The sequence below is a fragment of the Ambystoma mexicanum genome, chromosome 3p, assembly GCF_040938575.1.
Source record: "Ambystoma mexicanum isolate Mex_15411 chromosome 3p, UKY_AmexF1_1, whole genome shotgun sequence".
Classification (NCBI taxonomy): Eukaryota; Metazoa; Chordata; class Amphibia; order Caudata; family Ambystomatidae; genus Ambystoma; species Ambystoma mexicanum.
In genome coordinates, this window is record NC_090925.1 from 407751280 (window position 1) to 407895458 (window position 144179).

Here is a 144179-nt window from a genome sequence, read left to right on the forward strand (position 1 = left end):
ACACCAATATCAGGTGTCACCGATAGTAGTGGCATGGAAGCCAAAACAATCAGTTCGGATCTGTGTAGATATGCGCCTGCCCAACAAGGCCATCAAGAGGGAAAGGCACCTCATGCCCACAGTGGATGACATCATTGCAGAACTTCAAGGAGCAAGGTTTTTCTCCGAACTGGACCAGAGGGCGGGCTATCATCAGGTGGTCCTGCACCCTGAGTCTCGGTACATTACAACTTTCACAACTCACAAGGGCTTATATAGATGTAAGCGGCTCAGTTTTGGTATTTTGTCAGCCGCAGAGGTTTTCCAGAACATTTTACATGGAGTGCTGGCTGACCTGGCTGGGGTCATTAACATCAGTGATGCCATTTTGGTTTTCACCGGGTCTGAGACTGAACAAATGGATGGTTTGGAAAAGACACTTGAAAGGATCAGGTCGCTGGAACTCAGCCCCCACAAGGAGAATTGTGAATTCTTCAAGGTAAAGATTGAGTTCTTCCAGTTTGTATTTCAGCAGGGAGGCATGTCGCCTGATCCCAGAAAAGTGAAGGACATGAAGGAGGCAAAACCCCTGGACTCAGTCAGAGAGGTCAGAAGCTTCCTTGACATGGTAACGTACTGTGGGCGGTTCATCCGGAATATGGTAACATTGTCTGAACCACTGAGTAATCTGATGAAGAGAGTGAATGGCAGTGGGGCCCATTGGAACAGAGTGCGTTCGAGGAAATCAAGACGGCCCTAATGGCCGACAACACTATGGCATTTTTCAACCCAGCCGTAGCATCAGAGATCATAGTGGATGCAAGCCCTTTTGGACTTGGAGCGGTGTTGACCCAGCAGAACTCGTAGGGTGAGGTGCAGCCTGTGGCTTTTGCGAGCAGGTCCTTGATGGATACTGATCAGCAGTATTCCCAGATTGAACGTGAGGCACTGGCAGTGTTCTGGGAGTGCACACATTTCAGGCTCTATGTGTTGGGGAGACCGGTAACAGTTGTGACTGACCATAAGCCGTTGCTACCAATCAGGGGTGGATCATCATTAAGGCCACCGACTCGTATTGAGCATTGGATGATGGCCTTATTGGAGTACGATGTCTTTTTGGTGTACAGGCCAGGGGCGAACAATGCCACGGATTACCTGGTCAGACATCCAGGGAAGTCTGACGTGGAGTCTGGAGATGGAGAGATGGATGTAGAGGAGTGTGTCAGGCTGATGGTGGAGTCCAAAACTATAAACTCCATGTCCGTGCAAGAGTTGGTGGATAGCTCCACCATAAATAAATGTTTCTGCCTGCTCTGTGAGGCTCCCAGCAAAGACGATTGAAGTGGGCTCTGATGGAGTTGGACAAATGCACACACATTGCGAAGGCATCACTGGAACAACTGCAGAAAGTAAGGAACGAGCTGTCATTTGCGGAATCGAGGCTGCTGTTGGGAGGTCAGAGAATAACACTGGGTCATCAGGGTTCAGCCAAGACCAAATAACGCTTAAGGATGAAGGTGTGGTTCCCCAACTTGGAACTGCTGGTGGATGAGTTTGTGAAAAATTGTGTGTGTTGTCAGGGTGCAGCCCCTGTGCGGAGAGAACCCCAGATTGAGTAGATGCCCTGGGGCACTGCACCATGGGAAGTGGTGCACATGAATTTTTGTTCGATAGGGAGAGACGTGCACTTCCTCGTGCACTTCCTAGTGGCGATTGACGAATGGAGCAGATACCCAGAGATGGGGTTCATGGAGTTAACTTCATTTGAGAACATTGTACCGGTGGTGGAGAAGGTTTTCGATCACATGGATTCCCGGAAGAGGTGTGCACTGACAATGACCCGCCTTTTCACAGTGAGAGTTTTCGCGAGTTTCCTAATGGAGTGCAGAGTCAAGCCCAGGAAGATATTGCCATTGTGGCCCAGAGCAAATGGATATGATATGATATGATATTTTATTTGTATCGCGCTCGTACACAAGTGTATGGAGAGGTTTCATGTGGCCCCTAAACAAGGTGTTCAGGATCGCTCATGGGCAAGGGCAATCACTGCTTCAAGCGCTCCATCAGTTCCTGAAGGAATACAGGGCCACTCTGCACTGCTCCACCGGAGTTGCCCCTGCAGAAGCCCTTTTCAGAAGGTGACTGCATGGGTTTTTGCTGGGCAGTGAGGACTGAGCACTAGGAGTGATTGATGAAGAGCAGGTCACCGAAGAATGAAGTATGCACAATGAGAGAGTAAATATCAGGAGGAAACTGTGTCCACCACACATATCCCTGGCAATGAGGTGGTGGTCAGGAACCGCCACCCGAAATGCAAGATTTCGCTGCCCTATGACCCAAAGCTGATGGACATGGTCGGAGTAAAAGGGTCAATGGTGAGTACACCCAATGGAAGGACGACGGTGACCCAAAAATCTTGCTTTTTCAAGACGCTAAGTGGCAGGAATACAGTGGACCTCAGTCCAGTGCGGGGTGACACTGACCAGTCTACTGATGAGCCCGTTGGAACCGACAGATCCTGGCCCAGGGGTAGAGGATGAGTTCCGAGGGACAACAGGTAGGAGGTACCCCCAACAAGAATCTAGGTGCTGTCTGTCCCTTCTGAAAGGCTATGTGGTGGACGATTAACCTGCTGCCAGTGTTGCACTGAGTTAAGCCAGACACTGGTGTGGTGTGTTTTTGAGTTCAACTGCATTGCTGTGATGTGTTTAAATTGTTGACAGTTTTAATGTGCAAGTCATGTTAATTGTTATGAAAAAGGCAGAGTGTAGTGACGTAGTCAGGTTACGCCCGCAACGGAGTGATGCAACTCCGTTGTGGGAAATAAAAAGGGCTTCTCCGTGCATGCGGACCAGAGCACAGGCAGAGCACGGACGGAATACCCATGTCAGTGTCCATCTGTGGGGGACCGGAAGCTACTATTATGTGAGGCCATGTGGCTTCATTACAACTCCCTCTCTCCATCAATCTAATGCTTAATTGTGTTTCCCTTTGCTGCTTCCATTTCTCCAATTCACACTCCCTCAGTCTCCATTCCTCCTTCTCTCTCGCCACACATTAATCCCAGATGACTCCATCATTATTCATTCCTTGTTCGGCCCCTTTCCCAAACCCAGTTACCCTCTCTCCTTCACACTCTCTGTCTCTCTCTCTCTACCACCAGCCCTATAATCTCCACATTTCTGTCTCTAGCACCATCCATGCCATTTCTCTCGCTTTCTCTTTTTCCTCCTTCTCATCATTTCTTTACCTACTTTTCTCTCTCTTTCCTTTCCCTCCCCTCATACTCTCCATATTTCCCTCTCCTCCATTCATCTCTGCCAGTCTTTTAGGCAGCTGGACCTTCTGGTTTCACACAGCATTCCACGGCAGGTGCATTAACATGTTGAGCTAACTTATTGGATTTTGAATCAGTGGCTCTGGTTTAAAACAGCCATGGACTTGTGACCTGGGGTAGAGGGGGTAAATTACCTCTTACTAGGGAGCGAGGGAGACATAGAGACATCAGCAAAATCATGGGGCAGGGGTGGTGAGAAGCAGATGACAGAGGCAAAAAATGGAAGGTTGACAGCTGAGATGGCTGAAAAAAGATTCAGAAAGAAAGAGAAAGTCAAGAAAGAATGGAAATAAAGTGAGATGCAAAATGTCAAAGCTAGAAAAATAAAACAAATAAAGAGAAAGAGTAAGAAATATCAAAAAGAGAACACCGAACATTGCGTGTCCACTGTCACCACAATCCAGGCTGAGGTTATGATGAGGCGGCCTTCACACTTTGAAGTGAGAAGCACTTGCTAATTGTGCAAGATGCATGCTATCACGTCACTAGGCTTGCTTGCCTTTTAAGACTGCCTTTACCCAATCCGAATTTGTTACTTTCGTTTTTGGTCACACTTGCAGAGCTCCCCATGCAAATACTTACATAATCTCGACGTGGGCAAAAATGACACTCCTGTACCATTGTTCAAGGAAAATGGGGGCAAGTGCCCCCCCCCCTTGCTCCCGTGTACTAGGCGCCTATGCATATTGGACTCAACCTAGCAGGATAGAATTATCATGACAACACCGTTTACTTGCCATCTAAATGAGGAAGCACAAACTTGCATGCAGAGCAGTGAAAACATATTGCCCACAGTTTATTTGCAATATTTGCAAATCTTTCAATAGTCAATAGATCGATCAGCAGACGCTTCCTGGGGGGACGCCAAAGCTAATCCCAACCATAAATTCAAGCACCCCCCCCATTATTATTACTTACTTCCAATAATACCAGGTCCCACTCTCCAACCTCCTTGGACGTTGTCTGTTTTCTGCTGGTCAGCTCCACTGAGCAGCCTTCTACAGGTATCATTGAGCCTAATTTACCAAACCGTTTTACAATGGCGCAGTCCCATTGAAAAACACATTGTAAATCAGGTCCGTTTTGTCTTATTTCTGTGGAGGCTTCCATCATGAGCCTACTGTTACGCTCACCTGGTAGACACAGAGAGTACTGTGTTCAGGACTGACCGACTGGGGTAAGTATCCTCCCTCCACCCCTTTATGATTTCAGTCCCTCTTGCGCCCTCTCCTCACCTTGTGGTAGAAATAGCCGTGCTCTCCTTCCTGCCTTCTTTGCAGGGGCGCGTTGTCTTTCATGGGCGAGTGTGGTCCAGTTACTTCACTGACGCCGGCCCGTTTCATATTGTTCAGGTAGGTCTTATTGCTGTTCTTTAGTTTTGTTGCTATCCTGCATGCCTTTCTTTGTTTAAAATGTCTCTTTTTTCTCCCTTAGGTATGCGGAGCTTCAGCGCGGCAAACTGGCTTGGTTGAGCCCCGCTGGTAAATGATGGCGCATTAAGAGCGCTATGATGCGGTAAGTAAGCGCTATGCGCAGCGCTGCAAAGTCTTGCCTTTGCTCACCTGTGTTTTCCTTTCTCGTAGGTTGCGGTGTTCTTCAGCACAAGTGGAATGTCCGGAATGGTGCCAGCCGAGAGGCGACCAGCCAGGTAAGTCTTTGGAGCAGTTCGTAATTTGTAAATGTCTCTACTGCTTTCTTTAATGTTGCCTCTATCTTCCTCTTTCAGGTCGTTCTGTCCGGGAGGCGTGCAGATTCGAGGAAGCTGTTCTCAGTAGCTGCGAGTGTTTAAAGATGAAGACTGCAGGTAAGATGCTGCTGCTAATGATGTTCCTTTTGTCTCATTGCAGGTTCTGCTTCTCCGAGGTTCGAGGGAATAGTTGTACACGGTGAGCGTCACGTTGCAAGCTGCAAAGTAACGCGAAGCGTGTTGTCTTGCTCGGGTGTGGTTTAAATAGCCCCAACAAAATAGTCCATGAAAAGTAGTCCCTAGGCTATAACACCCAAAACACTAGACTGCATAGCTTGGTTCTTAGGAACCAAGCTATGTGGATGCCTCCATGTTGCCTGACAATACAATAAAGTAGTTCCCAAGCACATTGTTTTTTCATGGTGTATGAGCCTGGCGCCTACTGGCCCCATGGGGGCTTTTGAAGAGGATGCCAGGCTCTAGAGGCCCGAGTCCTGACTCCACCTGGCCAATGGGTTTGCCAGAGGGGGTTTGGGCGAGGTTGGTCCCCCCCTAAGGCCCCTCCATTAGGTTCCTTCTGTCTGGCCCAGGTTTGATTGGGAAGTTCCGATGGAATTTCCTGATTAGACGTGGTGCGTGGATATTCTCACTGGGCTCCCAGGATCTATCTTGTGGTCCAAATCCTTTCCAATCAACGAGATAATGTAGCTTATTTAGAGTATTTAGAGTCCAAGATATCTTTGGCTTCGAATTCTGGTTCTCTGTCAACAAGTATGGGCTTAGGTGGTGTCCCAATCCGTGTGCCGGGTTGCATTGGTTTCAGGAGGGACACATGGAATACCAGGTGGATGTGTAGATTAGGTGGTAAATCCAGTTTCACGGCTGCTGGGTTGATAATTGCCTTAATGGTATAGGGTCCTAAGAATCTGGGATGAAAGGTCTGGGTTCCCTTGATGGGTACAAATTTAGCGGCTCACGAAACTTTGTCTCCTACTTGATAATCAGGGGCCTTTTTCCGGTGTTGGTCGTCAAATCTCTAGTGTTTTTCTTTGGCATGAATAAGGTGTTCCTTTGCCCTTTTGAAAGCCTGAGTAATGGTTGTCTGTAGAGTCTTTACCGCTGGCATTTCCCAGCTGGCTGGAAGGTCTAGTTCAGAGGTACGTGGATGTCTGCCATAAAGGGTATAGAAGGGCGTTTGTCCCGTGCTTGAATGCAAATAATTGTTATATGCATATTCGGCTATCCATAGTAGGTCTTTCCAATTCTTTGTTCGTGGTGCAGCATGCACCGTAAATATTGCTCGAGTGTCTGATTGGTTCTCTCGGTTTGGCCGTCCGTTTGGGGATGGTGACTGGTAGATAGCCGAACGTCGATCTGCGCCATTGCACAACATTTTTTCCAGAAGTTTGAAACAAACTGGCTGCCCTGATCAGAGACCAGAACCGAAAGGAAGCCATGTAGCTTAACCACACCCTCCAGGAACACTTTTGCTAAAGTGGCTGCGTCTGGGAGGCCTTTGAGAGGAATAAAATGAGCCATCTTCGAGAATAAGTCCACAACTACAAGGATGGTGTTGAACCCTTGGCTTGGAGGTAGATCAGTGATGAAGTCAAGGGAAAGAGTGTGCCATGGAACTGGAGGAATGTCCAATGGTTGTAGGAGACCAGATGGTTTTTGTTTCTGTGATTTATTTTGTGCACAAACACAGCAGGACTGAATATACTGAATGATGTCCTTACGCCAGGTAGGCCACCAAAAGTTCTCTTTCACCTTAGCTAGGGTTTTGGCGATCCCAGGATGCCCTTTGATTAGTGAATCGTGATACTTTGAAATAATATGCTGTTGTAATTCCTTCTTGGGTACATATAGGCGATCCCTAAAAAAGGGTAGATGGTCCTTGATGGTATGTTGTTCTCCTTGAGTTTGCCATGTGAGGTAGGCATCAGGATTCATTGTCCGTTGGATTTCTTTTTGTAGTTCTGCTTGTGTTAAGGCTGTTGTGATACCCAAGAGTTTGTCTTCAGGTATAATAGGTACTGGGTCTGGAGTTGTATATACTATTTCATCTATACCCATGCGAGATAAGACATCCGCCTTTCCGTTTCTGACTCCTGGTTGAAATGTGATTACATAATCATATTCGGCGAAGAAAAGGGCTCACCGTAATTGGCGCTAGGACTGGGCCTTGGCGTTTTTGAGATATTACAGGTTTCTGTGGTCTGTGATGCCTCCAGGCTTTAAAGGTGGATTTGATAGCTAGGAGTTCCTTGTCTGTGATGGCATAATTAATCTCTGGAGGTGAGAACTTTTTTGACCAGAAGGCCACAGGATGTAGCTGGCCGGTTTCCGGGTCTCTCGGTCAGCACCCATTGCGAGACTGGACGCATCAGTTTCAACGACATAAGGGAGGTCAGGACGAGGATGTCGCAGGATTGGAATGGAGGTAAACCTTTGTTTAAGTTCCTGAAAGGCTTCTTCCGCTTCTTCGGTCCAAGCAAACTTTTAATTGTTTTTTCATTATAGTACTGTGATTGGGTGCACAACCTGAGAGAAGTCTGGGATGAACCGGCGGTAGAAGTTCGCAAAGCCCAGCATGCTTTGTACCCCTTTCAGAGAAGTCGGTGAAGGCCATTTCAGAATGGCATCTACCTTGTGCACGTCCATTCTGATGCCTCCTAGAGTAAGGATAAAACCAAGAGATTCTACTTCGGTGACGTGAAAAAAGCATTTTTCAAGCTTTGCAAACAAGTGATGTTGACTGAGCTTATTGAGGACTGAACGAACGTGCCTGACATGATCTTGTTCCGAGGCTGAGTATAGTAAGATTTCGTCTATGTACACTAAGGCGCACACATCAATAAACTCCCTTAAAACGTCATTCATGAAATACTGGAATGCCGCAGGAGCGTTGCATAACCCGAAGGGCATGACATGATATTCAAACAAGCCGTACTTAGTACGGAAGGCGGTTTTCTATTAATTTCCTTTTCTGACTCGGACCAGGTGGTACGCTCCTCTAAGGTCCAATTTGGTATAAATCTGGGCATCTTTAACTTGGTCTAGCATCTCAGGGATAAGTGGCAAGGGGTAGCGGTTCTTCGCGGTGATCTGGTTCAATGCGCGGTAGTCAATACAGGTTCTCAAGTCTCCTTCCTTTTTCGGTACGAAGAACAAAGGACTGGCTGCAGGGGACTTCGAAGGACAGACAAATCCGTTTGCAAGGTACTGGTCTAAATAGGATTTCAAATGAAGGTTTTCTGGTTCTGTGAGAACGTAGATCCTGCTGCAAGGGATTTGTGAACCAGGAACAAGGTCGATCTGACAGTTATAGGGCCTGTGCAGCGGCAATGTATTGGCTTGGTCATTTCGGAAAACATCCTGGAAATCATGGTATTCACTTGGTAAGGTATTAGTTGCTCCCAGGGTTGATACTGTCGCTCCGGGAGTAGAGGGGATACAGACGTCGGGTTTCTCCTCTTGTTAATAGCAGGCAGGGGAGCAGTAACCGTGGAAGGTTAATTTTCGTGCCCGCCAGTCTTTGAAAGGGTTGTGAGCAACCAACCACGGCATCTCTAGTATTAGCCTGAATGAGGTGCCTTGATGAGATCGAATGAAATAGACTCCCGATGTCCGTCCTGGCACAGCAAGATTACCCTGGCTGTGCACTGGGTTACTGGTCCGGAAGCAATTCCTGTCCCATCCACGGTGGTTACCTTGCCCATAGTTGGCTTAGAACACAAAGGAAGCCCCATCTCTGCTGCCAGTTCTTGATCAATATAATTTCCAACTGCTCTGCTATCGATGTATGATTCAAACGCATGCATTCTTGATGACTGTTGGTGGTTAATTAAGATCACTGGTATTGCAAAGTGCGAGGTCAGCAACTCTTTCTTCTCACTCGACAAATTGACCTCTACGTTTGTCAAGCTTGGTAGTTTTCCAATTCCTTAGCTTCATCCTCCTCTGTGGCCCCGACTGTTCTTCTTGGGGGTTTTACTGGACAGTTCTTCAGGAAATGTCCTGGTTTCCCACAATACAAACAGAGTTGTTGTTGTCTTCTTTTGTCTCACTCTTGTTTTGCTAATGGAGGCCGTATCCCTCCAATCTGCATGGGTTCTACAGCATTTTCAGGTACACGGGTTGTGTTTTCCCTTGGTCAGACATACCCGGTCCGAAGGTCCATCTTAGACCGGTCTGCCTTTCGGTCCTGCAACCGGTGGTCTAGCTGCACGACCAGATTTATGATTTCTGCACAGTCTCTGAGTGGATCAACCACATGGGCTAAGACGTCCTTTAATTCGCCTTGTAAGCCTCGATGGAATAATGTGGTTCTTTTGTTTTCTGGCCACCTAGCTTCGGCAACCAGTCTGTTGAAGGTAGCAATGTACGTTAACAAGTCCTGATTCCCCTGTCGGAGGGACAAAAGTTCATTGTCTACTGCTTGTTCCTGGGTATGGCGAGCAAAATGTTTTTCCATTTCTCTCTGGAACCCCCCAAAGTCATGTAATAGAGGATCATCATGGGTTACCAACAGTACCGACCAATCTGCTGCACTACACTCAGGTATGATAAGACAAAAGCTACCCGAGCTTGGTCGTTTGGAAATGCTCCAGGCCTACAAAGAAAATGAAAGTGGCACTGATTGATGAATGTCGCATACTTCCGTGGGTCGCCTGAGAATCTTTCTGGTGGTGCCAGGGGCACTGTTCCAGGTAACGCAATCTGTAACGGAGTAGGTGGTATGGTGGGGTTTTGCATCATTGGATTGCTTCCAGGTAGAGGTGTCTGTCCTGCCTGTGATTGCAAGTATTGCCTGCTAATCCCTTCAGTGCGTTCTTTGGTCAGTATTAGGTCTCTCCGGAGGGCATTAGTCTCTTGTCGGGTAGAATGAACCTCAGCACGAAGCTCTCCTAATAATTGGGCCAATTGGTCCATTTCTGATGTCTCCAATGGCGCCCAGGTGGATTTGTTATGGTGGTCTTCGCGTTCTGTTACGCTCACCTGGTATCCACAGGGACGCCACCCAGCCGGGTTACTCGCTGGTATGCTTCTTAGCTTTGCCCTGATGTGGTCTGCGGGGAAGGTTCTGCCTGAAAATACAGGAGGACTGTGTTCAGGACTGACCGACTGGGGTAAGTATCCTTCATCCACCCCCGTATGATTTCAGTCCCTCTGGTGCCCTCTCCTCACCTTGTGGTAGAATTAGGCGTGCTCTCCATCCTGCCTTCTTTGCAGGGGCGCGTTGTCTTTCATGGGCGAGTGCGGTCTAGTTACTTCACTGACACCGGCCCGTTTGATATTGTTCAGGTAGGTCTTATTGCTGTTCTTTAGTTTTGTTGCTATCCTGCATGCCTTTCTTTGTTTAAAATGTCTCTTTTTTCTCCCTTAGGTATGCAGAGCTTCAGTGCGGCAAACTGGCTTGGTTGAGCACTGCTGGTAAATGATGGTGCATTAAGAGCGCTATGTTGCAGTAAGTAAGCACTATGCGCAGCGCTGCAAAGTCTTCCTTTGCTAACCTGTGTTTTCCTTCCTTGTAGGTCGCAGTGTTCATCAGCGCAAGTGGAATGTCCAGAGTGGTACCAGCCGAGAGGCGACCAGCCAGGTAAGCCTTTTGAGCAGTTTGTAATTTGTAAATGTCTCTACTGCTTTCTTTAATGTTGCCTCTATCTTCCTCTTTCAGGTCGTTCTGTCCGGGAGGCGTGCAGATTCGAGGAAGTTGTTCTCAGTAGCTGCGAGTGTTTAAAGATGAAGACTGCAGGTAAGATGCTGCTGCTAATGATGTTCCTTTTGTCTCCTTGCAGGTTCTACTTCTCCGAGGTTCGAGGGAATAGCTGGACATGGTGAGCTTTTGAAGAGGATGCCAGGCACCAGAGGCCCAAGTCCTGACTCCACCTGGCCAATGGGTTTGCCAGAGGGGGTTTTGGGCGAGGGTCGTGACACCTACTTGCCCCCACCATGTTAGACCTCCAAAGCTCTTGGGCGAGGGTCGTGACACCTACTTGCCCCCACCATGTTAGACCTCCAAAGCGGCGGAGAGGTGATGACCCCTCCAATTGCCACTTTTCCAGACTCAACTTTTCTGCTGATCGATTGGGGGACACCTGCGACAATGAAGGAACACAAATAGTTATAGTACCTGTAAAAGAAACAATTGAGCGCTAGCCCAGGGTGTGGTGGGCAGGTTTTTGTTTGCAAATTTTTCAATGGCACAGGTCTCTAAACCGCTTTGCTACTGCCCCAGGCACGCCCCAGTTTGGCCACAGATTCGGTGCTTCTGCCCTTGGCCAATCCGGGGCCAGGTTTTGCAGTGAAACCTTTTTCGCATTCAGGCCTCTCTGGTTGCTTTTGGACTCATCACACCTTGCTTAAACAGGTCACTGCAGAACAAATGCCTCCCTGTCCTCCGCCATGTTAAACAGTTGCCCCTTTTAATTTGTATTTATATTTGTATTTTATTGAATTTATATAGCCCTTTACTCCAAAGTGCTTTACATGAGAACAAGTAACATACAGCAAGCATAAAATGACAATTGTATCACAACTCGAAAACAGTATAAAGAACAATTTACAATATTGCAGAGGTGGGGAGGGAGTAGGGAGGGGCAGAGGTGTGCAAGGGAATAGTAGATGTTGGAGGAGCTGAGAGCGGGAGAAAGAGGGAATGCAAGAATGTGTGAGGAAGAAGAGAGGAAAAAATAAGACTAGAAGAGAGCAGGGGGTAGGGAGGAAGGAGGTAGCTAGGTTGGAGAGGGTAAGGAAGAGCAGGAGTAAGAGGTGAGAAGAGAGAGGTAGGGAGAAGAAGGAGAGGAAACGCAGGGTGTTAACGGACACCTATGGCAGCCAGAGCCATCTTCATTCTAGCTGTAAGATTACTCAGGGTTAGGTGCTTTCAAAATGGGGTCAACCATGTTGACAGATTTATCTAAAGCCATAAATAGGGTGACTGGGTGACCCCAGGTCAACATGGAAACCTCGTTTTCAGTCCTGAGGTTTTCGGTTATAAATCATTGTAACCTGTTCCCCCTGTAAGTGCTAAGGGCGTCCATGTTCGTCCTGAATTCCCATGAGAAATCATTGTAGCTTCCACCCACTCCAGCAGTTAATTAAAAGAAGCACTGCCTTGAACTATTTTATTTTAAAAGAGTGAAGTAATCAGCAGCAGCACCTCAACGAGTGTCAACAAACACATAAAACGATGTTGAATACCCCAAAAAGGAGCCCTCAGTTCAGTTGGTTCTTGCAAGAAGCCATCTTTCTCACTGCTATGGCTCCCGCTACCCACTGTCAGTAATAAAACTGACTGATCACTGCAGGACCTTTGGTTTTACTTCTCTGAAAGGCAAAGGGTGCTGTTACAACGTCCCCATATAGAATAGATTGCAGGGCACACCTGTAATCTCTGCAGTGAAATGATACAATTCTGGAATTGTGAAAGGAGCATATCATACTATATTGCAACGGTTTTTATCCCTCTTTCCATCTATCTTTTTTCCTTCTTTCTGTAATTCTTCTTTCTCACTTATCTGTTATTTGCTTTCTCGTTCTATCATTATTTTCCATGTTTGTTCTTTCTTTTTCTGTTCTTGTTTTCTTTTCTACTTTTCCTCAACTTCTTTTCTTTCCTAAGACCCACTCTCCCACAAATGTCGTTCTTTCCTTCTGTCCTTCCTTCTTTCTTTCTTCTTTTTTTTCTTCTTTTCCTAATTTCCTTGTTTCTTTCTTTTCTCCCTTCCCTTATTCCTGAGCAGCAAAATGGGGGGAGGCATTGGAGGGGAAGCGTGTGGGTGCTGGAGCCTCCTCATCCCAGACCTACTGCTTGATGCTGCTAGCACCCAGAGGGAATCCTGGAAAAGATCATTACCACTGAGGCACAAGCCAGGGTAAGTTTTAAAAAAAAGTGTATGCCTCTGTGCGTACACATATTTGTCAATACAGTTTTGTGAGTGAGTGTGCGTGTGTGTATGCATAAGGGTGTGAACATGTTTGAGTGGCAAAGACTGTGTGTATTTGTGAGGCAGAGGGGCTAGGAATGAGTGCACAAATTATGGTGTCTGACTGTGTGTTGAAGAATTCCATTCACATGTGTCCTGTGTAGGAAATATTCATTTATTTTAATATTCATCAGACTGTGATGCTGGAAATGCATCGGAGGGACAGGCCTCCGTAACCTTGTCCTTTACTGCTTTTTATTGTGTGTTCTGTCGTGTTTTCCGCGCAGGAGTTCATGTGGGACTCCTGGCGGTGCAGCTCTCTCTCTTTTGGTTTGGTGAACAGACCCATGGGATACCCTTATGGCACCCATGGGTAGGGGTACCACCCTGTGCCCCTAGTGTATGTTTTTGGGCACCTGTGTGTGACGCACAGAGCAGGGTACAGGCTGGTGGCAGCTCTGTGCTGAAATGACTGGTGCCCTGAGCGTCCTCCATTTTGGGATGCCCAGGCCGTGTCATTGGAATCGGTAGATTCCTGATGGAGACAAAATGGCCCCCATGGCCTCTTGCCTTCCATCACCTGTTACCCTGATCTTCCCGAAGTCCCGGGAAGCCCTGCCTCTGTCCCTTCCCCCTGACTGGCTGTTGGGTGGAAGTTCCGTATATGGTAGTGTGGGGAAGTGCCGACCAGACTGGCTGGAGCCTTCTCAACGACCGTATGTTGTGGGTATGCCTGTAGGTGGGACCTGGGTGAATGGAGTGTGTGACGAATATACATTCTATGTTGTGACTGTCTAGTATCTGGTGTTTGACACAATGGTTGAGACAGCCCTGCCCGAAACCGGTATGAATGCAGCTTGGAGTGTTGAATGGCATGGTACTTGTCCCAATACACATAACTTGTTGTGAGTGTCTGGAGAGAAGTGAATGGCCTGAATACCTCGTGTGCCTGATTGGTTGCCTGCCTGCATGAATGCCTGTAATCGTGATTGGATGCTTGAGTGCGACCCAGCGGAATGAATGGGAGATCAACAGTATATCTGGTGACCTCTCACTGCTAGGAATCGTGTTCAGAAGCTGAAGTCCACTACGACGAGTAACTGGAGTGAAGCTTAACCTTGAGCCCTGCTGGATGAGAAGAATTGCTGTTGCTCTCCTTCGCAATCTGAAAGCGGCTGTGCTTCAAGAACTGACCCAGAGAGGACCTGGTAAGGCGCCCTCTTCCCGAGCTACGAGGGACCATCGTGCACAGCTGATCTTTGCCTAGGCTCCCTGGTAGACAGACCTTCGACAGGCTGCCAACACGATACAGGGATTGCTGTGGAACTCCAAGGAGAAGCGCCCGGACTGTTGTCCGCCACTGTCGCCGAACGCCGTCGCCGACCGGAGCCGCCGTGCTCCCGTTGCCTAAGAACTTAATTGATCCAAGGACACTCTCGTCCGCCTCGTCGCTGCTGTATCGTGCCGGAGAAGGCCTGACCGTCGATGAGCCGAGGAGCATCCACCGGTGGGTTTCCCGCCACCCAAAGACCACAGAGACGCTGATGACTCGATGCCCTTGCTGGGCCACAGTTCTTCAACTCTTTGCGGTCCAGAACTATCGTCACCGAGGTGCCCCGCATGGCTCTTCCTTGCAGGACGTTTACGCTTCCCCGGCAACAAGCACTGCTAGGAACGACGCGGCCACTTCACCGTCGTAGCTCAACCTGTTCTCTGTCGGACGTTCGACGACCCGTGACTCCTGCCTGAAAGAAGGGTTGTCGATTTCCCCGATGCGGAACGTTACAACACCAAGGTACTTTGGGGTTGCAGAACTATTGGGAAGTCTAAGGGTGAACAAAATATGGACTGGGCTTGTATCTTTCTTCTACAGGTTGCCCAGGTGGGGGGGATCTCCACACAGAACTGTGTCTAGGTAACGGGACCAGTGCCTTGGTATGTGTGGAGCCACGTCTGTACCTTGGTGTCTCTTTGCCTGTCCTGATGCCTATCATCCTCTATCATCCTCTATCCTGGCCGGGTCTCTTTTTCTGATCAGGTGGCTCCCGTGAAGCAGTGCCATCCAAAGAAAGACTAAAAGTACCACAATGCATTTGGGCCCAAGAAATAAGACCCGGCTGGGGGACAGGAGGAACAAACTGGTTGTCCTAATGGAAATGAGCTATCAGAGACCCAACACCCTCCCCAGAAAACCCAGAATGGCTACAGGGGAGCAGTGGGTCAGCAGCAGCAGAACTGAAATTAGCAAATAACTGCACATAAATAGGGGAGACCCGGGAACACTCCCTGAACCCTGTTTGAACAGTGACTCACCAAGGATAGTAGAGGAACAAAGAACACATGACAACAGGGACCCCGTGGCTTGCTGGTAGAAAAGGGAGTCTGAAGAGAAGATATGGATAAAGATCGCTATGAGAGGTTGCAGCCCAGCGGAGGGGAGATGGGAGGAGTTGGGTGTAGATCAGCTAGAGATGAGCCCAAGTAAATAGTTGGCCTTAGTGTCAAATGGCAGCTCAATTAAGTTTCTAGATAGGAAGGGGGGATATACAGCTCCATAAGATACAGTTGCAGTGAGAGATGTTTTGGGTGAGCTATCAAGATGTGAAGGAGGACAAAAAACCTCAGCAGAGGGCGTAGCAGGTGAAGGAGAACATGAATGAGACGTTTGGTTTGTTTGGAGGGAGTGATGATAAAGTGTTGAGACTAAGAAGGTGAACCAATTTTGTTTTAATCGAGAGAGAAAGTGAAAGAGATGGAGAGACTGAGGTTAGATCAGGATAGTTGACGGGAAGTGGTGATAGGAGGAGTGGGAAGGGAGAGAGTGGGAGAGAGAGGGATGAGAGTTTGACTTGGGAGGAACAGTACAGTAAAGAGGCAGAGCGAGAGAGAGGAGAAAGAGAGAGTTTAGTGAGAGGTAGGAGGGTGGAGGAGAGTATAGGCATTGGTACTGTGGTCAGGAGTAAGATCTAGAGGGAAGCAGATTAGATCAGGGGAGTTGGAGAGTACTGACAGGGGAAGGGAGAAGGAGACATAAGACCAGGAGACCAAGTGTAGAGAGGAGAAAAAGAGAGAGAGAAAGACAAACAGACAACGCCAAATGCAGAGAAGAGTGGAGACAGTCATAGGTTGTGGAGAGCAAGGATAAATGTTTAAATACTGTGATCCAGAAAAATGCATGCCAGGGTGATGATACTAATCTGCTTGGTTACTTGGGAAGTCCATGAAGGAGTCAATGAAATACGCTTTTGGCCTTTAGTTCCATCCCAGCATGAGGATAAACTCGACAGTAGGGGTACCCTGGCTATAGTGGAACGGCAGTGGGATAAGTCCTTTTGGAGTAAGGAAACTAAACCAGATAGGTGGCTACCCTCCTTAGGGTTGAGACAAAAGGTACAGGGCCGTCCTAATCTGGGAACCCCATTTGTCATATATTTACATTTTCACTTGTTTTATTGAGACCAATGTCACAAAATCTAGATATGAATACAATCTTTAAAGAATGATACCAATAAATACAGAATTAATGATACATACACAACTACAATTAATACACAAAAACACATTATCGCATAGAACTAATAAAAGCTAAATCTTAATATTATGTACCTGTATCCTCCTAACCAATACAAGTAAAACCGCATTCAGTGTAGTAGATGGCTGTTGAATGTTGACTTCTTCATACTGCCATTCACTTGCAGTTATAAAACTTTAAATATACTAAACATGTCCTAAAGAATTAAAATATAAATAGAATACTACTCAATCTCTTATTAAAGGGGCCATGATACTTGCAACATCTGTGATACTTGCAACATCGATGATACTTGCAACATTGTCTCCTGCATTTAAAACTGAAACATGTCTCACCATGAAAACACTGTAGGCAATTGTACTTATAATTATTTTTAATTTACCAAAACATGTGTTCATGTGGAAATATGAGACAAGACACAACTCTCGACCATAGGAGGAGCAGAGTGACTGAGCCACCAAACTGCAATAGTGGTACTGTGAGATGGCCATAACATTGTCTGGGGGAACAGGAATCCCTCTCCCAGAAGTTGGGAGTTAATTGGAGGAGGGGGTGCATTACCTGTACACCTGTGCATTCCGGAGTCTCCCGGCCGGCCCATAGAGGCGAGGTTTGCACCGAAGTACTTTAAGACGAGATAGCTGCAACTTTGAGATGGATGGAGGTGCAGATTTATTACTCCAACACCAATCAATAAGGACAACTCAATGGTTTGGCAAAGGGAGTACGTTTAATGACAAGTACAAATAACAGGGAGTCATGGAAATCAGCAGTGATGCGATAGTCCGTCTCGCTTCAACTCCAATGAACTTCATACAAAACATAACTTTTATTCTCAAAACACGTCATAATCGACGTGTAACACTCAAGAATTTAATTCTATTGTTTAAGAAAATGTAACTTTAATATAGGTACTATATCTGTATTTTTATAACGGAATGAGGGGATTGGGTAAACATTGTCAGGTGCGCGTCTAAGCCCTCCCTTCAAACATGACTACTGTAGACGTCACTAAAAAGTACAACGTCCCATTGGTTCTACTAACTATAGGACCCTAGATTATTTGGTCAATTGTGATTGGGTTGGCGTCGACCCCATGCATAAATTTTCACTTTGCTTAGCAGCATGCAGAACGGTCAGCCAGGTGCAGGGTGCCCCTCAGCTACCCGGCCTTCCTCCAATTAATGTTACAATCAATCATCACTTCAGCAACTATGTGTCAATTATTTTACTGTGGTTGGCCTCGAAACTGCATCTTCTGTTGGAAAAGTTCTGATATCTCTGTCTGGGTGGATGCCAGGCATAGGTGTGAACCTGTGTTCCTTCTCGCTCGGCTGGTCACGTGATTCCCGCACCGTGAATGTGTCTAGTTTCTCTCAATTTGTGCATTTAATTCTTATTTAGCTTGCCACCTGCCTACGCCTCCTTATCTCGACCTTTCAAAGACAGGATATTCTGTTCTTACTTTCAATTATATGTAGCTACTGTTTGTTCTTTCTATTGGTATGACCTTGGCTCTCCTGGCACGAGATGCATCTGCTGAGTTTCGATTCAGCCGTCTCTTCTCGTTGAGCTACAATATGATTCTTGTCTTGTTTGGCCTCTAGTAACCTGAGTTGATTCTGCTTTTAGTGCAAAGTGGAATTGCACTTATAATACTGTGCTTCGTTTTGAGGTAGATTATTTATAATGGCGCTTTCCGCTCTATTCTTCTACTTAGCATAGCAAGCTGTACTGTTTTCTTAGCTTTCTTGCGGTTCCAAGCATATGTACAGGCATTAGCTGGTTGAGTATCTTCATCCTGCTTACAGGTTAAGCTTCTTTGTATTTCAACATCGTTCTCTTCTTCTAGGTTCACAATATCCTTATACATGGCATTTTGTCTCCTTGTGTCATCCTTGGGTCATCATATCTTCTATCTGCGAGTCCATCTGAGTCCTTGTGCCGTCACCATTCGTCTTTCACTAAGGCCTTTTTGGTTTCTTCCGGGACGGTACTTAGGCAATCTTCATTTCGTCTCATTTGCTGGTAGGGTTTTTTCAATGGATACCTTACTGCCCATGGTTTTCTGGGTATTGGTACTTCAATAGGTGTTGCTCTTCTGATAGGTACTGGGCAGAGCCCTATTGCGGCTCTCTGCTGGTTTATTTGCTCATCATAGGTCACATAGTTCGGTGTGAACATTCCTGGTACCTCAAAATGGGTGACTGGAGTGCAGGCTTTATTTGAGTCCTCCTCTACACCCCTCACATGCCTGGCGTGCTTCCAATGGTAGAGAATCTGAAAGAGGAGGGTGAAGGTAGTTGCAAGAGATAGACAGACAGAGTGTTTTAAGGTTAAGGCGCAGAGGTGTAGTTAGGGGATGGTGGGTAGTGAGATTAGTAGAGAAGGATGAGCAGGGAATGATTTCCCTGGAGGATGGCCAAGGCACGATATCGCTGGAGGGTGAGCATGACATAATATTCCCTAAACGGTGCAGGCAACGATATCCCTGGGAGGGTGAAAAGGGCTGCATATATCTAATTAGAGAATGAGGCCTGAGAGTATCTGAGTAAAGGTGCATTATCAGAGGGGAGGAAGGAGAGAGAAGTGGTAAGATAAGGAAGAGGGGAGAAATGGAAAAAGTAATGAGAGACTGGACCAGGGTGTAAGCTACTGGCACAAGAAAACAGGGTTGGGCTGGGACAAGAAATATCCCTGGTCACCCAAAAGAAAATGGCCCAGCCCTCGCCTCAAAAAATTGGCCCACCCCTTGTCTCACGACCCCTTGACCTCTGATGACATTACCGGAAGTAATGCCATTTGAACCCACCCCTAAGTGACATCACGGGAAGCGATGAAACACGACCTTTCACCCCTTGACAATCAGGAAGTGGCATCAAATAGCATTGTTCCTAAGTACACTAAATTACTGTGAATCCAAGCAGACGTCCAAGGCCAAATGATAATATGTTATTGTGTAGTACTTAAGCTTAAGCTCTTTTTTATAGAACACATATGCATACAATATCACCCAACCTGTTTTGGTACTCATTTATTGATCTAAAAAGGATGAAAGTCTTTTTGAAGAAAAGAAAAGAAATAGAAATTGATTTTTTTTTCAATTTTCTTTTTTCAAACCGGCCCAGGCATGGCCAGAAACTGGCCCCCACTCCCCAAGGACGATTTCGGCCCAGCCACGGGCCAAAAGGCAGAGGGGCTAATCTAACCCTGCAAGAGCACCATTCATTGTTAGAGATTAGAACACCCCTAGAAGAACCCCAGAAGGCTCCTGATGCCTTTAGGCCCTCACCGCTAGCTGAAGAAGTTATTCGAGAGCAGGGGTTACTGATTTCTTGTGACTATCATCCTGTGAATTAGGGAAGCCTTGGCTAGGGTGGAGGGAACCCATGGGAAGACAAGAGAGAGAGAGAGAAGGTCATTAACTGGAACCCCTTAGAAATGTGACTAAAAAACCTTCAACTGTCTTTGAGACTTTGTGTGTTTTTGAGGCCATTGGTGACAATACTTATACATAAGGCATATATGTACAATTATCCACAAAAATAATCTCAGTATTTTCAAAAGTCAATTTAAGATATGTTTACTTGTTTTATTTATCCATTGTAAAGGTTTCCTCCAGAATTATGCATTAGGAACTGACATCTAAAAAAGGCATATGCAAGTACTAGTGGTTAAACAAAGGGCAAAATTATTCTGAATATTCTATTTCAGTGAATGCAAGAAGACAAGTTACCTGTTCCATATTGATAAACAATATTTGTCCCTTCTTGGTGAAATGACAACAGCAGTAGGCTTGGTGCTTCTGTTCCTTGAAGTTCCTTCATATGTTGTTTCACTGTAACAAGATAAATCCCATATTCTTTCTGTAGATGAAAGATGAACAAAAACAATAAGGTATTCACTTCTAAAAGGTGCTATTTGGTTAAAGTCAATCAAATGATTTTAACATCAGATTTTATTTAGATCTGCAATGGGTTGTAGATGTTTTTTTAACTACGTTCTTTATTTACTGAGTGAGACCTGCATCCAAATATCATCCCCTCAGTTCCATGCATTTGGGATGTAACCACGGTTTCTTGTTTTATCCTTTACATCTCGGGAGGATAGCTCAGGGGCAATGCGCTCATCTTGGTAGCAGGATGACATGGAGCACCACAGGTTTGATCCTCGGGTCCGCTCTTAGAAACCTCTGGGTATTAAGCGTGTTATAAATACACTATCATCATCATATGAGCTCACATTCATGTACATGACAACGTAGTAGCACTAATGCGTATCTACCATGAGACCTCCATCTTAATTAAAGAATACTAATTTCTCCAATGTGTTATGTGTTTGCGTACATGTAGTGATATCATGACGTCCATGTATAGCACTTTGTTTAAGCTGACCGATATTATTCTCCCAATATATTTGTAATAATGCCCCCACAGATCTGTCTGAAAGGGAGGCGGTGGCTGATGTTATTGGGGGAGAAGGGAAATTTGCGATAGCTTTGCTGCTGTGTTGATGCTTGCAGATCAGAAGTACTCTGGGCTCTGCGCTCAGGGCAGCCTTTAGAGAATAGAGGCATTGGAATCTGAAGGGGATCCTCGTATGCCTGTGGTGCTAGGATGCATTGGCCCCAGGGTTGGTCTATAGGTTGGGTGCAGAGGTGCAGCGTTCTGATATTTGATGTCCATTGATAGTGGTGTTCAATTGCCACGTGTGAATGCCTTAGTTGGTACGTGCATTCTGTGTTGGAACATAGAGTGTGTTACTTTGGGGAGCAATCAGACTTAGGGCTGATTTACCAAAACGTTTTCTGAATGGGACTTTTGCAAGTTAATTTATTTTTTTGTAAATCAGGCCCTCAGAGGGGTAGATGAGCCTTAAAACAAATAGAGCAGATCACAGCAGGGCATAGCATGGCATGCGAAGTGCGTGGAAGTCATCACGAGGCATTAGGTTTGTTTATTTCTTTGTATAGCGCTCCAAACCCGGGGATATCTGGGCGCGTTGAAAGTTACTTAGAATACCTGTTACAAATTACAAATAATTCGAATCAAGATGGAGCCGTTACATAGCATTAATATACAACACGGATTAGAATATGAAAAAGGCTTTAAAACCCGGTGGCCTCCTTCATGCTTGGTTGCATCATCTGCCTAACCTGGCAAAAGATTAACCACGTGCTTCTAAACTTTGTGGTTATCATGTTTTCAACTGCCCAAATGCACCTATGAAGTCTCATTTGATTGGGTGAACCAGCCCACAACTTATTGACGTCAGGCATTGTATTGGCAGAGCTTAATGTTGCTTCATGTGCCCATACACGGAACACCTGCATACTTTCCAGACCTCATGTTTGGCCCTTCCCAAAATCTAATCTAGATACCTCAAAACTTTGCATACATCAAGTTTCCCATTCTCGAACCCTAGGCTAAAAGTGCAATACCTTTTACTAATAATCATTTCACATGTATATAGCGCTACGAACCATCGGGTATAGCGCTGCTTATTATTACCCACGGTGTGTGGTACTCATTTATCGACCAAGGAAGGGTGAAAGGCTGAGTTTGGCCCTGCAGGGATTCGAAGTCAAAGCGAGCGCTATACTCGATGTGCCACTTGACCGGCATTTAGTGTCCGATGCTGCACACTATATACTTAATCACTATTACAAAATAGGTTAATGATGTTTAGCCTGCCCGCTAATGTCAAAATCTAGCCCATTTCCTTCTAAACCTTGCCCATATCATGTATTCATCTGCCCAAATATATCCTCTGAATTCCATGACGTTTGGTGGGGCAACCTGCAACACATGTGTGTAATGTGTTTAAAAGTGCAACTGTATCCCTCAAAAGAATGTTGTGGTTCCAACTCCACATTACGAAGTTACGAAGCTGAGAAGTCATTAGCGTTGTGTTTCCCAACCTGCAAAATATGTACTCTAAGCACTTTAAGCACTTTTTGGTATCACTTAATGCAGCTTAGTGTGCCTAAAAATGACACATAATCTGAATATTTAATACTTCAAAATGATGCATACATGTTGTTTCCAACCTTCCAACCCTAGGCAAAAAATACGATAAAAATGTGCTTTATAGTACTACGTTATTCACATTAAGCACTTTTATCTAAGTGATTCACAGTGCGTAATGTGCATAACAGTGTCAGATATACACCATGTGCTTTGAAACCTTGCACATATTTTGTTTTCATGTGCTAACATATATCCTATACATTCCAGGGCGTGTGGGGCCCACGCTGCAAAATATTAAGCACTTGTTTGGCTGCGTGCTATGTTTCGTAATGTGTCTAAAAGTGCAATAATAAACGGTATGCTTCAGAATTGTGCACAGTGTGTGCTTTCAACTCTATGATCCTGTGCTAAAAAATCATTAGCATTTTGTTTCCCAACTTGCAAATTGTTCCCTTCAGCCCTTTTAAGCATGTACTTCATGCTGCGTAATGCGCCTAAGAGTGCCAAAGAATACACCTGGGCCCGATTCATGGAATATTTGCCCGGTTCAAAGGGACTTTGCACTGCTGACACAGTGCAAAGTCTCTTTTCAGCAGTGCAAATTCACTTTGAACTGGGCAAATATTCCACGAATCGGGCCCCATGTGTGGTAAAACTTTGCGCATAGCGCGTTTCCAGCTGTCTAAATATGTTCTATAAATCCAAGGTTTGTATCCTGGAAATCCTGTCAGCGTTGGTGATCTAACCTGCACGCTATTTATATGACGCACTTTCCGGTTTGCTTCATTTGGCTTACTACGCCCAAAACTACCAAAGCATAAACAGTACCCATACAAGCTTTGCATCGTGTTTCCATCTACCCAACCTAATGCTGGAAATCACACAGACTTTGATGGAATAACGTGCAAATTATTTGCATTAAACACTTTTAAAGACGGCTAATATGCCAAAACATTAACAGCGTACCTTCACATGTAGTACTCATCATGTTTTACTCTCCCAAAATGAAACGGAAAATTAATGTTCCTTTGCTCTGTCCATCACCAGTTTATTAATACTAAAAACGTTAATTAGGGGTGCTTACTTTTGCTTTCTGGGCCAAGTCCTTTTTGGAAAACATAAAATACCACCAGAAAGTACCTAACACATAACGAGCCTGGAGACTTTGCAGATGGCCATTTTATGATGGCGTCTGCATTTGCCTATTCTACGATACAGATGACCACACTATGATGGCGTCTGCATTTGCCTATTCTAGGATGCAGGTTGCCACGCTATGGTGGCATCTGAATTTGTCTATTTTAAGATGCAGATGGCCATGCTATGAGGCTGTCTGCATTTGCCTATTCTGAGATGCACATGGCGCCTCTATGAGGCTGTCTGCATTTGCCTATTCTGAGATGCAGATGGCGCCTCTATGAGGCTGTCTGCATTTGCCTATTCTGAGATGCAGATGGCGCCTCTATGAGGCTGTCTGCATTTGCCTATTCTAAGATGCAGATGGCCTTGCTATGATGCTGTCTGCATTTACCTATTCTAAGATGCAGATGGCCACGCTATGATGGCGTCTGCATTTGCCTATTCTAGGATGCAGGTTGCCACGCTATGATGGCGTCTGCATTTGCCTATTCTAGGATGCAGGTTACCACGCTATGGTGGCATCTGAATTTGTCTATTTTAAGATGCAGATGGCCATGCTATGATGCTGTCTGCATTTGCCTTTTTTAAGATGCAGATGGCGCCTCTATGAGGCTGTCTGCATTTGCCTATTCTGAGATGCACATGGCGCCTCTATGAGGCTGTCTGCATTTGCCTATTCTGAGATGCAGATGGCGCCTCTATGAGGCTGTCTGCATTTGCCTTCTAAGATGCAGATGGCCTTGCTATGATGCTATCTGCATTTGCCTATTCTAGGATGCAGATGGCCTTGTAATGATGCTGTCTGTATTTGCCTATTTTAAGATGCAGATGGCCTTGCTATGATGCTGTCTGCATTTGCCTATTCTAAGATGCAGATGGCGCCTCTATGGGGCTGTCTGCATTTGCCTATTCTAAGATGCTGATGGCCTTGCTTTCATGGCGCCTGCATTTGCCTATTCTAGGATGCAGATGTCCTTGCTATGATGCTGTCTGCATTTTCCTATTCTAAGATGCAGATGGCCTTGCTATGATGCTATCTGCATTTACCTATTCTAAGATGCAGATGGCCACGCTATGATGCTGTCTGCATTTGCCTATTCTGAGATGCAGATGGCCATGCTATGATGCTGTCTGCATTTGCCTATTCTGAGATGCAGATGGCCATGCTATGATGCTGTCTGCATTTGCCTTTTCTAAGATGCAGATGGTCATGCTATGATGGTGCCTGCATTTGCCTATTCTAGGATGCAGGTGGCCATGCTATGATGGCATCTGCATTTTTCTATTTTAAAATGCAGCTGGCCATGCTATGATGTCATCTGAATTTGCCTATTAAAAGATGCAGGTGGCCATGCTATGATGGCATCTGCATTTTTCTATTTTAAGATGCAGGTGGCCATGCTATGATGGCTTCTGCATGTTTCTATTTTAAGATGCAGGTGGCCATGCTATGATGGCATCTGCATGTTTCTATTTTAAGATGCAGGTGGCCATGCTATGATGGCATCTGCATTTTTCTACTTTAAGATGCAGCTGGCCATGCTATGATGTCATCTGAATTTGCCTATTAAAAGATGCAGGTGGCCATGCTATGATGGCATCTGCATTTTTCTATTTTAAGATGCAGGTGGCCATGCTATGATGGCATCTGCATTTTTCTATTTTAAGATGCAGCTGGCCATGCTATGATGTCATCTGCATTTGCCTATTAAAAGATGCAGGTGGCCATGCTATGATGGCATCTGCATTTTTCTATTTTAAGATGCGGGTGGCCATGCTGTGATGGCATCTGCATTTTTCTACTTTAAGATGCAGCTGGCCATGCTATGATGTCATCTGAATTTGCCTATTATAAGATGCCGGTGGCCACGCTATGATGGCATCTGCATTTGCCTATTCCAGCTGCAGATGGACACGCTATGATGGCATCTGCATTTGCCCATTCTTAGATGCCACTACCTTAGGTGGACACTTCTATGAGGCAGAAGTAAGTAGACAACTGCCAACAGAGACTTGACTTTTATCACCCACTATAGCATGACCCCACATAAGATCTAGTGAATGGAATTTCAAGAAAAAAAGATCAGGGCTAGTCAGAACAAAAGGACGGCAACTTTCCAGTAAAAAAGAAGCAATGAACCCAGTATTTTACACCCTATCTAAAGTTCATAATAATGTCACCCGCTCTACAGCGGGCCCCATCTTGTGGGGTAGGAAGGGAAGATCAGAGCCACTATTTATATGTTGGGGAGGTGCCATCATGCATCTCAAATGCATTGCAGATTGCTTATGTGATAGAAGGCTGGACCTTTTATACGGTGGAGCAGTGGCTATTCACCTCTGACGCTGACAACCTCTACTCAAATATACTGCAAAGAAAAGCCCTAAATGTCCCTTTCTCTATCATGGAGAAGAGATCCATACCACATGACTCCCTATGCGGATTTCTCTATAAACTAGCAGAGATGGCCGTTACAAAAAGCCAAAAATATTCTTGCATTCCGAGAGGTATGCCTAGGTCAAGGGTGCATTCCTCATTGTGGGGCTTATTTGCACCAAATGTTGTGAATGTATGTAGGGTTTGATTTAAACATGGTTGTATACGTTCAGGTGAGGGCCCAAGTAGGAATAGGACATCGTCATGACACCATTACATTCATGGGGACTAGTACACCGGATGGCCTCTGGTGAATGCTATGCTTGGATCAACCAATGCAGTACTAATCTGAAGTTCTCTATTACAAGGAATTCAGTTGCCTGCTAGAACGCTATTACCTAAGACCCAGTGCGCTGTGCTTCACTATTATAAAAGAGTGGGGGCTCTGGGGCTGGAGTGTACATACACTATATTTCCTGACAAACGATTAATAAATGTTTAGTTCTCAGAAGAAGGTGAATTGAGTGAACAGGTGTGATACATTCATAGTGAAATGAACCAGAAGAAATGTCAACATGGCTGACGATAGGCATTAGTAAGCTATTGCTGCTCCTTGTGCCTTTGGAGTGCTCGAAGGAATCAGATGCTTCCTGTACTTCAGTCGGACAGATAAGAAGCAACCGCCCTTTCCGCTAGCCTCCTATGTCATTGGTGGAAGCTATCTAATGACAGGTCTCTCCTTAGACTATTATTATTTAGTACCCATTCTGTTAATCTTCACCCCATGGCTTTTGTCTCACAGCATGTGCTGATGCTGGGTATCTATAGGTTACAGTGCTTGACCTAGAAAAGAGGTAGTCAGGGCCCTATGATTAAGGATACTGGTGCACGGGATGATTGCAGTTCCATAGTTGGGGTATGAATCTCTTGAGAATGTCCAGAATGTGTGTTAGGGCGGTACAGGAGGGATAGCATAAGTGGAACCACGCTGTACTTTTATAGTCATTTAGGGTTCACATTTTCTTAAAGGTTGAGATTCATTTTAGATGCATCATTACCATATGGGAAGGGTGCATTTAGGTCATGCTGAATGTGGAACAGGTGTGTGGGGAGACTACTGAGCGGCTGAGTGACATTTGAGGGTTCTGCATGGATGGGGTGGTCAGTGAAGTGCTTGTCGGCAAGAGGTTTGGGTTTGGAGACACCTCCAGATCCCGTCGGTTGAAGAAGCCTTGTGAGAATTAGGGAATAATTGCATGTGGCGGAGGATGTCTGGATAATCTTAATTCTACGAGAAGTTCAGTTTGCCTTTTTTAATTATGAGCGAGGAACCTCAGCACCAGTCCTGAGTAATGTGTGGTGAAAGGCGAACGCTGCAAATGTTTGAAATGTAGTCATTATGGTTTTGATACTCAGCACATTCAAGCATATGTAGAACTATTATTTCTTACTGATTGATGTTAGGTAGTGTGAAGAAGTCCTATGTTGCAGGCTAGAGGAGGCAACAGGGGGATCGATGCGATCTGAGGACCAACATTTGCTATGTGAAGAAATCCCTGTGTGAAGCGCATGGTCGTCCATTTCTAGCCTATTTTGCATGATCAGTCCTTTAGTTACAAGGACCTCCTTACCCATTCTTACAAGAACCCTCAGTAATGAAAAGGGGATTTTTGTCATCCCTGCTGAAAGATCGGGTGTCTGGATTATGAAATCAAAAATCCTAAAAAGGCCAGCTCATAAATTAAATCTGAGGGAATGGTTTAGACGTGAAGGAAAGTGCTTATGGACAAGGAGGAGACTGCAAGCATGCATTTGATCGCAGGACTATTGCAGCGTGTTCATGAGAGTCAGAGAGTGTATCCAGGACTTGGTTGGAAAGAAGACAGCGTTCAGTGTTCCTGCTTCCGTATCTGCCTTTGAGTCTGATATGTGGAAGCTTGTCAGTGTACAGACCTACACAATAATAAAATGCGCCTTGAATTACCGGAAGGTTTGGGATTCAGTAGTTATAAGCCTAGAGAGCAGGAGCGTTTGTGGTGGTGCAATGAGGAAGCTAGAGATAGAAAGGAGGTGATGGAGGGGGGCAAGGAATCAGTGAAGATGGACAGGTGTGGAGTGGAGATAAAGCATGGTGAGAGGAGTGATAAGGAGTAGGTGGAAGAGAGAACAATAAGGATGGAGCAGTTGAAGACTAGTAAGTATGGAATGGAGGTGAAGGAGGGAGAAAGGACCCATACAGGAAGGAAAGGAAGAGAATAACAACATGGAGGAGGCAGTGAAGAACAAGAGGAGTAGGGAGAAGGTGGAGGAAGGAGAGCAGGAGGAGGCAAGAACAACAGAGAGGCAAGAGTTGGATTAGATTGAGAAGAGACATAATGAAAAGCTGGAGACAACAGTGGGAGAAGAGGAGGTAAACATTAAGGAGGTGATGATTAGAAACCTAAAGAGGATGACAAAAGGAAAACCAGTTGTGATTGCAAGGAATATTTAGGAGAGGCGGGGAGATATGAAGAAGGGAGGTGGAAGCAGAGCATGTTTAGGAGTTGAGGAAGAAAGGAGGGAAGACACATAGGCCTAGGAAGGATTCTATGTGAAAAGACATAATTTTAAAGGTCTCAAGAGGAGAAGACCAAATTACAATGCCCGATTTTATATTGATTGGAAGACCAGCATTGTAAATGTCTTTTTCTCTTGAGACCTTTAAATGTGTTTAAAAAATATATATATTTGGGAGGTTTCACCCCACGAGCCCCCCATTCTTATTGTCCAACCCCCACCCTCCCACACGGGATTTCCCTTACATTGGGCATTTTGCCACCTGAACCACCATCTTTCATTCCTAGCCCCCTTCCCTAACCCCCATCCCCACTCCCCAAACCAAAACACATACATACACACAACACACACACCAACACCCATGCACCCACACGTGCGGTCACAAAGCGGTCTTTCTGAATCAGTATTTTGGTGAAAAGAACTTTAGAAAAACATCTTTTCACTTAGAACGGTAGGAATATTAGGACAGTAGAGATAAAAACATAGCGTTATTACAAGGGGTGTCCAACTCAAGAGGAAAAAAGCAAACTGAGTATTAGAAACCTAAGGGCTGAGAAAGGCGGTAGCAGGGTCTGAGAACAGCACCGACAGGCATGAGCCTGATATTCCCAAGGCCCACCATGGTCTTGGCCAAGAGTAAAATAAATAAAGATTCTTGAAACTTTGGCTTCAAGTTATCCATTGATCCCACAACCATAACAGTTAACTTTGAATTGCTGTTTTGCTTTTCCTGCTTTTGAAACCCGTCCAAGGAGAATATATCTCTGGCTATTATTATTCAAATTGATTCCTGATGAAGAGCAGAAAAATGGTCTTCCTTTCAGTCATTTGCCACATCTGTTGAAATGGGTATCCTTGATTATTTTCACCTAGACACCAATGCTTGTTTGCTTTAATATCAATTCATAGGAGTTGATGGAAATGTATCTGTTGATTTATGCCCCTGTTTTTCATCTGTTTAGGTTTTGTAATCTATCATTATAAAGTGTTTCCAAAAAGTTAGCTAAGTTTCAATTTAGAGAATGTTCTTGTTCGTGTCATACTTGCGTTCTTTGAAGAAATTTGGTAACAGAATGTACTGTCTGTATCGAGGCACATAGAATGTTCCTGGATTTGTTTGTTGAAATTATTCTATCTATCGATACATTTATTTATTTACTTGCAATAAAAGAGGAGTCTTGTCACTTGGCTCTAAAGTATTACATTGATTTATTACACATGAAAAAGCTGACACGTGTTTCGAGCCAACAAGGGTCTTTTTTAAGGCATGTGTTATATGCGTGGGAGTGTTGTTGATGGAGCTCTTGATTAAGGGCTCTTGTTCGATAACCTTGTAGGCCTGGGGGGCCTCCGCAATGAGATGAGCGGTCACGGCCAGGCTTACCAGGTTATCGAACAAGGGCCCTTAAACAAGAGCTCCACCAACAACACTCATATAACACCCGCCTTGAAAAAGACCCTTGTTTGGTAGAAACACGTGTCAGCTTTTTAGTGTGTAATTAATCATTGTAATACTTTAGAAACAAGTGACAAGACTCCTCATTTATTGCAAGGCAATCAGTGCCTCAACATAACAACCACTTTCGGTCCTCCAGAGGTAACAACAGAAGAGATATGCATTGGGGGTAGGATATAGAGGAGCACAGAGGAGGGGTACAGCTGTACAGGGTGGCCTGGAGGAGAGGGTTGGACGGCGTCTAGTGAGTTAGGTGTAGTGGGGGTGACATGATGGCCTAGATGTTGAGGAGGAAAGGCTCCTTGAAGAGGTGGGTCTTGAGTTATTTTCTGAATTGTAGGAGCATTGGGGCATGTCTGATGCTGACGGGGAGGAGGTTCCATAGTCTTGGGTCATAGGCAGAGAATGCTTGTTTTCTAGTCCTTTAGTTTTTGCAATGGAAGATTTCAAGTCTGCATGTGTCCTGGCTCCTGGTGGTGCGCTGGCAGCCGGATGTGCTGAGTTTCTCCAGGAGTAGCTGGGCGACTTGAGGGTGAGTGCCCTATAGATGATGCAGCAAGACTTGAAGGTGATTTGTTCTTTCAGTGGGAGCCAGGGAAGGTTAACGAGGAGCAGGGTGGTGTGTTTGTATATGGGTAGACCCTTGATGAGGCTTGGAGCAGTGTGTAGGACACTCTTCAGGGCCACAAGGGAGGGCAACAGGAGGCCTCCATGGAGGGCATTGCCTCATCCAGTTGGGATTGGACCAGTGCGTTAACTGTGGTTTTAAAGCTGTCAGGAGGGAGGAAGGGCTTGACTTTCTGCAGGAGGGAGAGCTGATATCAAGCTGTCTGAGTTCTCTTAGCTAGATGTGTCTTGAAGGAGAGGTGTTTGTCAATGTGGAACCCAATGAGCTTGGTGCAGGAGGTGAGCACGGTTGTGAAACCCTCATGGTTTTAGTCAAGTGTGTATGTCTGAGTGTTCGGTGTTGTTGGTGAGGAGTAGGAATTCAGTCTGAATTCAGAATTCAGTTGAGTTTCAAGTATGCACTGGACATCAAGACAGGATCAGCGAGAGGCAGGCTTTGAGCCTGTGAATGTCCTTGATGGAGTGGATCTTGGGTCATTAGTGTATTGTTGGATGTGGATGTTGTGCGGGACTAGGAGGGCTCCGAGCGGCTGATTGTATAGATTGAAGATCACTGGGGCCTCCACAGCTGGTAGGTAGCATTGGCTATTTAGTTAAGTTCATCTGAACAAACTGCTGGCGGTTGGCGAGGTAGGACTTGAACCAGCATAGGACAAGGTCGCTGATGCCAATTTGCCAATGTAGGCTGTCGAAGAGTGCCTGGTGGTCTACTCTGTCGAAAGCAGCCGAGGGGTCGAACAGAACCAGGAGGCAAGGGCGGCCATCATCAAGGATGTTGAGGGCATTGTCAACCAACTGTATGGTAGCCATCTCTGTGCTGCATCTGGGTCAGAACCTGGATTGGTAGGTTTGGAGGAAATGGTTGGTGTTGATGTGTTGCTTCAGTTGCAAGGCTACTGCTTTCTCAATGATCTTACCTAGGAAGGGAGAATGGGTGATTGGGCGATAGTTACCTAGGTTGTCGGGATCCATAGAGGGTTTCTTTAGTAGAGGAAGAATCTGTCCTGTCTTGAGGGTTAATGAGAAGGTATCTTGATTAAGGGAGCAGTTGATGATCTCGAAGTAGGGAAGCCTCTGAAGGCAGGGTCTTGAAGATGGATGCTGGGAAGGTGTCGTCTTTATACAATGTGGCTTTGAGGGCGACTAGAGTTTCTACCAGATCCTCTGTAGAGAGTGTCTTGAATGTTGCCCGGGTGTGGAGATTTCACAAAGAGGAATGTGAGTTGTGTCTGTGGATGCAAAGCTGATGTCTATGTGCTGGTGAATCTTGCTGAGTTTGTTGATTTGTTGCTGGTGGTGGATTTTTTGATAGATTGTGGTATGCCAGGGTCGGGTAGCAGGTTGACACAGTGCTTGACCACTTTGAAGAGAGTTCTGCTTTTGTTGTAGACTTCTGCTATAGTATTCTGATAATAGCAGGCCTTGGCAGTGTTGATAGGTTTGTGAGGTCTACTGTGAGGGCTTCAACTGGGAAGTTCCTGAAGGACCTAAAGGTTTGACTGATGGGTTTCTGCTTGGAGTGCTTGACTGGGGTGGTGTGCAGGATGTTGAAAGGCACAGCCAGTTGGTCAAGCCAGTCAAGTTGGAGAGGAGAGCTTTAGTGGAGGGAAGGCAGTGCAGTGATGATTAGGTGGAGGATGTTACCTTTCTTGTGTGTTGGGTCTTTTGTGTGCTGTGTGAGGCTAAGCGGGTAAATAAGGCGGAGGAGAGCTTCCTTCATTTATTTGGTGGTGATCTTGGCATGCATGAGGGACATGGTGGTGACGAGGTTGGCAAAGTCTCAGATTAAGGTGGTGTTGGGTTTGGTTGTTCTGTAGATAAGTGGAAGGTGACTGTGTCCATCAAGGAGAGCGGGAAGTGGCAGGAGAGGACTTTGAAGGAGTCAATGTTGCAAACATCCAGTTTGGTGCAAGGCCACTAGGTCTTGTGGATAACTGCGAGGTCTCTGCCTGTCTTTTTTTACCAGTGTCTGTGTTGTATGCTGTAGCAGTCGGGGCCAAGGATGTGGGTGTCAGCCAGGTCTCATGAAGGTGGCATCAAAGTCGTGTGTAGTGATGAGGTCAGCAATGTTTACATGGGTGATAGCTGAGCAGATGTTGGTGAGCATCAACTTCCCTGATGTGGATGGTGAGGGGTGCTAATGCGCTTGAGACTGATATGGGTGAGGTTCCTGAATTGAGGAGTCCATGCTTTAGAGGAGGGGCGATGTCATTGATGTTGGCATTGCCTGGTGATGGTGGGGATGGCCTGTGGGGGTGGAGGGAGAAAACAAATATTGGCCTGTGCTTACCTGTTGTCTGAGCAGGGATTTGAGCCCTGCGTCCTCCAGATCTGAATAGTCCCCAACATGAATTGCCCTTTCTTAGACTGCCCTTTAGTTTGGACGCCTGGTCCAGAGACACCCTTGATCTAAGAAGAAAGGAAGAGGCAGGGTTAAGAAGGTGGGTGGAGTTTACACCAGGCGACCTAGATCCACTTGCACCTGCTAACCAACTGCAAGGAAAAGAGGCTGGAGGGCTGCTTAAGAAAGGGAAATGGGCGGGAGAACGGGAAGGCACCAACAGTTTAGCAGTGATTGACAGGTGAGCGTGGCTTAGGCCACGTTACCTAGATCCACTTGAACCTGCTCACCAACTGCAAAGGAAAAGAGGCTCAAGGGCTGGTTAAGAAGGGAACAAGGGCAGCAAGAGAACATGTAAACAACAGTTCACCCATCCATGTACTTCACCAAGGACTGCAAGACCTGCATGGCATTCAACCTGGGGAAATTGCAGAAATTAGCATGTAATACACGTAATCACACACAACGATGAATTGAAATTGACACCCGGCAAATTGCACCCTATAGGAAACATCACAGATGGTGATGAAGACCACATATTCATCTTCCAAGGGCATGTCTCCAGGTGATGTCTGCAGAACAGACAGCATACACAGACTCTACCAAAGGCCCATCATGAACCTGACAGATAATATAGCTGCTGACCTATAGGCGCAGAAAAATATTGTCACATGCCTTTCTCCAGTCCTGAAGGTGATGAATGTATTGCATTTCTGTACATGTGGATCTTTCCAAACCTCTGTGGTACGTGTAGCTGACATCTCACAGTCGCCATTAAGTGGCATCCTCAACCAAGTGCTGGACTCCATCATCACACGGATGGGGGAGCACACCAAATGCCCAACAGATGCCCTCACCACCAACCCCATGAAGACAGAATTTTACATTGTGGCTGGCTTTCCTCCGTGCCCCCCATGGCACATGAACACATCTATCAGAATTGAAAATGTGTCCATGGCATCAACATGCATGCTGTGTTTGATGCAAATATGTTATTTACTCACATATGTACAAAATTCACAGTACACACACTTAACTCCATGGCAATGCAGAACAGTAGTGTGCCATGAATGCTGTGTAGCATGACCAACAGGAGGACATGGCTGATAGGTAACTGTTGAAACACAAGCAGGGCATAATTGTACTGTACTGTCAATGAGCATGCCACAAATCCAAAATAACCATGCAAATGTGTCTCCCAATTAACCCACAGATGATGCTGCCTATCCATGCAGACCATGTCTACTGACACCTGCACGCAATCCACAAAGTGCAGCAGACGAACGCTGTAATCAAGCACGCACAGGGGCATGTAATGTCATACACCATGCATTTGCAGTGCAGAAAAATTGATGGCGCTGACACTCATGTATGCTATTGGAGCTCATCCTGGTATGCTGCATTTTACACAACATTGCAATGTGAAGGGTTGTGCCATTGCGAGCGAATACAGTGAGGATGAAGCCAATGACAGTGGCAAGCCAGCAGATGTGGGTTCACCGACACTCAGACAAATACCCAGTCATGCGACTGGCACAGATAAGTGATTACTTATAGAGGTGTGTATAGTGGCATAGAAGGCAGCACACACCTGTGACTTTTCCACCCCACACATGACCACATTAATCTATAACTGCATAGGCATTATAGCATAGCACACTTGCATACAGGGTTTCACTTCCACCGATCATGTGTACCATGCAGCATTGCCATCCCATCCCAAGCGTCCCACCCATTGGGTAGTAATGTTTGCAGTACTTTATCTCAGGACATTGGTTGCCACATAGAAGGACAACATGAATTACAGTGGATATGTGCACAAGGTATGGGAACTTACCACTTGTGCTCTCATGTTCCCCTCCAGGAGTGTCATCTACGTACACCCCATATGACATAGCATTGTCAATGCACCCCACACATGCTGATTCACATGCTACATCCTGGACTTGTGAGAGTCAGGGCCAACTGGGGCAATGGGTCCAAGCAGCAAACATGTTCCCTCACATGTGTGTGCAATGCAAATGTATTGGTGAAAAGAGCAGTCTACTTTTAAGAATGATGCAGTGGTGAATTCACTTCCTGTGTCTCTTCTTTGCAGGTGCTTTCTGGCCCTCTGCAATGCCTTTCCGATGGTGGCATGGAAGTGGAGGGGCTGTGTTTGCGAGCGGGCTTGCTTCCTGGGATACCATGCTGGACACATGAGATGTGGACGACTATGCCTGCTGCAGCTGTAAATGGGCCTGTTGGAGTGATTGGTCCTGTCTGTCAAGCACAGTTGCCAGATGTTCCTGCATACTGTTGGTGGTATCCATACAGCCAACCATGTCTAGATGCATGACATACTGCAGGATACCAACTTCCGACACAGCACATGTAAATCCCCTGTTTGATGCTGCTAGTCCAGCATTGCTTCCCTCGACCACCTCCTGCTTTTTGTGGACTGGGCCTGATCCACTCTTGCCCATGATGGTCGATGTGTGCATGTCCAGGGATTCCCTGAGTGATGAGTGAAACTCATTCTGGCATGTGAGGAGCTGGTTGTACTGCTCCAGTTGTTGCAGGATCCTATTCTGGATGTGCAGCTTTTTTTCAACTGCATCAGACTGCCATCTGGACTTGTGGACTAGGTTGTGTTGACCTGCAACCAACAGGGCTGTCTGATCATGGATCTCAACAATATTGTGTGTAGTTGATGTGTGCTATGGGGTAGAAGTCTGTGGCGAAGTGTTGGGCCAATCTTCAGCCTGGTTGTGTGAGTTTTCTTACATTTCTCCATGCAGCTCTTCATCCTCTGCCTCCTGCATGGTGCCTGAACCCCAAGGTCAGCAGGTGCTACCTCTTCCTCCTGCTCGACTGTTCGTACCTATGAAATGGGCACTGAAATGTGAGTTTTGTCTGCTGGGGTTTCCTGGGTGGTACCAGCACTGCTACCACAATCCACTGTGGCAGTGGCTACCTGGTTAGCACTGCTATCACTGGCATGTATGGTGTCGCCAGAGGTGCTGGCCATGTGCCTTGATGTTGCATCATATTGCTTCTTGCCGCTCATTCTTTGCCATTTGGCATATGCAGCTTGATGGCCACTGGACTTCTGTGATGTGTTGCCTGCATGGGAAAAAACATACTTTCATGGCATTAGCTTGTGGTCAGGCGGTAGTTTGTATCTGTGTGTGTGTTGCATTGTAGATATATGTCTAATGGATGTTGCTGGAAGGTGAGTGCTTGTGCACTATGCATGAGGGTAATAGTGTTAGACATGTGTACATGTTGCACATGTATGATTGTGCATGTGTATGTATGTGTGTGCATGGTTCATTTTTGTATGGCACGATATGTTAGTCTTCACTCATCTGTGTCATGCCCCTCCTCCAGTCCCGTCACACTTTCCACTTCAAACAGTGGGAGCATCTTCTGCTCTCAGGCAGTGCATGAAAGGATCCCTGGTCCCACCTCACCAGTGTTGCCTTGGCTTCCTGTGCCTTAGATTTATTTTGCAGGTGGCATGCTTGATGTCATTCCACCTCTTACTGCATTGACTAGTCCCATCCATATGTCCCTCTTCTCACTGCCACTTGAGATGTGCATCTCTTCACCAAGGATGTGAGCCTCTAGTGGCATCATGTCGTCCACCAGCACCTGCAATTCTGTGTCAGTGAATCGTGAGGCCTTTGGACCTGCCATGTACAATGGGTGGGAATGTGCCTGGTTGGGTATGTCAACCTCTTCTCTTCTCTTGCAGGGACTTTTCTGGAGACCTGTAGCAGTCAGGGGTCTGCTGGAAAAGGTTTGGCATCACTTCCACCTGCGGTTGGACCACATATTCCAACAGCAGTGGCAGGCTTCTGTCTTTCCTGTTGCGTGTCTGAGGTCGGACCTGGATCCAACTTTGTTATTTACGCTGTGATACCACCGCACCAGCGTAAAGGTCATGATACGTGGTGTTCTGTCGATCTACATTTGTGGAAGCTTACGTCAGCAAACTTTGGACTGATTTTACAACACATTCTAAAAGAGCTAAGATATAGTCAAAGTTTCAAAGCAGTGTGCAATGTTTCAAAGCTCATATGGGCCTCATTACAGTTTGCTGGTATCACGCCGAGATACCACCAAACGGATTTACCATTATCACCACTTGGACTGGTGGAATCATCGCAGGATTACAAGTGGCAGTATGGCAGTGTTAGTCCCCCATTTATGAAGGCCATAGGACTCCATGGGAATTACCTGTGATATTTCCACCAAAATGGCTGTTTTTTTATTGGTAAAGTGGCAGGATTACCTCCAGCATTTTGCTGGAGGTTTTTACTACTCCACCCAACTGCCAAAACCATAGCTGGCCGGTGCCATAATTCAGCTTTAATGCAGCCGTAACTCTATTACTGCTGCATTAATGCCATTTTGAGCTGCACCGCCCAACTCATAGTATATGTTGGAGCACTGTTAGGCACATTGAACACCCACATAAAAATGTTTAATGTTAATATCTTGCAGGCTGGGAATCCAAAGGATATGGGGCCTCATTACACGGAATGTGGTAAACCACGGTGCTATTAGCACCATGGTTGCCGCTGGTACCATACCGGTACCACCATGGAGGAAAGGGGAATTACCACCCCATTCCAAGGTTGGCGGGTGGTAATTCCCCCTTTCTCCATGGCCCTTCCCCATTCCCATTTTTGCCCCATAGGCCTCAATGGGAATGGGGAAGGAGCTAATTACAGTACCGCAAATTGTGGTACCGTAATTAGCACCAAGGTACCTTTGCAAGTCCCAACTTTAACAGCTGGTCTACACCAGCCGTTAAGGTCGGGTCCCGCAAAGGGACCTCATAGTAAGGTGGTAAGGGTTTACCGGTACCGGTGCCCTTACCGGTAAACCCTTACCACCTACCGTGCAATGAGGCCCATGAGGGTTGAGGAGTTTGAAGCACAAAGGGCCTCATTACACGGACGGCGGTGGACCAAGGTGCTATTAGCACCTTGGCCCATGCTGGTAAAATACCGGCACCGCCTTGGTGGAAAGGGGAATTACCGCCCTATTCCAAGGTTGGTGGGGCGGTAATTCCCCCTTCCCCCATTGCCCTTCCCCATTCCCATTTTTGCCCCATAGGGCATAATGGAATGGGGAAGGTGCTAATTACGGCACCGCAAATTGCGTTGCTGTAATTAGCTCCCTGGTCCCTTTGCGGGTTGGTTTTTAACACCTGCAAAAAGCAGGCGTTAAAGTCTCCAACCCGCAAAGGGACCTCGTAGTAAGGCGGTAAGAGTTAACGGTCACCGGTACCATTAACGGTGACCGTTAACCCTTACCGCCGTCCGTGTACTGAGGCCCAAAGTGTGTAAGCCTTTGCAGTATTTAGTTTATGGTTTGGCAATTTTAGGCACTGTACGCAACATTAAGCAATGCCAACTAAGTGCTTAATGTGAATATTTTGCAGGGTAACCAAATGACGTGGACTTTACAGTATATGGCAGAACGAAATGCGATGTATACAACGTTTCAAAGCACCTGTCTGAATGGGTTCCCTGTTATGCACATTATGCATTATTATAATGATGATAACAAAGAGGAACTCCAAAATACCCCGGGAACGAAATGGAGCTATATACTGAAATAAAACTAGCATACTCAGCTTGTGCAATGAAGAGATGACTTCGTGAAATTCACTATTTTTTGAGAACTATTGTTACAATAAAAGATTGTCTGAATGTGTTTTAGAATCTGTTTCTTTAAAAAAAAGGTTTTCTTTTTATTTTTCTCTTGTGGATGTGTGCCCACACCAATATACATTGCTCAAGCTGAGTTTGCTAGGTAACAGATTTTTATTAAGTTATCTGATTGATTCATGACAACATCCAGTCTAGTAAATGCTGGTAGCTTTCAAATTTTTAAAATTAGGTGTTTAATAGTACTTACACGGGAACACCCCATTGTTTTATTTCATTATGCATTATTAAGCACTTGCATGAAATTACTTAATGTAACGAACGTGCAGGTTGAGAAACCAAATGCTAAAGACTTTTTACCATATGGTTGGGGAGTTAGAAAAAAAGATGTGGATTATTACAAGTTTGGAAGTATTGCCTCCAATATTACTGCTAAATGCAATTATTGTTACTGCATGCAGTAAGCACACAGTAACAAAAAAGGGTCCGCGTGATTTAGAGTCATGAACAACATTCTTTAAATTAGAATTAGAGAGACACCGAAAGACTGACACAGACAGCCTGGAGAGAGCTAAGAGTGAGGGTAGCAGAAGACACCACTTCCCAAAGCCAAACCCCATAAGCCAGACCATCAGGGAAGAAGGTATCCGGTTGGATCAGGCAAGGGGATGCAACAGAGAGAAAGCAAACGTTGTGCAACCAAGTAATATGATGGTTATGGAGGCCTGAGAAACCGAAATATAAGTCTTGAGAGAGACCAAGAGAATTGTCATATTTAACGATTGAAAGGGCCCGCTTACAGATATTGAGGAAGCAAGTGAATTGAGTCTGAGTGACAGTTACAGGAGCCTGAGAAACCCACAGTATTAGCCTTTGGAGAGGCTACCAGAATTGTCCAAAACCTCAAATCAATAGGGCTGGGAGTGCCCTCTTAGAGACAGTGAGAAAATAAAGAAGGTATATGAATCTGGAGAATTCAAAGTAAAAAGGAGTAGATTCAAAGAGCAGTGCTCAAAGGGGTGGAAGAAGGGTACCTGAAGTATCCCTACACAGAGAGAGACTAAGTCCTTACAAACTTTATCAAGAGCTACAGAGTCTGAGAGTGAAACATCCAATGAACCTGGAGAGATTTTTTATATTGTCTTTTTAATTACTTTCAGAAGTTCTGTGAAGCACTATTCACACTGAAATCAAAAACTATTTTTCATGGAACAATACTCCTTTTTTCTCTGAGAAGAAGCCCTATGAGTCTGGTTAAAGTGAAGTCAGCAGAAGCTCAACAGTCTGGTGTTTAGTTGTTATGTATAGTGGTAGGGCCAGTTAGAAATAGGTTTTGGATGGAGGACATTCTTTTTTCAGCGTTGACAACTGAAAAGCAACCGTAGTTATTATCGATAGGTTTGGAATATCCACTAAGCAACAGGGAGAGATAGGCCTTTTTATTATTATTTAAATAAAGATACAAAAAATGCCCTCCGTACATCAGACTCCTTCTTCTGGTTCCCCTTATATGGTGTTAGAGTGGGATGTCAGTGACCCGGTAGAAGGTCAGACCTGTGCCTAGTCGTTTGGCCAAACCCACTGATCAGCTTCTGCCCATAGGCCAGTTCAGGGTAAAATCATAATTAGGAGCCAACCCCAAACGAACCACCTTAGATAAATTAGGGCCTACAGTTTTCTCTAATCGCCCGATAGATTCTGAGGACAAAGAAGAGGTAGAGAGCACACCCTCTGAAGTTTTTCTAATACCAAATAAAAACAATTCTGCACTCAAGACCTCCTAGAAAGGATTGTGGACCACCAGATCTGGACCGACCAATGTCTCTAGGATAGTCTTGACCATTTAACACTAGGACAGAGTCATTGGCTCCTACCTCATGTGGTACTCCAACCCTTCTATGAGGGAGTGGATCTTGGGGCTTTTTCTACTAATTTCAAAAGGTTGGCCGCCCATGCTAACTGGGATGAAAATCACAAGATTTGCTTTTTAGCCCCTATACTGGAGAGAGAAATGCAGACCTCCTATAAGAGTGATAACTCCCAGGGAACAACTTCGTTTGCGGAAGGGCCCTGTTGGAATGGGCGGGACAAACTGAAACGTTTTTTAGACTTAAATTCTGCAGTAGCCAACTTCTCCCAAGAGAGAGTCCCATGGAATTCACCAGATGGGTACAAAATCATCTCTTCCAGAGGATAGGGAAGAAAACCCTGCCAGAGATCTTGGAGGCTATTGCCTTAGAACAATTTATTGGTGCTTTACCCCATCCCTTCAACAAGCTATTACAGCAACATCAACCTTTCCTGGAGACCGCTACCAAAATTGCCCAAGCCCTCTCAGAGGCATGTAAATAAATCAAGACCATGGGCAGAACCCAAGAACAAAAAAAGTATTTTAGAACTCCTCTCACAGTTCCTCCTACTGAGAAACTCACTAAATCAGATAAAAGCCACCCTAGGGAATGCTTATCAAAAGAGGGAGATATTCAGGGACCCATATCTATCCCCCTGTTGAAATCTAAACCAGCCACCAGAGAAGAAGTAGGGAGGGTAAAACCCCTCTTTTCCAACGTACCCACCTGTTTCTCATGCAGAGAGAAGAGTCACTTTGGTCAACCTTGCCCTAAAAACCTTCCGGAAGAGACTATGGAAGTAGGCTGTATGGGGCGAGAACAATGGATGGGAGAGGAATACGAGCTTGAAGGGGATACCGAAAGTAAGCAGACTGCAATCCGCTCTGATTTAGTTAATACTGACAATATAAAAGGAAAGGGGCAGTTTGGATCACCAACTGCCGAATAATTCCTCTCCTACAAGAAGGATTTTTTCCAACCTCTTAACTCCACTTCTTGACCCAAATTCCTCAAAGAGATACTCTCCCCTGTTGTCCTGGGAACCTTTTAACGGAGTCAGATAATTTCCAATATGGAGCTGGGAAAATAATGTTCCCAGAGAGACATTAGTATTAGAAGGCTGGAATATACCCTTAAGAAGCAACAACAATCAACCCAAGACAGACTTTGTTAATTACTTCCCACCTAACACAGAACAGGAAGCCATGTGCTTTATGGAAGGGATATGTGATGAATCCAGGGTATTCATCCGTTCTCCCCAGGGGGGAGCCACCCACTGTGAGGCTAGGGCGGTGAGCCCGCTAAGCATGTTCCTCCCTAAGGGTCTGGGGAAGTGGAACCTCACTGTGAGTTACTCCCCTCTAGGTTACACAGACTCCCATTCTATAGAGGAGTTCCCTTTGCATGAAACCCTATTGGCATATATGGGAATCAGAAACCTGTACTTACTATGGAACTGCCTTCACCATTCACTAACTTGGTTTCTCTCCCATTTGGCTGTAAACAATGTTAGTTTAGATGCACGTTTAGATACACTATCTGGAAAGGAACGAAACACCCCTTTGAACGGGAACCATGATGTAGAAATGTACAAAGAACCCAACAAGGAGGAAAGAGAGCCTTATGCAGAAGAAAGCCTCTGGCAAAGGTATGTCCTGGAGGGGCGGAGCTCTGTGGAGTCACAGAGCTAGCAGCAACCTAAGAACGAGGAGGAGAACAACGCTGAAAGGCCAGCAGCATGGGCAGTGCAGTCAAAACTGCTAGGACATGCCCAGAGAAACCACCCCTTTGGTGGTGTGACCATGAAAGAGGTGTGGTAGACCAAGGGCCTGCTCAACAACACCGTAACCAAACCAACTTGGAGGAGCGAGTTCTGCGCTCTGCTGACACATGCAGAGACTTCTGAATTCGAGAGACACAGAGCGGCCAACATGTGGAGCCCAGAGATGTTCAAAGTAAAAAGGAAAAGATTAAAAGAGCAGCGCCCAAAGGGGTGGAAGAAGGGTTCCAGACGTATCTATACACAGAGAGAGAGAGAGAGACTCTTTAATGAACCTGGAGAGACTCTTTAATGAACCTGGAGAGACTTGTGGTATTGAATTTTTTAATTACTTTCAGAAGTTCGGTGACACACAAACCACACCAAAAACAAGAATTATGTTTATTTGAACAATACCCCCCTTTTTTTAATCAGAATGAAGCACTGTGAATCCGGCTAAATGGAAGTTGCCAGAAGCTGAACAGTCAGGTGTGTACTTGTTATGCATGGTGGCAGGGTCAGTTGGAAGTAGGTTTTGGATGGAGGACATTCTTTTTCTCTTGTTGACGATGGACAAGCACCCTTCATTTGTTTTCTTAGGGAGGGAATATCCCCGTGGCAATAGGGAGAGCTATGTCTTTTGATAAATATTTAAATGAACATACAGAAAATGTCCTCAGTGCGTCAGACTCGTTCTTTTGGTTTGCCACACTATATTTAGGCAGTAATAGAACCAATATGTACAAAGTTTCGACCAACATGGGTGGTATTTGAGCACTTTTAAGCATATTAAGCAAAATTAAAAGTGCCTAATGTGAATTTCAATAACTTGCAAGGTGGGCCACCAAAAGGTTGGACTTTTTGGGATTGGTTTAGTGATTTGTATAAATGGAGTGTCCAAAGTATCAATGTATTTAATGTATGTTAAGTTATGACACTTTAAGGTAGGTCAAGCAATATTAAGCAATGTCCTTAATGCGGGTTATTGGAATAATGTGCATGTTGGAACACCAAATTATATGTAACTTGTAGGATAATGTGGGCATTTGGAAACATGACACCTGCAACACTTTTATGGCTATTTGCAACATTAAGCACTTATATAAAAGTGCTTTATGTGAAGAACTTTCAGTTTGATAACTGAACCGGCAAACTATGAGTTGTGCTCGTGGGTGCCTTCCTGCCCGCCTGGCGGGCAGAGGGGCACCAGCGAGCACAAATCGTTGGATGCACCGGCACCATTCATGAATGGTGCCGGTGCATCCGACCTCCCCATTCCCTATGGGGCTCAAAGGGAATGGGGAGTAATGAATATCGGCACCGGCAATTGGGACAGACCGGGTCCGCAGGGGTCGGAATGCCCCCATACGTCCCCATTGCCGGGTGCTGGCTACCACCAAACTTGTAATGAGGCCCTATATATGTACAACGTTTCTAGGTTTGTGGCCTTCATGGTGGCACTTTACTGCAAATTAAGCTACATTGAGCAGGTCCTCAAAGTGCTTAATGTAAATACTTTGCAGATTAGGCCACCAAATGATGCAGGAGTTACAGAATATATTTGGGCAACTAGAAACATGACGTGTGCACGTTTGTAATGTGCATGCTGTCATTTTGGGGCCCCAATAAGAACACTGAGGCACTCACAACAAAGTGCATAATGAGAATCATTTGTATGTTGGGCCAAACATTTTCAGAGACGTTTTGGGGAGTTGAGAACATACACTGTGAAGCTTTTCTGGACAAGTGGCTTCTGTGCTGGCACTTATAAGTGTGTGCAGGGAAGGAAGGAAGGAAGGAAGGAAGGAAGGAAGGAAGGAAGGAAGGAAGGAAGGAAGGAAGGAAGGAAGGAAGGAAGGAAGGAAGGAAGGAAGGAAGGAAGGAAGGAAGGAAGGAAGGAAGGAAGGAAGGAAGGAAGGAAGGAAGGAAGGAAGGAAGGAAGGAAGGAAGGAAGGAAGGAAGGAAGGAAGGAAGGAAGGGAGGGAGGGAGGGAGGGAGGGAGGGAGGGAGGGAGGGAGGGAGGGAGGGAGGAAGAAAGAAAGAAAGAAAGAAAGAAAGAAAGAAAGAAAGAAAGAAAGAAAGAAAGAAAGAAAGAAAGAAAGAAAGAAAGAAAGAAAGAAAGAAAGAAAGAAAGAAAGAAAGAAAGACAGGTGCGATGTCTAGCTAGAAAATGAATAAGGAATTGAATAAAACAAAGAAAAGAAGAAACGAATAAGTATGCAAAGGAGACAATTAAGGAAAGAACAAAGGTAGCAAGGAAAGAGGGAAAAACAGGTGGAAAGAGTGCAAATGTATTGTTGAAAAATTGCATTATTCATATACTGCTTGCAAAGTAATCAATTTAGGAACTGCATCATTGAGCTGCAGAGTTGAAAGATGTTCCTACAGTCAAACCCCCTTATTGATCTTTTTAACAACACTTCTTAACTCTCGGGTATAGAAAGCGTCCTCTAGTAATCGGTCAACTCTATTGACCCCTTATAACAGGATAAAAGAAGCCTTGTCCTAGTCGCAAACAGTGGGGAACATGGCTTTCTTAAGGAGCAAACCGGAGGGCTATTTAACATAGTATTACAAGTCTGTTGGCATCCTCCAGTCGCCACTGGTGATTGCTCCAGCATTATAAGTGTGGACAGACACGCTGACTCAAATCACATTCAATCATTTCTAAACAATGGGGATCGACTTGGCTCAAAAGATTCAAACCTTTTGGATCTGAAGCTGGACTTGGAGCCACTGGTGTAGATATAAGTAATTGATGGCTCGGCTTCAATTGATATTAATATTGCTATTTTATTCATATCACGCTGATACACAAGTGTTTCAGAGCGTGACCAGGCAAAGGGAGGGGGACAGGGGAAAACAAAAACATCGATCTTACTAGGCCCAGTGACATTAAGAGCATGCAAGTGCATGGGGAAGGGAAAAGGGGGGGAAGTGCATGGAAGGGGGGAGAAGTGGAGAGTTCAGAACAGAGGAGAGAACAGAATAAATAATAATAAATAAAATAAATAATTAAATAAGGCGATAAACAGTGGTAGTGCAGCCAGCAAGTGGCAAAGTGCAGGGTTAGTCAGATAAGGTGTATGTAATAAGTGCAGAAGAAGGGAGATTAGGGGGCTGTATGGGTACAGATACAGACCCCAGAGCAGGGGGTGGCCCAGAGGCAGTGCAGGAAAGGTGGCAGGGTGAGCAGGTGCCTGGGCCCGAAGAACAGAGGGTGGCCAGGTGCATGGTGCTGAGAGAGAAAGCAGATCAGCAGGGGAGAAAAGGGGCAAAGGCAGAAGCGAAGAGGAAGGTCTTGAACTGCTTCTGGAACTGGAGATGGTTCTCCTCAAGTTTCAAGCTGGCAGGGAGGCTGTTCCAAAGGGAGGCCCCCGTGGAAGACAGAGATCTACCACCAGCTCGTTTCTTTGAAAAATGACTGACCCTGAGGGAGTTAGAAGAGGAGGAGCGAAGGGCTTGAGAAGGGAGGTATTTAAGATACTTTCAGCACTGCAGCATTCTGGGATACTGCTAGCTTAAGAAATTATGTACTAGGATCCTCGTTTTCAGCTTGGAGCTATTTCTTTGCAGGGAGAGAAGAGAAAGACAGACCTCTATCTAGACTTTGTGTGCTTCATTAAGCGATATCCTCAATCCAAGTCCACGTTTTAGTTGAATAGCTTCACTTTTTTAATAGGAAGAAATAGAAGCATGGCCCTGGTTAATTGAGCCAGTGCTCAGTCAGCAAATTGCTGACTTAGTGCCTTTTTTGTCAGACATAGTACACTTCATTTAAGAACAAGGTTCATAGAAGGCATGTCATTGTTTTCAGTTTATTTATTTTCCATATTTAAATGTAAGATTTTGTGTAATCTACTTCTGGCAGTGTGTCGTTCAACTGTTTTTTCTACATATACATTTAATATTCCATTTGATTTGTTCAGATGGTTACTTTTTCATTTGTTTTGTTCTCTTCCGAAAAAAAGATAAAAGAAGGTGCAAACCACTGTTTTGTGATTTATATCAATCAGTGTTTCACATGTTTATTTATTGTGTTTAATAACATTTTCTTGTTCTCCTGGAAGCAGGCATTTTTTGCAGTTTTCTTTAAAAAACAAATGTTCAATCAAATGTTTTATTTTAATTTAGCAGGCAGCTCATTTCATGGTCCCAGTCTGTCAGGAAGTAAATGTCTGAGTCATTGGGGTCATTCCAAGTTTGGAGGTAAGCGAAAAATGATGGTGGTAAAGGATTACCGGCATCACTTCCCGCCCCGGGCTTTTCCGACCTGCCAACCCGCTATTAGCGGCACCGTAAATAACGTTGCCTCTAATAGCGGCATGGGCGCGGGCACGTGTCCCATCAAACCGGCAATAGCGGCATGCTGCTAAAGGGAGTAAATCATAAGTCAGGCGGACAAGCAAATACCGGCATCATGAAGGCGCAAATAGTGGATACTGGCATGCCGTAAATACCGTAAAATGCTATGTGCAGTGTTCCCAACGGCCACAGGTGCACACTATCAGCACAGGTGGAGACAATGGAGTCTGTACCTGTACAAAAGGAGCACACCCACACATCACACCCCTTTCCTCACCAATATTATTCTAATAGTAGTACCATTACTTGAGCTGGAGGGCATGCTTGCATTGCAACACCAGCAACAACAACAACAGCAACAGCAGGCACCACAGAGGAGACGCAGAAGGAGAAGGAGGGTGGACAGGGCCAGCATGCCCCACCAGTGCAGCCAGCGTAACCACGCAGGCAGCCCCCAATCCCAAACATCAGAGCCAGTCCTTTCAACCCAACCCTGGAGCAGAACCACACCCTGTACCGTCTGGACCGGGACACCATCAACACAATCGTGGACATGATACACGACGACATTGTCAGCCTCATTAAATACGCACGCCATACCCCCTCTACTGAAGGCAGTGTCTGTGCTCCACTTCCTTTCCACAGGCACCTACCAGCACACAGTGGGGCACATGCATGGCATATCACCACCCTTATTTTCTTGCATTCTTGAAACAAAAGTTGGCCTCCATGCACTGGCAGGCATACCAAATTGCATAGGTGCCCTTGACTGCACCTACGTGGAGTTATTGGCCCTGCATGTCATGGCGGTGGTGTACCGCAACCGCAAGCAATACCAGTCCATCAAGGTGCAGATGGTATGCGACGCCAGCAAGATCATCACACATTGTTGTGCCCGATATCCCGGATCAACCACAGGAATGCTGCATGTCACCATGGGAAAAGTCAGCGCTGAATGCCTAACATTGCAGAGCCTACTGCCAATGCTCCCCATCAGAAAATCCTACAGAACACTACACATCACTAAATAGACACGGACACAGCTGTATGCGTACAGAATGCATGAGCAACAAGACGGCAGTGCACACCTTGTATCATCTTGAAGATGCAACCCACACCATTATTCCATGGCACAGGACACATTGAGGGCCTAAAAATGGCATGCATACAACCAGGGACATGTGGATGTGGCCAATGATAATCTGCCAGTATGTGTGAGTAGTACAGCTGTCCATCATGAATCGACTGACATACACCTTTTTTTGCCTCCCATGCAGGTGACAGTGGCTATCCCTTGATGATGTGGCTCCTCATCCCTGCCCGATAACCTACAGAACAGGCACGAGGAGGACTACTATCGATCCCCCACCTGTACCCGTGTGGTCATTGAGCAGCCCTTTGGCCTGTTGAGTGCATGGTTTTGCTGCCTTAGCCCCTTGGGTGGGGCACTCCTCTACAGTCATGAGAAGGTGGCCAAAATGATCATGGCATGTGTCATGCTGCACGACATGTGTATCCGACGCAACGTGCCCATGCCCCCTGACATTGAACTGCAACCACCTGGTGATGATGAAGGGGATGAAGAAGAAGTGGCTGCACATCATTGCGGTGCGGATGCACAGGAGGGACGTGTTCTGGGTCAGTCAGTGATTGCACAATATTACTGAAACACATGGCTGCAGAGGGTGACATGATAGTTGGACAGAGGGCACTGGCTGTGGGGGTACATGCACACTATGCACTGTATATGAATAAATGACACATGCACAATGATGAATGTCCACTCAGGTCTTGCTTTTGACAAAACGGGTGTAGTGAAATTAACAATGAATAAAGTGCACTAACCCTCCACCACCCTCACCCCCCCGCCCCCTCCCCCCACAACTCCCCCACACACCCTCACCCCCCCGCCTCCCCCCACAGCTCCCCCACACACCCTCACCCCCCTTTCCCTCTCCCCACAACTCCCCGCCACATGTCCCAACAAGTGTCTAATGCCTTTATCAGGCTGGCCATTCTATTTTTTGGCATTCCCTGGACCTGGTGGTGGCATGTCCGGCCAGCGCAGGGTGCGCAACAACCTGCGGAGTGGGTTGGTCTGGGTTGAGCTTGATGACGATGGTGTGGCCGCCTGCTCAAACTAGGTTGCCGGACGTTCTGACTCCATGGCATCGTCGATGCAGCTGAGTACCTGCCGCAGGGCGGATACCTCCTCACACAGCCGGCTAGTATTGTCTGCAAATATCTTGCCCATGGAGGCAGTGTTGTCAGTAATTGTCTTGCCTAGAGAGGCAATGTTTTCCTGCCACTCCTGTCTTACCTGGGCATTGTTATCCACGAACTGCCGCACAAGTGCAGTCACCTCCTCATAATGCTGCGACCCTGCCGGTGCACCTGTGGAGATGGACGGTGCTTGGCTCTCATGTTCGGCCTCACTGCTCTCCACTATGGGACTCATGGCCACTTTAACTAACTCCCCCCCAGACTGCTCCGGGGTGGTGCCGTGGTCTGACTCCAGAGATGTGATTTGGGGGGATGGCAGTGGATTGGGTGTGCGGGGCAGTTCGGAAAAATAGTCCTCCACGGGCACCCACACCTCTTCCTGTGCCTCCTCCTCAGCCTGGGGTGCTGTGGCTGCCACCTCCCCAACCAAACTGGACTCTGCCGAGTGTGGAGCCTCAGCTGTTTCCTGTGGCAGTGCTACAGGTGTTGGCGCTCTGCTTCAACGGCCCTTGACAGCACCGGTGCCCTGGCAACTTGAGGTGGTTTCAATGGTGGTGCACGGCGGGCCGTGGGTTGGCCCTTTGAGGTGGAAGGCTTGTTGGCCTCATCCCGGGCCCTCTTCCAGGTTGTGGTTTGCTGTGGGGGTGAGTCCTGCGCATCGCTGTCATAGTCTGAGCCTGTGGGGGTCAAAGAGAGGGACGGCATGAGTGATGGTTTGATAGGCATCATACATACATTTGTACAATTGATCATTTACACAATTGAGGGTAATAGGCATTTGAGTTTGGATGATCACGTTGTTTGCTACATGGGTGGGTGATGCAGGCATACATCGGGGTCACTCATGTTGTGGAAGAAGTATGGTATGTGACAGGGATATTTTCTGGGGCCTGCATGCAGTGTGACTTATGCCATTTACATCTTTGTGTGGTATGTGTCAGGAATGGCATTGCCTTGCTGCAGGCAACTGCATGTGTCTGTGATGCATCCGACAACTTTGCTCGGAATGTGTGTGTGTTGGGCCATGGCTTGCCTCTTTGGACAGACATATTGGTGGACTTTCATCAGACTCTGCATTACAGTTTTTTCTTAGGACACTCACCTCCATCCGCCGATGTTGTGGCGCCGCACTCCATGTCACTGACACCTTCTATGCCCTCCATGCCAATCAGGTTAGCACAGATGTCCTACCATCAGGCCAGCTTTAAGGGGGAGCTAGCTCCTCTGCCTATTGCCATTGCCTGGCTCCTGTTGGCAAAGAGTATGTTGTGTACTCGCAGCCGCAAGTCGTCCCACCGCTTCCTGCAGTCTTTTATAGTGCGTGGAGTGTTCCCGACTGCATTTACTTTCTGCACCACAAGTGCCCAGATCTCTTTTTTGCGTATAATGGCTTCCCTCTTCATGCTCTGGGCAAACACGATGTCAGCATGCTCTTGCAGGGTCTCAGCTAGCATGGCCAGCTCATCTTCATTGAAGCACTCCTTGCACTGGCGGGAGTTGCCCTTCTTTACAGCCTTAGGCATAGTGGTATATTGGAGGATGAGTGTTCACAAACAGCAGTATCCAACAGGTCCTGGCTGCTGAGGATGGTAATGGACTGTGTTTTTAAATATGGCCACCGTGCTCCTGCCCGTTCCTGCGTGATGACGCTACTTCCGGTTCCGCTAATAGCGGTGACCGCCAATGCGGCATTGGTTCATGCCGGTAGTGCAATCTGCGCTATACATGATGCCACTTAGGGCCTTTTACGGCATGGCAGTAATGCACTTACTGGCATGGCGCAAAGCTTGTGCCCGCAAAGTCGTAATAGCCCTCTATTAGCGGGCTTGTGACTACATGGACACGCTAATTGCGCCATGCCGGTAAGGACAGTTACTTACCGCCACCCTCGGAATGACCCGCATTGAGGGAGAAAGTGGCTTTTCTCTGAGTCCGAATTTGTGAGGGAGACCCAATCCAAAACCAATGTTATTTTAGAGGGACATTTGTCTGCAAGAGAGGGCTGTGACAAAAAATGTATTTATAGAATGTCTCTACAGAGAAAATCATCATCTCTTGGCCAGTGAAAGGGCACAATATGTTGCAGAAGACAGAAAAGGTGACCATGAAGGTGTGCTTGCGTAGAAGGCGCTTCTAATGGAAGTGTAACATGTCACCAGGCATTTCTGCACACATTGAGATAGCTGTGCATGAATTGTCTGTACGTAATATTACTAAAGGTCAATGTGCATCCAAAGAAGGAGTTCCTACTAAAAATCACAAATAAATAATATGTGAAGGTCAGGCCTGCCGGGAGTTCTATGGTATGTTTCTACCAGCACCCTTGTTTCCAAACCGCCAAACATGTAAGGAGGCCCAATGTCTCAGTATTTTAAACCTAGGAAACCTGCAAAGAAATCATCAGTGGACTGGCAAAATGCATAGAAAAAACACATAGTGATAGCCGGGGCCCGAACATACCTCAATAGTAGCATTGAAGAAATCGAGAAACACAGGGCGCCATGCTCACGTACTAAACCCTCAACATCCATTGTTTGGAGACACTTTGAAATCAACAAGAAAGATATTACTATGGTTATTTGTAACTTTATGTAACCTGTAAGTGAGTAGGGGAAAACAGGATTGGCGAAAGATTACGGGGCTGATTCATTGAATTTGTGCGCCGAAAAACAGGGATTTGTGGGCCATTCTGCCCTCAAATCCCTGTTTAACAAATAGGGATTTGCGGGCAGAATGGTGCACAAATCCCCTTTTTTTTGGCGCACAAATTCCATGAATCAGCCCCTACAACTTTGCTTAAGCGCCATCTTGACTGATGTCATCTAGTGACTTTTACCATGAAACGGACAGCACAGTCTTTTCTGACCAGATGACCATTGGGGTTGAAAATGAGAGAAATGATATAGTGACTCCAGAAGAACTGTAATATCTTCAGAGTGAAGGAGAACACCACTTCACAAGGAAGCTATACGGGGCAAGTTAGAAAAGAGACCAGCTATGCCAAAAACCACAGAATAACTGTGGAAATCAACTAGTTTATCGGAGAATGTATAACTTGAGACATACAGCCATTCAGTGCTGTGAATAAGAGTGGCTTCAAAGCCCATATTAATTATTTTGCTTTGTTTGTCTGATTTATTCAACTGAGGATGGGTTTAGCCCTTGAAAGGCAATCAAGCAAAAAGGATTGTATGGCATTTCTAAAACTGGAGATTGAACAGGAGAACATGTAGTTTACTCTGTTGTCTAAATGGCAAACTGTGCAAATAGGACAGGGATGTTTAAATCGCAGCTCCACCACATTATGTTATCGTGCGCAAGTTGATTTAGCTCAATCTGCCTTATTTTCCTTAACAAACCAAATACTCTCTAGAGTGGCTTCATATATCATAATTTGTACTCTGAGAAACCTGAGGGTATTCTCACTTCTATTCCCTATGGGTCCTTTGCACCGGTGGGCAGGGAAAGGCCATTGCTGTTGGATCTTGATCCTGAAGGTGGACAAGAGAGGGAGAATCAACTGGTTGGAGGATCGTTGGGGACTGGGTGTCGGATGACCTTGGGAGAGACATGGTATCCCCCTTTCCATACACATGACAAACCCAACCCTTCCCAGCCTTCATGGGGTATTGTGAATCAACTCCCCTGACTTACTAATATATGACCATTGACAGTACAGGGACGAATAGGAGGCAACCAGGAGTAATAAAGACTAGGGGCCTCATTACACAGACGGCGGTAAGGGTTTACCGGTACCGGTAAGGGCACCGGTACCGGTAAACCCTTACCACCTTACTACGAGGTCCTTTTGCGGGTTGGTACTTTAACGCCTGCTGTTTAGCAGGCGTTAAAAACCAACCCGCAAAGGGACCAGGGTGCTAATTACGGTACCGCAATTTGCGGCACGTAATTAGCGCCTTCCCATTCCCATAGAGCTCTATGGGGCAAAAATGGGAATGGGGAAGGGCAATGGGGAAGGGGGAATTACCGCCCCGCCAACCTTGGAATAGGGCGGTAATTCCCCTTTCCTCCAAGGCGGTGCCAGTATTTTACAAGCATGGACCAAGGTGCTAATAGCACCTTGGTCCTCCGCCTACCGTGTAATGAGTCCCTAGGTCTTTTTACCACTCTGGTACTGGGACATGGAAGATGCCTGCTAAGAAACTGCCACAGTCAGGCATGTCACTTTGATCATGGTCAGGAAGGTTCAATTGGATCTTCGGACTTGGAGCTTGTCAAGGGGCTACATGTGTATAAAAGGAGCTCAAATCAAGGCAGAGACAGAGTGGCATGGCGGTGGTGTTGAAGCAGCAGCAGAGAGGCCAAGAGAAGCAACAGGAAACCATGTTTGTGAAGCACACCAACGGTTCATGGAAGTGAGGTTTAGAAGCTGGGGCTCCATGGAACCGATCTAACGCTGGGAAGGCAGCTGTGCAGAGAGGCTGTCCATTTCTGGTGTTCAAAGTGCTCATTCTCCTGTGGACAGAAGCCGACACAGGAGTGCCTGAGGGGCAGGAGGCGGAACCCTGATGGAAAGAACCAAAGTCTGAACGATCTGTCCTGCTTTAAAACCTGTGGACACAACCACTGAGTTTCAATCAAAAGAGAAACCAGGTATGCAAGTGTTTGAACTTTCGTAAAGGATTACTTTGTATCGGAGTGGTCACATGTTTGACGGAACACGCTTTCGAAAGGTCTCCGATGTGAATCCTTGTTAACTATTGAACTATTAAGCATACTTTGTAGCAGAGTGGTTGCATGTATAAGAAAGCACGTTTTTTCGAAAGTCTCTGAGTGCTGGGTACTTCATTAAAGGCAACCTACAACAAAGATATTAAACAACAGGCCAACCTGAATGAAAACCTTAATAATTACAACCTCATGGTTATTGAATTCCGAACTGAATGAAAACCTTAACAAATACAACTTCATGGTTATTGAATTCAGAACTGAATGTAAACGTAATAAATAAGTAGAACTGATACATATGGTGATTAAAAATGAATGCAGCTTTAAATTCAAATAAAACCACCACGTGCCGAAATCAGAAATGAATGAAACTTCAGTCCAAGTAAAATCCATATGTGCTGAACTTTCAAGTGAACAGAACTTTGAATTTAAGGGACACCAGTACATACTGAACTTTAAAGTGAATGGAACTTTAACGATGGGAGTGAACCCACTATGTGCTGAACTTTAGGGTGAATGGAACCTTGAAGGTGAACTTTAATAGTGAAGCAAAGAAAGGCATATTAAATAACAACATGGGAGAAAATTGTACATAATAAAAATATACTTTGAAAGCTGAATGAACTGCAACTCCAAAGTTTAACTACCAGTCAATATATTTGAACAAAGACCAATCATACCAAGAGGTCAGAAGTGCGACGCAGAACTTTAAGAAGAATGAACATTCCATTGTGACATTGAAACTGAGTCTTGGGGAAGGAAACCCTGAGGCTTAACCCATTCATTGATTTGAGGACTGAGTCTCAAGAATCTTTTGTGTTTGAAACTGAGTTATTTGGAAATTGGGGAAGGGAACCCTGAGTATTTGTTACAACTATATTATCCTGAACTTAAGGAAGGCAATTCTGAGACTTTTTGTTGGAACTGTTTTATGCTTTGGGTCACGAGCTGAAAGGAATCTACAAGCTGAACGAAGCTCATAACACTGTGTTGGGCACTGTGTATGTTGGTTGTTGACATCCCTACACATTCTATAGATTAGTTGTTAGGGCAAGTATAGGTTTTAGACACAGACAGATTGCTAAGTTGAACACTTTGACTCTGACTTTCTTTAGTTTTATTTCGGTAGGAAAATCCCACCATATTATAGGACAATCTGGGCCTTTTTCCACACTGCATTTTAAGTTAATAGAGTGTTTTATTTATAATTCAAAATCTGTTGTCTGTGTCTTACTATGAGATGCCTTCACAGCACTGACAGCTGAATTGTCTCTTTGTGTCAACATTTTTAGTGAGTCATTGTTCTTTCATGGAAGTGAAATAAATTGTATATCTCATCAGTTAATGGCACATGTATGTAAATGCTAGCAAACATTGTTTAGCTTTTGTTTACACATGCACTTTTGGGCTGCTGCTGCAGGGGGCAGCAAACAGTCCAGAGAATGGCTCAGATGGCAGATCAAACTCCAATCAGTCCAGTCTCTTGGGGTAGCCGTTTCAGCAAGCATTGTGGTACATCTGAAAAACGTTGAGAGCATAATAGTCTTCCCAAGTTCAGCATGACAGAAGACTGCACTGCATGGTGGCTTAAAGATACCCAGTTTGGATGCACTGTTGTGGCAATCAAAGCAGGGCTGCTCCTGAAGGAAAATGTTTAGTTGCATCACTATGACAAGCCAGGGGCTAGTGGTTAGCCTCAGTTCCCTAGAAGGTGAATTGTGTGGTTGATAATAGCATCCGTACACATGGTGAATCAAAATGGTGCTGTCAATAGCAACATCTCAGAGACTGACCAGTGGGCTGGACTCATATGCCTCTCACCCTTTGCAATACTGAAGTCTGTGCCTGTGCCCCTTAGTATTTAGCAAGGTGTGCTGCCATACTGTCAAGTGGCGGAGGGGAACTCTGGGAAATCAGTTAGTATGGCTACATTGCACATGCATTTGGATCAGAGGGGGTTATTGATGCCACCAACTATACAGAAGCAGAGTGGCATGAATTAGAATGATCATCCCTGAAACCACCAGGCAAGTCATGTCAAGTCAGTGCCTGTGGAGCTAGTGGAGACAAGGGGACATTGGCTGGACGTTTTGCTGTGCTCGAAGGTTTAAGATGGTTAAGATACTTATTAGATGAAGGTACCTCAGAAGGGAGTAACAGGAGAATGCAGGTTTTGAGTATGAGCTGCATGAATTGGAATTCCATTTTGGACAAAAGAAGCAATGTTTTGCTGCAAAGCAACATTCCTGTTGAGGGCACAGTTAAAAGGTGACATATGTTTACAGGGATGGTAGAGGAATATTTGGTGAATCAGCAGATGATGAAAACCTCCAATGATACAATATAGGGTAGGTGGAGGCTGACTAAAAATACTTCTCTTCAAGATGTAATACATATAATCAGGGTGATTGTCTTAACTAGCAAATTTGCAGAGAATGTTTGTGACAAATATCTGAAGGTAGCAAGTGAAGCTGTGCATGATGTGAAGGAGAGGAAGAGGTTTCAAGGTGCCCATGGGGGCAAGTGGCACGCTTAGGAGAGTGAGAGATCAATGTCCTTCCGAGGAGCGTAGGTGGGCCTTGTTTATATGATCAATTAATGACCATCCTTCAAAAATGAGTATTCTATGTATGATATCAGGGGACATTATGTCTGAATATCAAAAATAAGATAAAGGCGGCAAAGGTAGAGGATGGATGATGCACACGGAGTTCACAAGTATTTTGGTGGACAATTGGCATATGCCTGACATCGGGCATTGGAAGAAAGCCTGATAGAAGACTTAGGCTATAAGGTGTTCAGTTCATCAACTTGGTCAATTGAAAGGAATGTACAAACAAGATATTACTTACATTTAGAAAGGTAAGTAACATTGCTGTCATGGGTCAATTAAAAGAAGGGTGTTAAGAGTGATCTGGGTAGATTATGCAGTCTAGAAATTGTTGAGAATCTAAAAAATCGATTCAGCCAGTGTTGTTGTTGTCAATATCGTTGAATTCAGACATAAATGATATCCATAAAACATACATATATACACTCATAAAACTCATTGTGGTAAAACATTGGTATAAAATCACATCTTTAAGAATAAAAACACACACACGTTATTACAAAGCTTCATAAGATAAATATCACAGTCAATCACTGTCATGGTGTAATCCATGAAACTGTTTCAGAGGAGAATTTAAAAAAGACAATTTTAAAAGAACTGGTAACATCTTTAGCTGATAATGATGATAACGGTAGAAAGACAGGGCACAATTGCCTATAGCTGGAATCCTTCAAAAAATCCTAAAGAAAATATTTACGCAAATCATTATACAGAGAGCAAGAGATCAATAAACGGGCCAGTGTTTCGACAGTGCCACATAAGCAGGCATCATCAGTCAAAGACCTAGCAGCAGGTACTGCCTTAATGTATACAGAATTAATGATAGCACGGGTCAGTAATGACCTGTGGGATGAATGAATGCCAAAGTTAAGGTATGATGCGAGAGAATAGTGTGGAAGTTCCATCCAAAAGTGTGATTGGTCAATAGAAGGATGGGGTTGATTTGTTGCCCTTTTTGTAGATAGGGACAATAGTTCCCATCTTCTAGCTTTCTGGGAGGGAGTCAATAGACAGCATAGCATTAATGCCTTGTGTAAGGAAGGGAGCCCAGAGTTATACACAGGAGTGGAAAAGATCATTTGACACTCCATCAGCCCCTGGTGCCTTCAGATATTTCTAATGGCCAATCGTGGATTCCACTTCCCTATTAGAGACATGTTCCAAAATAAAACGACCAGAATCAGTAATAGTAACATTACTTTCACTAGTACCAACAATAAATAGTAATCATCCACCCAGTATTTTGCCCTAATATGCACTTCTGGGCATCGCAAGATCCCAATCATTAGAGTATGAGAGTTCTTTGTAATGATCTTCCAAAAGCTCTTACTGTAATTTTTACTGGGAGCCTTACACAGGGCTTCCCAGTGACATTTGGCAATATCCTGTTTCCTAGTGGCTAATTCCTTTTTTATAGTCCATTCTTCTTTGCCTAATTGTAGCCAGGTTCTGATGGTCGGTCTTCAGAGCCACCTCAAGGCTCTCTTTTTCTTTTTGCACTCTGCTGAGAGACACGACTCACAGTTCTTCATTGTAAATAGTTCCCCACATGATAAAATAAATGAAGTAAAGGCCCCAAAAATCAGATGTGGTGCACTAGAGTCAACAAATTGTCCATATTAGATTTCACGACTTCATTCAAATAATCTGTAGCTATCTCCGGCCTCGAACGCAGTGCGCTCCTCTTAGTGGATTGTGCTAGTGGTACAGAGAGTATGGGAACACTAAGGAGGAACGGAGGATAGCACAGGGGCAACGTGCTGGTCTAGGAAGCAAGACCATGCAGAGCAACAGAGCTTTGGAACACTTGGAAGCCAAGCGTTGGAAGCCAAACTCAAGTATGGTGTTTGGCACGTTATAAAAAAACAATTAAACAATGTAAATAAATAACATGGGTGTTACCCATTTCCTACACCCAAGTTATGGGCAGAGAATGATGATCACTATCACAACGGTCGATAATATAGAAACTGTTGATGTTTTTCCAGCTGGACATTGGAATCAGGATACAATCAATAATACTTTTATCCCATTATCGAAACTAAAATTCCCAGGGCATCAGGTAATAATGTCCCCATACGTAATGTCGCCAGGAAAAGACATTGGCAACATTATATATGGTGACATTATGTATGGGGACAGGTTGGAAGGAAGTCCCCTGCTGCGCTTGTAAAAAAAAAAATGTTCAATGTAATACATTATTACATGGAACCATTCCCGGCATTCAGCCAGCATTTTTAGATCACAAGGTGGATGACAGGATGCAAATGTGTGTTGGTATCAGGGAGCTATTTCGGAGTTGATGATCACGTTGTGTCCAGCAAAGTGGTTCATCACATTTGACCTGTCTGAGGCTTAATTTCACATTAACTAGCATGGGAAACTTACCTCTTTTAGAACTCTTCTTGGGGTTTACTGTTTCGGATGTTCAGTCTTGGGTCTGCAGTTTTCCAGATTATCTTTCCGGAACTGTTTGGTGGAATGCATGGAGTGAGCTACTTCTAGGATAATATGTTGGCTCATAGGGAATTAAAGACAGAGAATAATAAGAGGGTCAGAGTTCTTTTCTGTATTTGGTGGTACAAAGGCTTGACTATCAAATTGAAAATGTTAGGTGAAGATTTGCAGTGTAACTTGTGTGGGGCACAACAAAGAAGTACATGAAATCAGTTCAGCTGACATTATGATGAAGTCAGGTCCAATCATGAATTGATATGGATGAATAATATGCCAAGTTAATTATCATTTCTGTGGATTATACCACTATCAATAGAAATAAAAAGAGACCAAATGCCCTTGGAAGTAGTTACAGAGTGATATCTTTCGATCCACTGACATGGGAACATGCCCATGTCCAAAATATGTAGTTAGAAATCTGGGCGTCCAGCTGGATTGTCAGCCTTCTTTGAAGCCAGCATTAACTATGTTTCACCCTCCTGTTTTTCTTACTTAAAAAGTGCTCAATCAACTTTTCCTTTTTTGAACCCTGTAGCTTGTATTTTGGCAGCTATGGCATTAATTCAATCCTGTCTGGATTTTGCCAACTCATTGCTGCTCACACTGCCTGACTTTTGTATACACTGAGTACATTTACTTTACAATATGACAGCCCATCTGCTATTTGTGAGTGATCTTCAAGTCCATTTTTATAACCTATCATTGACTTTTTTCCAATGCACCTACATTTTTGGTCTACGATATGAAGCTCTTTTCGCAACTTGAGATCTCAACATTTAGTCATGTAGCTAGTCTCACATTTTAGATATGCACAAAAGGGCAAACAGGCATTTTTGACAATGCCCCCTAAAATTTTGAATAATTTTACAATATCTCAGAGTGAAGCCCCATCTCATAAAATCTTCAGAAAAGAAGTAAGACTATTTGTATGAACAGGCCGTTTGGGATATCATTGAGTGTTAGCAAACCTGATGTTTTCGGAACTAAAAACTGGCTCCAAGAAATGACCTCTGGTGTCAGTTGTGCTCCACACATTGCTGTAACATAAAATAACATGAACACCTCAAGGAATTTTGTGATCTAAAGATGATTAAGAACAGCACTTTGAGGTCATACCAATGATCTATAAAGAGCTATATAAATCCCAAATAACATAACATATTGACAGTACGTGCAATCATTGTTCAGTGTAAGACATTCCTGACTGGGATGCCAGCGATTATGTCATTGGTGCAGTATGTACGCAAAAACAGCATTGGCAGGTTACATGTATTACCTTTGCCTCTGTAGTATTAAGAGATGCAGAGATCAGGAATGTTTTGATAGGGAGTGAAAGAAGGGGCTTTGTTATTTTGCTGGATTTCAAGCCATTTTGTAATATTTATGTGGGGTTTGCCTCCTGGATATAGCACTAGGTGGTTGGTTTGTGGCCGTATAATTTTGTGGTTACGTATGTCCTGGATGGCAGAAACATTATAGTGGAGCGTTTATCATCATTGTCTGTATCCATTGACAGCATCATTGTTAAAGCGAGTTCAGATTTAATGGCTGCCGTAGTTAATTTGACATTGGACAAAGGAAGACAGAAGGTGGCCAGCAGGAATGTTGAGGAGGTTAACGTTATTTGTGAGTTTGTATTTATTTTTATTTTTTTCAATTTGTATCCAGTGCTGATCCTACCCAGACATTTGTGAAGCACCTTTCAAAGTTCAAAAGCGGGGAGGTGAAAAAGAAGTTACAACCTTTTTGGCACAGTATAGTAAGATCAGGATAGTTGGAGGATGGCAGAGTGTGATCTGGCTTTATGAGGTGTGGGGAAAGAGGTATGTGTTGAACCGTTTTTGGAAAGTGATGGTGGAGGGTGTGGTATGACTGTGGATTGATATGTAGTTCCAGGCTCTCGGTGCCCACCGGGTGAATGATTTTGTGCAGGTTAGCTTACAGAGTGGAATGTGTAAGAGGTTTTGGTAGGCTTATCAGGTGCCAATATGTTTGATATGGGCTAACAGGTTTCAGTTTGTTGTGAGGGTAGGATTTTAGTCTAAGATTGTGGTGGGTGTCTTTTTATAGGATTCAGAGACTTTTTAAAGCAATTATCTGGGATCTGGGGAGCCAGTGAAGCTGGGAGAGAACTGAAGGGATGGCTGAGTGTTTGGGTAGGTGCAGGATGAGTCTTTGTGCCACGTTGTGTGTGGCTTGCAGGGGGAGAGAGAGTGCTGTTGGGGAGTCCAGTGAGGGTAGCATTTCTATAGTTCAGCTTGGAAAGGACTAGTGCTTTGACTACAATGTGGACATAATCAGGGTGAAGAATGTGTTGTGTCTTTCAGAGGAGGTGTAGTTGTATGCTGCATGTTTTGGTGACAGCAGCTATGTGGTGTGTTATGGATAGGTGGAGGTCGATGGTGAATCCAAGGGATTTCATAGGCATGGAGAGGGATATGTGTAGCTTGTCAGTGGCAAGTTCTGTGATCCAGAGGGTGAGCTTGGGTTTGTGCCTAGGCGGGGCAGATGAGGAGGTATTCTATTTTGGATGGATTGAGTTTGAACAAGTGGGTGATGATACTGGTAGTCATGGTGGAGAGACAGCCTTTGAGGGCGTGGTGATGTGAGAGGATTAGATTCAGAAGTATATTTATGGAAGTGAATATTGTGATTGGTAAGGCTCTGCCTGTGGGATTTAATATATAGCTTGAAGAGGAAGGATGATAGGCAGGGTTCTTGGAGAACCCTGTAATTGAGAGGGGCAGGGTTATATCGAAAGGGGAGAATGGAGGCAAAGTGTGTCCTCTCAGTGAGGAAGGAGGTAAAACAATTGAGAACATTGACTCATAGTTCTATCCTATGAGATAGGATGTTTAGGGGAATCGTCTGGTTGATGGTGTTGAAGGCTGTGCAGAGTTCCAGGAGCATGAGGAGTTTTGTGTGTCCTTTGTCACTGATGTTGTGGAGCTTATCTAGGTTATGAAGTATTGCACTTTGTAGCAGGGATGTTATTTGTAGTGATGTGTTGTAGGAGTTGGCTGATGACAGAGCATTCCATGATTCTGGTGAGGCATGACAGGATAGTGATAGCACTGCAGTTTTCACGGTGCTTGGAGTCGAGGGATAGTTTCTTGAGGAGGGCTTAGATATGTCCTGTTGTAAGTGCAGTGGGTATTGTACCATATTAGTGATAGGCTTTGATGATGTTGACCGATTGTGGAGCAGCTTGAGGTGGGCATGCCTCATCCAGGAAGTTTTCTAGTTGTGAGTTAGCAGGTAGTTTGCAAATTCTGTCAGTATTATTATTGGGTAAGGTGAGGAGGCATTTTGAGAGTTGAAAGATAGATGTCGGTTTATGTGATCAGGTCCTAGGTCATTGTTTTGGCATATCAGGGTCACTTGGCCTGCAGCATGACCAAATGATATGCATCTCTTGACCCCTGAAACTTTTGGTCCAGGGATCAAGTCAAGTCATGTACCATTACCTCAGATACAGAGGTAGTGATGAATGACCTGCACCAAAGGTAGTAAGATCCAGAAGGTGAGGATTCAAATACTCATTGCATTAGAGGTTTCTGGCAAAGCATCCGTAAAACTGTCTATTGAAAATATTGAACTAGTCAGTATGTTGGTAAGTGCACATTTGTATCTGGTTATCCTTGAGGACTAGTGTTCAAAATAGTTCTGGGTGAAGTGCAGAGAGAGGAGATTGCAAAGACTGTCAAATTATCCGGATTTTCTTATTGCAAGGATTCACTGTGGGATCTCAGTAGTCCATTTTGTTTATTAGAAATTAAAGCATTATTTCAGGAGATAACCATTGCCTATTATAGCACTTTGTTATGCAATAAATTATAATTCTGTCAACAATAATATACAACTAATCTTGGTGAATTGCCTCAGCTGGCATATAGTTTTGGATGTTTTCATTGGTGTTAAGATCAAATGCCATCATGAATGGACAGGAGTACAACAGTGGTGGTTGACATTGGAAGCTGTGCATAATGTGGTTGGGAACAAACCAAGTAAGTACAGAAAGGCAATAAGTAACCTGATGACAGTGAGTGGGGGAGAGGGAATGGGAGTTCTAGTGACACAGGTAAAGGTATGATTTTCTTTGAGTTGCCATGGATTTTTCTGTTTTCATGGTCCCCAGAAAGATTGTTGAGGTGGCAAAGGCTATGTGGAAGTGGTTGTTAAGTTGAGCTAGATTTCAAGTCACATTAACACTGATGGCAGTGTGCGTGTTTGCAATATGAGTATGTGCGCATGTTTGCGATGTGTGTGTGTGCGTGTGTGTGTGTGTCTTTGGACACGCGCGAGGGAGACATTGTACAGGTGTTGGTTTGACACTAAGTTTCACCTTTCCAGTTGACTAGGTGCCACTTGTGATAATTTCTGTGGTACAACACCTTACCGGAGCAGTAGTATCTGCTTACACATTTTAAAGATTTTGTGGTTGATGAAGCCAACCTGCCATTGTGCTGCACCATCAAATATATATATAGGGTTTATAGTGAGTATTTCGAATGACATTTTTTCGAATGCCATTATCTCGAAAACATTTCGAAAAAAAAAATGTGAATGTACATTTTTTTTATTTTAAATATTTTAAATATGTAATTTATTTATTTTCATTGGGGGGGTTCCGCCCAACCACTGTTTTTTTAAACACTTTTTTTAACTTACAAAACCCAAAAAAAACATAATAAATAAAAACATAATACATTCGAAAAAGAAATGTGACAAAATATTTTCAAGATAATTGCATTTCGAAAAAATGCATTCGAAAAAATGACCGGATCCCTATATATAGATGGATTTTTAATGGCATTATGTGGTCAAATGCCAAAGTGCACAAGTAAAAAGTCAAAAACAAAGTGAAAAATATCTGCTGCCTCAAGCCCATCCTGGACACATTGTATGTGTACCACAACCTTACTATCCTTCAGTTCAGGGTAATGTGTGCAGCTTTAAAAATATAAGAAACTTCCTAAGGGAGAAACAGTCTCGAGTGCGGATAGTTTTGAGGACTGATCAGTTTCCCCGTGTTGATGAACGCAAAGCAAGGGAAGTAAGGCCTAAGACTTTACTTATCTCCAAATTGTCAGGACAGGAGTCTAAAAAAGCAAAAAGGAAGGGTGTCCCATAGAAGTCTATGGAAGGAAAGCACTAAAGATAAATTCTTACCTAACACCAATGAAAGATCGATACAGTAAGTAGCAATTGGGATCCTCTAGCATAAAATATGAGTTAGGAAAGAGTTGGTAAGGAGGGCTAGCAAATCTACTCATTTGACCCCTACGTGCTTCTAAAAACAGACACAAGCGGATAACCAGGTATTGGCACAAGCACAGCCAACAACTAATAAACACCTCCAAAACTCTCACAAAGGTGCCAACGTGTTTCGAATTGTCTCCAATTTTTGGCCATGTGCTGCCCACTTCTAACTTGAAAGTAAAAAAAAACCTACGGAGAAAGCAATGAGCAATCTGGGCCTATGAAGGGCCTGAGCTTTTTTAAGAATGGCTAGAGACCTCTGATTGGTTGGTCGAACTCCCCTCTCGAATATCAGGAATCCATATTGGATGGCATGCCTCAATTTCCCCCCTTTAGTATGGAAGCAAGGCCTTATACTTCGGAGAACCTACAGGAAACCCACATGGTGGGTCAAACCTGTTCTGAAAGACGTGGGCTTATCACATGGCACAAGTAGGGACGTTCGAGCACCCCAAGTGAGCAATAGTGTAATGACCAGTGATAAGAGTGATAATCTGTAACATAATAAGGGCCAATCTAGAGTCTGGGGTCAAGCAGGGACATGAGATGTCGGTCCCGCAGGAAAATACTGAATCCAAACTATACCCACAGGGCAGGTTCTAGTACAAAATAATTGTAGGAGGCTTATTTTGCTGCTGCCAAGAAGAGAGCCCAGAATTGCTCTGTCATGGTGATACAAAGAACACATATGACTAAGTAGCACTAAAAAAGCAATGAAAGGCAGAAGAACCCTACCAGTGATCTTGTAGATCAACCAGTGTAGGGTGAAGATAGGACCATTCATTGGAAGGCAACCCCCATGGTTGTTCATGTTATGCTGCAATGCCTAAGAGTCTGAACTGCAGGGATCTGCAACTCTGGAATTCCTGTAAATCTGAATTGTATGTGTCTGAATTCACTTTTTTTACCCAACTCCTATTCCTTGTTATCCTAGGGGTCGTCTGCTCAAAACCTCAAACCAACCCTTCCTAGACTCTACCCTTCACCATTACTGCTGTCATCAATCTGTTTTTGGGTACTTCATTAATGACCACAAAATGTATTTTTGTCATTAGGGAGGTCTTTCTCCTTTTCGCTAAGTTACTTTCATCAAAAGACATAAAACCAATCTATGGACACCAGTTATCAAACACAAAAAAATGCTAAAATCAGAATCCCCTTGTAAGTAGTAAAAACTGGAAGTCAAATTGTTAAAAATTGTCTAATTAAGCATCCCATTTGTTCGATTTGATGGCAATACAGACAAATGTGGGCTTTTTCGTAATGCTCTTCCAAAGTTGGAATCAGCGCCAAACCCTTGCCAAGTTACGTCTGTAATGTACATGTTTTGCTATGCACAAGAGGATTCCCTGAGACAGTTTTATGAAGTTGTCACGGGGTTGGGAATGCATGAAGGAGAAGGAGCTACATACACGGATGAAATGTTTTCTCCTCCTGTGCTCGTGTTGGAGGTTACTTCAGATTTCACAATACATTGTTCACTTTATTTTTCTAAAAGCACCATAAAAGAGTATAATGGTGTTTGTTGCATGCAATGCCATATTGGAACACAAACATAAAACCTAGACCCATTGCAATGATAGTGTGTTTGCCACAAAGGCACTTTGACTTGTTCGGCATATATTTACTAAACATGAGAGAGCCCGTCTTCTGAAAACACTGCAGGCCCAATACTCTGTTCTATGTGACAGTACCTACAGCCACGCTTTAACCCACTGTGCCTTGCCAACAGCTACATAGCCATTTGAATATACGTGTAGTCCTGTGCACAGGGATAGGAAGTCACTCACACTCCAACAAGGCAATAACATGTGTTTGGTGTTTTTAGTGGTGCTTCGGAGGATTGGCCAGTATTTTGGTGCTGGACTATGCTTGTGGGTGGCACCATACTGATATGCAAATTGATAGCTGTCCACAATGAAACATGCAGTGAGCTAAAAAACTGAGTGTGCACCATCCAATAGAATAAGTGATATTGTGAAAATCAAAATATCAAGGCTGAGTACCCCAAAAGGAAATACACCGAACACGGGTTACAAAGGAACATACGAAGATCTTTAATTTATACTGAATCAGTTACAAAGAACAAAGCAAAATCAGATCGCTATCGGCCCTCAGTGCAACACAGCGAACTCCAGCGTAGTTCGGTGTATTCAGTGAGAGACGCTGTACATTACAATTTGTTGCTCTTTTATACTATTTGCGAACACGATGTCCAACCCTACTTCAGGGTTAATATTCCTCTAATACATTACTGATCTAGGGTTCATGCCGAGTTCGCATATCCGCATGTAACTAGTTTGTCTTTAATACAGACATCAACAAACCTCCAAACGTGGCAACTGTGTGTTTTAGGATTTCCCATGCAGGTCTTCTCAAACATTAATACAATATAGTTAAACAAGTGTTCTTAGTTCAGTATTTGAATACATTGTTCTTAACATATGCGCGCGGATTAGTTTAATTGACGCAAGTAATCCTTTACACAGAGGTTAACGAAGGAGATGGTCTCAGTTCACGACTTCAACAAGTGGCCTGCAGGCAAGTTACATATTAGCTACACACAGAGGTCAAGACGGCGATGTTGTATTTCGGAATGACATTGTCCACCATTTTAACTCACAGGGTGATTTTACAAAAGCAAACCTAAAATGGCAACTTGACATAAAATGGCGGCTTACATTGATTTTAAGGTCAGGACCTTGCAACACGGATTTCTTCGCAAGTGACTTACAAGCAGCTTGGCGTAGGCCAATATACATATATTCATTGCAATAGGAGGCAAAATATACTTTCTCATTTGACAATATGACCTTTTTCATTCTCAATAATGAGCTTTTCACAATTTTGTCCACATTTTGAAACACTTGAGGTTTCACCCTGTTACTGAGGGTAATCCAGACATGGGCCCCTTGATCTCGGGGAAACTGCCAACGCTGCACGATGCCCAACAAAGCAGAAACACGTGTCTGGGGTTGTTAGTGATCGTCTTGCACAGAGGAGAATTGCATAGCAGCATTTCAGTGCTGGTATGCTCTTGTGGATGATGTGTGACAAGGTCGTCTTTTCCTACCCCAAAGAAGGACAATGGGGATCTATTTATGGCCCAAAGAGTCGGTACAATGTAGATTCCCCAGGAATTACCCTGTCCTCCCTTTAGCAATTTAAGGAGAAACCACAACAATCCAAGTGAAGACAAACTTCTGGCCTGACCCAAGGAGGAATCAGTTGTAGGATTAAGTAGCATCAACAACAGGTGTAAGGTTTTTTAATATTCTTATTTCACTACATAAACAATATTGAGAATACAGCCTTTATTTCAACAAATCAACAAAAATCTTTAAAGCCCTTAAAACATCATACAGTGTATGAAGTGCATTGGGTTATTAAAATATGGCAAACCATTACAAAATGACATCAATAACATGAAGATATGGACTAACCTCTCTTGATGCAACCCTCTGAGAAAGACCAAGTCATACATCATTTTGTACCTATTAACAACAATCTATTTGGTCTTAACATACATATAATCAATAGATCTATATTTGGCAGGATTGCCTTGTGTCCATTTTAAAAATGTAATCTTCATACTATCTCAACACTGTCAACACCCTGGGTTTCGGCCCTCCTCTATGGGCCCAGATGTATCCTCTGTCCCGCACTCAGTCCAGCATGTAGGCCTTCATCAGGACATAAAGCAATTTCATTTCATATACATTCAATATATTCCCAGTCAAGGCAGATACGTATTACTACTATGGGTGGAATCACAAAATATGTGTCACATTATAAGCAAAGACATGTTTAAAAAGCAAACTTAGAGGGCCATATAATTCACAGTAAACGACCTCTTACTGGTCCACAAACGCCTATATATGGAAGATCCTTACAGGTGTGTCCACTTTCTCTCATTTTCTCAAGGCAAAGTCACCCAAAAACACACATATTACTCACTAAGTATGCAGTCTCCTCCAATTAATCAAACCCAATTTCTGGGTGATGCAACCTCTCTTTGAATGTATTTTCTTTCATCTTGATACTCAGGCTATTTATGAACAATGTATTACAACTCATTAAATGTCATCTCTAACCTCAATATTGCAAGCAGATCACCTTGCTCGTATTATTACATGGTGCACCATATCCATTGTGAATGTCACAAATATCTACTGAACGTGCTTACCTGCAACTACATAGACTTGTTGTTTACATAGTTTTATGCTGCATAGTCGCCTCTTTCGTACTGTAGCTTGTGTAAAAATTGTGTGTGCCCAAGAGCATTATTTTACTTGCGGATAACATTTTAGGCAGGAATATGGCTGGAAATCGCACTATGAAGTCGAGAGTCAGTGCTCATAGTTGCGAGCTCTGGCTTTATTCTGTGTGTATCCTTCATTTATTTCTCACAGTTTAAATCTACAGCCGCGTCTCTCAACGAAGTGGAAGAACTAGACCGCCCACCATTGCTTCCAAAATCGCTATATTAGGCGCGCTATTATTTAGGAACCCGATATGCACCAAAAAATCTATTCTATTGTAGTAACCTTGCACAGTTACATAATTCACTTGACTTCACAAATGTAAAATTAATATGTTCTGCCAATCAACCTCAAATTGTAATGAATAACATCTAATGCTGGACCCAAGTATAAGTTGTGTTCATAGCCATGATTCAAATCAATGTCTCAACTTAGCCAATGTCCACCATATCCACACTAGTTCACAATCAAGTAGTTCCATTAAAAATTATAAAGGTGCCTAATCCAACTCTGCTCTAGTTTCCTAAGAGTAGAACCCAGGTCTCCTCCTCGTGGATTGGGCATCATTGCTTGTATCACAAACGGGAGCATTTCCTTTGCATCATGTTTAAACTGCACAAAGTACCCAACAAGAGGTTTATCTAGGATGTTCGCAGATACCTTGTCTAACTTCTCTTGCAGTTTTACCCATATATAGTAAGTCACTTAAGGCCAATTAGATTCACCATTTTCAAATTTTGGGTGAGTGACCAAACTGAGCAATGTCCACATCTGAAATGACCTCTGAGATGCGCTAAACCCTATAGGGACCCAATCGTGGAATCTCTCCTATGTGCATGACATGTCTGACCCTGGTCTTTTGCAGATTGTCTCTGCGTTTCAATGCATGCAAAAGCTTCTTAATACTGAAGCCGGGTTCTTGCATTATATGCCGATGTTTATTTATCGCCTTTTAAAAATGACTACTAAACAGGGTGGTACCTGATCACACACACTGGCCTATCGCATACTGGTTTGCTATGGTTTTGTAGATATATACATCACAATTTAAATCTCAAGCTTTTTTTTCACCTGTTTATTTGTTCTTTTTGTGTAACCGCTGGCTTTTAATCTCTCACAAAGATCCGATGCATGTTCATCAAAGTACAATTTGTTGGTACAGTATATTCAATCCAAATAAAATGGCAGTCCTTGGGGATGCAAAATATCAAAATGTAGTAAGGTGTTTTTGTTGGTGGGTTTACGATGCAATATAAATATCTAAAAAAGCGATATTGTCATAATCAAATACCATTGTGCATTTTAAATTGTTGTCACAGCTATTTAACGAATTTATTTTGAAGCACATTCAGGTTCTGCAAGTCGCCTCTTCATACTGCAAAGACATCATCTATACACCGTTGTCACGCCTGTACATTCTCATTAATCTGATTAACTGGATGGTATATATATTTGCTTTCCAAATAGGCTGTATATAAATGTGCAACATCTAAGACAACTGTGGCTCGTATATATGCACCCGTCACTTGTTTATATAAATGTCCTTAGATTAAAAAAAAATCAGTGAGCACTGGCCGACCCTTTTGTCTTGGCTACTCTAACTCCAACCCCATCCCATGTCTGTTGGTTTCAAAGGAACTAGAGAGGTCAGCACCATAGTGTGAAATTGTCTATGTTATGTCAGTGATGCCTTCAAACACCAACTCCCAGGCAATCTCATGATTTGGGGATTGTGTGTCTTGGGAGGAAGGTGTTGCCTTACCCCAGGACAATCCAAGGCAGCTTCTTGGCTATTCCCCCACAATGCTGTAAAAGAGACAGCTAATCCACATCCATATTTTAGCTGAGCACTGCTTCATGAGTCTCACACTAGTGTGATAACAATTGGTGTGACTGTATAATTGTGTGACCTTAGGAGCCATCATACCACAACCAGACATGGCTGTTATTTACAGTGTAACCTGTCACCAGGCTGATTAGGGTAAACAATTATTATAATTTGAATCAGAGGAGCAGGCTTGTATGACGTCTCTGCTGCTTTCTGTAACGTTGTGTTCCAGAAGCTGTCAGGAGTGCACACATGACCTTTGATACTGTTCTGTTGCCACTTCTGAGCTGTTAACAAGGCTGCCAGGAGGCTCTCCCGGCTGTTTGCGCTATGATTGTTGAATGGAGCATTTTTTAAAAGGGAGCTTATTAGCAGACCTCCACTTCAGAAACAGTATTAACCACATAATTTTGTTATTAAAAATCAAAAACTTGCTTAGGTTATCCCACCCTCACCAGTTGGCATTCTGTCACAGAAAGTAGACCTTTTAAACTTCTGAAACATAAAAAGTGCATGACACCAGTGTAAGTGGTGAATCCCCTACAGCTTCTCAACCATCTGGTGGGGATTTAAAAAGACCATATCTACCCAACCAAGGCACAACTCCTTGGGCATGCTTCCAGACAGGGACCAGGACTTTCCAGGCACCATGCATCAGGTGTGAAACCATGTCCTATGGTGTTACAGAACGGAATGGAATCTTCTGGAAGACCCAGAACATTTTTTTGAGTAAGCATTTGTGATTGCCTCAACTCTACATGCAACAGGAGAATCACTTTCACACAATTGGGAGAACTAACATTTGGGATCAGGGGTGGGTGGTGAGCTCTGTAATACAGCTGCCTGATCCAAACATGTCTCCCAGGATTTCTATGAACTCAGACACTGGACAAGGGCCAAACACCAATCTCAATCAAAAGCCAAAAAGGACAAATACATAGAGGGAGACAGAACCAGAGGTCACTTCATATAACAGATCAGGTTAAAGAGAAAGGCTGGACTGGAGAGCTTTAGTTTAAATCCTGGTGTCGTAGGTGTCCTGCATAACCATGCCCTTACCTGGAAACCGGGGAAGAAGGGCCCGAGCTCTGGGGATATAGCAGACAGGAGTTCATTCTGAGAAGATCGCGATGAGAACAGGGACTATATGCATTGCCTTTGTTATGAAAAATTGGAGTAATTCCTATCCAGTAAAGGAGTAAAGCCATCCACTTTTGCCTATGTCAGTGGTAACACAGGAGACCACTGCCGAAACCCATCATTTGGCTGCCCACAGAGCAAAATGACTGCAAAAGAAACACAGAGCTGTGTGGAAATCCGTTTTTCTTGGTTGTCAAATTTGCAAAAATCATGGCTCACAAACCACCCAAAAGATCCAAGCTCCTTGTTGGGTGTTGAACATCATTCTACTTCAAGAATCCACATAAATATAATGTCAGCAGAATTATATTTTATCAGAATAAAATCCACTTTGAAAGATGCTTGCTGGAAAGAAATATGTCAAAAATGGGTGCAATACCATTACTCGCCTCTGTCAGACGCTGGCGATATCTAAATCTGTCAGGTGAATCTTGTGTCTCAAAAGCTAAATATGCCAAAGAAGGGACTTCCATCAAATGCAATATAGGGTGCCACACATTGATTTTCATGTTGAAAAAGACTGGAATTGAAGATATGTTTGCTTATTTTAAATTTGTAACTGTAATTTTTCACAAGGAACAATGTCACAATTGACTATAAGGTAACTTGATTCAGCTAAAACTTCAAAGAGGTTTTCCCCCACTGAGAACACACCACCCTGTTCATTCCCACCAAAAGGAGAGAATATCTCATGGGGTTGCTAATGAGAAGGGGAGGAGACTTCCTCTGCTGCTCTGGGAAAGAGACAATGGGTTCCTTGAACTAAAAGAAAATGCTAATTCGGGTGTGACTGAAACCAACTGCCCAGGAAGACAGGCCCATGTGAGTCTCTGGCTCAGCCAAGCCTTGGAGGTGGGCCAGACTGAAAATGTGGATTTTAAACTGAAGTAACTGTATGTTTTGGGAAAAGACTTACAAAATATTGTACCGAACTGACAAAAATATGGAATTTAGAGATTATTAAAATGGAAATATTGCTCACAAGTAGAAACTACTCTGGAAATGTTGCAACTTTCAGAGATTGAACCACGAAAAAGTTCATATTCTAGCAATTGTGATTATGTTAGGAACATGAGAATTTCCAGGAATATGCCCAGATGGTATGTGTAAGCATGTGTAAAAATTGGTACAGAACTGACACTGAGTAACAGCCCAAAAGTGCGAAAAATTGTTATTTGTGAATCAAAACTCGTAGGAAGAGGAGGCTTGGACAGCAACGTACCTTAGTCAATCTGTCATGTAATTATGTATTATTAACAAGTTGTGCATATTGGAAATATGTTTTTGGGGAAAAATAGAATTTCTGGGTAAGAACAAAGGGGAGGGATTTTTTCTGGACCCTAAACACAGTGTCACTCTGACACATGATGACACATCATGACACACTTTTCCCTTCTCAAATCAGGAGAGGGGGAATTCTTTGACCTATCACATCTTTAGAGGGTTGGGCATAGTACAATCAGCCTCCCCACCCCTTTGGAAGATGGATAAATAGGGACTGTTGAGGACCCAGAGACACACACATTCACCCATCACTGATCGACTGGCAAAGCACTCTGAAGGGAGATCCAGACTCCAGACCCCATCTCTAGACTCCAGAACCAGACTCCAGAACCCTGAAGCAGAGGCCTAACCCAAAAAGCTGAACCCTTTTCAGCAGGTCTTGAAAATCTAGCAACCTGATTTCAACCCCTAAACTTCCACGGGGCCTAAACCATTCAACAGCCTGGCTGAGCTGTTCTGCTGCTCTGGCCAAGAACCTTTGCTAGAACCCAAGATCCAGATCTGTCCAGCAGAGCTGTAACCCAGAACCCATCAGATTCAGTCCAAGAGGCCGTGCAGACCAGAGTGCCTTGCTGAGAGCAGTCCAGGTGTCCTGAATCCTGTCCGGTGGCGAGTGAAGTCCAGGCCAATCCTTTGACCAGATCTTTGATGGGTCCATTCCATTCCAAAGCCATAGTAGTGCGTATTTAGCATAGAACTGTCCATAGTCATCTCTTAGTATTAAGTAACCCAATCCAAACCATTCCAACAATCCATAACTGCATTATTGAATCTCTTTTTTCTATCCTAAATTCTTCTCTCATCCACATAATCCTGAGATAATTGTAGTGATAAGCATCTTGGCGATAATATATATTTTCTGGAAAAAGGCAATCGTCTCAGGCAGATAGAAACCATCCGGAGGTGCCTCTGGATAGGTGGCTGTGCTGTCCGTGTAGTTTGCGGCTCCATAGACTCTCTAGTGTTAAGAAATCTTTGTTCATTTTGAAATCTTGACTCTTTTTGAGAAAAATCTACCTTTCTTAAAACCTCTGTAACTTCTGAACCGTATGTTCTAGGAACAAAATTTAAATGCCATTTGGAAGCTAACATCCTCAGCTTTCAAACGAACCAAGAACCGCATTCCAACTCCTAGTTTTGCTGTAATTGCGTTTTCCGTGCGCTGAAAATTTGCAGCGATTCCGCATTTGGCTCAATTTCACCACATGTAAAATCAGCTATTTCTTGCTTTTAACTTCTGAATTTCGTTTTCTATCTGCTAAACATTCAACAATCATTGCTAGTGTATACCTGAACCAATCCAAAGCAACTCTCACTAGTTCTGAATCCTATTTATCGAATTAAAATCATTTTTAGCATTTTTCCCATTCATTTCAAACCACAATTAAAAGCAATTGACCTGTTTAAAACCATTACTGTTCTCTCTATGCTTGCTGGGGGGACTCGGGATTGAAATTGCAATTGTTGATTGTTATTCCTGAAACCTGTGTGCTCTCATTCCATCTCTTCATATTGCATATTGGGGGGAGTGAGGAATAACAGGGGGAAAGAGTGATCACCTTGTCTTTGAATGAATTCATATCAAGTTTTATTTCTGTGTTGCATTCTTTTCTATCCTTGCATTTCCTTGAACCATACAAAGTTATTCTCTGCTACATTAATCTTCATATTCCTACTCCTAATTGATTAAAGAGATTGTTTATTATTGTAAAATCACCCATTGCTGATCATTGTTCATATTAATAAGTGTGATATTCAGATATTGTGCATATTCATAAAAGACTGATATATATATTGTTCAATTCACAAATAAATATTTTAAATTTGCAAAACAAACCTCCTTCTTGGTTCAGTGAGACCGGTGGGATTCAAAGAGAGGGGCGTTCTATAAGGGTACATCATCCAGAAATAAAATAACTTTTGACATAGAAATATACAAATAAGGGTTTCCATTGGGCATCCCATACTAGGCATTGACTTAGTTGGAGTGCTGGGTTGAAACCACTTACAGTAAGGTAACCAACAACATCTGAAAATAGTGGACCTGTATGAAATAACTCAGATAAGTTTATTGGTGAGAAGTAGCATTTTTCAAGCAGGCAAGTTCTAAAGGTAATTTAAGGGTAGACTTGTGAATAAAAGAGAGGAAGCCAGAGAGAGAGGGGGTAAGAGGGAGAGTAGGATATTGAGATAAAGAGGTAGTGAGAGAGGGAGCAAGAGAGAGAAAGAGAAAGAGGGGGAGAGAGAGAAAGGGAGAGAGAGAGAGACAAAGAGAAACAAAGAGTGGGGGAGTGAGAGAGACAGAGAGAGAGAGAGAGGAAGGGAATAGAGAGGGAGTGAGAGGCAGAAAGAGAGAGAGCAAGAGAAAAAGAGAGAGGCAAAGAGGGAGGGAGAAAGAGAGATAGAGAGAAAAAGAAACGGAAAGAGAGAGGGTGCAATAGATAAAGCGTGAAAGGGAGAGGGAGAGAAAAAGAGAGAGGGGGGAAGGCAGAGGGAGGGATAAAGGGAGATAGAGAGAAAAAAAGAGACGGAAAAAGAGAGAGAGAGAGAGGGCGCAATAGATAAAGTGAGAGAAAGAGAGAGAGAGACAGAGAGAGGGGGATCGACAGAGACAGAGAGAGAGGAAGGGAAATAGAGAGGGAGAGAGACAGAAAGAGAGAGAGTGAGCGAAAAAGAGAGGGAAAGAGGGAGGGATAAAGAGAGATAGAGAGAGAGAAAAAGAGACTGAAAGAGAGAGGGCGCAATAGATAAAGCGAGATAGAAAGAGGAAGAGAGAAAGAGAGAGGGGAAGAGAGAGGGGGGAGAGAGGGAGGGATAAAGGAAGAAAGAGATAGAGAGTAAAAGAGACAGAAAAAGAGAGAATGGGCACAATATATAAAGAGAGAGGAAGAATGAGAGAGTGGGAAGAGAGAGGGAGAGATGGATATCCACGTGTTTGGATATATCTTTGAGATAGGGATATACGCGTTTTAGACAGGGCTAGTGAAGTCTTGCAAGTCGTGATTTCTTGAAAAGTATAGTGAGGCACAAGGGCACCACAACTGGATGCTGCATATCCATGACGGCCACCGTCTTGTGGGAGAAGTATATGAATAATTCTATAGAAAAGAATGTTACACCGGTTCGCTAAATCCACTGAAATGAATGTTTAAAAGAATGATCCAGAGCTGTTCGTTTTCGAGCATTAATCTGTTTATGTTGCATTTGTTAGGTACCGTTCCTAACCACCAGAATTGTCCAAATGAGGTCATTGTCTGAGTGGTTGAGTTCCAGTATTGTTCATTGATTCTGCTGACTTCCATTACTCTAGAGGTGCCTTGTAAATGTAATCCAATTATCACTACACTACCCTACTTTCCGTATTTTGAACTATGGCCCAAACGAAGTGAATCCCATGCACTCATGATAACACAACACATTCTCGGCACCTCTTTATTGTCAATAATCGTTTCCTTGTCGCTTGCTTACCGAACAAAACAAAGTGCTTCATGAAAAATACACGGCCTGATAAAGGGCCTCATCACGACCTCGGCGGTAACGCCGGCGGTGTTAGCGCGGGGGCTATTAGCGTGATCGCCATAGCCCCCGGCACTAATAGCGCGGGATCATGAGTTGGGCGGACTTGGAAGTCCCCATTCCCCATTGAGCCCATTCGGGAATGCCCCATTCCCCATTGGGCTCAATGGGGACATTTCACGCTCATGCCGCCGGCGGATTTCCCGCCGGCGGTATGAGCGCAAATTCTCGGCGGATTTCACACCAGCTCAGAGCTGGGTTGAAATCCGCCGAGGCCCTGATTCGGCGGACCCTTAAATCCGGCGGTAATACCGCTACCGCCGGATTTAAGGGTTACCGCCGAGGTCGTGATGAGGCCCAAAGTCGGGAAGAACCCACGGGTTTATTGTTAGTCGCCCTCTCACATCTACCGTCATTCATTTACCTCTTGTCCAGAACATCACGTTTTGCATTTCTCTGCAGAACCTTTTTTCCCAACTTGGTTCCAAACTGCTGAGGCAGAGCCTCCCATTGTCGCTGTGTCCTCAGGAAGTTCAGTGGACCCGTTTGTTAGGATAGACCGCTTTAGTAAATAGCGTTGCTGGGTTCATGACTCTTCACCATTGGGCCACTTGCTCCCCATAATGCCTGCAAGCCCACCCTAGCTGCACTTAAGAATCGAAGGTGAATGTAGGATTTCCTGTCTCTATTGATTTCTGAGTCTTTCCATGGACCTACAAAGTACTAAGTTCGAATTTGGATCTATTGACTATTTACTCCTCTCTCTTATATAACTGAGTATCCACTAAGCCGGCAAGATAACTCAATGGGTTAAGCACTTGCTGCTATTGCGGGTTGCATTTAAAGACCCCAAACGGCAGTCCCTTTCACATGAATGGCAGGCATTTAAAACACTGAAACAAAAATGGCCTGGGTTTTGTTGATGTTTTTGAAGTAGAATTCAAGAGCCATGTGCGGAGGGGCCTAATTGGGGGCTATCTGTCATTACCAATTTATAAACAGCATATTAATTTACAAAGGAGGGAAGAATCAAAGATTCCTGTCACATGCAAAAAAGGATTTTTAAACACTGAAAACAAAATCGGCCTGCACCTGTATGTGCAAATACAAACGGTTTTAAAAAATAAAAGTGAAAAAAATATCACTACTCACAGAAAAACGTCAGGAAAACAAAACATGATATGCGGGTTGACTAAAAGCAATGTATATTATGTTTCACCTACCAAAATTCTAGTCACAGTTGAAGAGCAACTTTGTCTTCTTGGAAATTGTCAGCCCAAGTGCAACCCTTTTGCTGGCTTTTGGCAAAACTTCACAAAGAAAACTCACACTCTCAGCCTGGATGTGACATCTCCCATATAATGAGCAGCCGCAATAAAATGTCCTGCTAAAGGTGTCAAAATTCAATGTTCTCCAGACCTGCTGGCTCTAAAAGCATTGACTTCATTTACCCTTGGATGGAGGATGACTAATACGTCTGAAAATGGGGGCACCCACTTCAAGAGCAAGCTTCCAACACAAAGGAGATTAATAAAAAAAAAACTGTGGCTGCAGGCTGACCCAGTGAAAACAAATGGCTGCAAGGCAGTTGTCAGAGCCATTTGTCCCACATGAAGATTCACAATTTTAAAGAACTATTATCATTTAGGCCTTTTTCTCAGCCATCATAAGGCAGACGGTTTTCATCTATGTACCATTTATTATGTAATTTCCATGGGATTTTGCGGATATAAAATTCATCCACATGCGACTCATGGAACTGCAATGGCTTTCTAAGATGTGTTTCTGGCTGATCTGAACATGTTCCAAATGTGAGAGTGGGTGAGCGGGTGGAAAATTAGGGATATGCTTAGTAGCTTACATATTCATAACTGTTGTGCTTTTATGGAAACGGCAGAAAGATGCCACATGGCCGTGCTATATGATACGGATTTGGAGATCGGCTTATCTAATTCCCCATGATTAGCTGAAACAGAAAATATGTTTAGTGTGGCAGTTAGTATGGCAGTTGCAAGTGAAATTATGGAGTTGTGATACAAAACTAGTTTTTGCCAAAAGGTTGAAAGCAGAACAAAGGGGCAATGACAAATGGGAATTCCCATCTGTTGCTAGTAGACAGACCATCAGGAAGGCTGCTGAAACTTACCACCTGACAGCTGTAAGGAAACACCAGAGGAAATTGCTGAGAGTGCATCTGGGTGGAGCTCTCTAGTTCTAGGAAGGCATCAAAGCTGACGGGGTCCTATGGTGGAGAGCAGGAGGCCATCTTTGAGAGTGGAGTGACCAGGCCCATGCCCTATGTTTCCAGAGTGTCCTGAGTTGCAGCTGGCTTTCATGAACCTTAAACAGAGGCTTGCTATATAAGTAGAACTGAGACCTTGGAAACCAAAAGGTGGGGGAGTCTGCTGGCCTTGAATCCTTTCCCTTTATAGGGATGCGGGGCAAAACTGTGTAGATCCTTACCCTATTTAACCCTAAATATTGATTTCATTAATTCCCTATTTGGCAGAACCCTACAGACTGAATTTTGTTAAAATTCAAAATTAACAAAGCTCACTTCCCAGTGTGTGCTGAAAACTATAGCCTATACATTAATTGGGTATTCCTTGTTGTCCAGCTGACCCCAACTTCTTAAGGAAGAGGGTTGTCTTAGTTCTTAAATCAGTCCAACCTTTTTATCCAGCTTCCCCAACACAGGCCTTTCAGTGGAGGAGGGACTGAAATCCATAATTCCCCAAATCATTCCAATGCTTCCGTCTGACTTCCCAGCATAGAACAAAGCAAGGGAGGGCTGAAAAACAAACCACTAAATCACCCTGTGTTTATTTTAAACCAAAAGTGTGGGAAAAATTATAATTGCCATACGTATTTTTACCAATATTGAAATCCTACTGCTACACTTTTAAGCCTGCAGGAAAATAAAATCATAATCGCACAGCATTACATAATTGCCTTTGTTATTGATCAGTGTAATTATTTTGTGAAGTGAAGTTTGCAGAAAGTTAAGCATTGTGATTGCGTTCTTTTTAAATAACTTTATTGATTTATTTATGCTGAGAGAAGTTGATTGTGTTGTGCCACGGATAAAGTGGTGTTTGAAAGTTTAGTGTTAATTTCTATTACTTTTAATTTAAATAAATACCAATATATTTCCTGTTCACTAGCCTGGTTCCTGGCTTATTGTTAGCTCAGGGGAGAGGGTTCCAAGGGGCATGATATGTGTCTGAGATAGGGTTAAAGAAAATAATCTGTTAAACAGTTTGTTGTGTCACCACTTGAGAGGGGAGGGAAGGGCACTCCCCATGTTGAGGTTGGCTTCTCAATAACTGTTACAAATTGGGGGCTCCGGCTGGGACTCGGCTTCCTATTCCTGACCCATGACAAGTACATTGTGGCAGTCTATTCATTTTGATCCAATTGCATTAAGGTGGATGGAAAATCATCTTTGTTTTGTTAAAGTGCTGCTACGACTTGACTCCTGAGGTCCAAGAAGGTGTACAGGGAAAACATGAAGAGTGTATAAGAATTTATTTGAGAGAGGAAATAAAGCAGGAAAAGGGTGATTTTGCCGCTGCATAAAGAAAGTTTTATTAAAGTGCAAAAAGCCAATTGTGAAAATGACTACTGTACAAATTGGGGAAGCCAGGGAGCATCTCCTAACTAAATTATTTCTCAAAGGAGAATGGGTTGAGGACAATGCAGGAAACTGGCAAACCAGAATTGTGCTGGAGGTTACCGTAGTAAGCAATGATATTTGGCTTGATGCAGGGATATTGCACAAAGCACTTGGAGCATTTTATATGACCACAACTGCTCATGATGAACAGATACATATGGCTCAGCTAACTGCTCTGTTATATATTAATTTACTTTTCATAAAAAAGACTTGGCAAAATAGTGAGGCTAGTAGGATGAATTAGGCTAGAGATCTGTCACAGACCCAGGATCATGTTCAACAACTCATAGAGCTGAAAAAACTGCAACAGGAGAGTGCAGAGCGTGAAACACAGTTCTGTGCACTGAAACATGCACATAAAGACTGTGCAGAAAATCTGAGCACACTGCACCACAAGCTAAATGACCAGGCTGCTCATGATAGAGTAATTTTGGATGACATTATGGCCTTACTATTGCAAATAAAGCAGTTAGAAATGTAAACAGTCAGCTAATTATCAAAGGGGTTGATTCCCAAAATGGCTTTGATCAGTCACATCAGCAGGTAAGTACTCTAAAACAACAGAGCTGGCTCAGTAAAACAACCTCTTGAATCAGGATAACAGCATCCTATTAAATCAGTTGGAAATGGAGGTAGAAAAGGGACCGTCAGGTTCTCAGGAACCAGGGGCGTTGCTAGGGGGGGCTAAGGGGGCTATAGCCCCTGATCTTTTGGTTGTAGCCCCGGATAGAATCTCAGGAGCTACAGCCAAAAGACTAGCTAGCGCCCAATCCCAACAGTACTGACATCAGCTTAGCCCCGGGTCTTTTCCAGACCTAGCAACTCCCCTGTCAGGAACTCACCAGAATGAGAGAAAAAAGGAATGAGCTTGTAGAGCGAGCGAGGCAAATAGAAGCTGAGCTATTAGAGGCAGCAAAATGTAGGGATGAACAAGAGAAAGAGAATAGACTCCTAAAGGAAAAGCACCTTGAATATGTACACAGCTTACAAGGCTCACAGAGGGAGAATGAATCACTTCAGCAGGAGGTGCGGCAAACAAAGGATCGGTTGGTAGCTCAGAGCAGGGTGCATGCGATTAATCAGGCTTTAGTGTCAGAATAAAAAAAGCCAGTTCTCTGACTACCTCCCAGCAGGGGCCCTATGACAGTCATTTATATCCTCTCATAAACAAATGGGAGCTGACCTCATGCATGCCACCTATCCAGAACAGGGCGACATGAGGTAGTTAGACTTACCTAGGCCTAGTCAAATGGATCTAGAAGGCCAGACCTTGTCAGATATTGATCAGTATTCATCTCTACCACACAGAAGTGAAAGTGGCCGGACCAGTGTGTCCTGGGAAGTAAGGAATAATAAGGTAAGTACTTCACACCATGAAAACTCTTATGAGGAGAAAGTAGTGGAGTTAGATTGGCTGAAGATGCGACTACAAAGAGACCACCTTGCTCGCTTTGCTGAAGGAGAAAAGCCAGACCCTCAGCCTAGGAAGGGCATTCTAAAAAACCTCTGTTTATTCAGGGGAAAGGGGGATTTCCCCAGATTCCCTGGTAGGAGTGATGAGGAAACTTGGTTCTATCCTGGGCCTGAAAGAAACTCCAGGGAGAGTGACCCTGAGAGTTCATTTTGGTCCAGGCAAGAGGAGTCCAGACCCTGTGGTTCTTGGATATATTCCCAGTCTGTTAGAGATAGGGAGCACCTAGAAGACAGGGAAGGGAGTACCAGTAGCAATTCTGAGTCAGAACGTGAATGGACTCAGCTGCATAGAGAGAAAAATACAGCAAAGCAGAGAAAGGGTTTTGAGAAAGACCAATAAGACAAATCAAAGCCGTAAAGCCCTTCCTGACGCCATACAACAAGAATGCCAAGTATTCGGTATGGGAGCACCTCGAACTTTATGAGCAGATGATGGAATCATTCTAGATAGCATTTGCTAAATGGACGTTCTCACCTGAGTCCTCCAGTTTCTTTGCAGTTTAATCATAAATGGTCCACTTATAAGGCAGCCATCCTGAAAAAATAATTCACCCATAGTAACCCATAAGAGGCCCATAAGGCTGCATATAACTTGCAGTGTGTGGAAGATCAAGCGCCTAGGGAGTTTGTGCAGGACTTAAATTGTGCATTTGCTTAGACTTCACGGCGGGTGAACACACATAATAGGGAGTTCATAACTACATATTTCCATGCTCTCCCTAAATACATAATGACTCAATTGGTGCGTGACTTTCATGAGCATAGGATCCTGGGTTGCGTGATTGAACAAGCCACCAGGATCTATGAAGTCCAAAAGACTGCTGAGAGTACAAATATTGTCAAAACCTCAAAACCATCTAACAGCCCTGCTGCTGCTAAGGTGGCAGAGGTAAAAATGACCCCCCCATTGGACGGGGGGCCTAAAAGGAACTCTCCTGCCAATAAGCGAAATGGAAAGCAAAAGGGACACCCCCCAACCCGGGGCAGAACAATGATCCTTCTGACCTTGCCAGCTATGTAGGTCCTAGGTACAAAGGTACTAAACAAATCCGGGGGTATGTATACACTCCCGTGGCCCAAGGGGGGAGACTAATTAAGTAAGTACTGCCGCATGAAACTTCCCTCCAAACTTCCCTCGGGAGAGAAGTACCACTCCACCTCCCAATCTGAACTTTTTCCCCCAGGTATCCCCCAAACCAGAACTTCCAAAACAATCCTACTCTCTCTCCCCGGTTCCAGGAAAATATACACCTGAAGCCTGGAGAAGGGAGATTCAGGATGGAGATTTATGGCGGGAACTTTCAGTACCCGAGCTACTCCGGGAGAAGGGACAGTTACCCCTTTCAGGAGCAGCAGAGGTATGAATTGAAACCTTCCTACCACCCAGACAAGGTCTCGCAGCTGGAGCAACAGGTCCAGCAACTGACCACTGATCTGGGGCGCATGCTGAGTCCAACTCTCAACCTAACTGTGCTTCCCAGAATCCCGCAACGCCCATGTCTAATGCCCCAGGTGGAACATGATGGGAGGAAACCTCCGAAAAATCACAGGTTCCGAGGAGGGGGCACGGATGGAGGAGAGATGCCAAACCCTCGAGGAAGCTTCCTTTCTCACCCAAACAGAACCCCTAAAAACCTCTCAGCCTCAAAGTGTCTTCTACCATCAAAATGTTAGAACCCAAAGAGCAAACGGTAGGTAGGAGAGACCAAATTAGAACCCACTTTGTGGAAGAACTGGAGGATTCAGGAGACCCGATCTTCTCTTTCAAAAATGGGGAGATCTCGTCCAAAGACAAATGGGTCCCAAAACACCCTGAGTGGGACAGGGTAAGTATGGAGACCAACCCAGAACCAGAAATTATTCAACCCCAAACATGTGAGCCAAACAGAACTGAAATGGAGGGGGTGTCCTTTCTCCAAACAGGTTCTGAGAACTGTTGCCAGGTAACGGGAGACAGCCAAAGAGCTGTGGAAAAGGAGGATTCCCACACAGCTCACATTGCGAGTTGTAAAGCTTTTTTTTACAGATTCCCGAACTCTAACACAGAAAACTGCCAAAGATAACACAGTGTCAGAGTTCAATATCAAGAAAATGACCACCGGGCTGTCGAATAACTCACGATTTCTTTGGACCTTGGAGGAAAAGGAAGGCCGATTTTATGCACCGGTCAAGGGGCAGGGTCAGTGTGAATTAACAGCTCTGGTGGATACTGGATCGCTAGTCACCCTCCTGTCAAACAGGGCCTTTGACCAACTAAACTCAGGATAGGGAGGGCCACCAAATTCCACTCACATCACTTCCCGGACAACTCCAAAATTTTGATGGGAATGATATTTCCATCGAAGCGACTGCAGATCTGGACATAAAAATTGGAAGGCACCGACTGAAACATCCGGTGATTGTTTTGACTCCAGAGGGCACACCTTGTTTACTGGGGAATGATCTCCTGAGGGGGTTATCACCTCTGATTGACTGTGTAAACAAGGTCCTCTGTGCTCAGACGAACCACCGTATAAAAATGAGTACCAATTATGTACGCCTGAATGGTACCTTTCACATAATTGATCAACACTCTGAGAATGTTGAGTTCCATTTAAAAAATAACCACGTCCCAGACATCACTGTCATCTCTGTAGGAGAACAAACTGGTAATGGGAACTCTTCTCCATTCTTGAAAATCAACCTTCCTTCCAGTTTTAAGTGGAAAGCCACACTGGAAGGGAACACCCTAAAATTTTACAGCAGTCCAAAAACATTAGAAGTCCCGTGAAACCAGACAAAGCAAAGTGTGCTCAAAGTCTAACGGACATTCAGAAAAAGGGCAAGCAGTTGTTTTTCCCCCTTCAGGAACATGAGGGGGAGGAACAGGTACTCACCAGAGTATGCCTGAATAAATTAAGGAGCTTCATCAGCGAAGAATTATTCAGGAAACTCCCAAAAGATCAGACCATTCCCACATGTCATTTGATTGACAAATGGGAAGTAGGTCTGGAAACCCCAAATTCCAAACATCTACTGGCTAGCAGGTGTATGCTAAAGGTTTCCAGTGGCAACAAAAGTATACACCACAGTTGTTGGGTCGTGAGAGATGTCCCTTCCACCTTTTATCTGGCAAGTGACGTTGTCAACATATTTGCAATTAATTTGGACCTAATTAATAATAATACCGGGGTGTAACCCTATGGGCTTTGACAACATTGAAAAAGCATTCAGGTCAGTTCAATTGCTGCCTTATGTGGTTCATGTTCAAGTGCGAGAAGAGATTACCATCCCAGGACGGGTGCGACAATTTACTCTTCCCCTCAAAATTAAGTGAGGACAGAACCTAAAACATCAGGACACATATATAAATCTAAATTCCCATCTCCGACAACAAGGTTTATATTTAAATCCGACACCTCTAGTAGACGTAGATCAAAACACCATTTGAATATTGGTGGATAACAGCGACCCTCAAAGTATCATTTCGGGCGCAGACACCTTTATTGAAATGGCAGTTGATCCCCAACATTATTCTATTGATTTAGGTAATTAAATCACGGGACCAATCCCAAGCGACCGTTTCGACGTCAGCGACGGTATTCCTCCAGAAAAGATTTTCACTAGGCATGGGGCGAATTTCCTGGTGTACTCTTCCTGCCCCTGCGGTATAGAAGAGGTGACCTGTGATATTAAGAGGGAGGAGGTAGTATTCAGAGTCAAGGGCCCTCATTAGGACTCCGGCGGAAAACCGTGGTGCTATTAGCACCAGGGTCGAAGCCGGAGTCCGCCATGGCGGAATGGGGAATTACCACCCCATTCCAAGGTTGGCGGGGCGGTAATTCCCCATGCCACCATGGCCCTTCCCCATTCCCATTTTTGCCCCATAGGGCATAATGGGAATAGGGAAGGCGGTAAGTACGGTACCACAAATTGCGGTACCGTACTTACCTCGAGAGTCCCTTTGCGGGCCCCTACTTTAACAGCTGGTCTAGACCAGCCATTAAGGTCGGGTCCCGCAAAGGGCGTTAAGGGTTTAATGACGCCAACACCTTTTACGGTGCTGTTAAACCCTTAACGCCAGGGTCCTAATGAGGGCCAAGGACCACTATCATGAATTCCCTGTCCAGGTCAACACCATCAAAAGAGATCTCTCCATCCAACTGGAGGACACCACTGAAATTGCCAAGCCCAAGGTCTTTCCAGGTTTCAAGCAGATGGTCGAGAAGAGGATCAAGCTTGCTGATGCCTGTGAAACTGAGTAGCAAAGACAAAAGATAAAACAGGTCTTCCTGGAATTCCAAGATATTCATCCAGTGGACTCATATGACTGTGGACGCACATCCATTCATTCAACCACCATTACCACAGACCTAGAGATGGCTCTGTATTTGTGAAACAAAACCGGTTGCCTCTTGCATCCATGGAGTCACTCACAGAGATTATTAAGAATTTAGAATTCTGTGGGATAATTGATCTGATTCAAAGTACCTTTAACAACCCGGTACTAGGAATCCTCAAACCAAACGGCCAATGGAGACTATGTGCAGACCTGAAGGAGTTGAAAAAACGGGTTCACATGTCAAGATGGCAATCAGGGACTGGCCCAGGTGCCAGGGTCAAAGGTGTACACCACCATTGACCTGACCAATGGTTACTGGAATGTACCTGTGAGTAGGGAAGATCAGTACAAGCTTTCCTTTACCTTTGGTGGCATCAGTACACATGGATCAAAACCCCTTTTGGATACATAAACTCTGGCAATGAGTGCAACATCTTCCTACATAAGGCAATGCCAAATTTGTGTGAAATTGGAAACCTGGCCTAGGTGGACGATGGTTTGATCAAGAGCTCAACTGTGGAGGAACATATAGCAGAAATCTGCTATGTTCTTACCCAGTTGCAGAAGGCCGGAGCAAAACGGTCCTTTCAAAAGGCAAAGTGGTGTAAGACCTGAGTGACCTTCTTAGGGTACGAGATCATACCTGAAGGTCTTAATTCCCAGACGAAGAAGGTGAAAGCCTTATAGAAATTAAAAGACCCTACAATTCTGCGAGAGTTAAGAAGCCTTCTTGGACTTACTAATTATAGTCAAACGTTCATTGAAGACTTGCAGAGGTCACGCAACACTTGGTCCATTTTATTAAAGGCCAGAGTCAAGTGGGAGTGGGGCCCAGAACAATCCAAGGCAGTTAAACAACTGAAAAGAAGCCTTTCCCAGGCTCCTTGTTTGGCTTACCCCATAAAGAACAAGGATTACTTCTTGGAGACGGGGTTCTCAGATACTTGCCTAATAGCGGTATTGTAGCAAAATCATGAAATGGTCAACAATGTCATCTCATACATGAGCAACACTTTGTCCACTGTGGAGGAAAAATTCAATGACTGCGAGAAGGCACTTCTGGCAATGGTTTGGACGCTGAAAAATTACCACCCATTCATACAGGGGGAGCACACCATTGCCGAAACTCTTTATCATCCCTTGCTATATTTACAAAGGGACAGAATCCAAGCAGGGAATGTTAGTAATTCCAGAATTACTTCCTGGATTCTGTCCATGCAAGGCTTACCTATGGAGGTCAGATATGGCTAAAACAAGAAGAATCCCCTTGCCCAAGGGTGGGCAGACTTGCATGATTGTGCTCAAGAAAAGTGTCTTGAGGACGAAAGTCTAATGACTAACAACAACATGGAGGTATACTTAACTTCCCCACACAATGTCTATGAAGAAGACACATGTCAGGGGATACCCACAGTTTATGTGGATGGGTGCTCCTACCTTGTTCATAACAATGGGGAAAAATAACTGGTGGCTGGCATTGAGAATGCCTCTGTGAGTGATACCTGAGAACCCTCTGCTGGTTATAACATAGGACCCCAAAGTAGTCAGGTTGCAGAGTTGATGGCCGTTTATCAAGCCATCCTCATTGCAGTGCACCACCAACTCAATGAACTGGTCATAATCATTGACTCTGATTATGTCAGGAATTGGTTTGTGGAGCACCTGATTAACTGGAAGAATAGAGGCATGCTTTGTGCCAACAACAAACCCCCAAAGCATGCCAAACTGATCCAGTTAATCGATGATGTGGTGACCTCCAATCACATGACCATCTATTGGAAGAAGATAAGAGGTCATTCCAAGATAGAAGGGCCAGATAAGAGTGGGATTGACCTGGCTGACCAGTTTGCTAAAACTAGAGCTCTGCAGAGGGATTTCAATGAAACTGAATACCTATTGGGTGAAATCCAAATGGCAGCTGTCACCAGGTCACAAACTCTGGCTAACAGTGAACTCTCAACAGGAAAAAAAAGAAAAAGAAAGAGGATCCAAGATTGGAATCCTTCAGTTCCCTGCACACTATATGATATCGCCTATGAGGCGGGTAATTCTTTGACTATACTATTAGTGATCCACTTTTTCAATGTTACACAATTTAAATGTTAAAGTTCATGAATAATTCATACAGACAACTATCCTAAAACAAAAAGGCATTTTAATCGTGAGGATTATGCAAGCACAGTGTGTCCACTAATCCAATATAATTGGTTGACCCGTTTCAAAGAGATTCCTCTTCTTCATAAGCCTAATCGGACTGTGGAGAAATATCACATAAAAAAGACACAATCAATGTATGGTCTCACTTATAAATATACATCTTTACATACAAGGAGAAAACTATCTCACAAAGAAATCCTCTGTGGTAATACAACATCAACATATTAAGGGTATCATGGTGTGAGAGTACATACACAGTGACATCCCGGAGTAACCGGATTAAAGTAGGGATGCATCCATGTTGTTAGAAACTAATTGCCCAGTTCAATCCGGAGTGCGGATAAGAGCTAATCTGTGGATACATCTAGATCGACAATGGCAACCTAATTATTTTTAAAATGCGGATAATGTGGATGTGAATGGCACCGCTTAAGGAGAAGTATAATGGATTATCAATCAACTACATAATTCTTAGTCGTTTAGTACAGGAAAAGGGAGCCCATACTGTAACGGGGGTATGTCCATCTAGTTACATTTTGAATTAAAAAAGAGCCTCCCAATAGGATATTTATGTGAAAGATGTTAAAGGCAAGTGATCTGGTATCGTAGTAATAAGTGGAGATAATAAGTGGAACACTCACCGAAAGGTGCAGTGTCTCCATTTACAAGTGCATGTGGAGCTCCAGTCGCTGCAGGGACTAGCACAGTTCCAACTGCTAATGTTTGTACATGCAGTAAGGGTCACTGTTAAAAATAATGGAGCATATGTCAAACTATTCTAGCTACGACAATGTGATCTTAGTGTTAACGTATGGAGTGTGTTGTAGCAACGTGACTCACCCTTAATGCCCTCATCGGCTGTCAATGCCTTTCCAAACGGCTCATTGAATTTGTCTATCGATTCAATGCGTGGCCGGGTAGACAGCAATTGAATCAAATAATCCATGTTCTTCTAAAGGTTACAAGTAGAGACACTTTATCAGTAGGGGGGATTTAAATTTAATCAGATCTAGATGACCTAAATCGAGTAAAGTTAGTGAACGACGAGAGGCAGACCTGGTGAGCGCGAGAAATGCTCAATCTAGTAGTTCAGCTAGTAGAGTGGCATCGGTAACCAAGGAGACAGTTGCCCGTGTTGGTTAAGGACTGTTGCCATCTTGTGTAAGTCACAAAGACTTCGAGCAATACAGACAGAGAAAAGAGACTAACCCCTTGCGCTCAAAACATAGCGTCCATTTTGGAGTGGACATAAGCCATACAGTGGTAGTATAAAATGAAATGTGTATGAACTTAATGGCCATAGTTGCGGGGATGATGAGGCGAGCTAAACGGCGCTAAAAGAGTGAACTTATTTGTTCCACAGTGAAAAGAATGAGGTTACAGTGTATTCACATCCATATTTGTTACTCCTTATTCAACAAAATTCCACACAACAGTAAAGACCTTACACACTTGATAGCAGTGCAATTCACTCTGACACTTCGAAATATGTACACAATGTGGGATCTAATTGACTTACATCATGATAGCGTGCCATAAGCAGCCATATTTAAGTACCAATTGTCATTCAAGAATGTGTATATCAAGCATGGGGAGACAGATGGTCCACCCATAACGGTAGTCACTGTATTAATATGCTTATGTGTCACACCTAAAAGAAATACAAATATCCATTTTACGGTGTCTAAAGTGGGACTACATTTGGTTCAAAGTGCAGCAGGCAAAAAACATAGTCTTTGAGGGACTGTGTTCTATCCAGTAGCTTTATCGAGCGTATGGAGGGATCAAATAATTAATAAAGAAGTACAGTTACTTAGGGCTCACTAAATCGGATGTGTCAAGTAGATCTAATACATGCTCCTGCAGATCTATAGGTATTGGATGCGTAATCTTCTTCTTGATAGTAGATTACCCAAAATACAGGATAGTAGTCTGCTGTCAATTACATTTGAAGAAAGGCATGTTACACTGCTGGTCATTTTTACATATGCATATTGTGGACAGTTCTAGATAAATCATGATCAGATAGCTCATATTCATCAACTACTTTTCTATATACCAATGGAGTGTAGTTCAGGCACCTTTTTACTTCAATATGTCTCTTGTGCTGTGTACAGCGTAGACAACTGCCCAATACAGCTTGTCATGTGCGGTCGCATCCTCATGTATCTCCGTATATGAAACAATTGAGAGAAAATTCCTCATGAAGTCCCATAGCGTGTAGAGTGTCTAGCAGATGAATCCAATATTTCTTTCTTTGAGACAGACCACCTCAATGACCTGAAATTTTATCTGGGCGATGGTATGCTGATGTTCTACAAAGTGTCTAGCTACAGGTGATCTAGTGTTTTTACACCTTATGGTGGATTTATGTTCAGCCCTCCTGTCTTTAACAGGTCGTGTTGTTTGGCCTATGGAGAGCTTACCACATAAGCATTTGATGGAGTATATAACACCTGATGAGAGGCAGGTAGCAAAGTCTGTTATCTTCATCTTCTTGCCTGTTTGCGGATGGGCTACCATGTCTCCTTTAATCACATTGTTACAGTGTGCACAGTTTAGGCAAGGAAATGTGCACTTTTTATTTGTCTTCGAAAGGAGTTGTCTTTCTTTGGCCAGTCTTTCAGCTCTTATCTGTTTCTCAAATTACATTATCTTTTGAATGCCATCATTGGTGCTCTTGGGAATAGTTTGAGCAGGGAGGGGTCATTGTGGAGGATACCCCAATGTTTCCTGATGATCTTACTTATTTGAAAACTTTGAGGTGAACAGCAAACTCTCAACAGCTCAGTGGAGTAAAGATACCGCAGATGCAGATTTGAACACTGCACAGAAAGAGGACCCGATCATTGGGAAATGTTATTGACACATTGAAGACCACATAAACCTTCCTCTAACAAAGTCGAATTATTCTGGTAAAGAGGATCTCCTGCTGTTAATGACGTTTTCGAAGATGTTCCAGATCCAAGGCCTTTTGTTGGTAAGAAGAGCCTTATCTGGCTTTGACCAGTGGGTGGTACCTACCTCATTCCGAAGCCTGATGTTGAACCACACCCATGACACGGCCACTGCTGGTCATAGGGGGTTTCAGACGACATTGGAAATGTTGCACAAGGTTGCCTACTGCCCACACATGGGCCTGGACCTCAACACTTACCAAAAGGGGTGTCTTGTGTGTGATAAGTTCCAACCCAATTCACTCACACACAAATCTCTCCTATAAAAAAGGGGAATGACACTGCCTTGGTCAGATTTGCAAGTCAATTTCATCAGGCCAGTGATTCGCTCCTCTAGAGGAAACAAGTACATGTTGACTGTGACATGCTTGTTCACAAAGTGGATAAAATGTCTTCCAGCCCATAATTATAAGGCATAGACGACTGCTGTACTAATGATCAACCACTTCCTCTCTCGTTTTGGCCTCCCAGAAAGGATTGAGTCGGACCGCGGAAGCCATTTTACCAGTGAGGGGTTGACGAAGATGTGGGAGATTCTAGGGGTAAAAAGAAAACTACACATTGCCTAACACTGGCCTCAAGTGGGGGTAGAGAGATACAACAAAGCAATTGTGAGTATCCTAAAGAAGTTTGTGGTAGACTCTGGACTCAGTTGTGACATCTGGTTGCCGCTTATCCTGATGGATATTAGGTCTACACCATCTTCTTTAACAAATATATCTCCACTTGAGCTCATGACTGGACGAAAAATGGTGTTATCACAGCATCTGCTCTATAAGACTCCGGAGCAGACCTGATAAAAGCGTTGACTACTCATGAGTACATTGAAAACTTAAGGAAGCACTTCCAGCATGCTTTTGCTTATGCTCAGCACAATTTAGAAAAGTCACTTGAAGCAATGAAGACGTACTATGATCTAAAGACCAACGGCAAGAGTATGAAGTAGGTGCCAAGGTTCACCTGTACAGTTGTCAAAGGAAATAGGCCAAGGAGCAGAAACTCCTCCCATCGTGGTGTGGTGCCTTTGAAATTGTAGAAAAAATATCACCTGTTGTCTAAAAGATCCACATCCAAAAGGAGAACCGACAGAAGAAAAATGGGTCCCCATCAACCGGTTGAAAAGCTGTAATCCCAGACACGCTTAAGACTGATTGTTGAGCCAAATGAAAGTCCAGCAGAGGAACCATCTGAAGATTGAAAAGGAAGGACGAAAAAGCAGGTGAAATATATACAACAGGGAGTCATTTACTTGGTGTTATTGTACTAATGAAGAAAATAAATGAAATGTGTTTTGTGAAACGGAAATGTCATGTTATAATGTATGTTTGTTTTAAATTGTATGTGAATCTTCTGGGGGAAAAGTGTGTGTAAAAAGTTCTGAAACTTATTTTCGATATTTTATTAAGGAACTAACCTCCTTAACTTCTAGCCTGGAGGTGAGAGCAGAGTCCGGTGTGAACCCTACAGACCTGGAAAGGAAGGAAAAAAGTGTGTCCCGTGCCATGCCCTCCAAAGATAGATGGGTAAGCTGGAGTTCCCACTATCAAAAGAAGGAAGAAAAGGGGTGCCATGCCATACCCCCAACCCAGAGATGAAAGGGGAGACTGGAGTGCCCGCTCCTTAATTAAGATAATTATGCCTAATGAAACCCCACTCTGCCCTGCTTTTCCACAACAAGTCATTAAAGGACAGTGGGGGCATGTGGGTTGCATCAAAAGGCCCCAAACAGAAGTCCCTTTCACATAAATGGCAGGCCTTTTAAACACTGAAACAAAAACGTCCTGGACTTTGTTGTTTTTTTTCAAGTAAAATTCAAGAGTCATGTGGAAAGGGGCCTACCTGTCATTACCAATTGATAAGCATAATTTTAATTTACAAAGGAAGGAACAATCAAAGATCCCTGCCACATGGAAAACAGGATTTTTAAACATTGAAAACTAAAATGGCCTGCACGTGTATGTGCAAATAAAAATGGTTTTAAAAAGTAAAAGTGAAAAAATAATCACTGGTCACAGAAATTGTCAGGAAAACAAAACATGATGTGCGGGTTGACCAAAAGCAATGTATATTATGTTTCACCTACCAAAACTCCAGTGACATTCGAAGAGCCAATTTGTCTTCATGGGAAATGTAATCCCAAGCCAGACCCTTTTGCTGGCTGTGAGCAATGTTTCACAAGGAAAACTCCCACTCTCTGTCTGGATGTCAAATCTCCCATCTAATGGCCAACCGCAATAACATTTACTGCTAAAGGTGTCGAAATTCAGTGTTCTTGAGGCTTGAAAACTGTGGGCACAGGCTAACACTGTGAAAACAAATTGCCCGAATGGCAGGAGTCAGGGCCATTTGTCCCACATGAAGATTCACAATTAATTTAAAAGGACTATTATCATTTAGGCCTTTTTCTCAGCCATTATTAGGCAGGCTGATTTCATCTATGTACCATTTCTTATGTAATTTTCAGGCGATTTTGAGGATATAAAGGGCCCGATTCATGGAAGTGTTTTATAATGGTGCACTCCCATAGGAAAACGTTCTGTGAATCAGCCCCAAAATGTATCCACGTGCAACTCATGGAACTGTAATGGCTTTCTAAGACAAGTCTCTGGCTGATCTGAACATGGTCCAAATGTGAGAGTTGGTGAGCGTGTAGAAAATGAAATCAGGAATATTCTTAATAACTTGCATATTCATAACTGTTGTGCTTTTATGCAAATGGCAGAAAGATGTAACATGGCCGTGCTACATGATATGGATTTGGTGATCGGCTTATCTAACTCCCCATGATTAGCTGAAACAGAACATATCTTTAGTATGGCAGTTGCTAGTAAAATTAGGAAGTTGTGATACATAACTAGTTTTGGCCAAAGAGTTGAAAGGAGAACAAATGAGTGATGACAAATGGGAATTGCCATCTGTTGCTCCAGACCCCTAAAATAATCCAGACTTGGAGGTTGGGTTTGGGAGGAGAGAGAGGGTAACTGTCCAATCTTAGCTGCAGGGATTATTGCAGGGTACTTCCCAAATGTTGTAAAATTGGTAGTGTCATTGCTGCTATATAAGGGAGACTGCACTAGGACAGGGGACAGTCAGGCAGCTGAACTTCCCAACTGACAGCTGTAAGGAGACACCAGTGGAGATTGCTGAGATTGCATATGGGTGGAGTTGTCTATCCCTAGGAACGCCTCAAGCTGACTGGGTCCCATGGTGGAAAGCGGGAGGCCATCTTTGAGAGTGAAGTGACCAGACCCCTACCCTGTCTTACCAGAGTGTCCTTTGATGCAGCTGGCTTTCCTGAACCATATACAGGGGCTTGCTATGTAAGTAAATCTGAGCCCTGGAAAATAAAAGGTGGTGGAGTCTGCTGGCCTTGAATCCTTACACTTTATATGGGAGCAGGGGGCCGGGGGCAAACCTGTGTAGACACTTCGCCAATTTAACCAAAACTATTCATTTTATTAATTCCCCATTTGGCAGAAAACTATGGGGTGAATTTTATTAAAATTTGAAATTAACAAAACTCACTTCCCAGTGTGTGCTGAAAACTATAGCCTATAATTTAATTGGGTAATCCTTGTTGTCCAGCTGACCGACCTCTTAAGGAAGAGGGTGTCTGTGTTCTTAAACCAGCCCTTTTTATCCAGCTTCCCCAAACCTTTTTATCCAGATTCCCCAACACAGGCCTTTCAGTAAGAGGGGTCTGAAATCCAGAATTCACCAAATCATTCCAATTTTTCAGTCTGACTTGCCAACATAGGCCAAAGCAAGTATGGTCTGAAAAACAATCCACTAAATCAACGTGTATTTATTTTAAACCAAACGTGTGGGAGACATTATAATTGCCATATGCATTTTTAGCAATCTTGAAATCCTACTGCTACCCTTTTAATCCTGCAGGAAAATCAAAATCGCACATTACATATGTGCCTTTGTAATTGATCAGTGGCATTATTTTGTGAAGTGAAATTTGCAGAATGTTAAGAATTGTGATTATTTTCTTTTGAACTCACTTCTGTGATTTATTTATCCTGAGAGAAGTTGATTGTGTTGTGCCACGGATAAAGTGGTGTTTGAAATGTTCTTTTACGTTTAATTTAAATAAATACCAATATATTTCCCATACAACGGCCTGGTTCTTGGCTCATTGTTAGTTTAGGGGAGAGGGACCCAAGGGGAATCATATGTGTCTGAGATAGAGCTAAAGAAAAGAATCTGTTAATCAGTTTGTTTTGTTACCACTTGAGTGGGGAGGGAAGGTACTCCCTGTGATGAGGGTGGCTTCTCAATAAACTGTTGCACTATGGTCTGTAGGTCACAGGTTCGAGTCTGAGCAAGATCATCTCATTCTTTCCTATGTCCATAAAATGAGTACCAATTTCAATTGGGTAATGATAATTGTTATAAAACGTTCTATATAAAGAGCTTTGGATAAAAGCGCTCTATAAATAACAAGTTATTATCATACATCTGGTGCCTGCCCGCACTCGCATACATGATGGCAAAAAGCCCCCATTTTCGCCTTGAGTCACTAGCACTTTTCATGTATACTTCTCATTTTGTGGGGACCATCCCCTAAGCAGCAGAGTCTGGGCATGCATTTACATTGCACTCATCTGCTTCTCTCCATGTCCGCTTCACAATCTCATTTGCATTGTTCCTCCAGTTCTCTCTCATGTTCCCCTTTGGGCCCAGTGGAAATGCTATCTCTTTGTATGAGGCAGATATGGACTTTGCCAATATCACTTTCCTGAGGAAACAAGATAGATTGCACTGTTTAAATGGAGAAACAACAACCCAGTTATCTTTAGCTGTGCCTGCAAAGAATGCATACTGTAGCGTCCTTTGATGATGTCTCATTGGTAATTTAGACCTATTGCGATATCATTCACTGGAGAGCTTTTGTAAAAAAAAAAAAAAAGCTTATTTAACGTTTTGATTAAATTAGGAAAGTAGATAATCATTTGCATATAATTCCTTAAGGAAGTTGGTGGAGTGAGGATTGAGCAAACACGTTTTGGCTCAAGGGAATGAAGACATTTGGAATGAATACATTAGAATTAGAATCCAATGCATGTATTTGTTCATATTGTTGGAACTCTGTGAACAGGGTTGAGTGCTTAAGGAACCCAGTCACTGTTTCTTTGTTTGTCTACTCTATGGGTCGTTCGGGAAGCGACCCACACTGCAGCTTTCTTTGCAACACCCTTCCCTATTGATATCCGGCCACCAGCGCATTGATTGCGTTTGGATCCATCCCCATTCTGCACATTTACCTTTGTTTAAAAATGAAATGACCCCCAAGCTCACAACCTGTTTTACTACAGACCTATTGATTTAATGCAGTGCATCCAGGAACCCTCATTTGTGCTAGTTGTCCCCTCCCCTTGATGGGTATTTTGAAAGAGTACAATAGCAGACTGTGCATTTTGGAATTACAACCTTGTATTATAATATAGTTTATATGGTTAGGCTAAGTTATGATACAGCACTTTGTCCAGTAAAACAAGTGTAACAATCTGTTCCTTTGTTGTTTTTAATAGCCCTTAATCGTCCCCCTCAGAGGAGAGCTGGAGATATTTGTTTTTTCTCTGGTAGTGCTACTGTCAACAATGGCTGAGTGGTGCAAGCAAATGTCCACCTGACAAAGCAACTCTCACCCACACAGAGAAACATAGAATGCAACAGAGTGAGAGAGAGCGAGATAAGAAGGCCAGTGCCAAGCTAGAGAGGGATAAAGAAAGCCAGTTAGATCATTATATGATGCACTGAGAACAACTAGTTGTGCTATAAATGTATTCATTTGTTCAGCATTAGCTGGTCATTGTTCGTTTTCATCGACTTCCCCTATTCAAATATTATATTAGGTTGAGCAATCCAAAGCATCATTAAGGAAGGAATGCATGTGTGCGCCTGGCCAGACTGGTCTCTAGACAAAAGGAACACGTGTGAAGAAGCTTGATTTGCATGTGACTTTGAAGCAGGAAAATAATATTTGACCAAGAAACAAGAGAAAGACTGCAACTTTATTTGTATACCCTCCAGACAAAGAAATATAATTGCTGCAACTTAAAGGTCAACAGGATTACAATATTTAGAGAAGGGCTGACCTAAAGTATATTGTTATGACAATTTTAATAATGTCTATGTAAAAGTCCAACTTGTTTTGTATGAACCCTCGCACTGCCTAGAGGCTGAGAAATTAAGCAAGCATACATTCAACTTCTAGTATAATATTGGCTAATGTCCCAGATGGCCACAATGTCTCACAGACACCAATAGAAGGTTGACGGGTGCTTATTTCAAAATGTTCCTAAGTGGCTCAGTTTACCGCGGGTTCCTCCTCTCTAACGCCGGCTTTACTAGTCCAAGTTTTGCAGCAAGAACAAGTAACACCTGCTCACTAGTTCCAACTTTCATGAAGGCCTTAAGGTAAAAGCCTTCACTATTTGGCCCTCTCTGTGAATGTTCTAGATATGCCCTGACCTGACACTTCCTCAGGTTTCTTAAGGGGGACTGATGGTCCAACTGTGCCAATGTCAAGAAACCTGCTCCACTCTCTCCCTCAGTCGCTCCTGTTCTCTCCACTTCCTTGACTTATTACCTCCAGTCGCCTTCTCACTCTCTATTCTGCCCCTCCAATGTTCACAATATTGCTCTTACCCCATCTTCACCCTCTCTTCTAACCTCCCCCTTATCAGTTCAAGGATATGGTGAACCCTCTGCACCCTCCCAGGGGCATGGTGCCCTGTCCACCCTTCCAGGGCTATAATGAGGCGATATGCCCTGAGGTGGCGGGCTGACCCTGTAAATAACGGCCTGCCACCCAAATTAAGGGACCGAGTGCAGTGAGTGAGTAATAGTACTGAATCAATCCTTTACCCAAAAAATCCAGGTAAGCACTCTCCCACCTAGTCACCAATAACACATTTTGGATCTTAAAAAGCTGCTACTTAGCTCATCATGGTAGTCTTGAAATCAGTTATACATGGTAACACATGGACCCACCTTGGTCAGCGTTTGGTTGTTTGCGTAAAGACTTAACATGCATGGCCAAGTTGCCACAGGTGATAAGGCAGGATATTTCCATCACAGAACTGTCAGAGGCATCACTGGTCCACGCCTTTCTGTTGGAGGGTTTGGAACACGGCAATGCACTTTTTGCAAAGTGTTTCATTGCCCAAAACAGACATCGGGGCTGATGGAGAACACGTGTGCTGGAAGCCTGCAACGTTTGTTATGCTTAGAGCACATTTCCCTGTACTTTGTGTTCTGCACTGGCTACCTTCCATGTAATTTCCATGTTAAGTACAAGTGGACATCTATGCTGTAAGAATCATGTTTCTGACTGGCCGCTCCTGTATAATGGTTGTGTTAGATTGTATTTACTTTTAGAGTTTTAGCCTGCTCACTGATTAATTTGCCCCTTTGATACATACCGGTCACAACATGCAGCAACGTCATAATGGGACAATGATATGTGTTACAGTGACCTGTCTCTTTAAGATAGAGGCAGGGTCACGTGGGTTCTGACGTGGGAGTGGGGAGGAAGAACGGGAGCAGGAAGTTTCAATATTGAGTTGTACGAGAATAAAGAAAGACGTTTGTTAAATATCCCTCTGGTGTGCATCCTTATGTTCTGCCTGCCATCCGGTGGCAACAACTGGCGACGAGGCTGACTCCACAGCACGCCAGAGTCCTCCTCCTCCCAGCACACAGGCAATCCTGCTATGTCGTGCCCGCTCCGACGGCCTTCCAGTGACCGTCTCCACAGCCGCTTCCATGGCTGCATCAGAGCTCCTGCTCCAGCGATCCCGCTGTCCTGGGACAGCCTGCACAAGGCCCCATTCATGCATGCGTCACGTGTGCTACTCCGGCAGTCCTGCCCCAGCATCCCGCTGTCCTGGAAAGGCCTCCATAAGGCCCCTCATCTGCTCACGTACTGCGCATGTGCGCCATGGATGGTGCATTAGTGAAGAGTGCAACCTCCTTTGCCGCGCAGCAATCCGCCAGCGGCTGGACCATATCCACGTGCAGGAGCATGTGCAACTGCAGGTGGGTGGGCCCCTCCTTCCATCCCGCCTGCCCAAGCTGCTGACAGAGCAACGTGGGTCCTCAGAGACACATGCCACCTGCCCATCCACCACTTGTGAGGTGGACCTTGCCCCCCCCGCAGGAGGAGTTCCCAGTGGCTGACATTTACCCCCACCACCTAGTCCCGCTGGAGCGGACACCACGATGCGACCCTTCTCCTGGGTTCTGCCATCTGCCCCCACACGAAGAGTCAACAGTTGTTCAGCGACCGTCAGCGACCCACAGGGGACATTCTCTGCTTGCCACTGCCCACAGGGAAGCACACATCCAGGAGTGGTGAAGCCACTTCAACCCTGTTGCTATCATGACCTCACCACCCATTCCAGCCCTGCAACCACAGTCCGCTAGGGCTCCGGCCACCAGATCCACCGCCACCGTGTGGCGCATGCCGCCCCCATTCTCCATGGCCCCGCAAATGGACAAGGGCCTGTGGTGGGTGGAATGGCGAGAGGATTTTAACAACTTTATCACAGCAGCAGGGGAAGAAAACTCTCAGAAACTACGCAATATGTTCCTTAATATTGCCGGCAGCGAAGTCAAGTCCCTTATCAAGACGATCCCCACTGCTGAACAGCCTGATTTTGCTGCGCTACTGATGGGTCTCAATAGAAGACTTGTAATTAAGCCAAATAGAGACTATGAAAGATATGTGTTCAATCAGTGTACCCCAAGAGGCGATGAGACTGTTGTCGAGGCTATGAGTCAAGGGGGCGCACTGCCAGTTTCACGCTTTCTCGCTAGACGGAGCCATCCATCTGAGGGTAATTGAAGGGTGCACGTCCCAGACATTCAAGAAACAGTTGCTCAAGAAACCGCTCTTGATTGAGCAGCGAAATGGGCAGAATCTTCGAGAGAGTGGATGTAAAGGCAACCCAGATGTCAGGGAACACTACAACCAAACAAGACAAAGGTGAGCTGATTGCAACAGTCCAGCAGTCCAAACCATGAACAGAAGATAGGGGCCATAGAGGCGGACACCAGAAAAGCCCCAGAATGCATAGGTAATGTTACTGATGCAGGTTGGCATTCCCCCAATCAGGGACCTGCCCCGCACTCATCCAGAGATGCGGAAACTGTGGCAGAGAAGGACACTTCCAGTCAGTCTGCAGGGAGGGCAGGCCCTTCCCACACTGCACTTGATACAGCCGCCCCAAGCCAGGGCATATAATTGGACCTCCCAGAACCAAGCATGCCAGATGCTCCCATACCAACAAGGGACAAGACAATACGTACGGGTAGTGGAGGACTACTACCCCAAAGACGAGTTTCAAGAGGTCGAATCCTATGAACAGAACCCCAGAATAAGAGACAAATACGATGGACCATCACCGCTACGCCAAAGCCAGTACATAGCAGTACCATAAGGACTGGAGCAGAACGACCTGTACGACCAGTATTCCCAGGAGGAATATGTGAACCTCATCCTGGATGAGAGGGAAGCATGAGAGGCACTCAGGATACAAGTAGAGATAGGTGGGTGACTGTTCTGCTTTTTGGTCGACTCAGGGACCACCGTGATCATCATGGGGAGAAGGAATTAGTGCAAATACCTGACAGACCAATACTAGCCGAAACTATGTCTAAAGTTTTTCAATGGGGGGCTGATCTCCCCTAAACTCCAACAGAGTTGTCAAGCACTGACTCTCAAATAGAGAAATAGCCATCACCACAGTCATTCATGTCATATGGAGCCTGACTTAGGGGAGATGTCTACTTAGCTACCGCACGGTGTCCAGCCTAGGACTCATTGACATCCATGTCCAGGAAGGTGAGACCATCCGCTCCTCCAGTGTTACACCAATTCAGGTCTGTGCCGTGTGGACGAGTCATCCGGCTAAGAGCATCATCACGAAAGAAATGATCCAGAGAAAATTCCCACTCCTGTGCAGAGTTAGGCAAGATGAAAGGTCCCCGATCAAACTGCACATAGACTAGTCGGTCCGGTCTGTCCCCCAACATCCAAGGAGAGTAGGGTTTCACCTACAAGCTGCCGTATCAAACAAACTCAACCAGTTACTGGCTGATGGTATCATCGAACCATCCACAGGCCCGACTCCATGGGTCTCACCGCTGGTGATTGCGCCAAAGGAAGTTGGATGCCTGAGACAAAAACCTAAGTAGAGGCGAAATGGCTATCATTAAAGAACTATATATGGATGAGAAGATCACTATAAGGCCGGCGGACAAAGGAGGGGCATTAGTAATCCAGAATACAGCGGATTACAAAAGAGAATGTTTACAACAGCTTAACGATCAGACGATTTATGCAAAAATAGATCTTGATCCGATCAACAGAATAAAAAAGGGATTGGAGTCAATACTTACAAGAGCGGAAGAACTAGGAATGATCACACGTAAAACAAAACAGTTTTTGCAGAATCCTCAACCTAAAACACCACACTTTTATCTACTTCCAAAGATACACAAAGACCTGAGTAATCCAACCGGGAGACCAATTGTGGCAGCGACAGGAGGGATACTACAGTCCTTGGGCACTCACATTGATTACTTCCTACAACCGATCATACAGAAAACAACTACATATGTTAAAGACAGTAACCATTTCTTGAATATCCTGGCACAGATTCAACTGGAAGAACATGATATCCTGTTTACAATAGACGTTAACAGTCTTTATACTAGTATACCTCATGATCTAGGGCAGCAGTAGAATGGCTCCTACTACAGGAAGCAAACATAGGAGCATATAAAGAATTTATTTGGACTTTACTCACCTTCATCTCTATGAATTCCTACTTCACTTATGAGAAGGAATACTATCTCCAGACGTCAGGAACGGCGATGGGAGCTACTATGGCACCCGCGTACGCCAATGCATTTATGCATCGTTTTGAGACTGAACATATCCTTGAAAAAAATGAATGGAAGGACCAACTAAAAGTATGCTTATGATATATAGACGATATCTTCGGTATATGGAAGGGAACCAGCGAGTCATTGAAAGACTTTTTCAAGTACATTAACCAGAATGATACACGTATACAATTTACTGCAGAAATAGGCAATCCCAACATTCACTACCTTGGTGTGGAAGTAAAAGTTAATAGACAACAGATCACAACCTCACTGTATACCAGGCATACCGACAGGAACAACCTACTAAACCGCATGAGTTTCCACCCACAGAACACGCTACGGAACTTACCTTATGGACAAATGTTATGCCTTAAAAGGATCATCAGCGATCAAGACAAACTCACTCAAGAGTTGCACAAACTGCAGAATAAATTACTCGCTCGAGGATATAATCAAGATGAATTAGATCAAGCATCATCTAAAGTGGCAGTTAAGACCAGAGCCAGCACACTGGAACAAAGGCCAAAGAAAGATGCCCCTACAATGGTGTATGTGTCAAGATTTTCTACTCAAAGTGCAGAAATAAAGAGATGTATCACTAAACATCGGGCTATACTTACCAGCGACGAATGCACAACATCTTTATTTCAGACCAAGCCAGTGTTTGCGTATCAACGCTCAAACAATTTGCGTGACCTTCTGGTTAACACCAAAGACAACAAAGACAGACATCAGAAACATAAAGAACAGGGAACCTACCCGTGTTTGAATTGCAATAACTGCAACAGTGTCATCAAAGGGAACACAGTATCACATCCTCATTCAGGAAAAAAAATCCAACTTAGATGCTTTGGGACATGTGACACCAAGAATTGTGTCTACTGCATACGTTGTCAATGTGGACTATGTTATGTGGGGGAAACTGCACGGAAGTTAAAGGTCCGGATGAACGAACACAAGTCTTGCATACAAAATAAGAACTTAAACTCAGCAGTTGCCAGACGCTTTGATCAGAAACATACAGCAGCCCAATTGAGGTTCCAAATACTAGAGGTATTGAATAATCAAAAGCCAGGTATTGATCCAAGAAGAAGACGTCAGCAAAGAGAAGCGTTCTGGATAGATCGATTGGACACTTTATCACCCAGAGGAATGAATGAAGAATTTGATTTGAACTGTTTTCTATAAGTTGATTCGACCCACGAAAAAACACTTTTTACAGACAATCTACCGGGCTGGACTACCTTATGTGGAGCATATGAGCACCGTCTAGATTGCATCCTACGAAGGATATTCCTATTTTTGATCTCATATAACCTATGTAGTTTACTCTAATGTATAACTGCATTTTTTTATGATTTTTGGTATTATGATTTTGTGTATTTTCTTACTTATGTCTAATTGTATTTTTCCCATATTCAACTTTTATTGTTCTTATTTTCTTTATCAAATTTGTTGGGGTTTCTGCATGCTCAGTCATGTGGCATGTTAAATATCTATTCGACAAGGCACCATAATTTTAGATATCACTTAAACATATACAGACATAAATACACCAGACTTATAAGTCTGCAGCGCCGACATGACGCGTTCTCCTTAATAGGGACATTGTATCAGCCATAATGAGAGACTGACCCAGCTGTCAACCTTAATATTTAACATGTCAGTAGTATCACACTGACACTAATATAGGTATCGTCACTCTAACATGTAGGCGTAACCCTTTTTCTTTCTTTGAAGCCCCAACAGTATGGCGGCACTCACAAGGCCAAGCATCCATGTTGAAGGTGGCAGTCACCGTCGAAACCGGAGGCTCACTCCCGGAGTAACACTTAGCGTTTACTTAGGTAGGAGATGGCAGCAAACAATGAGTCACTGTGATACGGCTTTGACACGGCATTGGCACTGTACAGAAGGTTTGTGAAACGAACAAAGATAGGTCGGTTCGGGACTCAGTAATGTACTGCTCTGTGTTTAAGGAATCTTATGATACATAAACAGGTCTATGTTTGCACCTGAACAACAGCGGTCGCGCTGCACATTTAAAGGATGTTATTGTATTTAAACAGGTATACGTTTGTACCTGATCAAAAGCGGTTACGCTGCATATTGAAACGCAAGCAATTGCGCATGTGGACATCATTTTTTGAAAGGTCAGATTCTTGAATACTAGTGTAATTTGCACGATAGAATAATCTCCCTGCATGTGCCCACATTGAATTAACTATTAGGCACAAAAATATCGCGTTTAGATCACTGACAATTACTTTGGCAGCATGTACGCCTTTACACGAGGTGCATTAACACATTAGCATATATACACGATGTAGGGGATTTAGCAAGGAGACAACCACGTGCGTAATGTGATACTACAACAGAATATGTTGGCGAATTGTATTTCTAATGAAGAATGTTTATGTATCTCTCTCTCTCTCCTTTTTCATGTATGTTTTTATGGGCATGGGTACCTTGTTTGCTTTAATGCATTTTTCTTTCAATTGTTTTATGTTTTCCAATTTGTTACGTTTGAATCTGATTATGCTGTTATTTTTGTACTGTTACATTAATGAACACTGATGTTTGCTATTTGACTATTATTTTGATTAGACAAGGCCCTGATGAAGGACTACAAAGTCCAAAATGCATTGGCCACCTTATGATGTTTGCTTATAAAAAAGCAACAGCACACTGTCCTTTGGAAGCTTTAGAATAAATCACAGAACTTAAGAATCAAACATTCGTTAAAATGGATTATTGAGAAGTTAAAATAGTTGAAGAATCCCAACGGGACATAAGGGTGTGAGGCCCACACCACAGGCAAAATTGCCTAGGTCTTTCTTCACATAGTCCATTTTCTTCATGCTGACACACGGTAGCATGGGTCAGTGGGTTGCACCCCAAAAGTAGCACTATCTACTGGTAAATTCATGCGCAAAACAAGATGACCAGCAGTGACCGCTCTAACTTTCAGTTCTCTCTCTGTGTTCTTACAGTGGACATGTTGATTGATTGATAGTTTATTTGTATAGCGCCTATACACACATGTGTTTTAAACTGCTTCAAGGCAAGCGAGAGAGCAAGGGAAAATACAATGACATTCTTACAAGTGCAAAATCGAGTTGGATATTGGTGACTCGAGCACTGTCTTCTTATGGATTGTTAAATGTTCTCATACAAGAACTGAATTCGAATATTCCAAATTGATGAACTCAGAAATTACAATTTATTTCTGATATGGTCAGCCCACACATGTTTCGACCCAAAGGTCGTTCTGAAGGCTGCATAGTATATTACATATACAATCACCTATGAACACATGAAATTGTGATATAAACACAAAGATTCAGCATAACAATCATATTGTTATCATATGATTATGAGACAATATAAACAAAACAAATTGTCATGATTGTAATGGTTTCACAAAAAGAAAACAGAGGAGAAAGTGTAGAGATATTGAATAGTATTTCCAATATGAGAAAGTAATTATCATTTGCGAATTATGATCAGAATCAAAACAATAATAAAATTAAAATATGAGTAAAGAAAATAACATACCACGCCCCAAGATAATACAAATACAATGGAGAAAGCTTGATTATTAACATCAGATCAGATCTAAGTTAGTTTCAGTAACTTGGTATCAAGTCAGTGCTTAAAGTGGGCCGGGGCCTGCCGGGGCCGGGCCCCGGCAGTCTCCAAAAAGTGGGGCTGAGCCGGGGCCCTGCCGGAGCCCCGTCCCACCGCCCGCAACATCGGCAGGATGCATTATCCCGTCGCGGCCGCAGCCGTGACGGGAGATGCATGCGCCTGCCATGAAGTCAGGCGATCTGACGAAAGTGGCAGCCAACCACAGCGACGCTGTGCCTGGCTGCCACTTCTGTCAGTCATAGTAACTGCCTCTGGTGACCCCTCGCGCGAGAGTTCACCAGAGGCGGTTACTGTCCCTTTGTTTCCCCAGGTCGCCGAGGCGTCTTTAACCCTCGGCGAACCAGGGGATTCCTCGACATATTTCGAGGTTTATAAAAGATGGCTTGAAAGTACACATTTCAAGCCATCTTTTATAAAGCTTTGCCGACGGACAATTTTGTCCGTAGTCAAAGCTTTATAAAAGACGGCTTGAATTGTGTACTTTCAAAGCCATCTTTTATAAACCCGAAAACTTTAAAAAAGATGGCCTGAAAACTAGGCAAAAACTAGCCATCTTTTCTAAACATAGAAATATGTTACATATTTCTATGTTTAGAAAAGATGGCTTGCACAGTACACACACCATAGTAAGGTACGCACACAAATATAACATTTATATATATTTGTGTGTATACCCTACCATTTGCGTACTTTTTAGGCCACGCCCCTCCCACTAGTCACGCCCCCAAATGAGGCCCCCCCCTCGATTTCTTACCCCACTTAAAGCCCTGTATCAAGTTAAAAACACCACATATCGTTCACCAGTACCATTGGAGTGAGTAATCTCAATAGATGTGTATTACCGTGCAGCGCCTGCGTGAAGCGGGCAGTGTGCTACGGCAAAATGGTAAATGTGAATTGAAATTGCAGTCATCCAGTATAGTGCTTTGCAGTATCCTAAAGTTAATGTCACCGGGTATTGTGCACTTTTGATCAACAGTGCACGCTCACCCCTTCTTCTGTAGATTCGGTGTCTTTACCTAATGAAACGAGATGTGTTAATGTAGTCATTATAATCTCTGACATAATATATAATTCTCTGGTTAGTCTACTTGATTACTTCGTAGGGAATATCGTATAGAAAATAGTCATACCGTATTTGGCTGCCTTCACTTGAGTGATGAGAATGAACTAGATGTACTTGTGAGAGTCGTGTACAGTAATGAAGCACCTGGTACCTGGCACATATAAAAGAAACGTGAGATTCCCACTGAGTATCAAGGTTGATCATCTCTCCGCCGGTTGATATCAAGTTAAAGTAGTTGATTGCCTGTCCAATCTGCGTTATATTTTTTAGCAACATATTATTTGGGCATGTCTTTGTCACTGCTTTTGGTAGTGAGGCTCGGAACATTTGTAGATGGGCCAAGAATGCCATAAAGCACGGATTGATTTTCCATGAATTTTAAGTTAAGGCAGAGGTGGATGTCACTTTTAAATAGCCTGTGTGCAGAAACGAATGGTTGCATTATTCCAATGCATGCATGACTGTCATGACATGGCTAACTTGCTTTGTGGTGCTGATGATCAGTTTGCTGGTTAGGGGATACTGTTAAAAAATAAATCTGACTTTAATCAAAATGATATAGTTAGCTTGCATAAGGTTTACTTACCTCAAATGGCAGTCTACGGGCCTGATTCATGGAAGTGTTTTATAATGGTGCAATCCCATAGGAAAATGTTCTGTGAATCAGGCCCTAACAGTCTATAGAGATAGATCCCTCGTAAAAAATCTCGGACTGCGCTAGGAATTAAATCCTTTTAAAAGCTCTGCAAAATGCCAAAATAGCAAATACATGTTGCGGGATGTGACGGGTTAGCATGATGACGTCACATGTAATAAACGTCATGGGTAAACAAGCCGTCAGCCGGGATCAGTTCCTTAGAATTAACTCTGTCCAATGCTGTAATGTAGAATTAGCATGATTATGCATTAAGAGTATTTGGCTAATGATAGTATAATAGTATTGTATTATAGCTATAAAGTCTAATGTGATAACTGGGCTAACCCTACATGAGCATTGTAATATGCGCATAGAAAACAATGTAAATGGACTGTCTGTCTATGTCATAAAGTGATGAATACATCATTGGTGAATTATGCAACGACGGATGCCCATATACAATATGCATAGCTAGATTGCAGTATTGAGGATCTCACAATGCTTTTATCATAAGGAAAACACTGACCTTGATACAATGAATGGGTACGGATGGAATCCTATACAGTTGGATTAATAGGCATAGAAGTAAATTATTGAGTGAATTAAAAACAGAAAAAGTCAAATATGCCATCCTCTGATGGCCATGGTCTAGTTTTTCATTCAATGATTGCCTCAAAATGAATTGATTAGTCACAACAATGGTGGTAACATATGGGCCTTGAGACATTTTGAATGTGAAATTAACTATCGTACTAGGCCTGGCGACATTTCAGATAGTGCAAGAGCGCTGACACAGATAAGGTTGGAAAGGGTAGAGCCGGAGATTGACAAGAAGTGAGGGGAGGGAGGAGAAGAGGAACGAAAACAAGTGACTATCGTATTAGGCCTGACAACATTTCAAGTAGTGGTGGATGCGGGGTGGGAGGAAAGAAACAATGAGGGATGGGGAGGTAACAAACAAGCTACTATCGTACTAGGTCTGACGACATTTCTGATAGAGTAAGTGCAGAAAATATAGTAAGGGGAGGGGGAGAAGAGAGAGGGAAAAAAGATAGGGAGAGGAAGAGAAGAAAGTGAAAGAAGAGGAAAGCTGTCAAAATACAGTGTTGTAGGCTGGAAACAGCAAGGTGGAGCACATCAAGGTGCAGAGGTAAATACTGAAGACATAATGTTACAAGAGCGTAATGTTAAAGAAAGTCCAGCATGAGAACGACGAGATTTGAGATGGGTGGACCAAAATGAGTCAAATGAGTCCAAAAAGTAAAATCAAGCATCAGCAACAAAGGCGGTGAGGTGTCACCAAAATGTGTCAATACAAACTCCCACAATTGGCAGGGAGGGCTTGATTGATGTAATGGGGGGATAGCAGGAGAATGCTACCAAGGGTGGGAGGGGATAGCAGATGAAAGGATTCAAGTATATAGGCATTACATTCATACAACAGGTGGGGGAGTGAAGTACAACAAGCAGGCATCATACAGGTATCACATGCATACAACAGGGGGAGGGGTGAAATACAACAGGCATGCAGCATACAGACATCACATGCATACAATGGGGGCAAAATACAACAGGCAGGCATCATACAGGCATCACATGCATAAACGGGAGGGTGAAATACAACATGCAGGCATCATAAAGGCATTACATGTATACAATAGGGGGGCGAAATACAACAGGCAGGCATCATATAGGCATAACATGCATAAGACAGGGGGCGAAATACAACAGGCAGGCATCATACAGGCATCACATGCATACAACAGGGGGGCAAAAACAACAGACAGGCATCATACAGGCATCACATGCAGACAACGGGTGGCAAAAAACAACAGGCAGGCATCATGCAGGCATCACATGCAGACAACGGGTGGCAAAAAACAACAGGCAGGCATCATGCAGGCATCACATGAATACAATAGGGGGGCAAAATACAACAGGCAGCGTTATGGTAGCGGACAGGGAGCAGACAGGGCCCTTCATTGTGGGCCTTTGGTGAGGGGGCCGGCTAAAATCTGCCGGTCCCAGATTGGGCAGATGAAGACAGCTGTGTCAATCACGAGGCATTGTGTGTTCAGAAAAGACAGACCAATAGCCTTTCCTTCTATGCTAAGGCGGTGGCCATGCTGAAAATGCTGTGAGGCCGGCAGAGCACAAAAGAATGTGCATTTGTAGAAATAGAAGCAAATTGAAAGGCCACACAGGAGGGAAAACAAGCGGCACGGTGTAAAGCACAGCCTTAGAGATGATACCAGCAGTAAAACAAAGATCTTAGTTTTTCGTTTTCAAATCAATTGAAATTCGGTGGTCGGATTAAGTACAGCTGCTTGAATCATCAGGAAGTGCTCCTTCTCGAATACCTTATGCAGGCATGTACACCAGGCCGGCACGACGCCCAGATGTGCAGTTGGTATTGCCAGGTGGGGATTTGTGCTTGGGTGCGGTGAGGAGATGAGGGAGAATGATGAAAGGCCACTGGCTGTGCGCCTTCGGTGAGGTGGCCGGCTAAAGCCTGCCAGTCCCCGATTGGGCAGACAAAGGCAGCTGTGTCCAATCACGAGGCAGCATGCATGCAGGAAAGGCAGACCAACAGCCTTTCCTGCTGTGCTAAGGCGGCGGCCATTATGAAAATGCTGCGAGGCCGGTAGGGCACAACAGAATGTGCATTTGTAGCAATAAAAGCAAACTGAAAGGCCACACAGGAGAGAAATCAAGGGGCGCAGTGTAAAGCACAGCCTTACAGAAGATACCAGCTGTAAAACGAAGATCTACTTTTTTATTTGTTTTCAAATCAATAAAAATGTGGTAGTCGGATTTAGTACAGCTGCTTCATTCATCAGGAAGTGCTCCTACCTTATGCAGGCATGCACATGAGGCCGGCACGACCTCCAGGCGTGCAGTTGATATGGCCAGATGGGGATTTCAAGGCTTCATGCTCCGGTGCAGTGAGGAGATGAGGGAGAATGATGACATAATATAATGTGAGCCCTGAAATGTTTTGGAAAATGCTCCTGTGTGTTATTGGTGGTCATTTAAAACATGTTCTCCAGGGGAGAATCTAGCCCGGCCTCTCCCCCACCCCTGAACACACTTTGGTTGTTTCGGGCTCCCTCACTACTCTTAGTCGCTGCTGCCCATTACTGTGAAATATTTGCTGCCACTGTTTTTGGTGTAATTATTACACCTTTAGTGAGCCTGTAAAGCCGGAACGCATAGAGCAGGGGAGCACTCGCTGCCATTCAGGACCAGCCTTATGGCAGGGAGGGCCTGGCAACCGCCGGGGCGCCATAGCCTACCAGGGTTCCATTAGCCCCCCAGGGTGCCAGCTCAGGGGGTAACCTTTCAAAGGCTACCCCGAGCTGGCGTGATGGGAGAAGTGTCCTTTTGAAATTAAATGCGGGAGCGGGTGCATTCAACAATAGGGTGCTGGCACTCTATTGAGATAATTACATGCCTGCTGCTACGCGGGAGCGGGCAGTTTTCATTAGAATAGGGCGCTGATGCTTGCATCAGCGCCCTATTCCAGTGATTAACTCCCTACTCCGGCGCGGGAGTGGGGAGATAATCATCTTAATAGGGTGACCAAGCACTCTATTGTTAAATGCGCCCGCTCCCACAAGCACATTTAATTTCAAAAGGACGCCTTCTCCCACCACAGAAACACTTGCCGCCTCCAACCACCCCCGCCCCCCCAACCCGGTTGACCAGGGGAGCAGAGAGGCACCAAATTGTTATTTTTCTGGGGAGCAGGGAGGCACCAAATTCTTTTTCTGCCCATGGCGCAGCCGCCACTAAGGCAGATACTGCTGCATTGTAAATCAATGGCTTCCCTTTCTTTGCACCCAAACTGTTACCTCTAAGTGGCATTGAAATGGGACTGGTGAAGTAAACTTGATTATGCATTCGCTTTACCCTTTTTTGTTATTTAAGGAACTGCATGTTTTCAGTGCCTTTCCCTTGCTTGGGGATTTCAGATAAAAGAATTCTGAACTTCACGTTTTTTTTCTCTATGTAGCAATTAGGTACAGCAAACTTCCGCACTAGAACACGAGGCGAGCTGCGCACGGACTCCAGGACACGCTCCCATTGGGCCGCTGATTCAGTTAACTCATAAAGCGAACAGATAGTAAAGCAAATATCTGAGCCAAACATCATTAGGGCTATGCAAATGTGCCAATGTAATAACTTTTTCCCTGTGTGCGACAGCATTGGCCGCCAGATTTATCACGGTTACTCTGATTAGCTCCAATTTCCACTTGCAGGAACTAGATAACATATGCAAAGCAGCCTAATTCCTGTAAGACAAAAGGCCTCATTTGTCAAACCCTGCAACCAAAAGAACACATGCGCTGCCATTCTGTGGCCGGGCTTGCTCTTCGCCAACGCGCCACTGAGCACGATACGCGTGTGCTGCGTGGCATATGAGGTCTCCCTTGCTACCCCTGTCCTCCCACTTGCTACCCGTAAAAAAGAAAAACAAAAAAATGTACTTTTACATTGTAGCTCCTGGGCTCTGGCCAGTGCCATGTAGCTCTTTGTTTCTGGAGTGGCTGCCATTTTTGTTAATGTCGCCTAATAATAACAGGGGGTTCCACAAGTGTAACACTTTGATCAGTAATAATAAAGAATAGGAATAACAACTAATGTGTCTTTCTGGAATTCTATACAATAATTGCTAGACTAAGCAAAGGGGTGAGAGGCTGTGTTCTATATGGTCTCATGATGTCACTTCGGGGTGGGGTCAAATAACATCACTTCCTGTGGTGTCATCAGAGGTCAATGGTCATGTGATATCACTTCCGCTACCCCTGCTTTTTGGTGAAATGACATCCCTGTATGAAGCCCACCTCTCACCCCTACCCCATATCCTCAGGCAAGGTACCGGTGCTGTAAAACCACCACTGTTGTGCATAGCAAGTACAGGCTAGTACTGGCCAATAGGGCAATAGGGAAATCCCGAACCAAAAATGTAAAATGCTAGTGTGGGCCAGTTTTTGGGTCAAAGTGGCCCACTTTTTCAGCCAATATGGGCCAGTTTGATGAGTTACTTCACTTTGCGGCTAGTAGTTGTTGCCATCGTTGCTGAATAAATATTCTACTATTCAAACAGTCTGTCAACAAAAGGAATTAATTGCCATTTGCAACTGTGGGCCAATTTTGCATTGGTGCCCGAGACAATAGTATGCCCCAGTCCGACCCTGGCAAAGTATAAAAACCCTATAACATGACATCATGTTTGCATTGCTTTAGGGGTTCATCTTGCAGGTGTTCAGCCTCCTTGCCTTAATAAACCCCAATATAGCTGGCATATTGCTCCCTTTTAGCAAAAGATTCACATCGCCATTAATTCCAAGTACCGGGTGTTACAATAACTTAAGAAACATTTATCTGTCATTGCTTAAAGCCACCATTGTTAAAACACACTTAGCACTTTCTAAGAGTGCACTGGGGATCGAACCTGTGTTACTCTGTGTCGTCTAGCGTCCAAGGCAAGGGCGTTGACCCTGAGCTATAACTTGATCAAAACGGACGTCCGAGTCCATCAGAGACAGATATGCTTTCCTTCAAAGCAAGCCAGTTTCGACTGAACAGTCCCTTTGTGCTGAGCTTAATTCGCATGCCCGTTTTTTAGATACTCAATTTTACAATTCTGCTGTAAAATGGATTGGCACTGATTTCATAATTCCTGGCGAATTTGATGTTCACCAAAAATGAAAGTAGAGTAGAAGCTCGTTTCGTCCAGTACCCAATTAACCGGAATACTCCATTAACTGGCACCGTCATTGCCGATGATGCTTCCGTTACGGAAATGACGGCTAACACCTTTGTTTCGAGTGTGGCTGGCTAGTCAATGCCCCTACTGGCAGAGAGCCAGTACACAGGGTACAGGGGCAGGAATCTTTCCTGTTCTCCTTCCTGCTATGTTTATCGGCTCTGTGCCAGTCGGACAACTGTCATTTGGTTACCCAGCATGTTTACCTATCTGGCACCATCGGGTACCCATTAGTTCCAGACAATTAAGGTAGTGCTGTAGTTTGTCTTTGTAGCTCTTTCCCTGCTGACAGTGGTGTGCCCAGCTGCGCCTGTTTATAGCATGGGGCGTCCTTCCGTACAGTTGCATTGCATAAGACTCTGGGTTGTCACAGCTTGGCTGTGCCAAAACGGAAGTAAACGAACTCCATGAAGATGGCAACCTTGCAAGAACTGAGATGATAAATATTAATTTGAAGGGTTCAACATTCTGGGCGTGAGGATCAACGAGGGTTGTAGGGTGGCTTTTTAAAATCAGTATCACTGATTCATTCAATGATGGATTAGATGTTTGCCGGACAAACTACTTTCATTGAAAATAACACATTTGTAGGAGCTAGGCAGAATTTTTATAAACTACCTCTATGTTAACAGGTTTGCTGCTGACATTCAAATGTTTAAGTCACTCTCAACTGAATCAGCCAAAAATGGGATGCTGGTGCTTGACAATGTCAATGGACGGCACCAAAAAAATGGCTGCGCGACTGTGAAGCACGCGTAGAGCGTGCACATGCAAAACAGCCCCACAGTGCACCTTGCAGACCAACATCAAAACCATGCCCTCTTAGGCAGGAAACTTATTAGGGCAAACACCCCACCAGGAATGACTGCTTGCTGGTGTCACTGAACTTACATTCCTAATTATGATCCTGAGTAGCGATTCTAAAAACCTTGAATGTGACTGTTTCATTGTGGAATGTTATAATGGTGTCTGGTTCACCTGCGGGCGTGGTTAGTTCCAAACAAAACTTCATATAAAATAATAAAATGAAAGGAGAACAGTAATTACCAATGAAGAAAAACAACTTCCATAGAAATATTAATGAAACAGATGCGGGTTAAGAGATAACGATAAAACCATAGCAACAACATTAATTACTGTACCATTAAATTAGAATTGGCTAGAACTGAGTACGATCCTAGGAATATAGGCAGCAATTAACGGCATGCAAATTAACATTCTTAATCAATTAAAAGTGGCATTCTTTGTTAGATAAAAAGTTATGTGCCATGAACATTAACTGTATGAATTAATGATATTAAAAACAATGGAATACTTGGATAATGGGACCAGAGGCAGCATCTAACATTTTACAGCCACACGTCCATTGCTGCCTAGAAACAAAACAATGGGGGCACAAATGAAAGGGACACACAGATAATGACCGTCAGAGCAACATGAAGAAAAGGTTTACAAGAAAAAGTGGCTTCCTCAGGCCTAAACAAAACCGCTGTTCAGGTGGATGGGACTAAGGAGAAGAAAAGTAACAGGTTAAAGGGTTACTTTTAGACATTTTTTTCAAGGAAAGAGAAATCCTTGTGGGGTGAAAGGCTTTTAAATTGAATTATCGAAGATTTTCGTGGCTGAACATTTTACCGAGGCCTTTAGACAGCAAAGCTACCGCACCAAACTTTTCATCAGCCTTTCTGACATGAGTTGGTGGTTTTACCAGCATGTAGGGGCCAAGCCACAAGCAAATGCGCCATCACGGCAGGCAATAGCAGAGATCGACTTCAAACAAGAGGAATTCATTACAAAATTCTCCCTGCCAGGTGAGGACCACATCCCATGGCAGAGATGATACTGACAACCACCGCCTCCCATTAATGCAGTGTACCCACCCTGCTAAACTGATGGGAAATTAAGTGGAGAAGGGATAGTTGGCAACAACACGTGTTGAGCTGTTGAGTATAAGCCACTTCCCATTCAGGACTGGTGTTCACGGTGTTGTCGTCAATGGTGATGTCACGAATGAGGCCATCATTCAGGGGCCCATTGATGAGCCGAGGTTGCATAGACCCACTGGCTTAGCTTTTCATGTTCTCATTCCTCCAGGTTGTGTGGGAGAACTTAACGTCACTCAACCTTTCTTCACTGCCACATCTGTCTTATGCTGGCATAGATACAGTCTGTATTTGCGTCCTTGTCTTCCTTTGCAAAGAGCTTAACCAAAGCTGGTGTTCCTGAAATATCTCCATCCAGTGATTTTTTTTGCCTGTGTTATGGGGCATGGGAATTAAAATGGTTTTGATGGATCTCTTTCTGAAACGAGGCCTCCAAATAGTTTCCCAAAAATGTAAACTACAGATGTGCTCACTTGCAATGAGAGAAAAGCTCTACCAAATTATGGCAAATTTTGTTGCTAGTAAGTTCTGATCATCCTTTTTAAGAATTGACACAAACGGGTTGGGTTATTTGTTTACATGCATTGGCAAAGCCAAACGTTATCTCTTTTGTGTACGCATGGTATAGGCAAGTTCCTATCACTGCCATTTTGGTAACACCTGGTAATAAGGTGGCAGCATGGAGAATGATGTTAGCATTTGATCATATCATGCCAGTACTTGTCAAATGCCTAGTTAATGCCTAAATAAGCACAAAATATGTTGGTGTTGCTATTTCTTGTAACAGATGCAAGGACACACATATTGCTTATAAATCAAGTGGCTGAAGTCATTTTTATTACACTATGTGCTTCTTTAAAGCTGCACTTAAGCATATACCCTCGAGAAGACTGCTGAAACACGGCAATGACATCTCCTTAACACCACAGAGCTAGTGTAAAGTGATCGCAGACGGAGAATGTTATTGGGCGAGGAGGAACTGGTAATAAATGGAAATGCCCATAGGAACAAGCCTGGCACTCGGCCGTCAATGGGTAGATACAATTCTAAACAACTCCCATAGGCTGTGTGCCCTCCCCTTACATCCCATCCATCGCCTATGTTCACTAGCCATGCCAATAGGCGTGGCTTATAGGCAGCGCTTACAGCACCACCTAATAGTTACATCTAAAAAGCAGGTGGAGAATGTGTGATTTATGACTACACTATAGAGCTTCGGCGCCTATAACATCTTAACAAGGAGAGACAGGGGTTTTCGACTGCTCCCCTTCATGATGTAAAACATTATGCTATAGCAGCAGTATTTTATTTAAAAAACAATGTATATATAGCTATTGTTCCTTACTATGAATGATTTATTTTATATTTCTTTTCCAATTAAACTCTCTTTCATGAAAGCAACTTCTTCCTTTAAATCATTTCAGTTAATTGTTTTTATTTCGTAGAATCCTGCCTAAAAGTACACATGATAAATAAATAAAGAGATACATTACATCACACAGTAACATTAAAAATAATACAATAGTCGACATGTAAACTACAATTCTAAATGCGTGCTCTTAGTCATTCTAAATCTTAAAGCAGCATGAATAGAAAAAGCCAACGCAAACCAATTGGTGTGCTCAGAAACACTGTTAATGCTGGCATTGGTCAATGCGAAGGTGTGGCTTCAAAATGCGCGTTCTCATTTCTCCATATATGAGCACAAAACAATAAAAATGCACAGCATCCTGCAGATTTGGTAGGATCATGCCACTGTGGGGCAATAGGACACAGCAATGATGCCTGTTCCAAGCTTGAAGTGAACACGGCCCCAACAAATCTATTAGGGAATTCCATCACAAGGCATCTCAATAATGAAGCTTCTCTCTATCGCAGCCCATGTCACAGCCCTTCTCTCATACTTCAATTTGGCTTTTACAAATTGCTTTGCATTTGAGTGTATCGTATCACACCCTATAAATGAGCATTCAGTTCCAATTAAACCTAGAACCACCTGTATTTCTTTTAGCCAACAAATTCGATAATGAAATCCTCCCGATATCAGTAACTCAATTAAGTTGGCACATAATTAGTTCTCATGAATTTTCCATAATTTAGAAGAGCAAAGGATAACTTTTTCCTCAATAATATGTCGAATATTAACACAACCAGCTTAGTTACACATTTTTCATTCACCTCTGATTTATTAAATCCTAACAAATGTTCCAAGAACGTATTTCCAATCACATCAGAGCAGTTTCTAAATCGTGTCCCCCAAAACGTCCATCCCTTAGAGATTCTGAGATACAGCTTTAGCCTGATAGGTACATCTCGAGGGCAGCCTTCATTGAAGACACCTCATGTTTCACTGAAAAACACCAAAATAGCAACAGCTGCTTGCACCGTTCTCAACTGGGCTCTCTTAACCTGGGCTGCCCAGGACAAATTATTAGAAAACAGCACCCACGCTTAATCACACAATGACACACGCTCCAAAGGAAACACATTTATGGTGAACTTCAATATATGGGCCGATTTCTGGTTTATAATCATCATTTCAGATTCCTAAGTGTTAAGACTGGATTTCTTTAGTCACATAAACCAGCTTGCTTCTCTAATAAATTGCATAATACACTCACCATCTTAGGCAAACCATCTTAGCCAGAAGACCATCAGCGAAAAAGAGAATAGGCGTTCTATCCTTTTGCATCTTTGCATCACAAGTCATTTTCTTCAGGATTTTGTCTAACTTGTTTATATCAAAAGTAAACAAAAACACTGAGAATAGACCCCCCTGCTTGTCCCCAAAGGATACAGGGAAATATTTAGTGCTTTGTCTGCAATTCCCATATCACAGAGTTGTGTGTTGTTGAATTGCCAGAATATTAAGGCATGAATCAAATCAGTTAGTGCCGTCATCTCAAATAGAACTTTCCAAAGCGTTCCTCTGTTCACTATGTCAAATTCATCCGTGAATCAATAATAGCCAAGTACCATTTTTTTCCTTATTTTGATGAATAAAGTTCCGGGTACCATTGGTCCAGGGGTGAATATCGGTTTCTAATCCATCAATCAGCCCCACACCTCCAATACACCGCAATGGATCCGAACAGATTGGAATAACAAGCACATTATAAACCTCCTTGTCCAATTTTGGTAATGTGGACAAACGGAAGGCTTATCTCCGAAAGGTCGTGGAGCATTGGTTAGTTGCAACACAGTGAAAATACAATTATTACACAATTATAAAAGTGACTGTCCAGTCAAGTTTGTATCACAAATCTCTACTTTATTAATCAAAACAGACATCCTAACAATGCTCCAAAATACAACCCACCCTGTAAATGAATGCAGACAGTGTCAAAGAAGGAAAAGGGATGCACTCTGAATACTGACAGGAGGGTAGTCAGTTTGGTTAATAATCACAACAGTCTTGATGAGGTACTTGAATTCAGCGCAACGGGAGCAATGGGTCTTAATATGTCTATACAGGCCTTCTGGAAAGGACCAGAGAGACAGAACCACAATGTACCTTGTTCTGTAGGTGTTCTTAGTGCTAAACAGGGTCGAGTTGACTTCAGGGTGTTCTGCAGGATTCTGTGACACAGTTCAAGACGGCAGTCAGCTACAGATATCAGACAGCAAGATGGTTCGGCGAGTGAAGCTGGACGAATGGCTACAGACTGGCCTACACAGCAGCTCGGGGTCAGGAATCGCTGTCTCGATGCTGATCGGTGGCTCTGAAGCACTGGTCGAGATGTCTCAGATACCTTTAAGTGATGTCAGCTTGACAGCGGTCACCTTTGCCATTGGTTGCAGATCGAGGAACTCGACTGACTCGACTATGCCCTTTAAGGCGGACGTTGGTAAATGTTTGTCGAGGCACTTTGCCCAGATTCTTCAATGGGCTTGTGTTGTCCTTCAAGGCGAATGGCCCACAGATGAGGAGTGTGTTGCAGGCAGCTGTCTTGTCCTTGGCTGTAGGTTAAGAGACCTTGTGGCATTCCCTATCCAGGAAGTTTGCTGCAGAGACTAGCAGGGCAGGCTGTGTGCTGGCTGGATACTGACTTTGGTGCAGCTAGAGGGTCCTCCGAATTCTGGATCGCCCTCTGTTTCCTGGGGGATGTTTAGGGGAGGGATCTTGCTTTCCTCTTTGGAAATCCTGACCTTCACTGGTGGAAGATGTAAGGCAGACTGCATCTTCAGCCAGTGTCCAATGATGAGTTCTTCTTTCTGCTTCTCGTGGTGCCCTGAGAAGATCTGCGAAAAGAGGGGATCAGCCCTCTTTTAAAGCCAAGTGTGCCACAGTGATTGTTGTAGGCTAAGCCTACCTTAATGAACCAATCCTGGGGTCCCTGCCAACAATCTCCTTTATGGGTGAGGTCATAACCAGAGTGCTTTGCAACAAGAAAGGTAAAGGGGTGAAAACCTGTGATACTAAGTCCCACGCATCTTCCTGTCTATTGTTGATCAAAGAGTCTCTCTGGTTAATGTGTCTCTCTGTGGTTCCTGATTAAAGCGGCAGGTCTCCCTTGAAGCTGCGGTGGGACCAGACTCTCTGGCTCCTGCAAACCACATTCTCATACCTTATGAATGGGGTCCCCCTACCGGGGTGGTCTACTGTAAACACACAGTCACAGACTTGACAGCTCACAGTTATTTATGCTGAGGGTGGGAGCTGGCTTCAGGTTGACACAGTTACATATGAAAGATTGTTGGGTTTCCTGTCTCCTTTGTTAACCTCTGCAGCCATGCCCCATGTGGGCCTGTATGAATTGCCCTCCAATTGGTATGTTAATCGCTGCCACCAGTTGCATAGCCTAACAAAAGGGCAAGGTGGATCCTTGGAGCCTTTGTTAGTTAATCCGGCTGGCCATGGCATGGGGAAGCTTGGTCCTCTGCCTTCATGGAGATGACATAGTGTATACCTGTCTGTCACTTTCCAACTAAATATGACAGGGCAGACTGGGCCTGTAGGCTGTGTCCACCCAGAGTACAGTGGTCTAGGCGTTTGTCCGGGTGTGAGCATAAGAAAATGTGTGTGGATTAGCGCCACACATTTTTCTGAGGTTGGTCTACCATCATTCCATTTAATTAAAATGTTCAAAAAGCCCAGGCAAGCGCATGCCCACTATGAGGATAGACACATTCCTCACACATATTAATCTGGTTTTAGCAATCAGCAAATGCTGCGTAAAGCACTGGTTGATTGAACTCGTTTTTTTCTTAAAACCTAGCTTGGCAGGAGAAAAAATATTACAATCTATTTCCCAAATAAGTAATCTTGCATGAAGTCATTTTCTATCAAATTTGGCATGGCAGTCTATGAGTGAAACTGTCCTATCACAAATAGGCTTCAAGTGGTCTCCCTTTTTAAAAATGGAGATAATTTCTGGCCATATCCAAGTGGCTAGGGCAATCTTAGATTTTATAATTACATGAAAGACCAGGGCCAAAATAGAACACTGAGTAAAGGTCTCTCACTTAGTAAGGTCATCTGGGATCATGGGTCAGAAGTCTTACAAGATTTTAAAGCCGCAGTCAACCAATGACATGTAGAGGAGCAGCTGCATGCCTCTGCAGGAAACTCTGCCCCCCTACCTCCCATATGTTGGAGACCTGAGATCGTGCCGTGTTTGACACCAACAGTTGTGCCAATACGGCAGCCTGTGTTTGAGAGAAGATACCCATTGAGACAATCCTACCACATATATCCCGGAAGGGATGACAATTTGAGGGAGGAACTCCCTGAAGGAGTATGAGAAGGAGCAGAGAAAAGAAGCCAGTGATGTCACAAAAGAGTATGTACAACATCCCAGGATACTGGCTAATGAAGAAGTATAGATCCTGAAGAAACTAATGACAAAGTAAAGAATCAAGTGAACTTTTAAATGCGAAAAAGGAGATTACACCTGCACGAAGTGGTGCATTAAATCATCCGTTCAATAATTGTACAGATGCTGAAACGCAGGTAGACTAAGTCATCATAGAAGCTGGCTGTACATAGTGAATAGAATGCAGGCAAAGCCACCATTGTATATAAGCTGGACATCGTTATCATTCATTTAGTAAGTCAGGACCCATGAAGATTGAAGGGAAAACTGTGTCGCAGCAAGAATAAGAGGAACTGTGGCGCTGCAAGACGAGGCTGTCTGGCCTGGAGTCAAGACTGAAGCAGCCAAGGTCAGCTATCTATTCTGGAAAGGAACAAAAGGTGTAAAAATGAATCATCCTTTGTTAAGGTGCAAAGAAAGAAAACCAAGAGTAGCAAGTTTAATTAATTTAATGTATTTAAAACCTGCAAACTGGACCAAATCGTGGCCTCCTGTCACCTGAGCCAAGGACTTGGAGTCCCAGAATACGATAGTGAGAGCTCTCACTCCCATGTATACTAAAGACAAGGATACTTTTGCAAGGCCAAATTCAAAGGCAATCTTCTTGGCAGAAGGCATGGGTGATGAGAGATGCTCGGCTAATTGGGTGGGGATGTAGTGTCATGCCCCATCTCCTTGCACCTGGGTCTGGGCCTACGTGCTGCTAAGTGAACTATATGTCCAGACCTGGCACACACTTGTCAACCAATTGTAGTGATCCATATAACGAAGGTACTTACAGTTTTAAAACCAATGATAAACTGTATATCTAATGTTTCAGAAGAATACACGTTTTGGAGGTAGGCATATATTGGCCCCCTGACAGTGGGCAGCCAATCACAATCCTAGTTCCTATAGAAAATATACTTAGATTTTCCCCTTAAGCCAATCCCAACCCATAGTAGGTTTTTCATTATTGCCACGTAGTATGACATCACCTCTGACATATTTTTGATACATAAACTTTGTTTTGTGTGAAGATCACAGAGAGAATCCAAGCATACGTCCATTGATGTTTGTAGTAAACGCCCTATTTTGGATAATTGTTTATAAAACAGTACTTTGCCATCTTCTTGAGTTGGTTCGGTTATTTGGATTTGGAGTTATTCTGTGTGATCCTATCCATTACATATGCACGTCCCTAAAGGGCCCTAAGCTCACCTGATAGCTGTGCGGATGGTTTAAAGATCCAAACTAGTTCAGCTCCAGATTTTTGGATGATCAGGCATCCTCCACCATTAGCTAGAAGATCGCAGAGTTTCCTGTGGAAAGAGGTTGAATAGAAATAAAATTGCAAGAAGAACCGAGACAGTGGGCAGGTCCACCTTTGAAGAAATCCCTGCCCTGTTTCCACAGGTGCTCTGCAGAGGGAAGGCAAAGTTGTCGGATTGGAGGAGAAATTGATACCGAAGGCCTCGAGTCAATTAACGAATGGTGAGTAGACTAAGTGAAATGGTAAATGAAGGGACAGGATTGTGATAATTTTGAGTAACGGGGACATATTGTGAAGATAATGAGGTAGCACCTAGGGGTCCTAATTCAAGGGAATTAGAAGGAGACATTTCAAACCCCAGTGGGGGTAGAGAGCAATATAAAATGCACAGGTCAGGACCATGTAAGGTAATGTCTCAAACCCTGTACATTGTAAAAAGTAAAGGTGAGGGAAGAAGTGATCACAGTGTCTTATAAAGTATGTGTAACTTGTCTAAATGCTGTTTATTGAGTAAAATATCGAGGAGCGATAGAAATTATGAAGAGTTGAAAAAGTAAAAGGGAGTAAAGATAAAGTGTAGTAAAACGATTGGCGCCAGTCAAAAGAATAGATAGGGTAGTGAAATAAGAGGATTGACCAGCGTTTGATGGTGCTTGCTCATATTTGTTGTTTTAAAACATTGAAAATAGTGATTTAAGACAAGGTAAAAGGTTTATTTAACCATCTGGTAAGTATTGACAGTCAATTGAGACTTGTCATTATGGGGGATACTCCTCTCATGCACCTATGCAAGACACTACCAAAACATATGCGCAAGCTCAAACAGTACAGTGCAGAATGGGTAAAGGGCACAGCAGATAAAATGTTCATGCCAGGGCCACAACGGGGATCGTTGTCAAGAGCGGTATTGCAACACATGACCACATACTTGCACGCTGCGTACACAGGAAAGAAATTAGAAAAAAGATTAGCAGTTTTAGAACTTTGTAAAATGTTTCAAGAGGAAAGAGAAAACTCACCACCTTAGGAGTGGATGCTTAATCTGTATAAGGAGGAATGCATGGAGCCCTCAGCTTTCCTTACCTTATCTGAAGCAAAGAGTGTTGCTACGGAAGAGATATTGTGAAAACAAAGAAATTGATATGAGGCTGAGAAGCCCAAAGGAAACACACCAACACAGGTTACAAAGGACATACAAGTGCTTTATCTTAAAGCTACAACAGTTACCAAAAAGTCAATTGACAAACGGATAGCCATTCGGCTATCAGAGTAACATAACGAACTTCAATGAAGGTTCGATGCATTAGTAGAGAGACCGTACATTGGAATACTTGGGCTTTTATATTCTTTATCCAGCCCTGGCCAACCCTCTCGCGGGTTAACCATTCTTGGGACCAGGCCTAGGGTTCCTTGCCAGGTCAATCCCATAATGTATGCATTTTGACCAGTTCAGCTGATACAGTTCTTCATTTACACATAGGTCAGGGATAGGACAAGGTCTCAGTTCGCGACCCCGACAAGTGGCCTGCAGGCATATTACTTATTCATATGTGCGGAGGTCACAACGGCCACAATCTCACTCAGAATGTCATTCAGCCTCCATTTTGATGTTCAGGGTGACTTCCACATTACAAGAGAACCTAAAATGGCGGCTAAATCCAAGATGGCGACTTACACAATTTTTCGTTAAGGTCAAGACCTTGCCGCAGAGTCTATTTACATGATATTTTAGACAACTTGGCGTAGGCCAACACACATTCAAATACTGCGATAGGTGGCATAATATCATTTCAATTCCAACAGACCCTCCTTTTGGCCTACGCCAAGTGCTAACATAATTTCTAATACTTTTGCAAATAACTCCATGTGTTGTCATCCATACATCCCGAATCATTGTCTGTAATATCTATAGCCATTAGGTCGTTCATCAGAACCTCTTGTAACACGAACTCTTTAGATGCTGTATCTGGGGCATATATTCTATGCCCTATTGTTCTCACTGTTTGGGCACAACATCCCCCTAGCATTCCACATATACTCGGAAGACATTGAAAACAGCAACAAAGGAATAGCAGGATCCCCAAAATAACCAGAATAACAGAAAGCACCTTCCAACCCCAAGATCGTAAAGAATCCCAGAACCAGGTGCTAAGATTCCAATCTCCTACAGGGATATGTACTTCAGAACTAAGAGTATGCAAGTTCTGTATTGCTTTAAAAATTGTCGGCGAGAAATCTGGTACGAAAACACAGCAAGTGGACCCCACTAATTTGCATACTCCACCTCGTTCTGCCAGAATGACATCTAATGCCATCCGATTTTGGAGTGCTACCAATCTTATTGCTTTTTGTTCTAAGGTCATATTGTAGAGTATGTCCGTGGTCCGAGTAAATCATTCTCTCCAGTACCCTTGCTAGTCCCCTAATGTTCTCAGAGTTTGTTATTTGTCCCCAAAAGGGCACAACTGATTTTGCTATATCCCCCAATACTTGCCCAGGGGTATCTCCGTTCTTGTCCCGCCGTGGGCGAGCCTTAGAAATCTCCAATGTACTAGCTACAAATACCCCGGGTAACAGTATTCCTAAATAACAAGTTCCCTGCCAATCCTTGGGCAACCAGGGAAATGCTAAACTACCACAAACACAATAAACAGGCCCCCCTACATACAGAGGCCTGTTTTCTCCAGTCAAATTTACAATGTTTTTACAACCTTCAAAATCTCCCATTGGCCGAGTGGCATTTCTTTGTACACAAAAGGGGACCGAGTCAGGGCTATGATTTATAGAGTAAGAAGGAGGTACGGCGTCCTTATTGCCTATCAGAGCCATTTTAAAGGAAATTAGAGTTTGAAAAGGAAGAGATAGTTTATCAGACGGCCTAATAGAAGCGACATTGGGTTTACTTCTATTTGCAAAAAGTGAGCATCCCAGGGGAGTTAATTCACGTTTCTCGAAATCATTCAAATTAGTTCCATCAAAGTTCCCTGAGATCCTATCATTCCAACGGCCAAAGAATAGTGCTCTAAGAGAGGCATAGCAAGCAGTCGTTAAAGGTAAAGGATGATTATACCATCCCAGTCCCTTGTTCCGATGTTGCGGTAAATGAGCACAAATCCAACAATTACTCTTATTAAAAATGGCATGAGTTGCATTCATTACTATCATTAGAGTGTTATTATGGTACTTTTGTCTATGTTGGGAGTCTCTAGAGGACAGAGTGTGAAGGTGTACAGAGGGAGTCAAAGCAGTTGGTACAATCTCGGTCGGTAGTAAAGGTTTTAGAGGATAGATTTCTTCAAAGTACCAAAGTCCTACAGCAGTAGTTGCAAAAATAACAATTATCATTATCAAAACACAGCAGTGCGTTTTCGGGGCCCAGGCACATTGTTCATTGTCCAAATTGGTCACCCCCTTATTCACAAGTCCAGTGCGGGGAGCAGCAGTGGAGGTGGCAGGCATTGTAGTTCCTCAATCGACGACCCCAATGTTCATTGCTGGCGACGCTACGGTCGTGCGATTTCTTAGTCCTTCCCAACACTAGCCAGCAGAATCCCTTTTGTTCAACAGAACTTTCCTATACAATAGAAAACTTCCAATCACTTCCCTTTTCCAGATGCACGAAAAAAAACCCGTGCCGTAGTTCTATTTTCTTCGTCGAAGGTTGTACCTGGTGGTACCCAAGATTGTTTGATCCACAAATAAGGCGTCGTCACTTCCTGTGGGAAGCGACGTATCAGAGGCGACGGAAGTCGCAGAGCTTGAAACAGTATTTTCCGGAAGTGATTTTTTAAGAGATTGCGGAGACGAAATGGACTGTTCCCCAAGCTCCTCGGGCTCAGAGAAATTCTCCGACACACTCACAGCGCTGTTTGCTACTCCAGGATCAGAGACTGTAGCATCAGCGAGGGGTTCTGCTTCTTCCGCAACGTGTGGCGTTGGGTGAGGAAGTTTCTTGACATGCGTCGCGTGGATCCAGTGCTTCTTTCCAGCCACCCGCACTGCTGTCCGGGTGACCAACAGCACCTGATAGGGTCTCCGCCAGCGAGGCGCGAGACAGGAAGACCTTTCGTAAGCCTTCACTAGGACCCAACTTCCAGGGTGTATATCATGTATATAAAGCTGAGTGCACCTGGTGATAAATGAAATACAAATTTTTAGTTAACTGGTTACAGTAGTCTACAAGCAATACATTTTCCACCTCTCTCAGGGCTTTAGGTTTTGGGAGACCCCAAATGTTAGCAGGTCTCCCCATCACTACCTCAAATGGAGAAAGCCCAGTCTTAGTTTGAGGTGTAGTACGCATAGCCAATAATACAATAGGTAAGGCATCTGGCCACTTCAGTTTGGTATCAGCACATGTTTTCGCCAGCTTATTCTTTAAGATATCATTGTGTCTTTCCACCAACCCAGCACTTTGAGGATGTCTATCTGAGTGAAATCCTTTCTCAATACGTAAGGCTGTGCATATCTGCAAAATTACTGCTGCAACAAAATGAGGACCATTATCTGACCAAATTACCCTCGGGAGCCCAAATCGGGGAAAAATTGACCCATTTACTGAAGGCACAAATAATTACAAGAACATATTTCAAATTGTTACACCGTTCCATCTCAATAAAATCAAAGTGAATGACCTCGAAGGGAACAGAAGGGGGCCCAAAGCTTCCCCTTGGAGTTACTGTCCCCTTACCCACATTGTGCTGCAAGCAGATCATACAATTTCGGACATGATATCTGGCAGTCTCCAGAATCTTGTTATTCACCCAAACTTGTTCTAACATTTTTGTGATCTACTGAGCACACACATGTGTAGGACCATGCGCCATCGTAACCATTGCCAGTCCGTATGAATCAGGGAGCAGCCATTTTCCTTCAGATGTATCCACCCAACACCCATCATCATCTAGTTTCCCCATTCCTTCAGCCCACCTTTTAGATTGTTCTATTGTGGCATCAGTTTGAATATCTCTCACAGACCCAATACCTTCGTCCATTATATAAGCATCTCTCATTTCCCTCAAAGCATACATGTCCGTGCTAAGGTCTGTGGACGTTTGTCTGGCTATCAGGTCCGCAAAAGCATTCCCTTTCCCCACATCATCTATGACCTTACGATGTGCTGCACATTTCATGATCGCTAACTGTTTAGGGAGTGAGAGTGTCGAGAGTAATTGCACTATCAAGGGGCCATGCTGGATCTTGGTCCCGTGTGAGGTCAGGAACCCTCTTTCCGACCAGAGCCTTCCAAAGTTGTGAGCCACCCCAAAGGCGTACTGGCTGTCAGTATATATATTTACTATACGCCCTTGGGAGAGTTCACAAGCTCGGGTCAATGCTATAATCTCTGCGGCCTGCACGGAGTTATGCGAAATTCTCTTAGTTTCAACAACTTTACTCAATGTAGTAACTGCATAAGCAGCTGTAGATGTACCATCTGAAAGTTTGAAGCAGGAGCCATCACAAAACAGCTCCCCTTCTGCATTGTCCAAAGGAGTATCTATAAGATCTATCCTGCCCTTCGTTTCTTGTTCAGTGGTATACAGGCAGTCATGTAATTCTTCGTCACCGCAAACAGTGTTTTGCGGAAAGGTAAAAGTTCAGCCGGATTAAGAACATAACACCTCTTAATTTGAATGTGAGGGGCAAACAGAATTAATTCATACCTTGTTAACCGAGCAGAGGTGAGGTGTTGCGTTTGGGTTTTATTCAATAGGATATCTACAGAGTGAGGTCCCATCAAAATCAAATCATGGCCTAGGACCATTCCCTCACTCTGTTTTACAGACGCGGCAGCAGCAGCGACAGCTCGCAAACATCTTGCCAAAGTGCATGCGACAGGATCAAGGGCGGAGGAGTAGTAGCCGCACGGCCTATTCTTCCCTCTGTGTTCCTGTGTTAACACAGCCAAAGCACATCCATCACATTCATGCACAAACAACACAAAGGCCTTGTCATAATTTGGAGTACCCAGAACCAGTGCAGAGCATAACGCGGTTTTGAGAAGCTCAAATGATCGTTGATGTTCCGATTTCCATGGCAGTGGCAGAGAAATGCCCTTCTTCGTCAAAGCCAACATCGGTTTTATCACTAGCGAAAAGTTCGGGATCCACAACCTACAGTAGGAAGCCATGCCTATTAAGGCTCTGACTTCCTTCTGTGTATTTGGAACAGACATGCCAGAAATGTGTTTTATTCTTTCAGGTGTCAATCTTCTCCCCTCCTTTGACAGGTGGTAGCCTAAATAGGCGACCTCCTGGCAACAATATTGAAATTTTTTGAGCGAAGCTTTATGACCATTTTTAGCTAAATGAACAAGCAACAGTACAGTGCCTTCTTTACAAGCACTCTCAGAGTCTGCAGCCAAAAGCAAATCATCAACATATTGAAGCAGCGTACAAGTAGGTGGCAATTCAAGGGTGTCGAGCTGCTCTTTCAAAGCTCTACTATAAATACTTGGACTTTCAGTATACCCTTGAGGTGCCCTGGTAAATGTAAATGAGCGTCCCGCCAAGGTGAACCCAAACAAATATCGACTTTCCTTATGTATAGGAATGCTAAAGAAAGCGTTTTTTAAATCCACAATGCTGAAGTGCGTAGCCGTATCAGGGATCATTGTCAATATCGTCGTCACATCAGGCACAATTGGAAATTGTGGGGCGACAACTCTGTTAATAGCACGAAGATCAATTTTGAACCGGTATGGAATTGCATTGTCGCCTCTCTTATATACAGGCAAGATCGGACTGTTACACAGACTACCTGTAATCTCCTCGATCACCCCACGATGCACAAAATCGGAGACAATGCATTTCAAAGCACACTTGCCCTCAACTGATATTTTATACTGCGGAATGCGTGGTAGTTTCACTCCATGTTTCAAAACTATTTTAACAGGCTCAATCTGTAATACCCCGACATCATTGTCGTCAACCGCCCATAAACATTCCGGGACAATGCTAAACTCAGGAGGTAAAGGTCGAATCAGGAACTGAGAATTAGGAAGTTGCTGTGGTGAAACTGTCAGCCGTACTCCATCAGAAGAACAATGAATTACTGCGTTCAATTTCTTTAACAAATTCAACCCCAGCAAATTTTCTCCACAGTTCGAAGTGAGAAAAAAAGGGCAATGGTCCGTAAAGGGACCCAAAGAAACAGACACCAGTGAAGAAACCGGACAAACAATTGGTATACCAGAAAACCCTACGGAAACATTTGTTTGCCCTGACAGTGGAATGTTTGGAACCCGGGAATGATCAATGGAGCACTTCTGTGCTCCAGTGTCTATCAAAAACTGCTGTTTCCTATTCCCTACTAATAATTCAACATAGGGGCCTTTCTGATTAACGGGAATAGGTGAAGGTTCCAAACCCTGCTTCGGGCAATCCTAATGAAATAGAGTATCTTCGGAAGGAAGCTCTTCAGAAAGGTAGGCAGCAGAAGGGTGATCAAATATGTTCCTCGAGTCCACACTCGAGGTCTGATTTTCCTGTGAAAAAGGTTGTTGAGGATCTTGTAAAAACTGACCTCTATCAGGGCCCCCTGCTCCAGGGCCGCCCCTGGGTCGTCTACCCATACTCCCAAACGCACTGTTTCACCTTTGTCGAAGGACGGGGCACTGTGCTCGCCAATGACCTTCCTGGCGGCAATAAGCACATTGATTAATATTCACAGGACCCAAAGGAGCATTTCCTTTTGGGACATACTGACCTCTGGTCTGTGTTGTGCCTCCTCTGGGGTTTCTAACAATTTGTTGTAATAATACTTTGGTTTTCAAATCTACTTTCCTCTTTTCAATTTTTTCCTTCTCATTATTAACACGGTTCTCATAATACTGAGCCATGTGCAAAACCTCAGATTGAGATTTTGCCTGCCAAGCGCTCTCAGAGGACAAAATCTGTGACTGAATGTCAGGCAACAATCCACATACAAATTTGTCCACAAACAACTTTTTCCCAGACTCTGTACCCAAATCCTGTCCACTGAAGTCAGAAAATACCTGCTCGAATCTGTTAAAGAATTCGGTGGCGCCTTCAGTTTTCCCTTGAACACAGGCCGTAAGCTTGTCCCAAATAATTCTTTTCTCTGGAATTATAGTTTTTAATTTTGCGACAATTCTATCAGGCAAAGTAAGTATTACCTATGGTGGTTTCTCACCTGCTGGTCTCTCCCCATCAATCCTAATCATATTAGCCCACGTATCTCCCAACCCTGGCACATCGTCTATTGTCCGAACCTGTTTCCATACATCTACGGGTAGGAGTACAGGAAATATCAAGTCAATATCACTTAAGGTGAACACAGAGGACTGCAAAACGGACTCTATTTCTTTGTAAAACCCCGTCGGGTATTTCCTGATATCGGGAACTGATTGTCTAATAGTGTTCACTTCCTTTCATGATAACGGGACGTGAACGAATTGTGATACATAATGTGCAGGGATATCCACAGCGGGGGCACCAGTCCCAGCGTTGGCGGGGATCTCAACTTTTGGGACAAAGGTCGGAGGAACCTCTCTCATAGGCAACTGAGATATAGGTACCTCCGGCCGCTTACTAAGCAACAGAGCCAGGTCGAGCGGTAAGGCAGCTGAAGAAGCGTCGGGCGAAAAAGCCCTCTTACAAATCCCCAATAATTCTATGGGGCAACTAACCTTCTTTCTTACACATTCTTCTTGCAGGTACTGTACCGTTACCTGAATTACCTTTCTTTGCATTTCTACTGTATACTGACTATACGTGTCATATACTTCATCTGGCGGAATCGACGAATCCGAGATCCATCGAATCGCATCTTTCGTACAAATTCGTATTTCCTCAGGTGCCGATCTACGACACGGAAGGAACCGTTTCTGTACAATATTGTATCGTCTTCGTCATCCTCATCTCGTGACTTTTCAAAGTCTTTCCTATACTCAAACAATTTTTGAACATGCCCATATACTTTCTGCTCTGTGTCCCTCGAAAGTGCCAAAGCATTCAGATCTCTCACTCTTTGTGGAAGATCGGAATTTTGCAATCTACCCCACATCACACATAAATGAGTCCCCAAACCTTCGATAAAAACATTTTTCTCGGGAAAACTATTCAAATTAGATAATGTGGAAAAAACATTAACTTGATCACCTTTCTCCTTACAGTGCTTAGCCCATGCAAACAATTCCTGTTTCTTATCAGCAGAAAGAGTATTACGAGTGACGATCTTAGATCATGCACCTGGATCAACTTCAGTCAATACGGGGCCACTCGGGAGCGGAGGTGCAGGAAAATTTAATAAAGGTGCAACTATCGGTGCAGAAGGAAGGGGCGATGCGATAGGTGGAGGATCAACAACTATAGGACTAGGAACAATAGGTTGTACAGGGGGAACAGGAATAACAGCAGGAACAACAGCTGGAATGGGCAGAGGGCCTAAAATAGGAACATACGGAGGTGGCGCAGAGGCACCAGGCCTGCGTTCGTTTAACAATTTCTCAATAAATTCTTCGGAAACATGGAAATCTTTAGAGGGGTACATTTTTTGGATTCCAAGTGAAAAAGCCCTATCCATATTTTAACTGATTCTGAATGTTTTTCTTTATCATATAACAACGCTTTTTCGGCGTTTGTTTTATGACGGCGTGCATGTTTGTCCCTACTTTTAAGCTGCTGTAACGCTTCTTTTTTCCAATTCTGTAGACTGATTCTAGGTATTCATAACGGTAGATCTCAAAACTACCGTTGATTGGCCACTGAAATTCGGAGGCATGTCTGGTCTGTCTGTGCCAAATATCATTAAATACTATACTACCAATGCCATACTTACAGTACATAGTACATGCCGGCGACCCCACCTGTGGTGCCGGGCGGCTAAATTCCAAAGATTGTCGATCGCTGCGCTGCGGAACAGAGCCCTAAAGCAGCTAGACAATTTCCCAGGCATTTCACAAAAAATTGGTGTTACCTGGTCAATAATTGTGTCTGCAGATACAATACGCCAAATTCAAATTGTCAGGGTTAAATTAAGAGCCGGGTCACGACTGCACCTGACCAAACCTAAGGAGGACCGTACGGTTTATCAAAGAATTTACCCAACAAATTTTACCTTGTGTTTGGTGGTTTTGACAAATCTGCCCGCCTCAAAAATGGACCCTCGTCAAGATGCCGTGTCAGACCACACGACTATCGTCCAAGGATCGGATTGTGCAGCACTGCCGAGGTATCGCGTCTCGTTCGGTCGGGCCCGCAGAATCACATCGTCCGATCCCGGTTCGATAGTCTGCGTCAACCTTCAATGATCCGGCATCAATCTTGAGGGTCCCTATTCGGGCGCCAACTGTGAAAACAAAGAAACTGATATGAGGCTGGGAAGCCCAAAGGAAACACACCAACACAGATTACAAAGGACATACAAGTGCTTTATTTTAAAGCTACAACAGTTACCAAAAAGTCAATTGACAAACGGATAGCTATTCGGCTCTCAGAGTAACGTAACGAACTTCAACGAAGGTTCGATGCATTAGTAGAGAGACCGTACATTGGAATACTTGGGCTTTTATATTCTTTATCCAGCCCTGGCCAACCCCCTCGCGGGTTAACCATTCTTGGGACGAGGCCTAGGGTTCCTTGCCAGCTCAATCCCATAATGTATGCAATTTGATCAGTTCCGCTGATACAGTTGTTCATTTACACATAGGTCTGGGATAGGACAAGGTCTCAGTTCGCGACCCCGACAAGTGGCCTGCAGGAATATTACTTATTCATATGTGCGGAGGTCACAACGGCCACAATCTCACTCAGAATGTCATTCAGCCTCCATTTTGATGTTCAGGGTGACTTCCACATTACAAGAGAACCTAAAATGGCGGCTAAATCCAAGATGGCGACTTACACAATTTTTCGTTAAGGTCAAGACCTTGCCGCGGAGTCGATTTACATGATATTTTAGACAACTTGGCGTAGGCCAACACACATTCAAATACTGCGATAGGAGGCGTAATATCATTTCAATTCCAACAATATGAGTGTATCCTTTAAAGGAATTAAGAGCAGCAACGGGGTACACTAATCCGATGTATGAACCCCCGCTTATAGTTGTGACGATAGTCCTGAAGATAATAAAAGAAAGGAAGATATTTTTCAATTCACACAAGACAAGGAAGGAAGAAGTGAGCAGTTGAATTTGTCGACAGAAATAGACAGGGAAATCAAAAGATTGAAAGGAGAAAAAGATAAGGCTGACGAGGCAGCGCTCGTACAAAACGAATGGATGGTAGGACAGTTATTACTCAAGGTAGATGGGAAAAGTATTGAGGACGTTAGGCAAAGAGAAGATAAGGACGAACAAGAAAGGAAGGATAAGGAACGAGAGAAAAGACTGAAAGAGGATGAGCAGAGAAGGAAAAGTATGGAGTGACGAGAACAGATATATCAGGAGAAACAAGAGTAAATTGAAGAACAGGCAGAGGAACAAAGAAAGCATGACAGTAGACAAAGAGCGATAGAAGAAACAGATGGAAAGGAAAGGAAGAGAGGAGGAAGATGCACAAAGACTAAGGGACAAAAGATTACAGATACGAAGGGAAGAAGAGGAAAGAAGGGAAAGAGTACGGAAAGGAGAAGTACGAAGGCAAGAGGAAGAAAGAATTAGAAGGGATGCAAGAAAGCAAAGGGAAGTAGATAAAGAAATAGAACAAAAAAGGAGTCAGCAAGGTTTTGATGCCAGTCTCATTCATAAAGAACAAATGAGGATGAGCCCAGAATTACGATGGGACAGAGTGGAAGAGATTCTTCTGATAAAGGAAGTAACACGAACAGTATCTTGAGTAGTGCTAGAAGAAGAAAGATTTGATGCAGAAAGCATTGGGGAAAGGATCGATAAGGTCTATCAACAGTGGAGACGAGATAACGAGTATGGAGCTCGAGAGACCAATGATCGATCCCCAGTACCTCAATTACAAAGTGAGGAGGGAAACCTGTTCAGTGATGAACATCAAGCATTGTCTTTGAACAGACTGAACTTATACAAGGGTGAGAGGGATGATAGTCACACTAGTTGGGGCTTAGACATGTCAGACGAGGAAAGAGAGTCTGGTCTTGGGGCAAAAGGATGGAGTGCATGCGCCCCTGAAGGAAGCTGGCAAAAGAATAAGGAAGTGAGCTGGTCGGATCTGGAACTTCCTTAAATTAGAATGCCACATTTCATAGCATATCCTGAGTGCCCCCAAGGATGATCACATAGTTAGAAGGAAGAGTCTCCACCTTATGTAAGCAGGTTAAGATCATTACTGACAAGGAGACAGACAGGGATGATTATCCCTGCCATGGATACACTAATAGTGGGATCCGAGTATGGGATGGGGTTCACAAAGTACACCTTCTTAGAGAAGGGGGGAACAAGACCGTAATACATGCAATGGCCACAGAGGGACATGGATAACTTAAAATGCAAACTCCCTAGTTTGACTTCGGGGGCTTGGAAATGAAAATACGAATTAGTGAAAATGACAGGAGGAAATGCACTGGCCATAACGGACATATACATTTTCCTGCCAGCCATTCTTGGGAGAGGGCTCATGACATATAGCAGAGAGTGGAATATTCAAGTGTGACTGCACAAAACAGTGCATGAAGGGGCACCATTTAATAATTGTAGAGCAGACGTTTGCAGGGATCTCAGGGTAAAATATCCTGACACATCGGATATAGGTGCAATTATGACATTCAAAATGAAAGAAGATGAAGACCCTATTGCTTATATTCAAGATATTCAGGAGAAATGGCAGCTTGAAACTCACGCACCATGGGAAAATACAATGGCATTATTTTAACACATTTTATGTCAAGGGTTGCCTAAGCCAGTAAAGAGGGAGCTGAAAATAACAAGTGGGTATGGAAGCAAAGCCCTGGGCTGAGTTACAGTTGACAATAGTACACCATTGCCGGTTATTACAAGAAAAGAACAAGAAGAAACATGCAAATAGAAAGACTGAGGAAGCCAAGTTAGTTCAGAAAAGGTTGTCAACATTTGCCATAAAAGGGGCGGTATTGACAAGTGGAGAAGGAATGGGCATGCAGGAAACAATGGGTGCATCACAGTTAAATAATCTGCGCCCGATGGACCAAGGTGGCTATGGGTTTACGACACGAGGCAGAGATATGGGTTATAGGAGAAGAGGAGGTGGATTTCAGAATAACCAAGATGGGTGTAAAATATACAGAATGAGAACCAGAGTGGTCAGGCAAGATACAACCAAGGAGGAATTAACAGAAGAGTTCCTCGAGTATGTTGCAATTGTGGAATGACAGGACATACTGTGCATGTATGTGGGAGCCAAGGGAATGTACAAAATGGACAATTTTCCAGAGGGGGACAGCTTATAATCCGCCATACAGCACACAGACCAGAGAGGGCTTTGCCCAAGATCACACATCTTATCAGGCACAAGCACCGCAAGTAAAGCAGGTGCAACAGCAGGGACAAGCACAAATGAATCCATCACAAGGGCAGTCGCAACAATGCAGACACAGCAGTATGCGAATACGGGACAATTTTTGACACCTAGAATAGGAGGTGTCAATGTGGTATGAGGAAATCCTTTCACAGGGACAGGGATGATCTTGGACCCACAACAGGACAGCTCACAGGGTAACTTGATGTGTTCAGTACTATCTGTGACACCAGACCCCCAAGAGGAACCAAGTGTCGATGTGACGATTTAAGGCAAATCCTTTTCTTCCCTTGTAGACACTGGAGAAACTTGTTCATGTATACGAGAGGGAAAACATCCAATGTCAGGTATAGCCATGAATTCTTAAGGGTTCTCTGGAGCTACGAGTTGAGTTCCTTTTACTGATGAATTGTCAGTCTCCATAGGAGAATGTGATACGTCCATTCTTCTGTTATACTTACAACGGTGGTCGGTCAAAATATTGAAAAAAAAATCTCGAATGACAAAAAGGTTGAAAAAAAATCTCGAAAAAAAAAAAAGTCGAATTTCTCTTTTTTTAATTATATACTTATTTTGGGGTCCGGGATTAAAAAAAAAATTGGTAAAAAAATAAATAAATAAAAAAAGGGGGGTTGGGCGGAACCCCCCCCCCATTTCGAATAAAAAACGTCATTAAAAAAATGCGACTTTTTTTTCGGCCTTTTTTTCTATATTTTCTTTTCGAGATGTATTTTTTTGGTATTATGACCATAAACCATTTACAACAGACACTGGTTAACATTTTAGGAAGAGATTTAATGATGCAATTTAACATACGATTTCATTTACTGATCAATGAATAGTGTGCTCCACTCCAGGAATACACTAGGAAATCCTTTCACAGCGACAGGGATGAGCTTGGACCCACAACAGGACAGCTCAAAGGGTAACTTGATGTGTTCAGTACTATCTGTGACACCAGACCCCCGAGAGGAACCAAGTGTCAATGTGACGATTTAAGGCAAATCCTTTTCTTTCCTTGTAGACACTGGAGAAACTTGTTTGTGTATACGAGAGGGAAAACATCCAATGTCAGGCACTGACAATAACATGACAATTTCATTTACTGATCAAGGAATAGTGTGCTCCACTCTAGGAATACACTATTTAAACGTGGGAGAGTTCATACTGGCGTTCACAGGGCAAATAGCTCTGCAAGGCATTCCAGTAGATTCAGAGATTTGTCTATATGGGATAAGCATTTTACTGACATGGCTACCTGGCCTGGTAGGAAAGATTGGGAGGATACCTGATGAGATTTTATTTAGACCACAAATACCTATAGATGAGGAGGGTGGACTAACTATTCCTATAGAGTGTGAAGCAGTTATAGTATGAAAAGAAATGACAATGCTCGAAGGGATAGACGATGAGGGCAGACCATGGAGAACAGTGTTAGCTCCTTAGGGGTACAGACTGACTGACATAACTGATGATGATATGTTCAGGGAGGACCGTACTGATGACTAAGTAGTGTTCTTCATGAGCATTACATACTGGATGAGGATAGAAAAAAAGGGAAGTCCCGCCAAATAATGGTTTTAATTCGGCAGCAACCAGCATTTTGTCCGGAGGATCTTGAAAAAGTGCTTAGTGCCCTGTGGACCACAGGACCCTATGACGTATGTTTATTGAAGGGGATAAGAGAGGTTAAAATAAAGCTTAAGCCAGGAGCAATTTTACCTCAAGCAAAATAGTACCCCATTTTTCAAAAAGCTGAAGTTATATTTCGGACTATTTCAGCACTAATCAATCAAGGGATTCTGGTGCCATCAGAGTCATTGTGTAATACCCTGGGGTACCCGGTTAAAAAATCTAAAGCACGTTTGTGGCGTTTTATCCAGGATTTAAGACCTCTTAACCAGATTGTAGATGCTGAGTTTCCTTTAGTTCCTAATCCGGCAACAATGTTGTGTTGTATCCCAGTAGAAGCTAGATACTTCATGGTGATCGATTTGAAAAATGCGTTTTTCTCGATCCAGTTGCATAAGAACTCCCAAGACTTTACTTAATTTACATTTTGCTAAAAGAGACTAACACATACTCATTTGCCTCAAGGGTACTGTGAGTCCCCATCAATCTTTAACAGAGTCCTACAGATAGTCCTAGGCAATATCGATCTCGAAATTGAGGTGATACAGTACATAGATGACATATTGATTTGCAGTATAACAGAGGATGAGTGCAGATAGAACTCTATCCGATTAATGACTATTTTAGCAGATAAGGGATATAAGGTGGACAAGGAGAAGTTACAGTACTGTCAAGAAGAGGTGTTATACAAAGGTCAGTTGATTTTGCATGAAGGAAAGAAAGTGCACCTGAGAGAGCTGAGGCAATCATGACATTGATGGTTATTCGAAAATTGATCAGAGTGGTGGGGAAAGGCATTCAGGCGCCACAGTGGTACAACACAGATTAAATGGGGAATTCAAAGTGGTAGCAAGTGCAAGGCTACCGTCTCATTTTTCAGTGCAAGCAGCAGAATTAGTAGCACTTGTTGTCGCACTTGAAAAACATGAAGGAAAGGAAGTGACGGTGTACAGTGACTCCGCCCATGTGACGTCAACAGTACATGCATGGTTGGCACGTTGGAAGAGGAGGCCCTACACCCGCGCAGATGCTCTCCAGTGCAGCATGCATCCTTATTGGAGGGACTCATTAAGACACAACAACTCCCACTAGCCATAGCAGTCGTAAAATGTTCAGTGCATACTAAGCAAGCAGATTTGATCACTTGCAGGAACAAAGCCGCAGATGTAGAAGCAAAAAGGGTTGCATATTCTCCAGAAACTTCGAGTTTTGATACTGAAGATATTAAAGAAAATTCAGCTACAACCATGTTGGTACAGGAAAGGTTTAATATGCTGTCGATAACCCACTTAATAGAGATTCAGGGAAGCACACCACAGGAAGAGCAAGAACTGTGGAAACAAAGGAGATGTTCATTATCCCCCACAGAAGCTTTATTGCAATAGGATAGCACTGGCAAGATACTAATGCCAGTAACTTAAGTCGCGCTTGAACAGCTGCATTACCCCACACATGTAACTAGAGAAAGTCTTGCTGCCAACATCTCAGAAGACTGGATTATTCATAATTTGCTTCAACATGTTGCACTGTTTATGGTGAATTGCATTGTGTGCCAGAGGTTTACTAATGTGCATACACTGAGAACGATTATGTCGATATGCTGCAGACATTTAATGGATATAGGTATCTATTAGTGCTTATGTGTCCCTTTTCTAGGTGGATGAAGGCATGTCCATGTACACACCCTGATGGCACTTGTGCAACAAATTGTTTAGTGCATGATGTATTTCCAAAGTATTTCCGAGGTGCAGTGTATGTGAAGGTGGGGTGTGTGTGAAGTACTAAGATCTGATAATTGGCCACATTTTGTCAATGAGCTATTCAAACAAATAGGGCATTTATTAAGTATGAAACACAAGTTTTCTTCTGCATATCACCCGCAAGTGAACAGGATATGTAAGAGACTCAACGGCCTCCTCAAAGAGAGGATTGCCAAGGTTAAATTGAATTTGAAAATGGTATGGCTGTATTGCCTACCCCTGGCCTTATATGCCCTTCAGAATCAGCCACTGTTGGACCACCACCTCACCCCACATGAGCTAGTTACAGGGCATTGAATGAGAACACCCCTTAGACCTCGTCTAGGATTACGAGTGATGCCTAGAGCGTAGCCAAAAAAACTTTAGCTGAAGAAATGCATGATTATTTGACATGTACTACCTACCAGTATTTCTTTCATTTCATATCAAGTCAAGCATATGGGGGATGGTCTAAGAACACAAAAGAAGATAATTCGGAAACCAATCCAAGTGAACTATTACCAGCACCTAAATTATATCTTGGGGACCTAGTGCTAATCAAAAATGTCACCAGGAAGTGGCATGAGCCTTGCTTTACAGGGCGATTCTTTGTTGAAGAAGTGTCCCCATCAGTTAAGGCATAGGGAAGAGATTGGTTGCATTTGAACGATGTGAAGGTTTATTAAGGCGAGACCCTCACTCCCACCATTGCTGATTCATAAGCATGACAAGAAGAAGAATTTCTGCTTGTACAGACCTGAACGATCACTAAGAAGAAGGACGATAAAACAACGAGTGATTAACACATACTTTATTTGAACTGAAATTCAATTTACACTCCTTATATATATTCTAGCAGAGAGTGCAAAGACTTGTAGAGAATTCAAGACATTTTAAGTTAACTTTTTGAAAAATATTGATGCAGTAAATAATGCCTAAATGTTAATTCTTGATCAGAAATTGGAAAAGAGATCAATATCCAGATTAATTTTGTGGAGAATATTTGTTTTAAGTGATACAAACACATGATACCTGCCAGCAGTTACGTTCACCAGCTTGTGGTTGCTGTCTTTGTGTTCATACTTCAATCTTACACTACTCTTGTTAGAAGAGATGTTACTATTCACACCTTTTTACAGGATCTTAAAAACGGTCCAGTGATAAGAAGACTCCTTATTGCTATAATAACAGAAACTTGATGATTGTATTAAAATTAGTAATGAAAAAAGATGGCATGATTATAGAGAGTGAACAAGTTCAGCAAGCAGTAGGATTGCACAAAAAATGGCAGCCCAGATTTCTATGCATAATTTATATTTGCACGATTGTTCTTGTTGCCTTTTTGTTCCTTATCTTTCACAGTCTCTATCATCTTAATGTTTCTACCAAAGAAAGAGCTCTTATGATTCTCTCAACTATGAAAACGAATAATGACGAGTGCCTTGTCTCTATAAGTATATTGGGAGACATAAAGAGATGCAGAGGAAGATGATGAAGGCATAAATACATATCTAGATAATACCACTCACCTGGGGAATAACATGTAGAATCAACACATTAAAGAGTTGGGGGAAAGAGCATCTGATGAGAGTTGCTATGTCTGCTCTCTCATCCCCTATTCCAAGAACACAGTAAGGACTTTAATTTCAAAGCCAGTTTCAGCACACAATACAAAATGCCTCAGCCATCTTGCAGCATGTACTAGTCGAGGACAGTTTCAAGGAAGTTGCCCAACCTTGCGATGGAGATCAAAATGGTCTTTTCCATACCAGGATGACTATATCAAAAGCACACAAATGGAGAAGAAGCCTGGATGGAAAAACAAAATGCTTGTATCTTCTGCTGCGGGACAGGTTGAGGTGATCATTGAAAAAATGAAGAGCATGAATTTTCCCGATGTGACAGAAAAGCAGGATCACCTGGATGTTGGAAACAAACTCAAATGTTGATCTATGGATGAGTGCATAGCAAGGAAGGATGGGAAGAAGGAATGGTGTCCTGTGCAGCTCAACTGCTGGAAACGGACTATGTACAAGAAGTGCAGAAAGTGAATGATGGATGCTTAAAGTCATGGGCCAAGCACTCTAAATTGTTGACATGGGTAGAAGATTAATCAGGTCCAGTAGTTGTAGTCCCATTAGTTAATGCAACACTATGTTTCCGAAAACATTGGAAGCACCATGTAGGATATAACAAAGAATGCAAAGCCATGATTGTCGTTCTTGGGATGAGGGCAGGGACAGCCATCCTAATGGATCGATATTGGGCTTGTGAATCGAGAGCCTATATGAAGTTGCCCAAGGATTGGGGCGGAGTGTGTTCCCTGGTGCTCATCATGTTCCAGCATTAGTGATTCCTCAGAGCGATCTAAACATTTGTGAATTTCCAAAAGTGGATGACCATTTGAGAAAAAGAATATCACTTGAACATCTCTGATGGTCAAAAAGAGAACATTATTTCTCAGCCAAGTCTATAACAGTGTATAATACCATTCCTGAGGAGCACAAGTTGCTCAGTCAGACTGCTATGATAATGACAGCTGTATTCGTGCCTGGGATTCAAACAGTGACAAATGCCAAATGGTTGCAAATTACCAAACTGGAGCTTTTGCAGAAAATCAATGCTACCATAAAGGGAATCAACACCATTAAAGAAGTACTGAGGGCCATACGACTGATGACCCTCCAGAATAGATATTTCCTTGATATGATCACAGCTATGAAAGGAGGGGTTTGTGCCAAAATCGAGCCATCATGTTGCACATTTACACCTTCTCACGATGAACAGAATGGAACCTTGTCAGAGGCCATAACGTTGTTGACAGACCTGCATGCCAAGATGGAAGACGAGACAGATGACATTGAAGATGACAGCTGGTTTGCCTCTTTGTTTTCATGAATTCCACATTGGTTGGCTAATATATTCAAGGTTCTTAGAGCAATACTGGTGCTAGTAATGTTTTGATTCTGTATGGTCATGATGGTGATTGCCCAATGCAAGAAAACGGCAAAGAAGGTGGAAGAGATGAAGATCATGATCGATGTCAAACCTGAACCAAACACCAGGGAGTTGACTGATGATGCCATTAGAATATATATAGAGGCTAGCATCATAGCACCTGAAGGAACCAAGTTTCTGTACCCAAAGAATCATAAGAAGTATGTGGGATGATGGGTCTATATTGTACCCTGAATGGAAAATTCAACTACATGACTTGGAGTGTAGATGAACATGCCAAATCAGCAGGCACCCTGAGGGCGGTGATGAAGATATGAACACCAAAGAAACACTTTTTTACGAGAAAATACCAGGATGTGCAAACAATTGAGGAGGTGGCTGAGGACTCGACCAGAGGGGGGAATGTAGAGGAGCAGCTGCATGCCTCTGCAGGAAATCCTGCCCCCCTACTTCCCATATGTTGGAGTACTGAGATCGTGCCATGTTTGACACCAGAAGTTGTGCCAATACCACAGTGTGTGTTTGAGAGAATATACCCATTGAGACAACCCTACCGAATGTATCCCCGAAAGGATGACAATTTGAAGGAGGACTCCTGAAGGAGTATGAGAAAGAGCAGAAAATGAAGACAGTGACATCACAAAAGAGTATGTACAACGTCACAAGATACTGGCTGAAGAAGATGTATAAATCCTGAAGAGAATAATGAGGAAGTAAAGAATCAAGTGAACTTTTAAATGCAAAAAAGGAGATTACACCTGCACAAAGTTCTGCATAAAATCAACCATTCAATTATTATACAGATGCTGAAATGCAGGTAGACTAAGTCATCATAGAAGCTGGCTATACGTAGCGAATATAATGCAGGCGAAGCAGCCATTATATAGAAGCTGGACATCGGATCGTGAAATTAGTAAGCCAGGACCCATAAAGAGGGAAGAGAAAACTGTGTCGCAGCAAGAATAAGCAGAACTGTGGCACTGCAAGACGAGGCTGTCTGGCCTGGAGTCAAGACTGAAGCAGCCAAGGTCAGCTATCTATTCTGGAAAAGAGCGAATGTGCGAAGAATGAATCATCCATTGTTAAGGTACAAAGAAAGAGCACCAAGAGCATATAAAACCTGCAAACTGGACCAAATTGTGCTCTCCTGTCACGTGAGCCAAGGAGGAAAACAAATACGGACTTGGAATCCCAGAACAGAATAATGAGATTTCTAACGCCCATGTATTCTAAAGACAAGGATACTTTTGCAAGGCCAAGTTCAAAGACAATCTTCATGGCAGAAGGCATGGGTGATGAGAGATGCTGGACCAATTGGGTGGGGAGGTAGTGTCATCCCCATCTCCTTGCACCTGGGTCTGGGATCACGTTCTGTTAAGTGAACCAAATGTTCCAGACCTGGCACAAGAGTGTCAACCAATTGTAGTCGTCCATATAACGAAGGACCTTATCATTTTAAAACAAATGAGAAACCATGTATCTAATGTTTCTGAAGATTAAATGTTTTAGAGGTAGGCATATGTTGTCCACCTGACAGTGGGCAATCAATCACAACCCTAGGTCCTATAGAAAATATACTTAGATGTTCCCCTTAAGCCAATCCCGACCCTTAGTAGGTTTTTCATTATTGCCACATAGTATTACGTCACCACTGATGTATTTTTGATATATAAACTATGTTTTGTGTGAAGAACGTTGAGAGAGCCTGAGCGTACATCCGTTGATGTTCGTTGTAAACTCCCTGTTTTAGATCATTGTTAATAAAACAGTACTTTGCCATCTTCCTGAGTTGGTTCAGTTATTTGGATTTGGAGTTATTCTCTGTGATCCCATGCATTACGTATGCACGTTGCTAAAGTACCCTAAGCTCTGACACTTCCTCCTGCAATCAGTCCACAGGCTTCATGTCTTGCAGGACATCAATACAATCACTCACTATGTCCCAATGATCTTCCCTCGCTGAAATGCATCTCTCCTTCTTTATTAGTTCCTTGATACAATGGTTAAAAATAATTATGTCAAAACCACTGCATTCTCAAATGTTCTGAATGTCTGATCATAATCAGGACCCTGGCTAAGAATTTCCCAAAACTCCAGTGATTCATATAGATCCTCCACCCTTTGCACTTGAAAGGTGTTTCCTTGCAGATAAAACACTCTCATACCTCTGCCTCATTAGACTGATGACCACATGGTCTGCAAGGTGATTTCATACAGAGATTTAATGAACCCGGCCTCACCTCCCTACATGATCTATCAAACCATTCATACTTTTTAAGTTGTGAGAGACACGTTTTTGTTAAAATCAGCCTGGGACATTTTTCACCAACCAACGTAACTAATTTTTGTTTAGGACTCCAGCTTGCTAATGGTCAGTGCACCAGCATATTCAATACTTTCTGTATATTGGAGACATTCAGTCATCATCCCACCATGATTCCAGCTGCCCCGCCAGCATTTCAGCTAATATGTTTTCTTTCTTGAATTATTTCAATAGGGTCAAACCTTACCCCATCCTTATGTACACATATATCCCATATCTAGTCCATAGTAATCAGAGACACTTTTATCAGGTTTACAGAAGAAATTCAAAATGGCTGTAATCCCCACACTGCCTCTTCTACTATACAGTTCTCCCACTCATCCTGTATATTCCCAAACCTTGCATTAACATCACCTTCTGCAGCAATAACCGGCATAGGCCAGGGGTCAAGTCCTAAATAAAATGTGCAGGTACTCATCAACATACCAATTAATGTAGCGTAACAAGATATTAGCATATCAATGTGCCCCCTGAAAATAATCGGGGGACTCCGTCCACCTGTGTGTACCCTCGACTTGAGCCGGACAGAGAATACAGATGCACAAAATGATCTATAGTTCTGCCACCAACAGGCCCTTTTAGCACATAATAAATAACAATTACTTCTATTAGAATTCCACTCTTGCTAAGAACACGTAACATATTGGGGCGTTCATGGAAAATGCCAGTGGCGTCCCACAATCACTCTGTCGAGAAATAAACTGGCAAGAGCCCCAGGGCACTTTTACTAGGATTCTTAAAATCCAA